Source organism: Peromyscus californicus, unplaced genomic scaffold (genome assembly GCF_007827085.1).
Source record: "Peromyscus californicus insignis strain IS unplaced genomic scaffold, ASM782708v3 Scaffold_8__1_contigs__length_139910024, whole genome shotgun sequence".
In the NCBI taxonomy this organism is placed as follows: Eukaryota; Metazoa; Chordata; class Mammalia; order Rodentia; family Cricetidae; genus Peromyscus; species Peromyscus californicus.
The window spans coordinates 125,316,006-125,460,184 of NW_026294606.1; the positions used below are offsets into that span (position 1 = coordinate 125,316,006).

At 44.1% G+C, this 144,179-nt stretch overlaps 1 protein-coding gene and 2 long non-coding RNA genes across 5 annotated transcripts in view; 1 reads left to right on the forward strand and 2 right to left on the reverse strand.

The window, feature by feature from the left end:
* Positions 1-6,329: 6,329 nt before the first annotated feature.
* On the forward strand, positions 6,330-71,160 carry LOC128104038 (uncharacterized). Its single transcript, XR_008215848.1, has 2 exons — positions 6,330-6,804; positions 68,400-71,160. It is a non-coding gene; the product is annotated as an uncharacterized LOC128104038 (long non-coding RNA).
* Positions 27,269-31,231, reverse strand: LOC128104037 (pterin-4-alpha-carbinolamine dehydratase 2). Its single transcript, XM_052728783.1, has one exon. It carries the CDS (start codon positions 31,111-31,113, stop codon positions 30,811-30,813), a length of 303 nt encoding a protein of 100 aa, XP_052584743.1. The 5' UTR covers positions 31,114-31,231; the 3' UTR covers positions 27,269-30,810.
* Positions 71,161-141,806: 70,646 nt separating the features above from the next.
* The window catches only part of LOC128104304 (uncharacterized), a 16,224-nt gene continuing 13,851 nt past the window's right edge, over positions 141,807-144,179 (reverse strand). For 2 of the 3 annotated variants that reach the window (XR_008215945.1, XR_008215944.1), the window contains exon 6: positions 141,807-143,668. This is a non-coding gene — a long non-coding RNA (uncharacterized LOC128104304). Of the gene's footprint in view, positions 143,669-143,913 lie in introns of those variants that run through there. The other variant, XR_008215946.1, reaches the window with a different exon arrangement.

The window sequence follows — 144,179 nt, forward strand, 5'->3', positions numbered from 1 at the left end:
CAGGCAACAGGAAATGATCCAAGACAATGGGTGTGACTTGAGCATATATGAGACCTCAAAGCCTGGCTCCACAGTGACACACTTCCTCCAACAAGGCCACACCTACTCCAACAAAGCTACACCTTCTAATAGTGCTACTCCCTTTGGGGGCCACTGTCTTTCAAACCATGACAAGGGCCTGGCACAGAGTAATAGTATTAACAATTAGTATTATTTTTAGTATCATAAAGCATAGAACATATTCAGCAAGTTGGAAGTTAGGTGTGACTTGTGTTTCAGATATATTATGCTTACAAGACACCTTGGATGAAGTGTCTAACAGGAAGCCAATGTGGTGCCTCATACTGGTAATCCTCACATAGGGACCCAAAGGCAGTAGGATTACTGTGAGTCTGAAGCTATCCTCAGTGAGTTCCAGGCCAGTTTGGACCATAGAGCAACACTTGTCTGAATAATCAATCAATCAAACAACCAATAAGTAATCAATCAAACAAACAAAAAACATGTAGAGCTAGACAGATGGGTCAGCGGGTCAAGGCACTTGCCATGGAAACCTCATGACATGATTATCAGAAAGTTGTCCTCTGACCTCCTTACTTATACACTGTGGCATGTCCACACCTGCACACACACACACACACACACACACACACACACACACACACACACACACATACATACACACACACACACACATTAATGAATAAAAATTGAAAAAAAATCTAGTAGCAATAGGAAACAGGGCCCGGCACAGACTAGGACCCTAAATAAATAAAGACATAAGAATGATCTGCCCTGGAGGAGACAGCAGAAACTTTGGGAGGTGTGTGAGATTTCCAGGATTAGGAGCAAACAAGTTCAAGAATGGGTTTGGGTTCATTTTGTTTTGTTTTGGGGGTGATGTATTAGACATAAGTCTGGTTACAAATGGCTGAACATCAATGTCAACTACTTAAAAAAGTGGAAAGAAGGCAGGGTATGGTGGTGCGCACACCTTCAGTCCCAGCACTCAGGAAGCAGGAGAGGCAGACTGCTGTGAGTTTAAGGCTAGCCTGGACTACATAGTAAACTCCAGACCAGCCAGCACTGCATAGTGAGACCCTATCTCAAAAAGAAAAAAAAAAAAGCAAAGGAAAGTTTATGAACTGAGATAACAAAAGACAAGCAGGAGAGGTGGCCTCACACATGGTCACAAAACTGAGTCCCACTGCTTAAAAGATGTCATGGATGACAGGAAGCTCCATCCTCCTCTGGTTACATGCTCAGGCATGCACTATGGCCATGGTGGCCCCAAGCTTCATTCTGTCCACTTAGAAATCACAGCAGAAAAAGTACATATCTTTCCAGCTGGCGAGATCTTTCCCTCCCACAATCTGCTTTCTCTATGTACACACACACACACACACACACACACACACACACACACACACACACACACACACACACAGCCATGTCCACTTGTTTATGTGCTGTTTTGGGCTTATTTGAGTTACAGCCACAGAGCTATAGTTATAGTGACCATATGGCTTGCACAGACTACAATATTTACTATCTGGGCCTTTACAGGGAAAGTCTGCCGACCTCAGTGCTAGGAGTTAAGTTCCAAAGAGCAGGGCTCTTGTCAATCAGCTTCATGCTATACCCAGGGCCATGGGCCCCTGGGGTGGGAGAAGGAGACATAGAAACCTCAGTTTGAGGAATTCCTAATGGCTTTTCCTCCAAGCAGTGATTTTCTATTTTTCCAAAGTGTAGACCATTTCTTCTCACATGGGGTGTGTCTCTTTACCTGTTACATCACAAAGAACAGAGGGGTTTGGGGTGCCATTAGGCCAACAGAAAAAGGGATGAAGGGGGAATCACCAGTTAGGAGACTCTAAACCCAGATAAAAACCCCAGGCACCTAAGAGCTGGTGATCTCTCTAGCCCTGAGGGCTCTTCTGTCCTGAGAAGTCTCAAGTACTTGCCAATAAGCCTGGCTTTCACATTGCTGTTTTCCTGTCTAATTTTTTTTTTTTTTTTGGTTTTTTGAGATAGGGTTTCTCTGTGTAGCTTTGCACCTCTCCTGGAACTCACTTGGTAGCCCAGGCTTTGAACTCACAGAGATCCGCCTGGCTCTGCCTCCCGAGTGCTGGAATTAAAGGCGTGCGCCACCACCGCCCGGCCTGTCTAATTTTTTAACTGACCAACTAAAGAGCCTATGTGCTAGCTGATACCATGCCCCCAGTGCCTGGTGAATGGAAGGCATTCACTGAGTGCTTCTGGGATGAATGGAGGTAGCGGATGTGGGTACTAGTTTGCTATAAAAACTAGATGCCAGAGCGAATCACTGACAGCATTAACTTGAGAGACTCACGAACAAAGGAAGGACTCCAGAAGGGCACATAACTCAGAAAGGGACAGGTACAGCCAGAGGCCTGAGAAGAGGGTTTTGGATCTGGATGTCAAGGCAACATTACTGAGCTTCCCCAAATCAGGGGGTTTTGTGCGCTGAAGGGCAAGGGGATGGGAACAACTGATGTGTGCCCACTTTGTCTTGGGAGAGCCAAATGCCCTGCAATCAGAAGTCCAGTTAGAAGGGATAGTCTTTTCTCACATCCAGATTAACAAGCAAGGCAAGGGGCAGGCTGTGACTAGTGGAGGCTCAGCTTTAAAAAAAAGCATCGACTCATTGGGTGCTTTGCCTAGAAGCTAGGTCCTGAGGGTTTATCTAGTTCATTCCAGCGTCCATCCTTCAAATGGCTGAGAAGCACCAAGGTCCCAAATCACACATCACTGGAAGGGTCCACTGCTCCTCTACTGACTCGAGGTAGGAACTTGAAGGGAGTAATGAACAGAGTGCGTGAAGGACCTCCGCTTACTGGCTTGCTCTAGGCTTCCATTCAGCTTCCTTTCATACACAGTCTGGGCTCACCTGCCTAGGGATGGTACCACCCACAGTGGGCTGGGCTCTCCTACATCACCAATTAAGACAGTGCTCCACAGACATGCCCATAGACAAGTCTTCCATTAAGAGTCTCTCTCTCACTCATCAGCTGGGTGGCGGTGGCGCACACCTTTAATCCCAGCACTCGGGAGGCAGAGCCAGGCGGATCTCTGTGAGTTTGAGGCCAGCCTGGTCTACAGAGGGAGATCCAGGACAGGCACCAAAATTACACAGAGAAACCCTGTCTCAAAAGACTGCAGAAAAAAAATTCCCTAGCTCTAGGTGACTCTAGGTTTGTGTCAGGTTGACAGTGGGAGCTAACTGACCAATTCCCTGTGAGGGAGTCAGGCTCAGCGTCCATTCAGTGCCGAGAACAGAATCTAGAAGCTCAGTTGGCCTGTTGTTTCCAATGAGCTTTTGCGTTTAGCATTTCTCTAGGAAAAGTTCCTTCAGCTGTTATCCAATCGATGATTCTGAGGTTTTAAATCATTCCCTGGGAAGAAAAAATTCCACTGCTTGGTCAAGGATGCTATCATGTTTGTTTTACTTTGGCAGCTGGCAGCAATTTGTGTGAGCATGCCGAGAATCAGAGGCAGAAAGAAGCCTGGTGTCCCACCCTCCTCTCTCTGGCAGCTGATTCTTCTGGGTATCACTCAACTCAGGGCCCAGCTGCAGTTTCCTGCATAGGGGATCAATGGCTTTGAGGCTGCTAGGGTTCTCTTTATTCCTTACCCCTACTCAACATCCCCACCCCAGGGAAAACCTGACATCCTCTCCCCCCCCCCCCCCCGCCCCCCATTCACACAATGCTAGCATGAACTTATCTGTATGTTTGCCTATGCAAACGCTGACCTCAAACCTTGTAAAGTTTCCTGGGGTCCTTTGCTGTCTTGTGTGTTCCAGATTGCTGCCACTAGGGGCTGCTGTGGTCAGGGTATAGAGCCCAAAGCAGAGCTGTTTACAAAGAGGGGAAGAGAGAAGGACAAAGCTAAGATCATTTCATAACTAATTCTGTGATCTAGGATCTGGGTAGTGTACTTGGCCCCCGCCCTCACGCCAGTGGCTCCCTTCTTGCACAGTGGCCCTGCCACAGCGGCTCCATCAGAAGGTCTCCTCTGTCTGACCTGCAGGCTTTGTGTTGACAGGTACAGGCAACTTGGTGTGGCTGATGCAAGCTGTTCTTAGAGCTTCCTCTCCAAGACTCCAGGAGAAAGAGCTCTTCCTTTGGGGCGACTCTACAAAGGATGCTGATGGAAAACTGGTTCTTAGTGATGGACTTTGGGTAACAAGCATGGGACAGTGAGAAGCCTAGGTGTGGTCTGTGTGTTTCTGAGTCCATAATTCTCCATTAGAAGAAGATTAAGATAGGGGACTTGTTTAACCTACCTGAGCATCTATTTAGCACCTATTGTGTGCAGGATGTAATTCAAGTTCAGCAGTACTCTGTAAGATCTCTTTGGAAAAGCAGGATTGGACATTTGGGTGGAGGACTGGGGAAGAGTTGAAGGGTTTGAAAGCAGGGCTGAGAAGAGCTAGCAAAGCAAGAGAAGCTTGTAAATGGCAGCTATTTAATGTACCAGGAAATAGGAACTGGATGGGGGCAACAGTGGATTAAAGGGTAAAGTGCAATGCTTGCTTTATTTCCTGTGGCTTAAAACATGAAAGTGGAAAATGGATCCCTGCCAAAGTCCTATTTCCCCCGTGTCGCTGAAAGGCCACAGTGGCACTGTTATTATTTTTGTCACTCTTATCTTGGGCAGTGTTTGCTTAGGGAGAGCAATTGACCACGAAGGACATGCATTAGTGCTTATCAAGTTATCCCTTTGCAATCTGAAAAAAAAAAACCCAGCAAAACAAAACAAAACAAAACAAAAATTACTTTTGCTAGTTGAAAATAGACCCCAAAAGAACAGCATTAACTACAGGGTTGCTGCGCCATAGACTTCAGTAGAGACTTGGGCACTCCTGCAATTTAGCCCTTCAGGGTTCTGCAGTGGGTCTGTAATTTTTGTGAGGCAAAATCCAGGCAGGATTTCTGCCCACACTGTCCATGGTCCTCCTCCCCTGGGAGTAGGAAATTCTACAGGGAAGAAAAATAGCTGGGAACCAGTCCCTCGGTCCTTGTGCAGCCAGAAAGCCTTTGGCATCTGTCTCAGACCCCCCAGGATGTCAAGACACAGAGTAACTCAGCATCTGTGTTGTGAGGGATGAGCAGTCTGGGAAAGGCTTTCTGTTCTCTGCTGCCCAAGTGTATGGAAGTGTCTCCTTCTCTACCCTCCAATCCTTTCTATTGGCATAGGGGACATCAAGGGCAAACACATGCAAGGGGCTGGACCACTATTTAGCATATAGGTGATGCTCAGCTAATACAGTGCTCCCTCCCCTCATGCCTGTGAACAGATATCCATCCTTGTGAACCGATATCCCCCTATCCAGAGCTCTTGTTCTAGTGGTCTCTGGGGAAGAAGAGCTGCATCCTATCTCAAGGCTGTGGCCCAAGGTTAGGAAAGGATACTGTGGTCAGCTTCTATTAGGCCTGGCAGAAAGGACGGTGTTCTAAAGAGACACTTGTGTCTTCGGCTTGACTGTCTGACTGTGGATGCTGGAATCTCGTACTGGGAGGAGGAAAAAGTGCCAGCCAGAGGGGGAACTTGTCTCCCAGAAAGAGATTCCACACAGTTCTAAAAACTTGCCAGAGTGAGACTGAAGCCTAGATGCGGGTCAGTGGTGGGTGGGACACTTAGGTGTGCACATTCTTGGCTTTCCATTTAAACTTTAATCTCACATCAGGATCCCAGAAGACAGACTTGAGGGGTTCTCTGGAGCTCTGTCCCCCTTCCCAATGTGGCCACGTTGAATGAATCTCCTTTTTTCTGCTTTCCATGATTAATTTGGTTCTTCTAATTGGCTCGTGGAGGATGAGTGACCAGACCTGGTTTGGGGCATGAGTTGTGACCCTCAGGATTGATATCTGGCTCTCTTGGGGCCAGAATGTTATTTCCTTGGGTTCTCTAGGAATGCAACCAGCATGAGTGTGGAAGTGGAAAACCTAGGAAATGGGCTGTGTGGAGAATGGGCAGATTTAAGACTGACTCCGCTGAGAATCATGACGGGGCTCTAAGTGTTAATGGATTCTGTGTGAGTTATGTATTTTCTGCTTGAAAGCATCTGACAGATTTTAAATGCATCAAATGGAGCAAGTTTGTGGTGGAGTGCACAAACACACACACACACACACACACACACACACACACACACACACACACTCACTCACTGAGGGCTTCCGTAGGATCCCAGTGGCCAGGGATGCTTCTCTTCTGGCATGAAATCAGATGCCTACTTCCTCTCTCAGCACAGAGTTCTCCGGATTTACATAAATATAAAGATGAATGTGTACGTCTGGAAATCACACCCTGCCAGATTTCTCAGTTTTGTCTTTTTTTGTGTGTGTGTGTGGAAGGCTCAGCACTCAAAACCCTTAGATAGAAGTGGTCCAAAGTGACTACTGGCTCCAGCCTCTCCAAAGATTTTCACATAAACCTTTGCCTTACCCGAGAAGTGCCCATGAACAGTAGGTACCACCAGGAGGCCACGGACAGCACCACTGTCAGATCTCATGCTGTGGCTTGAAAGTCTTGTCCCCCAGAGCGCAAGTGACAAACCTAGTCTCCAATGTAGCAGCATTGGAAGATAGGCCCAGTGTGGCGTGGTCAGCCTGCAGGGGCCTCACCCTCATGGACGGATTGATGCTGATCATGAAAGAGCTTAAGGCTGTCATTTGACTTTGTTCTCTTGCCCATGTGATGCCTTCCACCACTTTACGGCGTATCTAGAGGACCTCACCAGATGTAGCCTCTCAGCCTTGGATCTCCTCCAGAACTGTAAGAAATGCATTTACTTATATTTTTATCTTAATTTATAGATTACACAGTCTGTGATATTTTGTTACAGCAACCCAAAATGGATTAAAGCCTCAAATCAGTTGGAATCTGCCTGTTACTCAGATCTCCATGTAATCAAAACTGTCTGAGTGTAATAGCACAGGCCTATAACCCCAGTGCTCAAGAGTCTGAGGCAGGGGGATTGTGAAAGTTGCAGGGCAGTCTTGACCATACAGCAAACCTTGTCTCAATAAGATGAAATAAATTTCAAATAAATTGAGAGTCATTGCCTTTGTTCTTACAATCGCTCCCCCAAAAAGCCAGCCCAAGACTCGACGGCATCATAGCAGATCGTGAGCTTTTGAAGCAGTGTGCTGTGGGGCTCTACGTGAGCCCTGAACTCTATGTACAATGATTAATGTGGTGTGAATGAACAAATATTTATGGTGTGCCCACTCTGCATGTGAGCGAAGATGCAGTTCTGTGCCCCTTGCCACCTTCTCCAGGCTGCCACGGGTGCAGACGGCTCTCAACATGCCATGACTTCCCTGCATCTTGTCTTCAGCTAACCCAGGTCGTCAGAGCAATGCTCGGTGTTGACTCACGCAGCACATGTTTCTTGGACATTTCCTAAAAGCAGGTGCTTAGCAAGAGTGCCTATTTCTAAACCAATCTCACTAGCAGTGGAGGGGAAGTTTACATCCGTGGTTCGGATGTAACAGTCCAGCAGTCTCCAGTGCAAGCTCGACTCTGGACTGGCGAGCTGGTGTCGTGGCAGTGGGCAGTTTCTTCTATTTCCTGGGTATCTTCAGCATGAAACGAGGCCATTGGCATACATTAATAAGAGTCCTCAGATTCCACATTTTATCTGATGCCACGAAAAGAAGAAGAGACACCGCCACCTCCCCCTCTGGCCCTCCCACCTCAATGTCAGCCATGGTTGTTAGCTCCCTGGCAGAGTTCACCCCGGCAGCAACCAGAGGTGATGCTGCTCTGTTTTGCTCCCCCCCCCCCCCCCCCCCCGGCTGTAACCCTATCCACAGTGTCTGTCTTTCTCTGCTCTGTTTTTGCAAGGGAATTCTTAAGAGGAGAGAAAGAGTGTGGTAAATAAACCCTTTCCTTCCTGTCATCTGTACTCCTTTCACACCACCGTCCACACCAGGCGACTGTTTTCCTTTCCTCTTATAACAAGTGAGGAAACACAGAGAAAAAAAAAAAAACCCACAGCCCAGGAAGGTAGCCCTGCATCACCCCAGGGTGAGTCAGACTCTCAGCAGAATGTAAGCAGGAGGAAGTGAGCTGGAGGTGTGATTTACAGAGGCCGAACACCAGACCTGCTCCCAGGAGTGCTCTGCCAGAAGACAAGCGGTCCAGGGATGGATGCCTGTGCCCACACAGAGGTCAGCTGCAGTCTTAATGCCCAGACATTTCCCAGACAAGCTCTTTTAAGCATCACTTTGCCACAAACAACGAGCAGGATGCCAAACGCGTGGTTGGTGAGTGGATGATTTAAGGAGGAAGATGGCGCTGTGGATGAGCTTTGTGATGGAGAGGTTATCTGGAGCTTCCTTTTCAGTCTTGTGCCCTTTCTCCCCTGTAGGCAACCACAGTTGAATGCAGCCTTTAGACCAGGACCCCTTGGGATGGGAACTCTCCTGCTTCATCACTATCCCAGCCTGGTCTTCCTGCTTTAACAGAATACCACAAACTGGGTAATTTATACAGAATCGGCCTGTATTTCTCACAGTTCTGGCAGCTGGCAAACCAAGAGAATAGCACTAACGAGTTAGGTGACTGGTGAGGGTTCACTCTCTGTTTCCAAGATGGTATCTTTCTGTGTGTGCTCTTCAAAGGGGATAGAAGCCGTGCCCTCACACAGCAGAAGGGACGAAGGTCGGGCAGCTTTCCATTCATGAGGATGGCGCCCTCCCAGCCTGATTAGCTCCCAAAGGCCCATCTCTTAATGCCAGCACCTGGAATTTTAGAGGGAATGTGTGAGCTGTAGCAGGCACAAGGCCACCCGGAGGTCCAGGGCTCTTCCCTGTGATTTAGTTGTGAGTGTTGAGTGACTGGGAACCAGGATCTGCTCACCTGTAGCTGCACGGCCCTGGGTGAGTAAGAGACTAGCTGCTTTGCATGGGTTGTAACTCCTTCCGAGTCTGCATCTGTCAGGGCTCCCACTGCATGCCGCAGGAATCACCTTTGGCCTCTACACAAATGGAGGTGTCTGAGCAAGGTGGAAGAGCAGGGAGCCGTCCTGGCCCTCCTGTGTGCCACTGTCACCTCTGCCATTGCCACAATGAATGACTGCCCACCTTTTGCACCTTTGCCTGAAGTACTTTGTCAGCGTTCAAAGGATGGATGCCCACCCTCTACATGACCTCAGCTTCCACCTTGCAAAAAACAACCAAGAGAAAAGCAGACGTCTGAGCTTTCCTGGTTTGTCTGTATCCTTCGTCTTTTCTGGTATTGTCTTTTGAATACGCCAGAGGCGGCATCTCATAGAGGATGCTGCATGAGCACCCGCCAGCAACCTGCCATCTCCAAGCTAGGTGTCTTCTGTGAAGTGGGGCTGGTTCTGCCAACCCCGCAGGGTGGCTGTGAGGAGTGGGTGAGGGATGGTGGGAGGGGTCCTGGAGAGCAGAGCACAGTGTTCTGTGATTGACAGAGAGCAGGCTGCCCATCCTTTCCTCCTGGCTCACTATCCCTTCCCACAAACTCTGGCTTTGGTTTGTTTATTCAGTTGGTTTTACCTGCTTTGTGCCCCGAGGGTCTGGCTTCAGGTAGCAGGGTTTCATCCCTAGTGAGTATCCTGTCAGGCCAGTGTTTGCTCTCATCCTGGCCTCTGTTTTGCAGCTGATCCGAGAGCTGGAATAGATAGATGTGGGGCCAACCCTCTGTAGGGCAGCCTTTCTACAGCACTCAGTAAGAACCAAAGAAACTTTCCCTTCTATGGAGGGCCCTTCCTTCTTGTCCTTCCCCTTCTTGCCCCTTCCCCCTCCCCCTCTCCCTTTCCTTCTCATCCCTCTCCTTCCTCTTCCCATCCCTCTCCTTTTCCACCATTCTCCCCTGCAGTGTGGACCATTACTGTCCAACAGGTTAGGGATGATGCTAGATGCTGTCAGCATCTCTGCTCTCTGGTTTCAGAGTCTGTCTGTGACACACCTCCCCACACTGTGGTCCTCCAAAAAGATGTCACTCAGCTATAGCTGCAGTAACAAGATTCTAGATGAAGAAATATCACATCAAAACAATACTCCCAAGTTCCCTTGAAGAGAAAACCCAGCCCCAAAGCACTACAGATTAAGGGAGAATTCAAAATATGAGCAGGCAGAGCAGTTGTGAGGAAGGCTAAGTTATGTGCTCTCTTAGACTCACTCAGATAAAAACAAGGACTAGGCAGGTGTGGTGGCACACCTGGAGCTTGGTAGGCAAAGGCTGGTGGATCTCTGTGAGTTCAAGGCCAGGCTCATTTACATAGTGACTTCTAGACTAGTCAGTGCTACATAGTGAGACTCTGTCTCCAAAACAAAGCAAAAAACAAAACAAAACAAAACAAAAAAAACCAAGACTAAATAAATTGAAAATTATATTACAGAATAGACTGCAAATGTCATAAAACTTGAAATTTTAAAAAGAACTAACAAAAATAAGGAGAGATGTAGAGCCAATTTCCTTAAAGTCCTTAGGGTAAAGTATATAAGTATTATGTAAAATTGTTATAGAGGGCTGAATGGAACTTCAGAATTTTTTTTAAATGTATTTATTTTACATCCCAGCTGCAGTTTCCCCTCCCTCCTCTCTTCCCAGTCTCCCCCACTGCCTCTGTACCCCCCCCCACCCCGTTTCCAACCCACTACTGTTTCTGCTTAAGAAAGGGCAGGTCTCCCATGAGTATCAAAACATGGCATATCAAGTTGCAGTAAGACTAAGCACCTCCCCATGTATTGAGTAAAGCTGGGCACGGTGACCCAGTGTGAGGAGTAGGGTTGCAAAAGCCATCAGAAGAGTTGGAAACAGCCCCTGTTCCAGCTGTTAGGAGTCCCACAAGAGGACCAAACTACACAACTGTAACATATATGCAGAGTGCCTAGGCCAGTCCCACGCAGGCTTCCTAATTGTCGATTCAGTCTCTGTGAGCCCCTATGAGCACAGGTTAGTTGATTGTGTGAGCCTTCCTGTGGTGTCCTTGACCCCTCTGGCTCCTACAATCCTTTCTCCTCCTCTTGCTATTCCCCAAACTCTGCCTAATGTTTGGCTGTGGGTCTACATCTATTTCCATCAGTTAATTGCTGGATGAAGCCTCTCTGATGACAATTGGGTTAGGCACCAATCTGGTCACAGGAGATGGTAAGTTCAGGCTACGTATCCGCTCTTGCTAGGAATCTTAGCTAGGGTCTTCCTTGTAGATTCCTGGGAGATTCCCTTGCACCAGGTTTTTGCCTGACTCCGAAATGCTTCCCCTTTCCAGTAGTCTCTTTTAGTACTCTCCTCCTCCATTTCTGTTCGCTCATGTTCTCATCCCCACCCACCCCCAGTCCACTCACAAACTCTCTTCTATTCCCCCTTCCCAGGGTGTACTCCTGTGAACCCTCCTTATTACCTAGTCTCTCTGTGTCTGTGGATTGTAGCATAGTTATCCTTTATTTTACAAATAATATCCACTTATGAATGAGTACATACCGTATTTGTCTTTCTGGATCTGGGTTACTTCACTCAGGATGATTTTTTTTTCTAGTTTTAGCCATTTGCCTTCAAATTTTCCGGGGTCCTTGTTTTTAACAGCTAAATAATACTCCACTGTGTAAATGTACCACATTTTCTTTATCCATTCCTCAGTTGAGGGACATCTAGGTTGTTTCCAGATTCTGGCCAATATAAATAAAGCTTCTTTGAACATAGTTGAGCAAGTATCCTTGTGGTATGATTGAACATTTTTTGGGTATATGCCCAATAGCCATATAGCTGGGTCTTGGAGTAGGTTGACTTCTAGTTTTCTGAGAAACAGCCATGTTAATTTCCAAAGTGGCTGTACAAGTTTGCACTCCCACTAGCAATGGAGGAGTGTTCCTCTTGTTCCACATCCTCTCCAGCATGAGGTGTCACTGGTGTTTTTGATCTTAGCCATTCTGACAGGTGTAAGATGGAATCTCAAAGTTATTTTGATTTGCATTTCCCTGATGGCTAAGGATGTTGAACATTTCCTTAAGTGTTACTAGGCCATTTGACATTCTTCTGTTGAGAATCCTCTATTTAGATCTGTACCCCATTTTTTATTTGGGTTATTTGGTTTGTTGATATCTAGTTTCTTGAGTTCTTTATATGTTTTGGAAATCAACCCTATGTTGGATGTGGGTTGGTGAAGATCTTTTCCTATTCTGTAGGCTGCCATTTTGTCCTACTGATGGTATCCTTTGCCCTACAGAAACTTTTCAATTTCATGAGGCCCCATTTATTAATTGTTGATCTTAGTGCCTGTGTTATTGGTGTTCTGTTCAGGAAGTTGTCTCCTGTGCCAATGCATTCGAGATTATTTTCCACTTTTTCTTCTATCTGGTTCAGTGTGTCTGAATTTATATTGAGGTCTTTGATCCACTTGGACTTGAGTTTTGTGCAGGATGATAGATATGAATTGATTTGCATTCTTCTACATGCTGACATTCAGTTAGATCAGCACCATTTGTGCAAGATGCTTTCTATTTTCCATTGTATGATTTTAGCTTCTTTGTCGAAAGTCAGGTGTCCATAAGTATGTAGATTTACATCTGGGTCTTCAATTCAAATCCATGGATCCACCTGTCAGTTTTTATGCCAATGTCATATGGTTTTTTATTACTATAGCTCTGTAGTATAGCTTGAAATCAGGGATAATGATACCTTTTATTATACAGAACTGTTTTAGCTATCCTGGATTTTTTGTTTTTCCATATAAAATTGAGCATTCTTTCAAGGTCTGGAAAGAATTGTGTTGGAATTTTGATGGGGATTGCATTGAATCTATAGATTGCTTTTGGTAAGATGGCCATTTTCACTATGTTGATCCTACTGATCCATGAGCATGGGAGATCTTTCAATCTTCTGATGTCTTCTTCAATTTCTTTCTTCAAAGACTTAGAGTTCTTGTCATGCAGGTCTTTCACTTGCTTGGTTAGAATTACACCGAGATATATCATATTATTTGAGGTTATTGTAAAGGATGTTGATTACCTGATTTCTTTTTCAGCCTGTTGGTCATTTGTATGCAGGAGGGCTACTGATTTTTTTTTGAGTTAATTTTGTATCCAGCCACTTGACTAAAGGTGTTTATCAGCTGTGGGAGGTCCCTGGTAGAGTTTTTGGGTCGCTTATGTGTACTATCATATCATCTGCAAATAGTGGTACTTTGACTTTTTCCTTTCCAATTTGTATCCCCTTGATTTTCTTTAATTGTCTTATTGTTCTATCTAGAATTTCAAGTACTATGTTGAATAGATATGGAGAGAGTGGACAGCCTTGTCTTGTTCCTGATTTTAGTGGAATTGTTTTGAGTTTCTCTCCATTTAATTTGATGTTGGCAATCAGTTTGTTGTATATTGCCTTTATTGTGCTTAGGTTTGTTCCTTGTATCCCTGATCTCTCCAAGGCCTTTATCATGAAGGGATGATGGATTTTGTCAAAGCCTTTTCAGCATCTAATGAAATGATCATGTGGCTTTTTTTCTTTCAGTTTGTTTATATGGCATATTACATTGACAGATTTTCATATGTTGAACCATCCTGCATCTCTGAGATGAAGCTTACTTGGTCATGGTGGATGATCTTTTTGATGTATTCTTGGATTTAATTTGGCAGTATTTTATCGAGTATTTTTGCATCAATGTTCATGAGTTAAACTTGTCTGTAATTCTCTTTCTTTGTTGCATCTTTGTGTGGTTTGGGTATCAGGGTGACTGTGGCCTCATACAAAAAATTTGGCAATGTTCCTTCTGTTTCTATGTTGTGGAATAATTTGAGGAGTATTGGTATTAGCTCTTCTTTGAAAGTCTGATAGAATCCTGTGTTGTTTTGTTTTGTTTTTGTTTGTTTGTTTGTTTTTGGTCTTGGTTTTTTTTTGGTTGGGAGACTTAATGTCTACTTCTATTTCCTTAGGGGTTATAGGTCTATTTAAATTGTTTATCTGGTCTTCATTTAACTTAGGTAAGTGGTATCTATCAAGAATTGTGTCCGTTTCTTTTAGATTTTCCAATTTTGTAGAGTACAGGTTTTTGAAGTATGACCCAGTGATTCTCCGTATTTTGTTGGAGTCTGGTATTATGCCCCCTTTTCATTTCTGATTTTGTTTATTTGGACATTCTCTCTTTGCCTTTTACTTAGTTTGGATAAGAGTTTATCTATTTTGTTGATTTTCTCGAAGAACCAAACAGAGAAATAACAGAACTAATAGATGTTATGACTCAAATGGACCTAGCAGATATCTACAGAACATTTTAGCCAACACCAAAGTCCTCTTCTGAAGTTGTAGACCAGGATATGGAGCTCAGGGGAGGGGTGCAGACTGGGGTCCCTAGATCTAGTCTGGCCTCTGGGGTCCCTAGGACCAGCCTGGCCTCCAGTACAGCTGATGGTGCTGTAGTCCCTAGGTCCAGCCTGTGCTACAGTCAAGCTGAAGTCTTCTTCTGAAGTTGTAGACTTGGGGTCCCTAGATCTGGCCTGGCCTCTGGTAAAGTGGAAGTCTTCTTCCAAAGTTGTAGACCAGAATATTGAGCCCAGGTAGGGAGCTGGGAGTATGGAGGTGTATACAGTCTGGGGTTGTTGGGAAAGCTTTAAAGGAGTTTTGTGGGTGGTGCGCAGTGTCTTACCTGGAGTTCCTAGATCCTGCCTGGCTCCTGATAAAGCTGAAGATGTCTTCCAAAGTAGCAGGCTGGGGTATGGGCCCCAGGGGTTGTTGGACAGCCTTAAAAGGGTTTAGTGGGTGATAGGAGATATTTTCCCTGGTGTCCCTAGCACCACTCTGGTACAGCTGCCAGGACTGTGGGCACTAGTATGGAGCCCAGGGGAGGTGGTATAGTCAGAATTTTTTTGTTGAAAAAATGTTTCAGACAATATATTTTGATCATGTTTCCCCCTAATTCTCCCAGATCTTCCCTACCTCCATACCTACACTACATCATATTTCTCTCTCTTTCAAACAAAAAAAAAACCCAAAAGCTCATGCCAAAAAACCCATCAAACAAGAAACATACACACACACACACACACACACACACACACACACACACACACACACACACACACACGCAAATTGGAATCCTAATTAGTCTTATTAAATAAAAACCCAGAGTCAGATATTAAGGTGAAAGCTGAAAGATCAGAGAAGCAGAGCAGTCATCAGTGACTTCTTACCTCTCCAGATTCTCAGACCCCATCTGGCTTGAACCTCTGCAGGCCTTGTGTATGCTGCTGGGGTCTCTGTGAGTTCATGTGTGCATCAATCCTGATGCGTCTGGAAGACACTGTTTCTTTGGAGTTATCCACCATGTCTGGCCCCAGCAATCTTTCTGTCTCCTCTTCCACATAACTCCCTGAGCCCTGAGGGGGAGGGCTTGGATGAAGATATATGTTGTGGAATATTGTTTTAAGGTGTGTTACTTTTGTTTATGTTGCATTTGTTTAAGTCTGTGAAGCTGTTACTGTGCCTGTCTAAAACACCTGATATAATAATAATATAACGACCAATAGCAAGGCATGAGAAAGGACAGGCAGGGCTGACAGGCAGAGAGAATATATAGAAGGACAAGTCTGGGAGGAAGGAAGAAGAAGAGCCAGAGAAGGAGGAAGACTTCAGGGGCCAGTCACCCAGCTACACAGCAAGCCACGGAGTAAGAGTAAGATTTACATAAGTAAGAGAATGGGAAAAGCCCAGAGGTAAAATTAGACAGGATAATTTAAAGTTAAGGAAAGCTGGCAAGAAACAAGCCAAGCTAAGCCTGGGAATTCATAATCAAGAATAAGCCTCTGTGTGTGATTTATTTGGGAGCTGGGTGGTGGGCCTCCCAAAAGAGCACAAAACAACAACAGACATCCTATTTAGAAGTGAGTGCCCCCAGTCTCTCACTCTCTGCATATTTTCCATTTGTGGATATCTGTGTTAGTTCCTTTCTACTACAAGAAGAAGCTTCTCTGATGAGGGCTGAGTGAGACACTCACCTATATGTATAGCAGTATGTCATTAAGAGTCATCTTATTGCTATGTTCTTTCAGCAGAAAAATAGTAGTAGGTTTTCCCCTAGGTCCATGAGATAGCTAGTCTTAAGTTCTATGACACTTTAGCGATGTCAGGTATGAAGTGGGCTTTAAATCCGATCAGAAAATGGTGGATTAATCCTATAACATTTTTGTTGCTATTCCACCAGTATATCTTGCAGGTGGGTCACTATTGTAGGTCTCAGGGTTTGTAGCTGAGAGATGTTAGTGATTGCCTTTCTCCCCCAGTAGTATGCAGAGTAACTTCCAGTACCACGAATGCCAATCAATGGGGTGCTTTTAGTTAGGCACCAACTCAATTTCTCAGTGTTAGATAATATATGTAAGTGTTGTCTTCAGCAATAGGACCTTACAATTGTGTTGTGGAGAGTAATCAATAGCCTTGGTAATAGCCTATGGTATTTGGGGATTTCCATGGGGTCTCTTTGGCCAACAATTCAATGAGACATAACTTATTTCTGGAACTGGTAGTTTTAGTTGGTGGCATAAGATATCTAGTTGGCTTTATCTCCCCTATTATTGGATGACTCCATTTAGATTCCTTTTATATATATATATATATATATATATATATATATATATATATATATATATATATATATATATATATAAAGGTTTTAGGAAGCTTATTCAGTAGCAGGTTTCCATATGGGCTCTCAAGTGGCCTTTAGTTAGCTATCCCTCCCCATATTCCATCCTTTACCGGTCTCTGCCATCCCCCTTCACATTTAATTCTCCTACTCCAGTCTCCCCTCTGCCTCTCCAAAACAATATATTTTATTTCTCTTTCCTTGGAAGATCCTCTCCTCCCTTCTAGTCCCGTACTAGGTACCTAACCTCTGTGATTAAACAAATTGTAGCATGCATAATGAAGGCTTAAAAGCCAACAACCACATATAAGAGAAAACATACAATATTTACCTTTTTGGGTCTGAGTTATCTCACTCAGGGTGTTTTTTTTTCCCTAGCTCTATCCATTTATCTGCAAATTTTATAATTTCATTTTTTAATAGCTGAATACTATTCTATTATGTAAATTACAACATTTCCGTTATCTGTTCATCATTTGGGGGTATCTAGAATGTTTCCAATTTCTGGCTACTATGAATAGAGCAGCAATGAACATGTTTGAGCAAGTGTCTCTGTGTGAGGATATAGATAGAGTCCTTTGGGTATATGTCCCAGAGTGCCATAGCTGGATCTTGAGGTAGGTCTATTCCCAGCTTCCTAAGGAGCTGCCACACTGATTTCCATAGTAAAAAAGTTTGGGTGTAAAAGTTTGCACTCCCACCAGCAATGGATGAGTGTTTCCCTTTACCCATATCTTTGTCAGCAGGTGCTGTTACGTGTTTTATTGATGTTGACCATTTTGACTGGGGTAAGATGAAATTTCAAAACAGTTTTATTTGTATTTCTCTGGTGGCCAAGGATGTTGAACATTTCTTTCAGTATTTTTTAGCTATTTGTGCTTCATCTTTTGAGAACTCTCTGCTTAGTTCTGTATCCCCATTTTAAACTGGGTTATTTGTTTTCTTGATGTTCAGTTTTTTTAGTTCTTTATATATTTTAGATACTAACCCTCTACCAAATGTGTAGTTGCTAAACCCTTTTTCCTATTCTGTAGCCTGCCATTTTGCCTGAATGATGGTGTCCTTTGCTGTATAGAAGCTTTTCATGAGATCTCATTTATTAGCTGTTGGTCTTAGTGCCTTGCACTATTCATTTCCTGTTCAGAAAGTCCTTTCCTATGCCGATGAGCTCAAGCCTATTCCTTGTTTTCTCTTCTGTCAGATCCAGGGTACCTGCTGTATGTTGAGGCCCTTGATGCATTTGGAGCTGAGTTTTGTGCAGGGTGAAAAGTGTGGATCTGTTTGCATTCTTCTACATGCAACATCCAGTTTGATCATCACCATTTGTTGAAGATGCTGTCTTTTCTCCAATGTGTATTTCTGACTTCTTTGTCAAAAATCAGTTGTCTATAGGTGTATGGACTTATGTCTGGCTCTTCAATTCAATTCCCTTGATCAACATGTCTGTTTTTGTGCCAGTACCATGCTGTTTTTATTACTGTAGCTCTGTAATGCAACTTGAAATTGGGGATGGTGATGTTGCCAGTAGTTCTTTTATTATTCACACACACACACACACACACACACACACACACACACACACACACTCACACACACACATATCCTGGATTTTTTGTGTTTCTATATGAGGTTGAGAATTATTTTTTCAATTTCTGTGAAGAATTGTGCTGGAATCTGATGGGAGTTGCATTGAATCTGCAGACTGCTTTTGGTAAAATGATCATTTTCACAGTATTAATCCTACTGATCTATGGCCATGGAAGATTGTTCAATCTTCTGATATCTTCAGTTTCTTTCTTCAATGTCTTAAGGTTTTTATTAGACAAGTCTTTCATTTGCTTGGTTAGGGTTACCCTCAAGATATTTTTTTACGCTATTGTGAAAGGTACTGTTTCTCTGATTCCTTTCTCAGTCTGTCATTTGGATATAGGAAGGCTATTGATTTGTGTATTAATTTTGTATTATATCCTGCTACTTTACTGAAAGTGTTTATCAGCTATAGAAATTTCTTGGCAGAGTTCTTAAGGTTTTTTTTTTTGTATAAAATCATATCTGTAAATGAAGACACTTTGACTTCCTCCTTTCTATTTGTACCCTTTGATTTCCTTCAGTTGTCTTATTGTTCTAGCTAAGCTTGAAGTACTATATCAAACAGGTATGGAAAGAGTGGACAACTTTGTCTTATTCCTGATTTTAGTGGAAATGCTTTGAGTTTCTGTTTAGGCTGATGTTGGCTGCGGGTTTGCTATAAATTGCCTTTATTATGTTGCAGTATGTCCCTTGTATCTCCAGTCTCTCCAGTGCTGTGGGATGTTCTGGATGCTGGGAATGTGTGTTGCTCTGATTGGTTGATAAATAAAATGCTGATTGGCCAGTAGCCAGGCAGAAAGTACAGATAAGGAGAATTCTGGGAAGAGGAAGGCTGAGTGAGGAGACGCAAGCCTGCCATCCAGGAAGCAGCATGTAATGGCACACAGATAAAGCCATGGAAAATGTGGCGACATATAGATTGACAGAAATGGGCTGAGTTGAAGTATAAGAGCTAGTCATCAGTAAGCCTGAGCTAATGGCTGAGCAGTTTTAATTAATATAAGCCTCTGTGTGTTTATTTGGGTCTGAGTGGCTGTGGGACCAGTGGGTGAGAGAGATTTGTCCTGACTGTGGGCCAGGCGGGACACAAGAAAACATTCAGCTACACTCTGGGACTTTTATCATGAAGAGATGTTAAATCTTGTCAAAGGTCTTTTCAGTATCTAATGCAATAGCTATGTGGTTTTTGTCTTTCAGTTCGTTTATATGGTGGATTATGTTTATTGTTTTACATATATTGAACCATCCCTACATCTCTAGGATGAAGCCTGATTGATCATGGTAGATAAAATCTTTTTGATGTATTTTTGCATTTGATGCACAAATCCTAAATGGTCTTATAATAAAAACCCAGAGCCAGATATCAGAGTGAAAGCTCAACAATCAGAGAAGCAGAGCAAGCCACAGCCACCACCTCTTATCTCACCAACTCCTCAGCCTGAAAGAGAGAATTCCTATCTCCTCCTGCCTTATCTCTGCCCAGCAATATCACTTCCTGTCTCAACCTTCTTAGTGCTGGTATTAAAGGTGTGTGCTACCATTGCCTGGCTCAGTTTCTCTTTTAGACTGGATTAATCTCATGTAGCCCAGTGTGGCCTTGAACTCACAGAAACCCAGATGAATCTCTGCTTCCTGAGTGCTAGGATTAAAGGTTTGTACCACCACTGCCTGGCCTCTATGTTTTATCAAGCAGATTGTTCTGTCCTCTGATCTTCAGACAACCTGTATTTCATAAATTACAAATAATATATTACCACATGCATTCAGTTTTCAAGAACTTCATTGAGAATTTTTTGCATCTATGTACATAGGTCATAGTGGTGTTTTTGGTTGGGTTTTTGTGTGGTTTGGATATCAGGGTACTTGTAGCCTCATAAAGAATTGGAAATTTTTCTTTCAGTTTATATTATTCAGAGTAATTTGAAGAGTATTGGCATTAAAATTTACTTGAATATCTGGTAGAATTCTGTGCTGAATCCATCTGGCTTTGGACTTTTTTTGTTGAGAGAGTTTTAATTACTAATTCTATTTTACTAGGGGTTATGGGTCTGTTTAAATTGTTTGATTTTGATTTAACTTTGGTGAGTCATATATGTCAAGAAATAAATCCATTTCTTTTACCTTTTATAGTTTGGCAGAGTACTGATTTTTAAATTATGTCCTTATGATTTTCTGGATTTCCTCAGTATCTGTTGTGATGTCTCTCTTTTCATCTCTAATTCTATTAATTTGGATCTTCTCTCTCCATCTTTTAGTTAATTTGGCTAAAGGTTTGCCAATCTTGTTGAATATCTTAAAGAACCAACTCTTCATCTCATTGATTCTTCACATCTTTTTTGTGTTTCTATTTAATTGATTTGAGCCCCATATTTGATTATTTCTTTCCATTTACCCAGTTTGAGTGTTATTTCTTCTTGTTGTTCTAGAGCTTTCAGGAATGCTGCTATGTTACTAAGGTGAGAGCTCTCCCATTTTTTGGTGTGGACATTTAGTGACATGAACTTGTCTCCTACCTTCATTTTGTCCCAAAGGTTTGGATATGTTGTGTTTTCATTTTTATTCAACTCTAAAAATTTTTAAATTTCCTTATTGATGTCTGCTTGACCCATTTATTCATTCAGTGGTGAGCTGTTCAGTTTTCCTGAGTTTGTACACTTTCTGTTATTATTGATATCCAGCTTTAATGCATGGTGATCAGATTGGATACAGGATATTATTACAATTCTCTTCTAACTGTTGAGACTTGCTTTATATCCAAATATGTGGTCAATTTTAGAGCATTTCCTTATTTTTGCCTGAATGGCCTGTCTGGGTATGAGAGTTGGGTACAGAAGTCACTGTTTTATTGGAGTGTATTTTAGTGAGTTCATCTGTCCTCCTGTTTGTATGTGTAAAAAAGAGAAAGATATATTTAGAATGATATTCTTCAAGCTTCTAAAATAGTTCTACTACTTTAATGATGAGCATTAGGAATTAGATCTTTTTTTCTGTCTTTCTTTCATCTTTATAGATTTGGTACCATTTAATAATAGTAAACTCAGACTCTGGAAAAAAAAAACACAACCATAGCCAGGTGTGCTGACACATACCCATATGCTGGTACTCAGGAGGCTGAGGTGGTAGGAGTTTGAGTTCAAGACCAGCCTGGGCTATGATGAGGCACTATCTTCAGAAATAAAAAAAAAAAAAATTATACTGATCCCCTCCTTAAAAGAGCCTAAAAAATAGAATTTTGAATCGTTTAGAAAATCTGCCCTGGAAATGAATTATTTAACAAGGATTCTTAGGATAACATACATAATAATCATTTGTGTTTATAGACCTGTCTGTTAAGTCCTGCTGACTTAAGGCAGATACTGTATTAGTTACTTCTCTATTGTTATGACTAAAACACTGTGATTAAGAAAACTTTCAGAAGTGTTTGTATCAGCTGACAGTTCAGGAGGGTTGGCGGCCATGGTGGTGGAGCAAAGACAGCAGGTACAGCCGCAGGAAACTGGGGGCTCACATTTTGAACTGCAAGCATGGGGTAAAAATACTGAACTAGACAGAGTCCTTTAACTCTTAAGGCTGGCTTCCAGTGATATACATCCTCCTCCAAGGCCACACCTATTAAACCTTCCCAAACAGCTCTACCACCTTGGGTCAAGCATCTAATTGCTCAAGGCTCTGGGCGACATTCCTCATTCAAACCAATGGAGACACATACTTTCTTCCAGTTTAAAATCTTCCAGTTTGGGAATTCCTCCATGTTATTGAAAAGCCACATCATCACTGAGATATATCCATGCCATTGATCCATGCCATAGGGCAGATCTGCTGACAAGGCTGGACAGAGAATGAGGAATGGACGCTGTGCCACAGGCAAATGCATTTATTATGAACAGTACTTGCAGTGCAAAACAAAAAGAGAATTCCCAGAAAATGAATGATGTGAATGAAGAGCCAAAGGGAAGGCTCTGACCCCTGCTGTAGCATTAGCAAGCTTAACATTGTGACTTAAGAGCCAGTTTAATGCGTCCACCACTGCCAGTTTGGGCCTGATATAGGGACAGTCCTATACTTTAAGATGCTCTCTTGTTCAGTTATTTTTCCCTGGGTGGCAATTTTTCTGCTCTAAATTCAGGGACAGTGAACTAAGAGTGCATGTGTGTTTGAGAATGGCTAGGCTGTAGAAATCTTCACTCTCAACTAAGTAAAAAGCACTGGTGAAATGGATAATGAAGAACCTCTGCAAAGCAGGCAGTTTAAATTTTAATTGATCTAGCAAATTACAGTTCCCCACATTCATACAGAATTCATGCAACCCAAGCCCGTTCTGCCTGACACCAAAGGACTGATGTTAACCAAAGGACCTTGATGCCAGAAAGCAAGGAGCACACAACCTGCCAACTGAAATCTTTGAGAGTTTGCCATAAAAATCAGGGAATTTGTACATATGTACGCCCATAGAGAAACACACAATTTTAAACTTTATTTTAATGTAAATTATAGCATATTGTATATGTACATATAAATACATTTGAAAAATCTCCCTTTGTGACAATGGTGGCTTTGAGAAGAAGGGGTGGGGGACCAAGGTTAGGAATGGAGAACAAAGAGACCCTAGCAAAGGGACAGTAATGTTCTTCTTCTTTCTTTCAGTTGGCTCTTCTTTTATTTTGTTTTTGTTTTTCAAGACAGGTTTTCTCTGTGTAGCCCTGCCTGTCCCGGAACTTGCTCTGTGGACCAGGCTGGCCTCAAACTCCCAGAGATCTGCCTGCCTCGCCTTCTGAGTACTGGGATTAAAGGTGTGCATCACCACTGCCCAGCGTCAGTTTGTTCTTATTTAAAGAAACAGAGACATACTTTACCTTCACAACTAGAAATTACTTCTAACTGTTGAGAAATAATACTCTCTAAAAGAACTAAGACAAGTAATATACATAACAATTTGCTTTTTTGAAACTTTTAAAAACTGATTTTTTGCCTAGCCTGTTTAAGCCTATTTATGATGATGCAGCTGATTCCATGTGGTCACTGGGATGAGTGAAAATTTTAAATAAAAATTTTTCTTGCTCTGAATGTTTTTATCTGAATAAATACTACTTATAGCTAAGAAGATATTCATGAATGGCTCACAGTAGTCACTTAATAAACGCTGAATGAATGAAATGGATGGATGGATGGATGGATGGATGGATGGATGGATGGATATTTGGATTGGAAGATGGATGTATGAATGGATAGATGGATAGATAGATAGATAGATAGATAGATAGATAGATAGATAGATGGATGGATGGATGTTTGGATTGGAGGATGGATAGATGGATGTGGGTACAGATGGATGTACAGATGTTTGGACTGGAGGATAGATTGATGGATAGATAGATGTATGTATGTATGTTTGGATTGGAGGATGTATGGATGTATAGATGGATATTTGATTGGAGGATGGATGAGTGGGTGAATGGATGGATGGACATTTGGATTGAAGGATGTGTTGATGGATAGATTAGATGGATGGATGTTTGTATTGGAGGATGGATGGATGGATGGATGGAGGGAGGGAGGGAGGGAGGGAGGGAGGGAGGGAAGGATGGATGGATACTTTATTGGGTGATTAAATGGGTGGGATGGATGAATGCATATATATACATATAAGTAAGTAAATGATGGGTTGATGTATAGATGGATTAATCTAATGTGAGAGGTCATTGTTAATTTAAAGATGACTCTGAGTACGTGTTATATAAAATTTGGAAAAAAAATCAAGGAAAATTAAAGCACATTCTCACTCACTGTCAACTGATTTGATAAAAATAGTATTTTGTTCCTTAAAAAATAATCAAAATGGGAGCTGGAGAGATAAGTCTGTGGTCAAAACATTGGCTGCTCTTCCAGAGGACCTAGGTTCAATTCCCAGCACCCCCATGACAGCTTACAACTGTCTGTAATGCCAGTTCCAGGGGATCTGACACCCTCTTTGTCCTCTGTGGGCACCAGGCACACAGAAACACATGCAGACAAAATATATACAATTAAGACAATAAAAATGAAGGGCCTCATAAGATAGTCTTAGTTATATAACAAGTTGAAAATGAGATTTGGTGGGAACTGGGGGACAATGAGAAGTTTCTTCTTTCAAAGAAATGAGGGAACAACATACAAAAACCAGTGAAATCGTTTGGGAGTGCAGTGGGGCTTAAGTAATTACCCAAGGTACAGGGAGGACCATGGTGTCCAGAGGGGAGCAAGCTGACGGGAAACCAACTCGGCATAAATATGGCTATCACTTCAACAGGGACAGAAGAAGACAGACCACTGCCAGCCATGTCTGCTGCCACCCAGAACACAGTCCCAGAATGACAGCGGAGCCTCTAACTGTGTGAAGGGAAACGGGAGACCCATGCTCTCATGGGTGGGAAAGGCCAGAGTGATTTTTCCTGGGTCATCACCCTCTTCCTGTCCACCCCCCCCACCCCATCTCCACTCCCAAGCTCAGAGCCATTGTCCTTCCCTTTCTCCCTGGCTCTTCGTATTTCTGCACCTTCCGTAAAGGAAAATAATGGCTGAATGCGATGCATGATGCATTCATCTGATCTTTGCAACAGCAGCCCACCCTTCTGTAGACCTTGAACCAGGATCGGGGGAAAACACCCTCTATTTCCCCTGAATTCTAGAAGGTTTTCAGCAGGCATCTTGCTAGAAAACACTTCTTGGTTTATGCCACAGAGTTTTAGAGCCTCTGCCTTGAGCAACGCCCTGGGGTTCCTGGCTTTCCAGAGCTGCCAGGCATCATTAAATTAGTGGACTGCAAAAGCAGCGGGTTTGCCTACTTCCTACAGACACCAGACAGAGCAGGGCTCTGGGTGGAAAGAAGAGAGAATGAAGTTGTCCCCACTTCCTGCTCCTACCCCCCACGAAAGCTGCCAGTGATTGACTTTGGAAGTGCCACATTCCCATCTCTGCTAGGAACACACGCTGTCAAACCTGTTTTTCTGTGCCTTGAACAATTCTGTCAAATGCCATAAGTCATGCTGTCAAGAGAACTCTGTTTTTAACAGAAGCACCCGCCTGAGTCTTGGTTCCTCCAACACACTAACCTTGGCTGTTGGCCACATGCGACGGGGACCCGATGCTCCACCCCCCTTCCCAATGGATGACCTGATGGATGAACGTGGTAGCTGGTGACAAGCTGAAAAAAAGCTGGGACTTGTGTCTGCAGGGGCCAGGCACACAGGCAAAGTGGTCAGCACTTGTTCCGCCTGCAGGGACCAAGTCCTCAGTTTGATGTTGCCAGACACGTGGCTCTGTCCTTCTGCTACCAGAACAACAAGAAACCATCCAGAAGGAGTGGAGACAAAAGGAGAGCAGAGTGCTGAGGACAGTTTAGTTCCAAGAGCAGCTCCCTCCCAGGGGTAGCAAAGAAACTCCGTGCTGTCTAGCTCTTTGAGGGAAGCCTTCATGACGTCAGAATCCCTGCCAGGTATCTGGACTGTGACTTCCACTTACCCTGACCTACCAATTGTTAACTGTGGCATCTGGAGGACAGCTACAAACCCTTGCCTTATTGGTACAATGGGAACAGCAACAGCACCCACTCATGGGGATATTGCAAAGATTAAGAGTCCGTGTATGTAAAGTACTTAGAACTTGAGTGTTGTCTGAGTGAGAAGAAAACAGAGGAAATAGTAAAAAATGATTAAACATCCCAGAGAGAGAACCAATCCACTGTGACCAAAGAGCTACTCCTGTCTAAAGACACTCTGAAATCTAAAAGGCATTTCTTTTTCTCTCCATGCAAAGAAGGTTAACTGTAAGAAAGATGTTTCTTCTTTTCTTCCCCAGAGAGAAAGGGAACTTTTATGCAATCAAATTCATGTTACATCAAGAAATTAGAAGACAAGCTAGGCAAGAATTCTAGAGCAAGGTGGAATTCATTAATATTCTGAGAGAGATGGAAAGTTGAAGAGATAGTAGAGTCATTATGAGACATTTAAACACCCACCACAGAGAGAAACTCCTAATGGGTGAGTGTAGGTATAATTTAATGCTTGCATTTATGAGAAAAGCCAGGAAATGACAGGTCTGTAATTTTGACTTCACGAAGGGGAGGTAATGGAAGAGCTGTTCAGACTCCCAGCAGTGGAGTGCTGTGAAAGTTATTATTTAATTAGGGGCTGTAAGCACAGATTCAAATGAGGGAAGAGTTCTCGTTTTGCAGACAGAAGGTCCATTGTCATCCCAGGAAATGAAGAGGCAGCAGACAGTGACTGGTCAGCTGCTGTATGAGATCCTACCTGGAACCCATCTCTGAGGACCTAAGTCCAGAAAACCTCATGCTGCCTCCTGCCTTTGTCGCTGAGAACTCTTGGGGTCAGCCTCAACAGAACAGAATCACAGGACCAGTAATGCCTTTTGGAATAAATAGGGCAGCAGAAAAAGAAAGCTGGCCAGTTTCAGTGATTGAACTGGGAGAGAAAAAGATTAAATGAATGCCAAAGGGGTTGAGTTAGGACAGGACAGCCAGAACCTAGTGATAAAACAGCCAGACGCTTTGAAGTCAGGGCCCAACATTTTCCATCACATCTATAAGGGGATGTGATACCACCTAGGAGACAACGACAGAGGTATACAGTGATGTGAGCCAACGAGGCCCAGCTTTACAGTGATTTTGTACACTCCCACAGCCCCGCTGCCTCTGCAGGATCACTGTGAATTACAGTGATGTTGACAGACATGTATGAAGGGCTTCAGCACCAAATCCCCTTAAAGAGAAATGAGGTGCTGGCAAGATGGCGCAGTGGGTAAGGGCAATTGTCACCAAACTGATGATCTCAGGAACCCACATGGTGGAAGGAGAGAACCAACTCCAGCAAGTTGTCCTCTGGCCTCTACACATGCACGCACACACACACACATGCACGCACACACACACACATGCATGCACACACACACACACACACACACACACACACAGAGAGAGAGAGAGAGAGAGAGAGAGAGAGAGAGAGAGAGAGAGAGAGAGAGAGAGAGAGAGAGAGATGCTAAAAATTAAAATGAATTAATTAATGAAAAAGAAAACAACAGAGGAATTCATGTTGCTTGAGGAACTGTCTCCTTTACTGTGGTGGGAAAGGTAGGGAAGCTTAGGGTTATGCCTAGCATCAGTATTTTTCCAAAAATGGACTTTGAAAGCAAGCCAGACTCTGACTTGGAGAGTACTAGAACTCTATGGGTTAGTCACACGGTCCTCAGCAATTTAGCTGCAAACTCTGGGGCCTCATGCCCAAAGAATTATTACATTTTCCTTGAGACCGTCAGTCTTCCACTATAAGCAGCTCAGATCTGGGCGCCCTACCTGGTCAGAGCTGTCTGTTAGTCTGGAGGTTATAACCATGGGAGTTTCCCGGTGTGGAAGAGCAGAGTTATTTGAACATGCGTTCTTGTCCTGACTACAACTCTAATTCTGGTGACCTTGGGAAATGTGCTTCCTCCCTATACCAGTCTCTATGCTGTACACCAGGGTTATAAGCTGGAGTGTGAGGCATTTGGAAGTGTGCTTTGGGGAAGGCAAATTTAATAATGAATACAGTGTGCACTGAGAAGGCTGGGTGTTGAGACCAGGCCCAGGTTATGGGAGACTAGGGAGCTCGAATGCAGGCGAAGCATGTGAGGAACACTAAAGAGCCTGTGACCAGAGAAGTTGTGCAAATGGGGTAGAGTCAGCAGAGATGGTATGTGGGTTCTAAACAGGCCTTGTCTGGAACCTGCTCTCTGAAGGAAGTTTGGGGTTTGCTTCTGAAGCTGCATCAGCCCAGGTCCATCTACAGCATCCTGCAGAGGCCAAGCTTCCCTCAGGAACCATCTGGGGCTCCTCCATTTATTCTGGAGAATAAATTATAGAATTCCCATTTTATTTCCAAAGTTTGTATTTAGACTTCTCTCTGGCAAAGTCTGAACATCCTTTCTGGACTGTTCCTGAACCTTCTTCCACTGTCTGTTCCATCTGGAAAGTTCTTGGCCCCTTCTGCTTCTACTGGGGTGGATGAAATATCTTCATTTATCAAGGTCTATGGCATCATTTCTGACTCCAAATTTATTGTGTCCACTTGGTCCTGCAGGACTTTCAGGAGCCTGTGACAATGCTGGAGATTGGTGGTAAGGAGGTAGAAAGGGTCAGCTACAAAATGTGAAAACTATAAAATCAAAATAATATCTATTTTTAAAAGGCATTGTGTTAATTACTTTTTCCTGACTGTGACAATATTCCCGATAGAAAAAATTTTGGGGCGTGTTTTAGCTCACGGTTTCACAGAGTTCTGTGAAAACATCAAGGGGTTGAACCAGTTACTAAACCAGAGTCCCAGGGATTTAACTCTGGAAATGCCCTCCCAGACTCCTGAGAGGTGTGCTCTACTACTCTCCTAGGGTCTTCTGTTCAACCCAACCAAGTCAACAGCTGAAATTAGCCATCACAGTCATCAAAATAATTCTGACAGACATATTTTCCATTTAATGTGGAAACTAGCTGTATTCCCACATGGTTACTGTATCCAGGAGGGGGTCTCCAGAAGAAGATGTCGAGGGTTGCCAGGCAAATGTTGAAGCCAAGGCTCAGCACACTGTGCGTACTGCTCTTCCTGTAGCTGCAGGGCAGGCTCCTAGCCTACGACCCCAGGTTTCTCTCTTCTGCACAGCTCCTCCCTTCCTTCCTCTCCCCCAACCCCAACTGCCTTGAGAAGTAAGGATTTGACACGTGTCTGCTGAAGAAATACATAACTGCAGGGTTTGGAACTGGTTGTCCTTACAATTCATTGTCATAACCAGACCTTGAGCTGTGTAAAGGGAACTTTAGCCCTTACTAATGACACTATTTTCCATTTATCAGCAGCCGAGGGAATAATGCATTCTGTGGAGTGTAATTAGATCATTTTACTGAAAATGATCAGAGCAGCAGCAAATTGTGTCTGTATGATGGATCTTCAGCATCACCAAAAATTTTTTTGTCAAATTTACAGGCAGATTATTGTCTTAATTCCAAAATGATGTATCCAAAGATTTGTTAATGTGTCAGATGCAATGGAAAGTTGTAACGAAATAGAAACTGAAAGCAGGATAAATGTGTAGCATCTACTGCTTCCATTTTTTTTAATCAAATAAAATTAGTCTTCACTCATGAGTTGGAGAAAGGATATCCTTTATGAAGAAAAAAAAAAAGAAAACCCAGCTGAAACGGATGTCACAGAGAGCCAAAAATTGTTGAGGCAAAATTCAAAATCCACCATTGCACAAGCTGACATTTCAAGTTTGCCTCTGAGAGCCAAGCTCCAAAGGTCAGGTCTGAGACACATGTTCAAAAACATGCTTTCCCACAGCCTCAGGTGTGAGATGTAAAGTGATATTTTCAGCAGCATTACTAGTCTATGTCAACATGAGCACCCCAGCTGTCTATCAGACTGAAAGTAATTGGAGGGCAGAGGCTGCCTCTCCCTCCTGGGTCTGTCTTCACTTCTTGTCACAGTGTCCCATGCTTAACTGGTATCTAAATGTGTGAATATTTCACACATAAATGTGCTTGTTTGGACTTAAATGCATGTAACTTATTCTCATTAGATTCAAGACCACCCTGTGAGAATAAGTGATGTTGCTTTCTCATGACACATATAACCTGAGCGTTTTCAGAGCATGGGTGACTGGGACTCTAACAAGAACCCCAGGACCCCATGATCTGCTGGATCAGCCAAGCAGGAAGGTGTTGCATGCCCCACCTTGACAGAAAGTCCCAGTAGGAGCTCCCTGGTCATTTGCATCTATGTGAGCGAGCACACATCTGGGGTATTTTGTAATGGATCTACAGATGCTCTACCTGTGCGGAGTCCAACAGCCAAAAGGTGGAGTGTGCAAACACTAATCGCTACATTGTATATGACGCTAAAATTAATTTAAAATAAAATGGGGCAGTAGCATGCTGTGTCAGGTTGACCAGGAGACACACCTCTGGGTATGTCTGTGGGGGCTAACTGAGAAGAGGGGGCCCACCTAAGCACCATCCCATAGGTTCCTGACTACAGATGCAATGTGACCAGTTCACATACCTGCGGCCACCTTTTCGCGCCTTGATGGACTGTAGCTGCTAATGGAGAACCTCAGAGGATAAACCCTCCTCCTCCTTTAAGCCCCTTTCTTTAGGACATTTGTTCGCAGTGAGAAAGGAACTAAGGCACGGCTAACTGAACCGGCCAGGAATTGGTTTGGGGGAGCTTGGACCTTATCACGTGACCACACAGGTTCCTCATGTTGTAACAGCAGTGGCATGGTGGGGCAGTAAGAGTTTTTGCTCCGAATAGGATTGCTCTTCAGGCCTGTGGAGTGAGGTCCTTACAGAGATGATCTTCAGTAGAGACTAAGTCAGACACTCAGTTCACCGGTGACAACACACACTGTGAAAACGTATGGCTCTTAGTTCTTTCTCAATTCATTAAAGCCCAATAATGGAGAGAGGGCCATCGCAATGACAGGAAGTCCTTGAATTGCCACATCTTACTGGAGCCATGGACAAGACACTTGTTCTCTCCTTCAACCCATTTTGAAAGAGATCACAGAGAAGCAGCAGCGTTTTCAATGAACTGGGCCAGCTTCACATCCCATTTGGTCAAGCCTCCACAGTCATGTGAAGTGAGAGTTATCTGGACCTTGTTGTACACATTGAACCATTCTGGGTGATGATTCATCTTCTCTGCTTGTAGGGCAACCCTGGACATAAAGCCAAAGGCCTGATTAAAATTTTTTAAGATGAACTCTTTGTAGATGGCATCTCTCTCACTTAATCCTGCTGCTTTCAAGCCAGGAATAAGTTGGTTCCTCTCCTCTGCTGTCAGCCACTGTGCACCTGAAGACATGGCCGCCCGGCTCGCACCAAGAGAGCTTGGGGGAGCGGGAGATGCCAGCTGGATCAACAACAGAGAGGGAGAACAAGGAATAGGAGACCATGGTAAATGAAGACCACATGAGAATAGGAAGAAGCAAAGTTCTAGAGAGGCCCACAGAAATCCACAAAGATACCCCCACAACAGACTGCTGGCAATGGTCGAGAGACAGCCCGAACTGACCTACTCTGGTGATGGGATGGCCAAACACCCTAATTGTCGTGCTAGAAACCTCATCCAACTACTGAGGGATCTGGATGCAGAGATCCATGACTAGGCCCTGGGTGGATCTCTGGGAGTCCAGTTAGCAAGAATGAGGAGGGTTTATATGAGCGAGAATTGTTGAGACCAAGGCTGGATAAAGCACAGGGACAAATAGCCAAACGAACGGAAACACATGAACTATGAACCAATGACTGAGGGGTCACCAACTGGATCAGGCCCTCTGAGTGGGTGAGACAGTTGATTGGCTTGATCTGTTTGGGAGGCATCCAGGCAGTGGGACCGGGTCCTGTGCTCATTGCATGAGTTGGCTGTTTGAAACCTGGGGCCTATGCAGGATCGCTTGGCTCGGCCTGGGAGGAGGGGACTGGACCTACCTGGACTGAGTCTACCAGGTTGATCTCAGTCTACGGGGAAGGTTTTGCCCTGGAGGAGATGGGAATGGGGGGTGGGCTGGGGGGAAGGTGAGGGGGGCGGGAGGGGGGAGAACAAGGGAATCTGTGGCTGATATGTAGAACTGAATTGTATTGTAAAAAAAAAAAAGGTGGAGTGTGGTGGTTTGAATGAAAATGACCCCCATAGACTCATAAGGAGTGCCCTTATTCGAGGTGTGGCCTTGTTGGAGTAGGTGTGGCCTTGTTGGAGGAAGTGTGTCACAGGGGGTGGGCTTTGAGGTTTCAGAAGCTCAAGCCAGGCCCAGTGTCATTCTCTCTTCCTGCTGCCTTTGCATACGGATGTAGAGCTCTCAGCTACCTCTCCAGCACCATGTCTGCCCTCATGCTGCCATGCTTTCTGCCATGACATTAGTGGACTAAACCTCTGAACTGTAAGCCAGCCCCAATTAAATGCTTTCCTTTATAAGAGTTGCTATGGTCATGGTGTCTCTTCACAGCAATAAAACCCTAAGACATGTTCTAGTGTGTATACCAGGGAACTAGGAGATTCACAGGATCTCTGCTGTCACCCTACAGGGTTAGAGGTGAAATGGAAAAGGGAAATGTGTTCCTTGGGGACAAAGAAGGGAAATCTTAATAACCAACTAGATTGGATTAAGAGACACCTGGAGCATTAGTGAAGTGAACTTCTGGGTGTCTCTGCCATGGCAGTTCCAGGGATGATCATGAGGGCTCTGCCTAGTGAATGGATTAATCCCTTGATAGATTCATAGGATGGCATTAGTAGGAGAAGGTGAAAAGTAGTAGTTGGGGCTCTGTTGGAGGAAGTTCGTCACTACGGGTATGTCATTGTGGGCTACATCTTGTCCCACCCCTTCATGTACCCCATTTCTTCTGTCTTCTAGACATAGTGATGTGAACCAAACTGTCTGCCGAGACTTCCTGCACTTCCGGAACTGTGAGCCCCAATAATGTCCCCTGTAACTTGTTTGCTCCAAACATTTTGTTGCAATAATAGAAAAGCAACAAACAGAGTCACACGGAAAGCCAGCGGTTGGGCAGGCAGGCAGGTGTGGGTGCTGATGCTAGGACTCCTGTCACATAGATGCAAACCTGAACATGTGTTTCTGTGTGCCTCTGCCTCCCCTTTTCCCCCTCCTCCTCCTCCTGCCCTCCTTATTCTCCACCTCCACCCCCCTCCCCTGTTCCCTTCACCAGCATCCTGATATCCTCCCCTTAGCGTCCTGTGTCCTGGTGTACATTATTCTCATCAGTAGGTAGCACCACTTGTTCCTTTGCATTTCCTTCCTGCTTCCCACAAGAGCCACCAAGTGTGCTTTCAGAGCCTCAGTTGGGGGTTAACTTCCCAGGTCAGCAGACACCCTGCCTGGTGCTCTTGTCTTCCACACTTGGTCTGTAGGATGGACAAATGACTCTTTGTCCCTTGTCCTTGGAAAGCGCTGGTTCTTGCCGGGAGAAGAGTCAAGAGTTAGGACAACACTCACAGGTCCCCTTCTCAATGTTCCTTTACTGCAGGAATTTGTTGACCACCTAGTGTGTGCCAGCTCTGACTAGAGAGAGGTCCTGGAGAGTCTTCTGCAGAACAGTACACGGGGAAGAACAGGAAGAGAGACACATACATAATTGGGAGTTTGATAAGCAAAACACTGCAATGTTAATTTTAGTATCTTTTATTTAATGTAACTCATCCAAAATGTTGCAGTTTCAGAAAATAGTCCATTTGTTACCTTCTTTTTTTTTTTTTTCCAGACTAATCCTTTAAACTCTGATCTGTCCTTTGTACCCACAGTACATCCATTCAGATTGTCCACATTTCAGGTGCTTAGCCAATGGGGCCAGTGGCTACTGCACTGGACACGGTACAGGTCCTGAGAAACAAGAGACAGGGGCATATGCCTATGAGGAGGACATAAGGTTGAAGCCTGCCCGAGGCTGCCCAGGGAGGTGGCAGGAGAGGCCGGGTGACTGGTCGTCAGGGCTAGAGTGTGTAGAGCTGTCATGGATACAAGCAGAAGAAATATTCCTGTGGGGATTGAATCCAGAGTGGCCCATTGATGGGAACTATGAACAGAGAAGTGCCAGAGGAAGGAGCTGGGACAGCACATTGGAGAAACCATGGCACTTTCCAGGAGAGCAGCACATTGGAGAAACCATGGCACTTTCCAGGAGAGCAGCACATTGGAGAAACCATGGCACTTTCCAGGAGAACGGCACATAGTTTGGCCTCTAAATACTGACTTAGTTTTTATTGATACACAGTATTTATTGAACACCTACTATGTGTCAAAGACTGACTATTGGTGATTTAATGGTGAATAAGATGGTCCAGGTCCCTTCACCAGGGAAATCACATTGTACTTAGGAAGGGAGGCAATAAAGAAATGCATTGAAACAAGACCATTGCAGATGGTAAAGGCATGTGGGGAAGGTGGGTGAAGTACCAGAGGGCTAGGTGGCATAGTTGTACGGTGACCTAGGCACCATCAATTTGCACCTCCATCCACTTGTCTTTCTCCTGCAGCTGATGTTACTCACCGATGCAGGGTTGGAGTTTTGTGCTGTAGTTATGAAGGGTGTTAGGCTATGTAATGGGTTCCTGTTTAAAGGAGAGGAAGAAAAAAAGGAAGAAGAGAAGGAGGTTAGAAAGTGCACAGCCTATGTTGAAAATACATGTAACAACATGAAATTTGCATGTAACCACACTAAATGACTGGGCAATTTTAACAGCATTGTTCACACATAACAGGGTGTTCTGTAAAAAACTCAGCCTTCCCACACAGGCTGCCCTTGCTACAGACACCAAGTCAAGTATCTTCAAAGGGTCTGCTCTCCAAACAAACCTTGCAACACAGAGGCAGCAGCTTCCACTTACCTGTCCATGTCACCCACTGTCTTTGTCCCCAGTGAGCTACAGCAACTCAGCTTTGGCCTGTGTGGTCTCAGTGGTTCCACAGGTAAGGAGGAAGAAGGGGTTGTGGGATGTCTAAGGCCCCTTGGGTCTGAGATACCTCACTCCAAGTGCAGATTTGCTGGATACTGTACCCCAAGGCACCGAGGCCACATGGAGTCAGCCAGAAAGCATCTCTACTTCCTGCATTGTAGGCTCATCCTGGTGGGATGCAGAAGTAATGACTGTGAGAATAACACAGAACACTGGCCATGTCCTCATTGTGAGATTCTGCCCCTAGCTACCATTGTCATCTTTCCCATTTTGTAGGTGAGGCACAGAGAGATGAAGGATGTTGTCCAGGTTCCATCATTCCTGAGAAACACAGCTAGTAAGTTAGCCCTCAACCACTATTGTATCACTATTCCTCAAAGCAGAAGTATTCCTTCCATAGAGGAGAATGGAGGCTGATAACATTCAGGAATCTAAGGACACTTACAAGGCTCAGAAAATTACAAGATTCACAAGGACCCTTTCCAACGTGACAGGGCAAGACAATCCAGAGATTCTTCCATCTTGTATTTTTGCTGAGGCCATATTAGGTTTAACTAGAATTTGATCTCCTTGATGGAGAACCCTGTGGAAAATTACCCAACCCTATTCTAGGACCCTGAGGTCAAGATGCCTCAGCTAACTTATCTTGGCTTCTGTTAAACTGCTTGCTTGTGCAAACCTATCTCTGCAGCTGCCAAGCGAGTTACCAGGATGTGGATTTTGCCTTTAAAAGCCCAGTGATCTGCACACTCGGTGCTACGCTAGGGTCCTAAATACCCTAGTGTAGTCTCAGCCTGCTGGAATAAAGACTTGCAATTGGCTATAAACTATGTCTGAGCTGTCGACTCTGGTGGGCTCCCCATAACACCAAGATTGTGAAGGGTTGATTAGATTTCTAAAACATGGTGCCCCAAATGGCAGGGAGAGCCTATTTGGGTGGAGCTGCCTACATATTGTCCAGGATGCTTTAGGGATGCAGCTTTTGTGAATTGCCACCTGTGTAGGGGTGGGCTTTTTGATGATGTAACTGTCTTTAACTCACCTGTGCCCTATAGATAACCTCTCACCTCACTGGCTCACTGGACTAGACTTGGGTGGAATACTTTCTTGGCTCTGTTGGTGGTGGTGCCTTTTCTAGGGAGAATTGGTACTTACTAATGTGTCCTCCTCCCCCAAAGAAAATCCAGCCATACAACTACCATGATGCACAAGGAGTACAGGCTGTCCTGTGCGTGGAAAGCATGGGGACAGGAGACTGGACAAGATGACCAAGTCTTGATGGAGGTCTCTGTCTCAGCTCTGGGAGTCAGGGTCCTATCTCAGAGTGAATCCGACTTACCAACCAGTTTTTGTTTCTAGGACCCAGACTCGGAGAAAGGCACACTTCACTCAGAGAAAGATGCACTTAACCAACTCCAGAAAAAATTTCAGCTGCTTCTCTTGGCAAGTTGGGGGAGCATGCATCTGCCAAATGGATTCCCTCCTACACTCTCTCCTCCCCACTCTGCTCTTTATGGATGGTCCATGCTCTAGCACACACACACACACACACACACACACACACACACACACACACACACACACACACACACACAGTGCATTTATCTTATTTTCTCTATTCCTTTTACAGAAATTGCAAAGTGATAAATTTTCATTGTAAAAATAATTAAACTAGCATAGAAATTTATGATGGAAGAGGTGAATACCCCCTTTCCCCTGCACCCTGGCTGTAGTCTACTTTCTATTGTGATAAACACCAGGACCAAAAGCATTTGGGGAACTCCATGAAAACAAAGATGTGTCTGTCTTGAATTCCCAGGAGAGGGGTGAGCTTGTGTGTTTATTGAATGCTGACTGACTGACTGAATGGATGGATGATTTGCTCTGCCAACTTTACATATCATGGGTACTACTCCACAGTGGAAACACAGGCCTGCATCATGCCCTGATCCAGATGAGCCTTAATGTGAGGGTCTCCGTAGTAAGGGCATATTAGTATTATATGCTTGAGTGTCTTGCGGTGTTTCTGTAACAAACAGCCCAATGAATTCATGTGCCATTTTTCTCTTTTACTAATGTGTGTTCATTGTACAGTGAGAGGACTTCCATTGTGACATTTCCAGTTGTGCACACAATGTACTTTGCTCATGTTCCCCACCCTGTTCTTCTGCAGCCTCCTCCCATTTCTCCACATCTTTCCATTTTCCAGGAGTGTCTCTTCCACTGTCACATCCTTCTTTACATTTGATTCTACGCAGGAAGGAACACACTCAAGACTCGCCTCCATGGTCTGACTTACTTTACATAACATGATCTCGAGTTCCACCCCCACAAAAAAATGTGGCAAGGAGAAACACCTAACCTCAGCACTGGGGAGGCAAAAGCAGGTGGATCCTGGTTCACTGGACAGCTAGCCTTGCCTGTTTGGTGAGTCCTGGGTCCCAGTGAGAGACCATATCTCAAAAAATGAGGCAGATGGCCTCTGAGGAACAACATAAAAGGTTGCCCTCTACATGCACAGGCACAAGATCTATGCATACAGATGGACAAATAGGGTGGGGAGGTGTGTTTGGGTCTTGCCATTGTCAGTTTCCTGTCAGCTCAATGGGAAAGAGAAAAGTGATTATTGAGACTCATCTTTGGGTGTGTCTGTGAGAGGAGTTCTGGAGAGAACCTGACCCAAGCATGGGTAGCATCCTATGTGCCGGGGGCCTGGCCCTGGCATTTCCCTCCCTCTGTTTCCTGACAGTCAATGTATTATAACCAGCTTCCTCACACCCCTTCAGCCTCATCTCAGGCTACTCCTGCTGCAGGGCCTCGCTGCCATGAGAGTGTCCTCTTACATCCTGAGCCAAGACACATTTCTCTTCCTTTAGGTCGGTTCTTGTCAGGCATTTAATCAGGCCAAACAAAAGCATAACCAATGCAGGTCTTCTCAGCCTAGGGTTTGTGACAGTGACAATATTGCCTCAGGTAAGAAGGCACTGTTTGTTTAAAAGCAGTTCAGTTTGTCAGGGTTGTTTCCTTGTTCAATTAATCAGTTCACTTAATTACCTCGATCAGAGGGTTTGATGACAACAATCACCACCAACAAAGCATGATTCACAAAAGACCTGCAGAGTCCATGCAAGGATTTTACTAGTGAGCAGCAAAGGACTCCCTGCCCTGCTCAGGGTTGCTGAGATGGAAGTCCGTAAGTGTGGAGTAGCTGGGTGCTCCTTGACCCCACCAGGAGAATGAAGACCCGTGGTGGAAAGCAGGCTGAATGATGGAGACGGAGCCCTGGATCCATCAGTTCCTGAAGACAAACTATCGGTCTAGTCGGCCGTCAGGCTCCTGATTGGCCCAGTTTGACCTCCATCATCACTTAAGAATTCCTCATTAAGATGCTACTGTAGGATATAAACTGTCAATCTGTGTACAGTAATGTATTTTCTGGTAATTTAAAAATAGGAGTGTAATTTACATGAGTGCAATTTACGGATCACAAGGGCACACTTGACTGACTTTTGATAAACACTGGCACACTCCCACTGAGACTCCTGTCATTGGACGATCATGGGAACATCTCTTGCATGTCTTCTTCAGGCACAACCATGTTAGATTTTCTTTACCTGAGTAGCGTTCTTTGTTCTGGAGCTTTCTATCAGTGTAGCCAGACAGCATGACCTCTTTTGTGTCCTCCTTGTTCTACCAGGTAGATGTTTTTGCTTGGCTGGTTGTTTTTAGAGGACAGGTGAGGGAGTTAGGGAGTGGGATAGGTCATGCTGTGCAGTCCAGGCTTCTGAGTGCTAGAATTACAGGAATGTCAGGGACTTCACATTTTTCTTACCAATTCCTTCAACCTGGGCTGAAATTCCATTTTTTGTGTCCTCCTGAAGGGTCAGCATCACCCACTATCCATGAACCTGAGCTTGGGAAGAGTTGGAGTGGGAGGGGCAGGATTGGTGGCCTTCTGAGCAGTATTTGTGAGCAAAACCTGACCAGAAACATTCCCTGGCCTGCCTGCCAGAAGAAAGATTGCTTACAGCTATAAAAGGGCAAGGCAAAGTTTGAAACAACACATCGAAAGCCCTGCTTTTGAATTTAAAAAAGTCTTTGCATCTAAGTTGACACCTGACTCAAAACGGAATTTTCTAAAGAGCGCAGGAAGCTATTAGTTGTGACTCACCCATGAGTCCTAGCACTGCGTGGGCCGCCATCATTGCTCAGCGGGTATGAGGAATGGGGCTGAGCCTGCTGTTCAGGAACCTCTCATTCATGAAGATCAAGCCGTGTTTCTGGACCTGTAAGCTTCCTTCTTCACTCTTGCAGATCCTTCAGCCAAAGTCCTTGAGGTTAAAGCCAAGAAAGGATCATTAGGATTCTCTGGGAAGTTGGTGGGGGCAGCTCTTTGGAGAGAGAGAGAGAGAGAGAGAGAGAGAGAGAGAGAGAGAGAGAGAGGTGTTTATATGACCTTGAAGAACACAGTGTATTTCCAAGCTGTGTGATCATGTAAAAACTGTTTAACATCTCTGTGCTTTAGCACATGGAGGGACAACTGAGTCAGTGTAAGAACCAGTAGAGCTTCTGGGAGTGAGGCTCTCAGTGCACACATCATACTCACTGTTTTTAATATTGTTAGGACTATGCAGGGGACATTGACAGGCAGATCACTGCCTCGGCTCTGCTACTGACTTTCTGTACGGCCTCAAACGGCCCCTCTCCTCTGCTTTACTTTTTCTGTCTGTGAATCCACAGGGCCTTTGTAGCTCAGGGCATTTTCTCCCACTGAAGCCAAGCCTTCTGGCTCTCCTCTCACTCCTCCTCAACACCTGAGCCTATATGATATCAGCCTTGTACCTCAAGATGGAAGATTTGGGGTAGCCGGGTATGCTGGCTAGTTTTATGTCAACTTGACACAAGCTTATCTGAGTGATCTGAAGGGCAGGAACCTCCGTTGAGAACATGCCTTCATAAGACCCAGCAATAAGGCATTTTCTTAATTAGTGACTGATAGGGGAGGGCCCAGTCCATTGAGGATGGTGCCTGGGTTGGTGGTCCTGGGGTCTATAAGAAAGCAGACTGAGCAAGACATGATGAGCAGCCCATAAACAGCACCCCTCTGCTGGCTTCTGCATCAGCTCCTGTCTCCAGGTTCCTACCCTGTTTGAATTCCTGTCCTGGCTTCTTTCAGTGGTGGATGTGATGTGGAAGTGTGAGCAAAATAAACCCTTTCCTCCCAACTTGCTTTTGGTCATGCTGTTTCGTCACATTAATAGTAACCCCAACTAAGACACGAGGAATGGTTCAGAACCTCCCTTTGCCCAGACAGAAAGTGTATCTGTCCTCTGCCTTTCTGCAGACCCTGTTCCAACCCTCACTGTCCAAAGCCTTGATGGGGCCCCTGACTTTGAGTTACCCCCTTAGCCTCAGTGGGTCCCAGATCCCTCTACTGCAGAGTTGGGGTGAGGCCAGCAGCTATCTCACACAGTTAGAATAAATGTGATTTTGCCATTGAAGAGGCTTGCACCATGCTGTCTTGGAATAAATGGTCAACAAAGGTCAGACATTTTTATATCACTATGATAATCGGTCCTGGTCTCAGTATGCTAGCGTACAAAAATAGGAGCATAGCCCCACCACCCCTCATCCCCACTGACACTAGAGGCTGTCTGCCTTTGCTACTCACTGTGTGGACAGGGGCTCTCCAGTGTGTGTCCTCATAGACACACACACTCCACGTTAATGTCCCTGCCCCAATGGCTTGAACCTGGGGCACCTGGGCAGTGTGCCTGCAGCGTGAGGGCAGAGGCAAGGGCTGGCATGTGGCTTCTGGGCCTGAACACAGTGATTTGTGAGCCAAAGCAAGTTGTTTCTGCAGGTTCTCCCGTGGTTTCAGCTGCTCCATAAACGCAGCTTGGGCCTGGGTGGTGGGTAAACTGCGTGCTCAGACCTGTATTTAAGATCTTCCTTGGACAGAGACTGGCAGTCAGAGGACCAAGGGTGTAATTTAGATTAGTGTATCAGCAGCTTCCAGGTTTGCCTAGGCCACAGCAGCCTCTTCTGGAAGCTGATTTGTTACTAACGGCTTCGTGTAAAAGTACTCGGGTACTGGCGTTTGTTCAAGGAAGGAAAAATATTGTGTGTATGTGAGTTTCTGAGAACAAATAGCAACCACACACACACACACACACACACACACACACACACACACACACACACACACTCCTTGCTGTTCCTCTCCCCTGGGATTTCTCCTTCAACTCTCCTTGTCTAGGCTGCCTAGCCTCTTCCGGATCTTAACTAGTTCACTTCCTCCACTTTCTTTGCATCTGGCTTCACTTTTGCCCATGCTTTGTCCACCCTAGTACCTACAATTGATCACAATTTGGTGCCCATGCCACCATCTTCACCCTTGTGAGCAACAACTAAGTGTGGTGGTGAGAACAGCCAGCTGTGTGGTAGCCCTGGCACATTGGGCATGCGCTGACTCATTAAAACAGATCCTGGGGCAGAGGGACACATACCTTATTTCTGCTAGGCAAGTAAGGGAAACACAGATTGGAGAATTAAAAAAAAAAACTTGGCTGAATCTCTACAGCAGTCCCTGGTAATGCTGGAGTCTGGAGGTGTGGGCTGACCCTAGGATCTAGGTTCTTCACCCTGTGCTTCAATGCCTTAAAGAGTCGCACGTGGTCTTTGCAACATTTTCCAATCTTTCACAGGCTTCGAACCCATGAAATCATCTTAGCGGATCATGATCATCCTTCAAGAGTTTACACTAGGTAACAGAAGGGTTCCCAAGAGCACAGACCTCTGTAGAAGACAAACACAGCTTCAGACACATGTTTCGGGTTGACATGGCTGTGTGCATGGGCCTGTTTCCAGTATAAAGTGATCTCCAAGCCAAGCCATGAACCAAAAGCGTCATGAACAGCTTGTCTGTGGGGTCCCTTTGGGGAAATGCTAGTGTATTGGGGGCCTCCTCTCTTATTGAAATTGTAACATGAATGGCATGTTGGAGGCCAGCTCTGACCTGTTGAAGGGTTCTTGGGGGGCAGGGAGTGAGGAATGAAGAAGTATTAGATAGAAATACAGATGGAGATCATGAGAAAGACAGAGACACAGGATAGCTTCGGGAGGGCCCTGGGTCAATAAAGTTGCCTTGACTTTATTCCTAATGGACCTTTTATCCATCAGCAAGGGGAGGGGCAAAAATACCTCCCCCTTCCAAGTCAAGGTATAAAGTATCAATAAGTGTAGACTCTTCAAAACACCTGGTAACCATGCCCTTGGCCAAATCATCCCATTATGAAGTCCTGCTGGGTAAAGCAAGTTCAGACTTACTGACCTTGAGTAAGGTCTTACTAGGGTGTCTCTGTGGGCTCCCACAGAATGTGCTGTCGCATAACTATGGTAGATGTGAAATTGTTTACTCAATCATGAAATGTAGAGCATAAATGGACTCCAGGAAGGCATTCAAGTTTGCTGGGTAGGCGGTGGTTATTTCTATCTTTTCTTTCTTTTGTTTTATGCTTTTTTTAAAATTAGCCTGTAAAGCAGTAGGCTTCCACATGAATACCTCATTCACTCTTAGTTTTGGGTAACCTCCCCACTGTCCCTCACCTTCTTCCCCATTCCTCTCCCACCTTCTTCTTTCTTGTTTCCAGGTCTCTACAGAATTCCAATGTAAGCAAACAGATCTACAAATCGTAAGCTATGATCCACATATAAGAGAACATGTGGCATTTGCCATTGGGGCCTGGGTTAACCTGCTCAGTGGAGTTGTTTCCTGTTCCATTCATTTTCTTGCAAATTTCATTTTTCTTCACCACTGAATAAAATTCCATTGTGTGTGTACCACATTTATATTATTCATTCATCACCTGATGGCCATCCAGGCTGAATCCATTTTCTAGCTATTGTGACTAGAGCAGCAATGAGCAAGGGTGAGCAAGTAGAGTCCTTTATGTGGTATTTTCCCAGGGTGGTGTGTCTGGGTCATATGTGAGGTCAGTCCTCCAGACTGATTTCCAAAATGGCTGAACTATTTTACATCTCCAGCAACAGTGTCTAAGCGTACCCCCACCAACCTGCTGCCATGATGATTTCTTGATGATAGCCATTCCAGCTGGGGTGAGATGCAATCTTAAAGTACATTTCCCTGATTATTATGGATGACAAACACTTTTTAAAGTGTTTACTGGCCATTTTAATTTCTTCTTTCCAGAACTCTGTTCAGTTCTGGAGCCCACTTTTTTTTTTTTTTTTTTTTTTTTTTTTTTTTTTTTTTTTTTTTTTTTGGTTTTTCGAGACAGGGTTTCTCTGTGTAGCTTTGCGCCTTTCCTGGAACTCGCTTTGGAGACCAGGCTGGCCTCGAACTCACAGAGATCCGCCTGGTCTGGAGCCCACTTTTAAATCAAATGGTTTATTTTCTTGATATCCAGCTACTAGAGTTCTTTATTTCTTCTAGACATTGATCTTTTGTCAGACATATAGTTGATGAAGATGTTCTCCTATTATGTATGTTTTAGGGCTTCCCTTCTCCCCATTAAGAGCTCAACGCCATTGGATAAAGAGATGCTCAGATAACAGTACTTGCTGCTCTTTCAGAGGACCAGAGTTTGGTTCCCAGCACCCACATCAGGCAACTGACAACCTTCAAAGCTCCAGCTCCCTAGGGGATCCAACAGCCCCTTCTGGACTCCATGGGCGCTCTCTCTCTCTCTCTCTCTCTCTCTCTCTCTCTCTCTCTCTCTCTCTCACACACACACACACACACACACACACACACACACACACACACACTTTCAAGGTTGACATGCAAAGTACATTTTTCCTGCCAATTCTTAACATACATGATCTCTCTCTCTCTCTCTCTCTCTCTCTCTCTCTCTCTCTCTCTCTCTGTGTGTGTGTGTGTGTGTGTGTGTGTAAGTTCTGGTCTTGATTCCATGCTGGAGTTGCAGGCTGGGCTTGGCTGCAGGATGACTCCCCAAGCCTCTTATTTCTCCGCTAATGCCACCTCCTCCAACAGTCTTTTCAGAATTTTCCCCACTAGTTGCCTTCTACACATTTTCTGCCCACAAAATGTTAGCAGGAGGGACACACTGTGTGTAAACTTATTCTACACAGATTTTGGTGCTTTATATATGTTAGTTATGTTTCTGGTGCTGTAATGAACACCATGACCAAAAAAACAACTGAGGAGACAAGGGTTTCAGCTTTCACTTTTCACTGTCCAACTCTGAAGGGAAATGGCAGAAACTCAAGTGGGTCCCAAACCTGGAACTGAAGCAGAAGCCATGGAGTAATGCTACTTACCTACTTGCTCCTCGGGGCTTGATAGGCCTGCTTTCTTGCACAGTTCAGGCCTATCTGACCAGAGGTGGCACTGCCCACAGTGGACTGGGCTGGGCTCTTTCACATCAATTATCAGTCATGAAAATGTGCCACATTCTTGCCTATAGGCCAGTCTAATGGGGGCATGCTGTAAATTATTGATTGACAAATAAAACGTTGATTGGCCAGTAGCCAGGCAGGAAGTATAGGTAGGACCAAGAGGGAGGAGAATTCTGGGAAGTGGAAGGCTGAGGCAGGTAGATGCTGCCAGCCACCACTAGGAGAAGCATCCAGTAAGCCATGAGCCATGTGGCAAGGTATAGATTTATAGAAATGGGTTAATTTAAGATATAAGAACAGATAGAAAGAAGCCTGCCACAGCCATACAGTTTGAAAGTAATATAAGCATCTGAGTGATTATTTTATAGGTGGGCTGTAGGACTGTGGGGGTTTGGCGGGACCCGGAGAGAAACTCTCCAGCTACAGGGGCATTTTCTTAGCTGAGGTCCCCTTCTCTCATATGACTGTAACTTGTCTCAAATTGATAAAAATCAACCAGGACAATATACAAAAAGTATAATGCTTCTCTACTGCCACCCTCAGGAGTTGATATATGTCCCCCTTAGGGATGACTTGGCCCTATTGAGAATGTATAATCCAGAGAGCAGACAAAGGGGGCCCAGACTCTTAGTGTCTGACCAGCACAGGACAGTAACTAAACTCTTGAAGCTTGACACAAACTAGGCATCAGTGGGAACCATCTTATTATTGTAAGTGATGGTCACATTAGACAACATTTATCGGGGACCAGCATTATGGAGTTTTGAGATTTTTCAGTTTGGTGTTGTTTTTCTTTGTGAAATGGGAACCATTATTATCATTCTCACAGCAGAAAAGAAATCTGAGGCACAGGCAAGTGGACTTGCCACAACAACACAGCCATGAGGTAGCCAGGTCACAACTTGAACTCAGGGGGTTGGGTACCCAGGCTTACACATTTCACCACGATGTTCTTGTACTAGGCCATGCACACATGACATCAGTATGAACACCAGTGTTAACACTGAAGCAAAGGCAGGTTGCTGATACTATGGCATCAGATGGCTTCTGCCCTCTGTGAGCATTTTAGGGCTTTGGTGTGACCTTTCTGAGTCTTTCTTCACAGGCTCAGAGAGCTGACTGAACTACTGATGAGGGAGGGCCAAGTTATTGAGTTCCCACCTCCCAGTCTGGGAAATTACTCAGATCTCCCCAGTAACCGTTCCTTCTTTTTGGAAACAAGATGGCACAGACCGTGAGACGATGCTGTAGAGAGGCATGTTGCCATGGCAGCCGCTCATGCCTCCTTCCCACCCGCTCTGAGGTGCTCTGACACAGGCAGTGGTTTCTATGGTAACAGGAATAATTGAGGGTCTGTGAAGAAAGGACTTGTGTGTGATCTGACATGGGGAGAATTGAAAATGAATCCTGGGCGTTTGGAGGGCTACCCTACCATATGTCAAAGAGAAACAGCATCATCACTACGGGGATAATCCCTGAAAGTGGGTCTTAGTGATCTCAGAGACTCTTAGCTTATCCTCCACTAAAAGTTCACATTTCATCTTTCTATAAGGACAATTTAAGACTTCATAAAATAAGATGAAGAGGTGGAAAGTATAGCAGAGAGCGAAAGATCAGGAGTGTGTAGATCAATTGCCACACAGGTGACAGACCTAGAGAGAGCTTTTAAACATGGTTCCAGATCTCTTGGAGAAATTTCAAAGGATGAAGGGGCCGATGCTCTGCTCTATTCTATTCAAAGCTGCTCAATGCCCTTCCTGCTAACTGACAGCAATGCAGACTGCTCTGCCTCTTCAGAGCGCTTGCTTGGTGAGTACCAGGAAGCAGGGATGTTCCCCTCCCATGGCTGGCCGGATCTGTAGCGTGGGCCTCTGCATCAACACTCACATTGGCCTTTGCAGACTTTAGGGATAACAGGAGACAAAGGAAGAAAGTCAATCAGAGTCAGTCCATGGCTCTAAGAACAGGCCAAGTGGGAGAGACCTCTCAGCACAATCCCTGTTTTATGTCTCTTCCTGGGCCACACATGGGTATGAGGTGTGGTGAGCTTGCTAAAGCTAGAGAGCTTGGTTTACACACACAGTTCTAATTAATGGCTTATACTGACTTAGTGTATAAGTATACTCTGAAGAGGTACTGCTGCTTTATCCTCATTTTGAAGAAATAGACACAGAGAGTTTGAGTAACTTGTACAAAGTTTCACATTTAATACAAAGCTAGAAGTCAGACCACATGCTGTGACCCTGAACTGAGACTGTGGCCATGGGAAGGAACTGAACTCATATGTGCAAAGAGGGTTAGACAGACCAATCCTCAGCGACAGAAAGTCCAGTTCAGCCTTAAGGAACGAAAGGGATGTGGCATGTGGAGCTTCAAGCACAGCTGGATCCAGGCACTCCATCTGTTAGCTCCACTCAGCCCAGCACCCTCCCTTTGCTAAATTCTCTCACTCTCCCTTCTTGATGGAGGAGATATCTGCTGGCAGCCTCTAAGTGACATCCCACTTAGCTTAGCTCAGCTCCAAGAACTAAAGAGGATTCTGCCCATCTACCCATCATCCCAAGCAAGTCTTGCAGTTGATAATGTTGATGTGGTCAGTCCAATATGAGTCATATGCCAGCTATTGAGTTGATGCGGTATTCTTTTTGGCCAGACTTGGATCAAGTGCCTAACTTTATGGCTGTGGTAGGAGAAGCTAAGCTAAGGGGATTCCTCAGGAAAAATGGGGGCAGAAAAGGAAGAAATGGATGTTAGCTGACAAGAGTCACTGGTTGTCCCCAGCTCCTGCTCTCAGCTGTGAGCAGAGAAATCGTGGGGTTCAGCCAAACCCACATCTACTGCTTCTTGCTGCTCTGAGGTCTTCACTTTCGAAGGCACAGCCATGAGCCGGTCTCTCCTCTGTTTAGGCAGTGGGAGCTCTCCAAAGCAGTCCTCTCAGGCTACTTTGCCCTCTGGCACCTCGCAGGACACCCTCCTCTTTTGCTACCTGCTCTCTCCGGCACCTGCACAGCATTGCCTGGTTAACTTGGCCTTCAGTGGGTCTCCCTTGGCTCTCTTCAGTCTCCTCACTCAGCCTCATTCATTAGCAATGCTTCAAATCTTCCATCTTCCCCATCCTGCCCAGCCTCCTTGTATTTTCTTGCTGTCATTAAAAAACCAAAGCTCTGCTTCTCCTTGGCCTTCTGTGATTTCTTTGTGGTCCAGGCCCACGGGAGCTCATACACTTTCCTTGATGGGTCTCTGAGCATTTTGAAGCTTGTGTTTTAGAGACTTGAGATTCAGGGAGCTGAAGCATCATCTCTTTGGGGTGTTTACTGCAGAGGGGGAGCAGGAGTAGAGTCCTGTGCAATGCCGAGCTTATCGTTTCCCTCCACACACCAAATGCTGCCCCCAGGCAGACATCATGCCATCCCTGTGCACACTGATTCCATCTCCCATCGATTCCCAGTTCTTTAAACTCTCATTCAGTCTCATGGTTATTTTAATCTCAAGACCCATTTTCCCCTGAAAGCTAATGAGAATTAAGGTCCACTTGTTTGGCCAGCAGAATTTTTGGAGATCTTATTGTTCATAAATAGAATTCTTGACACAAAGAGTTAGAGTTTAGAAATAAAGCTAGCCTTGAAAATTCATAATTCATAGGAGAGAGGAGGGGACTGTTAGGGTCTGTTTGTGTCACCCCACTCATATTTATACGAGGAGGCACTAGTGCCTAGTGTGATGGTGTTTGGGAGGGTGGTCTTGGGTGGTGATTAGGATCAGATGAGGCCATGAGGGTGGTGCCCTTCATTGTGGAATTAGTTTCTCTTATTAGCAGAGGAAGACATAGGCATGTCCTGCTACCATGAGCTCATGCTGAGGAAAGGACATGTGAGCACAAGTAGAAGGAGTCATCAACGAACCACAAGAACAGCCTTCACCAAAGTAAATCTCTACTTCTGAAGACATCATGCACTTCAGACACAGGGCTTGGAACATCTGCACTGGATCAGACTTGAAAGCCTCCTCTGTAGGTTTTACAGTAATGGAAAGTGCTATGCAAGCTTCCAAGGGAGAGAAGCAACCAATAGTTCCACCCAGCTGCGACCCCTATGACAGCCAGCGTGGTATGATAACTTAAGGCTGCAGTAGTGGCACTCATGTCTTGTCAGTAACCAACAGCTGTCTAATTGGAGTTAAGGCCTGCTCGACAAGAGGGAAATCATTCCTGGTACCAGAAACCTACCCAGCTACCCCAGAGATAGTGAGATCATGAATCTTAGAGGAGAAACTATTACTGCCAATTTATCAAAGCAGCAAAAATTTCTATTTAAACTGACTTTTAAATATGTATCCTTATACCCACAGATAAGTATAGTGTTCACTGCTTGTACTGGCTAGTTTTTACATCAACTTGATACAAACTAGGGCCATTTGGGAAGAATGAATCTTACCTGAGAAAGTGCCTCCATAGAATTGACCTGTAGGTAAGTCTGTAGGGGATTTTCTTGATTGATTGTTGAAGTGGGAGGGCACAGCTCACCATGGGCAGTGCCACTCCTTGGCAGATGGTGCTGGATGCTGTAAGAAAACCCATGGAGCAAGCATGGGAAGCAAGCCAGTAAGCAGCACTCCTCCATCAGCTCTTGGCTCCAGGTTTTTGCCTTGAGTTCCTGCCCTGACTTCTCTCAGTGATGGAGTGTGATGTGGAACTTTAAGCTGAAATAATCCTTCCCTGTCTAAGTTGCTTCTGGTCATTGTGTTTTATTGCAGCAATAGAAGCACTAAGACATCACTCATCAAGGGAACTTTTCTTTGCAACAGATGGAGACCATAACAGAAAATCATAACTGGTAAAAATGTAGAGAACAACTGACTGTGGGGGCTTCAACCCCAATTAATACATCAACAACTCCTGCACGTAAGACCTAGGGAACATCGAAGAAGAAGAGGATCTTTGCTGTGAGAATGTGTCTCCTAGAAATGATAGGGAAGCCACACCTGTGATAGCGTGCTTGTTACATGGCTGCCTCGATAAGTCCTGATGACTTACACCACCAACAGGCATGTGAACATGGAAGGGGGAAACTCGCAGTGCTCCACCCATAGACAAAGAAGTACAGGCATCTAAGAATGCTGAGAACAGGAGAAAATTCTCCAGTGATGAGCCCTCTGGTTGGTTATCTAATACCAAGTGGTGGTCCCCGAAATCAAATACATACAAACAGCATAAAAACTAAGCAAGTTGTGTATATATATAAATATTTAGGCACATATATATTTCAAAGATTTCAAGAGGAATCAAGGAGTTGGAACACATAAGAGGATTGGAGGGAAGAAAAGAAAGAGAGAAAACGATATAATTAATTTTGTTTCTGAAGACATGGAATGGCTTGGCACCTTGACTTTGCTTGGACTCTTCAGCCTCTAGAATGGTGGTAAATGAGTATCTGTTGTCTAAGCCACTAAGTCAATGCTGGGTTGTTATAACAGCCCTTCAAGACTTGGTTATCAGCAGAATCTAACCTTCCTTCTTTGTTTAAAAAGCTCAGATAGGCTAAGACCAAGTCTCCAGAGGCTAAGACCAAGTCTCCTGGAGTTTAATGCTAAATGTCTAACTCTGAAATTCTTGATTTCATGAACCAGGCCTGGAAGGTGCAAATTCCTTCCCTTTCCTATATGATGTCATTGTTAGTGCCGTCAGTCACTTACCATGTCCCCCTTTTCAAGTACAATGTAGGATTGTATCTTGTTATTTTCCATGGAGTCGGACTGCATAGCTGATTCTTCATCCAATGAACATGTGCCATCTCTTACAGGGAAGGCTTGTTGAACTCGTGAGATAGATTGTGTTCTTTCTTCCTCTCTTGCCTTCTGCCTCAAGAACCAGCAGCTGGATTTAGAGGACAGACAAAACAGAAGCTATCTCTATACATACCCTACTCTGTCTGCCATGCATTTGCTGGCGTTACAACACATGCATACAATTTGGAGTTACTTACCATTTCAGTATAATTTGGGCTGTCTTGAATTCTTTTTCAAGAGGGATCTGTGAGCAGATCAAAGCCTGAAGACAAATTTGCTTGGTCGAGAGTCCTCCTTTTTTTCCATGTTTATTTCTTTGTCTGGGGGCAGGGTCTTACATGTGCTATAGTATATATGTGGAGGTGAGAGGATATGGTGGTTTGAATGAAATGTTATCCGTCATCTTGGGCATTTGAACACTTGGCCCCTACCTAGTTCGTGGCATCAGTTGGGGAAGCTTAGGAGGTACAGCTTTGTTGGAGGAGCAATGTTGCTGGGGGTGGGCTTTGAGGTTTCAAACACCACATGCCATTCCCAGCTTGCTCTGCTTCCTGCTTGCAGTGCAAGATACGAACTCTTACCTTGCCACTCCAGCTGCTGCTCCTCCCTGATGGTGATGGATTCATGCCTCTGGAACCGTAAGCGCCAATAAACCCTTCCATCTATAAACTGCCTTGGTCGTGTTTTAGCACAGCAATAGAAACCCTAACTAAGACAGAGGGCAACTGGTTGGAGCTGGTTGTTCCCTTCCATCATGTTTATGGGGATCTAACTCAAGTCATCAGTCTTGGCAGCAAGTACCCTTATTCCCTGAGTTGGCCCTCAGTAGAGATTTCTCCATTAGCCTGAAAGGCTTTCTTTTCTACCTTTCCCCAACTTCAGAAGGCTCAACCCTGATCTTTTAGGGGTCAGCTCAAATACCATCTTTTCTCTCCTGATATTTAATCTTGATCCTCAAGTCGTCAGCTTGATTAGATTGAGAGACACCTAGGAGATTATGGAGCACATCTCCTAGATATGTCTGTGAAGGCACTTCTAGAAGTAAGTAGATCCCAGAGCTCTGTTCCAATGAATGCTTTAATTTGTTGATGGATTTAAACTTTAATAGACTATTTGTAGGTGGTAGAACTGTGGAATACAGGCCTGCTGGGAGGAAATGGGTTGCTGGGGGTTTTCCTCTAGGGCTGTACCTTGTCCAGAGTTCTTCCTGTTTACCATGAAGCAAGCTTCCCTGAAGTGCACTGCTTGCCACAAAGGCTGGAAACACCAAAACCCTGGGGAAAATAGATTTTTCCTTCCCTGTTTCTGTCAGGTATTTGGTCATATGAACAAACTGATGCATGATGATTCTTTGTAGACAGACTTTTCTTTTTGTGCCTCCAGCTCACGAAAAATGACACTGAGACTTACTATTAATTATGAAAGCTCAGTCTTAGCTTAGGCTTGTTTCTAACTGGTTCTTATAACTTAAACTAACCCACATCTATTAACCTACATACTTTTATGTGGCTTTGTTACCTTTGCTCTGTACTCTCCATCCTGCTTCCTCGCTGACTGTCCGGTGACTTCACCTTTCTTCCTTCTAGCATTCTCTCTCTGTCCAGAAGTCCTGCCTATTCTCACCTGCCTAGCTATTGGCCATTCAGCTCTTTATTAAACCAGTCATAGTGACACATATTCCCAGAGTGCCAATGAATATTCTGCAACAATTCTGGCTCATTTTGGCTTAAGATTGGCAAATTTAAACTCCTCTTCCTCTTGTTAATCAAACTCCCTATTAATAGTTTTGATATCAGACTTCAATGTGATTAAAATGCTATATCTCAATAGCAGTTCCATGCGCCCAGGTCCTCCTTTGGCAAGTCTGCCTTGACTTCTAATAAGCCCATTATTTGCTTTATTAGACAACACCTGCTCTCTACTGCTATAGCTGACCACATTGTTTTGTGACCTTTAGACCACAGCCCCTTAAAGCTACTTTACTATCTATATTTTCAAGGGCTCCCAGCTTAGGGGGTCCTTAGGAGGGAATGGACCATCTTTGTTATCTGTAATTATTTAATCTGCATGAGGCTGGTCAGTAGGAATGAAGAAAGGTCATGAGGGGCAGCAGCTGGTTTTCTCTCGTCCTCTTCATGTCAAGCATCAGCAGTCAGTGGATACTGGTCCAGTTCCTTTCTTCACTCGCCATGGTTGCCTTCTCATTGAGGCACAGAGGCGGAAGTTTCTCTCTTGCTTGATGGAAACTCCATGAGTGGGACTTCAGGGCTTCTCCGAGGAGAACAAGTATATTAGATATGTGAATTATTACGTGTTGAATAATATAGTGTCCTTCCTTCTCTCTAAAATTTTAAAGTCTCCAATTATAATACTTTATCACTGAACTGTTCATGTAATGTTGGGGTACATGAGGGAGATTTCAGACTTGGAGTCCGGCTGCTCAAAAAACATTAGTTAAGTGTATTAATGAATGGATGTCAAAAACTAAGATGTGGGGCAAAAATTTCTACCGTGTTGGTATAAAAAAAAAATCAATTATATCCAGATTTGAATCTCTTCATTTTCTACAACTCCCCAGATATATAAAAAATATCTTTCAAATGGAATCTGAAGCAAACTAGTTTTTCTCCCATGGTCTGAGATTTTGCCATGACGCTCTTATTAGAATTCATTCAAGAGGACAGGGAGATCTTGGTCACATCTATCATGCTAGTCAAACACTCAATGCACATAAATGGCATTCCATGGGTGGATGCCTGGTTGGTCATCTTCTCACATTAGTGTTTCCCTCAGACTGTAACTATATTGTTCTCTTTTCAGGTGTAATTCCTGCTGTTTCTGAGATACAGGTGAAGGGAAACATGTCAATAAGCCCTGGTCCTAATGCTTGGTGTTATATCAGAGGACGGTACAAGGAGGGTACAGTAGATATCAAAGAGGAAATGGCCCATAATCTGGTAACACCAATGATGGTGTTGAAAGGGATGCTTAAACTGAGCTCTTTGAACAGGAAAGAACACTTCAGGGATCTGGGACAGCATGGTGCCTCTAGGGAGAAGAGCAGATAGGTCTTCTGGGAATGGAACATTCCTGTGCCGCCTTCCATCTAGTTTTTATCACTTTGTGTAGTTTTTCCAGCACAAAGCACCATATAGTAACATGCACACATATTCAAAACTAGTCATAAACTTGATGGACTTGACCTAAAATTGATTTTATGTCCTCAAAGTCCATTTCAAGTGGTTAGGATTAACTTATAAATGTGTACTTACAGCCCAGTGTGTGACCCTCTTGGCATCTTTGTTTGGCTCCTGCATTCTCTGTATGTAACCAAAGTAGACTTGGATATCCATCCAGAAAAATACTGGAAAAAGGCTCTTTACAAATAGAACATATCTCCCCAAATACAACTCCTGGTTAAATTCAACAACTTTCTCTTGTTTGTATCTCTGCTATACCAAATGGTATAACCACAGCAGCTACCAACCCCAGACCTTTCCAGCTACCTGTAAGCCAGACAGAATCCAATGCTGTTATCCCCCTCATGGAGCCAGTGACCATAAAAACCATCCAGTTCAGCTTTAACCTTTCCAGAGAATGAATGATTAAAGGTTAGTTTGGATGACAGATTTATGGTTTTGTTTTTTCATATAAAAGCAATCTTGTGAAGGGTTAGAATTGCAAGTGTCTCTGTGATGGTTCACACTGACTGTGAACTTGACGTGACTTAGAATCACCATGGAAACACATCTCAGGTCCTATTTGTAAGGGAGTTTCTATATTAAATTAATTTAATGGGAAGACTCCCCTTATGTGTGACTATCACCAGTCCCTAGGCTGAGGCCCAGGCTGAATAGAGAGGAAAAGGTATGTTGAGTACCAGAATGCATGTCTTTCTGCTTCCTGACTGCAGATGGAATGTGATGAGCTGCCTTACACTCCAGCCACTATGCCTTCCCTGCCATTATGAACTGAATCGCCTCAAACTTGAAGCTGAAATAAACTTGAATTGCTTCTTATAGAGTATTTTTTTCACAGTACCAAGGAAACTGACAGAGATTTGTTTTTTAACATCACAATAACAGATTCAGAATTCCTGTCCCTCAGCTATGGGTTTGTTTTCTTGCAAAGCAACAAAGTAGAGTTCAATATCTGTGACTAAACCATTATGGTTTATCATTCCTTTAAAAATGGGTTCCAAGGAATGGGATAGATTAGATCTATAACTCAAATGGTGCATGAGTGAGCTACCAGGTGCCATTCTGGGGTGGTCTGAGGGTGACACCCATGGGTCACAGTGGCTAATGTGATCAAGGTATGCTTTGCTTGTTTCATAGTTTTGTACAAATTCACTCATTCTTATTATAAAAATGGTTTTATTTATGTGTACATGAGTGTGTTTGTGTATGTGCCCGTGTATACAGGTGCCACAGAGGCCAGAAGAGGCCACCAAAGCCCTTGGAGCTGGAGTTATGGGCAGTTGTGATGTAGCCAATATGGGTGCTAAGATCCAAACTCTGGTCCTCGGCAAGAGCAGCACAGGTTCTTAAGCAATGACCCATCCCCCAGCCACCTATCACCCCAAATTAATTTCTAAAATCTTTGTAAAGGGCATCCTTGAACCTTATGCAACTTCTTCCAGAAATACTGATTGTCTTAAAAGAGTGAATTCATTTTTCCAGTTGTGGTTACAAGAGTGTTATGTGTGTATGTTTTCAAATAGAAGGCCAGGGAAGCAAAGGCAGGCTAGAGCTCACCTGTATCCCAGCTGGAGCAGTGTAGCATAACTGGATCCACAGGCCAGGTGGCTCCAGCAGAGGGTACCCAGAGAGAGAACCGACTTCAGTTCCTCCACGCTGCTAGTCCCATGAATTTCACCTTCCCTCAAAGTCCAGCAGCCAGCACACGCACGATGGTGATTTATTTCAAATCTGATTTTATTAATAGCTTCTCATTTTTCTTGCGATTGCCCAGAATGTTAATGTGAGGGAGAGCAGAGGAGCCGGCTTGAGAGGGCCCCCTCGCAGCTCCACACCTACGTGTGTTTTACAGGCAAAGGTCTTCTGAGAACTTTGCACTTTAAAATGCCTTCAGCATTTAGCTCAGATAAAGAAATGTGTTTCTGCAGGCTGGTCTACTACCCCCTCCCTGCTGCTTTTTCTATGTCTTTGAAAACTCAAATTTATCTTTCTTACAATGTTTCATCAAAATCCTCCTTTTCTTTCCTATTCATTTCTTTTGGGGGATTTTCCATTTCCATAAGTCAATTCCTTTAAAATGAGTTTTGTGCATTTTAAATAGCAAATTTGCAAATGAACAGGATCTGGCAGATTGTGGGTAAGAATATTATTTTCACAAACACGAAATATTTGGGCGGCTGGAGGATGAAGCTTCACATTGTATTTTGCAGGTCTTTTCAACAGAGCTTCAGTGCTTGAGTTTTCTGTATTGAAATCTTGTATTTGTTGACTGCTTTGATGCTCGCTCTGCTTGTGGTGAGAATTCACCAAAGCCAGAAGATTAACTGGGAGGTCCTTGCTCTCCCCACTTAGTCTACTTGTTTGGGAAGCCGCAGCTGGAGAGAACATGTCACACAGACCAGGTGCAGCTGGGAGGGAACAGGATGCTTCCTTTAGATACCCCCAGCCCAGATTTCAGTCACACAAAAGGAGTTTTGATTCCGGCTGTGACCACAGCCTCTTTCCCCTGATGTTAGTGGGACCCGTGTCCATGCTGAGGTCCTTCCTCCCACACGCGTGCCTCGGCTCAGGCAGCTGCTGGTTGTGAGTACTCAGTGGAGGGGACAACAGAGCTAGGATCTCATATCCTTCGTATGTGGCTTCAGAAGGAAGTAAATGGCTTGGTTTGGGTGGAGTTAATCTGTTTCTTAGATGATTGCTCATCAGAGCTGGGCCTAATAGAGTCTCTGCTATTAGAATGAGGCCACACGTGGCAGGGATGATTCATGATGGGCGGGGAAGAGTCAGGCTGAGGTTAGAAATGGTTCAGGCTCAGACAAAAAGCTTATAGCAAAAAATAATTGCCAGTGAATCCACAGCCGACCCTTGACTGAGATGTGGGGAGTTTTGTTTTTAGGACCATTTTTTAAAATTGTAATAAAATACAGCTATTATGAAAATTTCCGTCTGAACCACTTTAAAGTCTGCAGCTTTACAATTAAACCTGTTCTCATCAATGTGCCTCCCACTTCCTAGTTCTTACAAAACTCAGTTCCCGACAGCCATGTTTCTGTGTTCTCTCTTCTCGGGACCATTGTAAGTGTCTGTGCTGTTGAGGCTTTTCTAGAAGTTGCTGGAACCTGTTAAAGCAATGAAGGAAATCTCTAGGCTCAAGAGAATCCAAAAGAAGATTAATCATCAGCCACAAGAAGGGCCCAGATAGGTGTCCCTGAGGAGACTGGGCCTCAAATGCCATCAGACTCCTGTCTTGCTCCATGGACTAGCTTCTTCCTACATGCCAACTCCATCTCCCCTTCTGCAGAAAGGCTTCCTCTGCAAGGTAGAAAACATGGCTGTAGCAGGAGTCTTGAAAGTTCTTATTAATAAAGTCAAACCCGAGGCCAGTTATTGGGGTGAACACTGGAAGATCAGAGAGACAGAACAAGCCACAGCTTCCTCACCTGGCCAACTTCTCAACTGGCCCTGTTTCCTCAGACTGGAAGCCTCTGAGTCCTCATCCAGAATGGATCTCAGCTGAACTGCTGCTTGAAACCTGAAGCTCAACCAGCCAAATGCTTCTAGTTTCTGGTCCTCATGCCTTATATACCTTTGTGCTTTCAGCCATCACTCTCTGGGATTAAAGTCTCATTTTCTGGGATTAAAGGCATGAGTCACCATGCTTGGCTGTATCCTTGAACAGATGGATTTCTGCCTCTGGAATGCTAGGATTAAAGGCGTGTGCTACCACTGCCTATCCTAAGTATCTAGTGGCTTTTCTGTTCTCTGACCCCAGATACGTTTATTAGGGTACACAATATTTTGGGGAACACAATACCACCACACATGGCTACCAACATATTAGCTTCATCCACCTGCAAAAACTTATGTCCAAAATCTGTGGTATAAATTCCTAGGGAGGGTCTTCTGAGTCAAGTGTCAGAGGTTCATGTCTGATAGTAAGGTACTATCATTGGACTAGCTTGAGTCATTCTGACCAATCAGCTGGGGCTGGGGAAGAGGTCTGTACCGTCGTCCTGTCAGAGTCCGAGGAAACCATAGAGATGGTGGGAACAGCTGAAAGTGCTCCCAACAGAAAGGGCCAGTGGTGCTGAACAGACACAACACCAGACAGTGCACCATTATGCTCCCCTCCTCTACCATCTGTCCCCGAATTTCAAAGACACTTCTGTACAGCATGGTTCCCACCCTGTCCCTGTTACAGCCTACTACAGGACACCCACCTTCTGTAGATCTTCTTTTTTGTTCTTTTCCTTCCTTTTTTTTAAATTTTAATTTATGGTTTTTCAAGACAGTGTTTCTCTGTGTAGCCCTGGCTGTCCTGGAACTTGCTCTATAGGCCAGGCTGAACTTGAACTCAGAGGTCTGCTTGTTTCTGCCTCCTACATGCTGGAATTAAAGGAATGAGCAACCACACCCAGCTTATTTCCATCGTCATCATCATCATCACTTTCTGGCTGTAGAGATGGCTCAGAGGTTAAAAGTACTTGCTATTCTTCCTGAGGACCTGGAGTCAGTTCCCAGGACCATCATGGTAACTCACACCCATCTGTGACTTCAGTTCCAGAGGATCTGATGTCCTCTTCTGACCTCCACAAGCACCAGGCATGCATGTGGTATACATACATGTGCGCAAGCAAAGCACTCATATACATAAAAGATGTAGATCAAATTTAAATATATCTTTTTCCTAAGGTGCTAGAGATCAAGCCAGGGTTTGTGCATGCTGGAAAAGCACCCTGCTGTTGAGTCACATCCTTGTAGCTCCCTTTCCTACTAACAGCAGGATATAGTTAGGTAGTCATTTGCATAGCGAATGGCACATGCTCACCTGTTCCCAGTTAGGGTGTCAAAATGTGACTTTCCTTTGTAACATTCTTGCGTTTTACAGAAGAGTTTAAGACCAAAAATCTCCGAGGGCCCATTGTTCCAACCTGCATCATGGGTTGGACTTCGTGGCTTCTGGTCCCCTTGCCTCCCTTCTGGAATCAGCCTCGTGGCATTTCCAGGTTGGAGCAGTCTCAGCTGCTGGCAAGGAGGTGGAGAGAGGTCTGCCCCTTGGTCTCCTTATTAGCCTAATTCCCTTGTTTTGTGACATTTAGCCAGGCAGGCTCCATCTGCGTTTTTATATTGCCCAGATTATCCTTGCCTTTAAAGAACTGCCTTGGCATTTGGACTGAGCAGATTTACACAGGCAAACGCTTCATCTCCAAAGCATATTAGCAGAGGAGCAAAATCCAACTGGGTACCGGGCTTTCTTCGCTGAAGGCTGGGAAGGGTAGGAAGACCAATGCAGCATTCCCTCCTAGTCTCTAGAGAAACTCCATGCTCACCTGCTTCTCAAAGTCAGCCATGTGAGGCCACTTGTACTAACACCCCAGCTCAGTGGACAGCATTTTAAAGGCCTTTCCCCTCGCTGAGTTGCCAAAGACATTGCAGGGTGTGCTACACGCTCTGAAGCAGATGGGTGCCCGCCACAAGTCTGACAAAGGAAGAAGGCTTTCATCAATACTGTGGTATTTCTGATGGCAGATGTTGCCCCAGGCTTTCCTGCCTAAATAGTGAGCTGAAATAACAGAATTGATGTCAAGGGGCTTTTAATCTAGACATGGGTTGGAAAATAGAGTAAAGGGAAAACCACTTACAGAGCACCAGCTACCCATGCATGGTGCCAAACACTTGGCTCAGAAAAGAGTAAGGTGTGCACCACAGGAGGTCCACCATCCCAGGAGCCATTTGTGGACAGCTGCCATATCTGGCCCAACTCTGTTTTCCTTATGCTACCAACAGACACTTGACTTCCTTGTGGGAACACCTTCACTCTGTTCTCAGATTGTGTCTTTTATATACTTACCTTTCCCAAAAGTCACAACTAGTCACATGCCTGACAGCTAACCAATGAGACTTTTCCTTCCTTCTAATTGGTTCATAATGGACACATGATCCAAGGCTGACTAAGGCGGTTAACTTCCAGGACTTACTTAGATTTGACCTCTTAAGTAAGAGTCTTGTTTTCTGTTTGTTCTTTAGCTGGAGAACTAAGTCCCTCCAGGCAGCCAGCCCAGAAGCAGAGAGGGCTGCAGGCAGGACAAGAGGACACCTGGTCCCTGGACACATGCTTGTGGGAGGCAGCTTCATCACTATCATGTTGCATGGGTCATCCATCAGCCAAGTCCTACTCCTTTACCTAGAGAGTGGCCCCTGTCACATTGCCTACATCACACACACCCAGCTTCCCTACCTCAGTCATATGGCGTAGGTTGTACATTAAACACCCTCCTTCCTTATGGTACAAGGCTTTGACTCCCTGGAAAACCTTTAAAAGTAAACACCTTTGAGTGTGTGTGGGCTCTCCTGTAGACCCTTGTGGTTCTGTTCCTGCTGCTTATGCTAATAAACCTTTTACCTAAAGACTGGACTCATCATCCCTCATCTCAAACATCCTTTCCTTTCTTTCTCTAAAATCTAACATTGACAAGATAGTGATACAGCGTCTGGTAACTACACATTTCCCTATCTTACAGTGGAGGAAGCTAGAGTGCAGAGGATGAGCTAGGATTCAGATCCAAACAGCCTGCTTCCAGAATCGATGCTCTGCTAGCAAGACTCATACAAACCATGGTCCTCTCACTTGCTGCCAGCAGAGAACCCCTTATCCTCTTCCTAGCTCTTTCTTCCAGGAACAAGTCCTTTCCAGAACAGTGTGCTGAGACCTAGCAGAAGTGTCTGTCTATGTGCTGGGCAAATACCCTGGCTATCAGAGCTGATCTGTAGGTAAAGAACCCAGGAACCACAAAAGAAGCCAACGGTCCAGGACAGTGCCTGGAAGGGCTTGTAGTCTTCTTTGGGCTCCTGACCCCTCTGAGAATTTGATGAGACCTAGAGATCCACCACCACTGCCGTCTGTATAGTCTTTAAGAATGGCATATGGCAAGGCTCTTAGGCTTGCAAGCAATATAAACTCACTTTAAATTAGCTTGCCCTGAAGAGAAAACAGTTGATTCAATTAAGTGTTAAGGGAAAGGATGCAGCCAGGCCCTCCGGAAGATTGGAACAGGGACAAGGCCTTTCCCCCAAGTACTAAGAAAGATTTTAAAAACAATTTTGCTTTATTTCTGACCACAAATATTGCCAGGATCCTAAATATACCTAGGCAAGCATTCTAACACTGAGCTATAGTCCCAACACTTTAAAACTCTTTAGTTTGAGACAGAACTTCACTGAGCTGTACAGTCTGGCTTTGAACTCACGCTGTTACCCAGATTGACTGTAAACTTGTAATGTTCCTGCCTCAGCCTCTTTCGTGGTTGGGATTATAAACCAGTGCCACCAGACCCAAAGTACTGTGTTGACTTTTGCATTATTCTCTGCCTCGTCTAGATGTGGGTTTCATTTTCTCTGACCCTTGTGAGTAACATGGCTGAAACTGGGTCTCCTTTAACACCCAGAGGCCACATCTACACCTCCACCTCCAACTTGAAAGTGCCTCAGGGAAAACACTCTGTGGGTCACTCCTGTGGCTGAAGGGTCAGAGAACAGAGGTGACAAAACAAAAGGACTCAATGAAGATGCAAGGGAGGACCTGGCTCCACAGCCTAGAACTCTGCAAAAACAAACCGAGGCTTGATATGAATAATTCAGAAAAACACTGATGTCAGGATGGATTATCTCCAGTGTCCAAGGGAAATGTTTTGACTAAGGTGATCCAGAATGCTGCCTTCAAATTTTCCTTTCTCTGGTTAAGAATTAGCAATGCAGTCCATACTCCCACGACCTACCAAAGGGAAAATTGCTTTAGAAAATACAAAGATGTGGATTTCCTACTGGGAAATGGAGGGCTCTGTGAGACCATGTTCCTCCTGTTTCTAAACTTTAAAGGCGGGGGGGGGGGGGGGGGGGGGGGGAGGGACGGGACGGGACGACGACAGAAACAAAATGTTTTATCAGATAGGCCTTGTCCAGGCTCTCTCATGCCTTATATTTTTGTGTTTCTTTGCCTGTTGTCTGATGGACCCAGAAGGCCTCGACTTCTTTATTGTCCTACCTCAGTCTTTAGAAGGCTGGAATTACAGGTATGAGCCATCAACATCTAATATTGATTGTGAAAACCAGGAAATGCCCCAGTGGGTTTTCCAAAGGTGCCAACGGCTTCTGTGTAAGCCCTTTCAATTAGTCCTCAGCACAGATGCCAGGCTAATCTAAAAAAACCAAATCCAAAATGCAGAGCAAACCCCTAGTTGGCTATGATTCACCGCAACCTGCTCGTGATCAAGATTGTGCTCCATGAGGAACCCCTAAGCCATGCTCATCTCTAACTCCTCCATCTGGCTTCAAGCCTTCAAAGTTTCCCGTTAATTTTACTCCCGGCATCCTCATCTCTCTTCCTTTTAACCCATCCTAAATATTTTCTGTTGAAAGTTCGGTTCTTCATTGACTTTTGCAGAGGACTACCTAACATCATGGAACATTCTAGTCATTACCTTTTGCTCTCTGATTCATTGCCACCTTTCTCCTGTTGTATCTGCAGAAATCCGGGGCAAACTCTTTCTCTCAGCCTTGCTAAGCAGGTGCATGCAATGGAAGATAAAGGCCAGGGGACATGTCCAAGGAGTGGTCTGCTGGTTGTGGCCGCTTCCTCCACAGGTCGCTCTGTCTTCCTGTCCTCTGTCCTAACTTCGCTGCTGCTTCACCAACCCTGTGGGGCTTCCCAGCTCTTCTGATGCGTGGCCATATTAACTCCTTGCCATTAAGCTGCCTGATAGGAATTCATTTTCCCTCCCTGGAGCACACCTGGAAACAGGACCACACTCTAAAGGTATCTTCAGGGCTGGAGGGGTCTCCCAGTGGTCAGAGCACTTGCTGTTGTTCTTGCAGAAGACCTGAGTTTGGTTCTTAGCACCCATATCAGGCAGCTTACAATTGCCAGTAACTCCAGCTCTGGGAGACCTGAGGTCCTCCTATGAACTCCGTGGGCCTCTGCATGCACATACACATACAACCATGTAAGTAATGTAAGCAATAATCAAAGAAATCTTTTTAAAGGCTTAATGATTTTGTTCTCTGTTCTCCCATAAATGACATCATATATATGCAATTATTTCCAGAGCATCGCTTAGCTTTTAAAAGGCAGCACAACCTGCATTATTTCCAATTGTATGAAATAATAAACAACAGGAAGAGTTTCCTTCTCATTCCAGTACTTTATTTAGAGTAAATAAAGATACTGTATACCTTTCCAAAGCTATGTATATACATTCCTATTTATCTATGTTTGTGCTAATGGGAGAGTACCATATATATAGCTCTGAAACTTTGTACTCATTTAACACGTTTTGGACAGCTTTCCTTAACTGTACATATAAATGTAATTCAGTCCATTTTCATTGGCTACCTGGAGTCTCCTTGTATGGAGTGCTAATTTATTTAACTTGTCCAGATAGATAAATATTTATGGTGTTTTGTATAGTCTGCATTACAAGCCTATTCATTATACAAATTACTTTGTATATTGTAACAAGCTCAATAAACTTAGAAAAGAGCTGTTAAGCTGAGGGCTAAGGAGATGACTCACTTCGTAAAGTGTTTATACTGCAAGCATGAATGTCTGAGTTCAGATACCTAGCATACAGGGAACAGGCAGAGCCTAGGAGTTCATTGGCCAGTCAGTCCAGCAGAAACAGTGAACTTAGGTCCAGCAAGAGACACCATTTTACTAAATAATGTGGGAAGCAACAGAGGAAGATACCAAAAATTGACTCCACCTTCCATACATGTGTGTGCAAGGGCAAACACACACTGACACACAGGCAAGTTCACACACACACTCACACACACACACACACACACACATACATGGTGAGAGGTGAAAATTTTTACGAATTAGACGTGATCAAACTGGCTTTCAAAGAACCTGTCCTATTTTACATTGTCACCAAGACCATTTGTAGGTATTGTTTACCTGTAATCTCTACAAAAGTGTTATTGGAAGTTTTTGATTGCTGATCTGGAAGGTAAAAAATGCTGCCTAATCTCCAGCTGCTCAGCTGGGCTCTTCTCCTTGTCCCCAAGGCCTTATACTTATTCTAGTACAGGTATGCCCTGTCTTTATCATCATTACTAATAAGACCTATGTTATTGGTGAAATTATTAAGGCCACTCCACGTAGTTAAAAGGAGATTTATTTAATGGCGTAACTTACAAATTAAGGGATAGGTAGGTCGCGGGGTCTGGGGAAGGTGTATCACAGTCCAGCGGTGTTCTCTGGAGCTCTGCTTGGTTCACCTCCACTATCCAGGGTCCCGGCACGGAGCAAGCGCCCACCAATCCAGATCTCGGGTCCCCAGGTGCCTCCCTTGGCCCCGCCTTGTAGGCGTGACAGTTGCCAAAGTCTCAATGGGGGTTGGAACTTCCAGATCAAAGCTGGAATGGCTACCCACTACACTATGTTGTTGTTTGGTTTTGCTCTTTAGGGGGGCCCACCACCCAGCTCCCAAATAAATCACTCACAGAGGCTCATTCTTAATTATAAATGTCCGGCCTTAGCTTGGCTTGTTGCTAACCAGCTTTACTTAACTTTAGCTTTTACCTTTCTCTATTTCTGTATACCTTTCTATATCTTTCATCGTTTCTTACTCCATGGCTTGCTGTGTAGCTGGGTGGCTGGCCCCTTATGTCCTCCTCCTTCCTCTTGCGTTCCTTCTACCTACCCTCCCAAGTTTCTTCTTCTATTTCTTCTCTCTGCCTGCCAGCCCCACCTATCCTTTTTCCTGTCTTGCTATTGGCACTTCAGCTCTTTATTAGACCATCAGGTGTTTTAGACAGGCACAGTAACACAGCCTCACAGAGTTAAACAAATGCAACATAAACAAAAGTAACACACCTTAAAATAATATTCCCCAACAGACCTACTCTTTTTGAGGGCTTCTATATGCCAGCTCCTGCACTGAGCTTTATGTGAATTTTCTCCAAATTTAACAATCTTACAAGGCATATGGCTTCCTTACTTTGCAGAGGAAGAAACAAGCTTAGAGAATCCCAAATCCAGTGATTTGTTTAAAGCCCCCGAGCTGGAATTCTTTGAGCATGTACCTCCAGGTTCTGGTCTTTCATACTACTTAATTACAGTTGGCTAGGAAGGTGAATCTTCTATTCTTCAATATAGCTCTCTGATTCTTCAGTCTCTTAAAGGTAAAGATAATGTCTTACCATGTTAGCCAAGTTAATGAATCATCAGATATTAAATTAGACAAAATATTTTATTTTATGTTTTATGTATATTGAGTATTTGTTTATATGTATGTATATACACTTCATGCATGCCTGGTGCCTTGGGGTATCAGAAGAGGGTATTGGATATCCTGGAAGTGGAATTAGGGGTGGTTGTAAGGTACTATGTTGATTCTGGGAATCAAACGTGGGTCTTCTGTAAGTAACAAGTGCTTTTAACCACTGAGCCATCTCTCCAGCCCCCTAAATTAGAATTTCTTAATGGAATAGAATATTTTCCTAAGATACTACTTACTCATAACAGTTTGATAAGTTGTGAGATATTTTGTAAGCTGTTACTTTCTTTCCCATGACAACATGAACATAACACTTGGTATAGGCAGGGATCAAAAAGTATTTGCTGGGTGAGCAGATGAAAGGATGGATTCCAGGCTGTAACGCAACCTCCCTCCTCTGAAGAAGACCAATGAACTAGAAGACTGGAACGTACTCAGCCCCAGTGTGGCCCCAAATATCTAGGCCTGGATTCCTGAGACCTGTCATTTATGGAAGTTGTTTGATGTCTTTTAGTGATCAAGCAGAACCCACACAGAGCCCAAGTGCCTCTTGCTGGAGAGACTGTACATAGGTGAAGGGCATGTCACAGGGCGAGGGCAAACCACAGTCCTTTCAGAACTGTGTTTCTGATTAGGCACTCACGGAGATGCTGGAAAGCAATGACCTGTCTGCTATGCTGATAAGGTAAGCCCTTCTGGAATCCCAGACCCCATACAAACTGCCAAGAAACCACTGATTTACTTATGCTTAAAAATATGTCTTCAGCCGCCTCTTCTGCCCAAGGTGAAAAATGTCATAGAGTTACCACTTTTTTTGAGTCTCTTCTGAAACTATATTCTTGGGGTAGGGGAGGTAGCTTTCTTAGGCTGCATATGTGGTATCATCTCATGGTGAGTATAGAATCGGAATAGAAATGACCACACCCCCAAAGCCCTGGCCCAAGAGGATGCCAGAAGAACCCCAAAATCTCACTGGTGGCCATACATAACCTGCTGTATCCTTGTCTCTGACCTCTCCACTTTTGTTCTTATCCTGTTTAATACAAATAATCCTATGGGTTTGGGGAAGGCAGACTTGCAGCCTTTTTAATTTGGGCCAAATAAAGAACAAATTCATTTATCATTTCACCATCATTTCTCCCTTCCCTGAAGTAGATTCCAGTGCAGGTAAGTGGCTGTATCTAATGTGTTGGGATTTGGCCAGAGACCCAGGTAACATGAAGATGTGATAAGTTTCCCAATATTTGTATTTAGTTGTTTATTACATGAGAACTCATTCACATGTGCTGTTTTTTCTTTGTATATTATGTATACTTTTGCCAATAAAAAATTCCTCTGTCCTCAAAAGAAAGTGGTTCACTGTTCACAGTTCTGACATCAGGGCTCAACTGGACAAGACTGCCCCCACCCAGATTCCAATAATCAGTCTGGGCCTCCTGAAATTCCTACTAATCAGCTTCAAGCCAGGGGTTCCCAGCATCCTCCTTAGGTTTGATAATTTGCTGGAATGGCTTCAAGGATGCAGGAAGTCACTTAGGATAACACCAGGAATATCCTGGGACAAAGTACATGGAGACAGTCGGGGGTTTGGAGCTTCTATGCTCCCTCTGGGCTCATTAAGTCTAATTGTTCAAGTGTTTACAGACTTCACTCTCCAGCATCCCTCTCTCCTTCTGGGAGATGGAGGTACTCCTCCTGAGGCTATCTAAGGTCCTCAGTCAAATACATCTCATTAGCATAAACACAAGCATGAGCATTAGGGACTCTTTACAGAAAACAAAAGACATTGTTAATATTCAGGAATTCCAAGGACTTAGGAGCTCTGTGGCAGGACAGAGGATAAAGACCAAATGTATTTGTTATTCTTTCTTCTCTTTGGTGCTTCTGGTCAGCTGCTGTTTCTCTTGTGACTGCACATTCACAGACTGGGCCGCCATATTTGTTTAACCTTTCCTCTGAGGTAAATACTTGAATTGTTTCCAGATCTTGCTATTATCAACAGTATTCTTTATTCTAAACCTCTTTAGGCATCTTATTTTCAACTCCATTCTGATGAAGCTGCTTTGATGAAGAGGAGAAAAATGAGCCAATGTACTCTAGGACAGTGTGAGATGTTTTGATTAGTCAGGACCCTAAGGAATTCATGATGCTTTTTAAAATCTCGCCTTTTTCTTGTTGATTCATGGGGTTCACTCTGTAGTTCTTGACAGTTGAGAATCAATTTTACAACCATATCATAAAAACTGGAGGCAACAAAATAAATTATGCTGAACAGCTTCCTTTAAGTCAGAGATTTAATACTAGTAATAAACATCCAGAAAGATTCACTAGCTGAGTGCAAAGTAAGACTACTGAGAGGAGAAGAGATCTTCAGAAACTAAGAGGCAATGCTGACATTATTCCAACAGTGTAAGGCTGCGCAAGATCAAAGGAACTTTGAAATTACAGTTCCATATGGCTGGTGTTACAGAAAATCTCCAGGGACTCTCATCATGTTCATTAACAAATACTTGTAATAAAAAATATGATCGTGTAAAGAAAGAGAGAAACCTTTGATTGTGAAGGTAGACACGCCTTTGCTGGGTCCACATCAAACACTGACACGTGTGTCTCACTTCAGAGAATGTAATGTTTAGCCTTTTCTCATCAAATGATAAAAGGAGAATGGCGATTGCTTGATAAAATGCTGACAGGAAAATACTTTTAGCAAAACAAATGTCCCTAGCAGTCAGAGACTCAGGTTTTGATGAGCGAAGCATCGCTGTGGTGGAGTGCAGAAAGCGACATGCAGCATGCGTGGACAGTCTGAGTGACAGCTGAATTCTGGCTGAAGGAAAAAGAAACAATCACAGGCTTCAAACAGGAGAATTCCTACCAGGGGATCTAGAGTAAGATTTCATTTCTGAAATATGACATTTCTTTTATGGGGATTCTGTCTTTGAGGGGCAACCCGGGCTAACAAAAAGAAATGAACAGATATGGCTCTAGAGAAAGTATCCTCCACCCTTATGTTCTGGGGTCAAATTCAATTAGATTGTCCCTCTGCATCAGAAATTTCCATGGTCTCTCCACTGAGGGTGGCCACGCCTGTAGCACACCGACCATGTGAGAGGGAAGATTTCCCTGCCAGTTATGGTGTTTAGTGCTTTGTGCCTTGGTGCCTTTGCTGGAAGTCTTTCTCCGCTTTGTGAAATCATGTTATCTTCTTTTTAATGGATGTGAACTGCCTTTTTTTTGCACAGTGGAGCCAGCAGCTCTTGGTTAGTGTTTGTGTGGTACACCTTTGAATTGTGTACTATCAGAATGTGCTGTAGTTTGAATCTGGAATGTCCCCAGCAGGCAATGTTCTTGGGTAGAATTACAGGAGGATTGATCTGATAGTGAGACCTCATTCGTTGATGATTCTTAGCTGAATGACCTGTTGGGAGATGGTGGAAATGTAAGGAGTTACAATCTAGCTGGAGGAAGTAGGTCTTGGGGATGTGTGCCTTTAAATGACGTACTTTGTCCACGGACACTTCCTTTTTCTCTCTCTGCTTCCCGACATTGAACAGCTTTACCAAATGCTCCCTGCAGTGATGGTTTGCTTTGGCATGGTCCCCGTGGTCCTAAAGTGATGGAGCCAAGTGATCATGGATTGGGTCATCTGAAACTGCAAGCCAAAAGAAACTTTTCCTCTGTGATGGGTTTCTCCCGAGCAGTTGGTTAAGCACCTCAGCCAAAGGGCTGGGTAGACTCTGAAGGCTTCTGTAGACAGCTGTAGTCACCATATTGTAGCAATATTGATTTCCCCCCAAAACTCCAAATACACAGTAACAAACTCTTTGTCCTCTGCCTACTCTCAATCTTGGAAAAGTCTTGGCTTTTTAATCAAAAGGCTTTAGATTTAGTCTCAAATTCCAGTTACCAGTTCCTTCAACAAGGCAAACATTGCTATGTTTGAAAACAGAAATGGCATAGGACAAGCTATCACGTTCCTGTGGACATCATCTCATTTGATTCTTATAAAACGCCTTTTATGTCCCTTTTACAGGTGAGGAAAGCAAGATTCTAAAATGTAATTTGTCAAGATCACACAAACCACATCAAAGAAGCCTGAGTTTGAACGCATCTGGACTCAAGCTCAGCTCTTCTGTGACTCTCACTAATTACAAAGGGAGCTGGGTAGCTGCTGTACAGACACCAGTGAGCAACTTTCACTGAGTTTCTAAGTGCCAGAATCTGCAATAAGGGCTTAATGCTTCATTTTCTTACCAAAACTCATTAAGAAAATAGTACCACTGGTTCCATTTTACACCAGAAGAATATGCTTGAAAAGTTGGAAACTCAGTTGGGGAGCAAGTCAGACCAGATCAGGTGGAACCACTGGGCTGTGCTCTTTTTCCATACTGGGTGGGGTATGGTTTTAGTGCTCTCCCAAACTCCTGAGGACATGGCCTTCTGTATCAGATTAACTCCCCAATGAGTCTAACTCCCACTGACAGCTGCTTAAAGTGGCGCTACTTGGGCAGAGATGCAGAGAGCACAGGCTCTAGGCTGGGAACACAAGGCACGTGTGACGTAAGTCCTGAGAACACAGCCTGAGAGTCTTTGACTCTGAGGACACACTGTCCAAAAAACGCAAGCTGAGCTGCTGCTTTGGACCAAGCCCTGTGACTCATTCTTTTAAATGCAACTCACAGCTGAAATTTCTGTTCCTCAAGGGAAAACTCCAAAGTGGAGTTAGAAGATTACTCCTATGACCTGTAAAAATGGAAACCCTGATTAAAAGTTGGGACCAGTGAGGATTGTGGAGAAAAACTAACTCAAAGACCCAGAGGTGAGACCTCAAACACTGAACCTGCTAGAAGAAAGCATGGGCAGTGCCTGTATGATGTAGGTGAAGCTTTCCCGATAGACTACATTTGCATAGGAATTAAGGACAACAATTGACAAATGGAGTCTCATAAAACTAAAACCAAAAAGTGTCTGCCCAGCTAAAGAACTAATCAATAGAGTGAAGAGGAAGCCCACAGAATAGGAGAAAATATTTGCCAGGTATACATCTGACAGAAGATTAGTATCCAGAATGTACAAAGAACTAAAATACCAAGAAACAGAAGATCACATTAAACTCATTAAAACAAACAACAACAAGAAACAGGCTCCTGATCTGAATAGAGAGTTCTCAAAAGAAGAAATAAAAGTGACTAAGAAACACCACAAAAAAAAATTTATATCCCTAACAATTAGGGATATAAAAATCAAAACAACTTTGAGATTTCATCTTACCTCAGTCAGAATGGCAGAGACCAACAAACAACCAGCAACAAATGCTGGAGAGGATGTAGGAAACCTCATCCACTGTTGAATATCCACTATATACATATATATGTATATGTATGTGTATATATATATGTGTGTGTGTGTGTGTGTGTATGTATGTATGTAATGGAATACTATTCTGCTGTAAACAAAAATAATGTTGTAAAATGGAAGTATAAAGCTTAAACAGAGTGAGGTAACTTGGACCCAGAAAGACAAATACTTCATGTTCTCTCTTATCTGTGGCTCTTAACTCTAAATCTCTAGATGTAAGTACATAGCCTGGAGCAACTGTAGAACCAGAAAAATAAAAAGGGACTATGTGGAGGGCACGAGAGAGGAGAATGACATGGTACAGGTGATATGAAGTTAGAAAATAAGGGGAGGTTAATTAGGAAGCGGGGAGAGGTCAGTGCAGAAGGAGAGGGAGAGATGAGTGTAAACTAGCAATAAGGATGTCTGGAAAAGCCATAAGAAATTATATTAATATTTCCTTATGGAAGATTACATATGGCACAAGTCTGTGTATACTTAACACACATAGTTTAGATGAAATATTCCCACCTGGGCTGACACTGTTCCCACAAGAGCCCTAGGTTAGCTGACAAAACCCCGACACCAAGCATGGCAAGCTCGCTGTAGAGTTGTTGTGGGTGGGGGGAGTCAAAGAGACTCCCAAAATATTATTGACTATTGCTGTTGTCCTTGGTTGTCTCACAGAAGTGGGAGTAGGGCCCTGCTGTGAAGACACCATGGACTTTGGACACAGGATCCAAAGGACCTGAACTGGATCTGATCTGAGGACTAGCTTTCCTGGGACCAGAAAGTTGCCTTGGTGAGCGTGTTGGTGTTTTGTTTTGTGTGTCAGTTTGATAGAGGCTAGAGTCATCTGGGAAGAGGGAACCTGGACTGAGAAAATGTTCCCATCAGACTACCCTTTAGGCAATCCCGCTGTGGTCCGGTGGTTTTGAGTATATAAGAAAGCACGCTAAGCAAGCCATGGGGAGTGAGGCTACGAATGATGTTCCTCTATGTTTCTGTTTAAGTCACTGCCTCCAGGTTCCTGCCTGGAGCTCCAGCCCTGACTTCCCTTCATGGTGAACTATTAACTGAAGACGAAATAAGCCCCGCCCTCAAAGTTGCTTTTGATTGTGGTGTGTTTGTCAAGCAATAGAAACCAAACTAGGAAAGTGACTAAATCCTGCCAGGAGCCAAAAGCTTGGGTGGGAAGCCTTCTCCAGCTCTGCACCACTCAAGCCCTGTGTCTTTTGGTCGCCCCTGCCCAACCCCAGTTTCTTAAATATTTCAAACCTCTGTCACGGATAGACTTGGTATTTGGCTTAAATTTGCCATATTTTTTTTAGGGCCACCCTTTTGCATCAGTGGGCTCGAGAGCTCTGTCTGAAGCTGGAATTTTGTCTTCAAAGTGGATTTGCTTAACCACTGTGCACCAACACTCCCACCACAATAATTATCCTGCTTTATGGCGATCTCTGGTCTTTGACTCTTGTGCTTTCTCTTCCTCTCCATTTCTCTCCTCACTTCTCTCCCTATGTCACCCAGGACCCCAAAGTAGAATCCAGTGTCTCTACATTCCTCTCTGCCTGTCCTTCAAAAGCACCCACAGATCTGAGCCCATTTGAATCTGACCACCTGCTTCTTCCATGACTGCGTGTGGTCTGAAATCAGACAAGTAACCTTGTGGGTATAGAAAAGGCAACCCAAAATCATGGAACCACGGCAAGCTGAGTGCTGAACTAAAGACGTGACTCCACCATCTCTCTGACCATTTCCCACCTCCCACCTCAAGACCCTTCTCTCAAGAACATGGTTGGAGGAGGATTTCTGTAGGTTTTGCTTATCAGGAGAAGGGAAATTCCTCTAGAGGGGATGGATTGTTGGCTGTGAACTCTCTCTTTGGATCTGCCTTAACCAGAGAAGTTTGGCCAGCAGCAGACAGTGAAAATCAAACAGCATTGTCAGGATTTTTTATCTTCCCTGAAAGTCATTTACTCTTCCTCTAATGCTGCCTACAGCTCCCCTCCCCCTCCCCCATGAAAGGGGTGTGTGAGCAGCAGCCATCTGGCTGTTCTTTGAGTCTCACACTTCACGTGACTCCCTGGTATTTACATGTTAATAATTTGTATTTGTTTTCTCTTGTTAATTTGCCTATTGTCAACATGGTTCAGCAGACTCAGTTATTGAATTTTCAGAAATGAGCATCCTTGGTACTACTAGAACCTAACAGTCCATTCTCAACTTTCCAGAGAACTTCGTTTCACCATTGTGTTCACGTTCCTCTTGTTTTCAAACTTTTTCCATGTTCTTAAATGTCAGGTCTCTTGCTTCTTCATGTATTGTGTATCCTTGACTCCAAATAGGCGAATGTCCCTGTCTCAGCCAGTACTTTCTCCTACGCTCCAGGCCCCATGCTGCTCTGGCTTCCCAGGAACTTTGCATAATCAATAAGTGTTTCTCGGCCCTTTCTCATAAGGGCTGACATATGCTCAGGTTTCACCCATCGGAAAAATAAACTTTCAGCCTCTCCTTCCTCTTCTTGAACTTCACCGTTCAGTTGCTGGAGTTTTAAAATAGTTTCTTTGTGCTTACACTTCCCTTTATACACAGAACATAAAAGACTTTTATCATGAGGTTAGATTTGGAAAGGACTGAAATTCAGCTAGGTGGAAACCCTGTAAACATGTGCCTGCCATTGTTATTTTGAGTTTTCTGGCATATGAGCTGGTGAATGCTGCTCTGGTGGTGGTGTTTGCATGTTCCTCCTCGATTTTCCCACCTCCTACTCTTTTCTCAGCCCACTCCAATCTGGCTTTTTCCCCTGAGGCTCTGCCTCTGACCTCCCTGTTGTTGGATCTGACGGACATCTTTCAAATGGCAACCCACTTGGTTTCCTTGGCTTCTTCATCTTGGTATGTTCTTTGTCTAGCTGTTCCTTTTGGCTTCCTTTCCAGTTTTTTCATCCAGAAACACAGAGATGGTAAATCTCTGTAGTCTGCTGGTTTGGTATTGAGAAGCACTTGGGAGACTATTAAGGCACAGCACACTGATGGGCATGTTGTGGGGCCTTTTCCAGAGAGGATGAACTATGGAGAAAGGCCCTTGCTGAGTAGGTGGTACCATCACCTCAACCTGGCTGTCTGCTGGGAAACTGAAGAGCCTCTCTAGTACATGCATCCTCTACTTGCTTTCTGCCTCCCACACCTCCCCCACCATAATGGCTGGAACCCTAGAAAACTAGGAGCCGAACAGACCTTTAAACTTTTTAACTTCTTTTTCTCAAGTATACTGTCATAAAGACAAGAAAACTAGTTCAGCCCATCATTGTCTCAGACAGCTCCACAACGTCTATTTATTGGTGTCTTTCAGAGATTAGTATGGCCTCCCTCTGCCCCATTCTGCACATGCCCCAAACAACCTTCTGCATTTCCAAAACTTTAGTCACTGGAATTCCAAATACCCAGCCCAGGCCTTTCTTCGGAACATTAGGCTCACATATTCAACAGCCTTTGACATAGCTCCAGATATACATAGCTTAAGTATGTCTTGAATAGAGGGGTGAGAATTAAATGTGAGGTTTTCTACCCAAACCGCTCCTGCTTCGATCTTGATCATCTTAAGAAGTGGCACTGCCACCCACATCGTTCCTCAAGTCAATAATTTATGAGTCAGGTGTTATTCATTCCCAACCTTGGATTCAAACAATCTCTGAGACCTTCTGATTCATTTTCTTAAATTTCCCTTAAATATCTTTTCTTCTATTCATTCCCCCATGACAGCATGCTAATTTAGGCCAGTGAATTGTCTGAAATACTTCAATAATCTCTGTATCAATCAGCTGAGGAACAGCTTTAAGAAATGGACATCACTTTATTTTTTGTGTAAAGGGATTTAATGCAGGAAATAAACTTGTGCAGTTCTGAGAGACAGGGAGGCTGAGTAGGGGCTAAGGTTCTTAATGACATCCCAGACAAAGCCACAAAAGTGGTCCAGCGGCAGAACTGATAGCTTACCAGATGATGCTTTTAAAAGCACAAGATCGATGCTGAAATTCTCCTTAACCCTCATCATGTTTCAAATTACTTTAAAAATATGGTCAAAACTCCTCCGCACTGCCCTGAGCATTGTGTTTACCGTGTGCTCAGTGTGAGCCCAGCTTGGGCTAAGTGATCCTTGTGGGTTATTTCACTTAATCCTCAGAATAACCCTGGGAGTTAGGTACATTTTGGTAGTTTTACAGATGAGTCAACTATGATTTAGAGATGCTAATTTGTCCAGGGTCACCCACCTAGGAGACAAGGTAATCAGACTTCCTGACTCCACAGTCTGTTCACTCAGAATTGCCATATTACTGTCTCCGTCTTGGCAGAGGCTAACGTCTCCAGCATCTTTTCTTCCCACAGCCTTTCTTATTCCCTATATTCTGCCGTTCTGAACCTTCAGTTCTCCAAGCGCTTTCTCTTGTCTCCAGCGTTCACATTGATTGGTTCCTGTTTTTTCTCCCCTTAATTTTTTTTTAATTGTGCATGGGTGTTTTGCTTGCATATATGTGTGTGCACTATGGGCATGCCTAGTGCCCAAGGAGTCCAGAAGATGGTGTCAGATCCCATGAAACTAGAGTTACAAATGGTTGTGAGCTGCCATGTGGGTGCTGGCAATTGAAGCTGGGTCCTCAGAAGAGCAGCGAGGCTCTTAGTTGCTCAGCCTTCTCCCAACTCCTTTCTCTCCTCTTTTTGCCTAGCTCTGTATTATTATCCCTTGGGGAAACTACATGGTATTTCACACATGTGGGATACCTGCTACATTATCTAAATATGTAATGTTGGTCCCACAAAACTGCGTGGAGGCAGATGGACCTGCTGGGCTTATCTCCCTCACTGTATTGAGGAGTTACTCAGCTCTTATAACAGACTGCCTGACAGAAACAGCATGAAGTGTGAAGAATATTTAGGTCTATAGTTGTCTGCACTGTTGACTCTTGACCTGTGATTAGCAGAAGCAGCGTGCAGACAGCAGCAGGTGGGGGAACCATTCTCTTCACACAGGATTGGAAACAGAGGAAGGCCAGGGCCAGCCTTGATGACTGTCTTCCTCCTGCTTTGCCTGACCCCTCAGACTTTGCACCTCCTCCTCCTCACATAGTGCCCAGTTAGGAAGGCACTATTCATCACCCTCTGAGGAACAAGCCTATGGAGATGAGTTCACAACTGAACCATAACATTATACTCCTGTCCCCCCAAAGCTCATTGGTCAGCTCATAATGCAGAATGCATTTATTCCATTTCTAAAAGCTACAGAAAGCTTTTATTGTTTTTTTTTTTTTTTTTTTTTTTTTGAGATGAGGCCTCAATATGCAACCCTGGTTGGGCTGGAACTTGCTATATCGATCAGGCTGGCCTTCAACTTGTGGTCATCCTCCTGTCTGCACCCTCCAAATGCTGGGATTATAGGCTTTTGCTACCATACCTGGCTCCAAAGTCTTAACAACACCAACACTGTCTAAAAGTCAGAATTCAGTCTCCTCTGAGACTCAGGTAAACTCTGAGCTGGAAGCCCCTGGAATACAAGAAGAAGCGGGAGGAAGTGTCCCCACTTCCCATGGAGGAATGAGTGTAGAGGAAGGATGGATGGGACCAGGCAAGACTGCAACACCCATAGGATGCTGAGTCCTGTAACTTCAAGTCTGTCTTCCGAGTCAAGCTGAGAGCTCGACCAGGCTCTGGTAGCTCCACTCATAAGGCTTTGCCATCTGCAGCCCATGTAGCCTGTCCTTTTTGTAGGCTCTATGTGCTGCCTGAGGCTTTCTTCATCAGACATTTCTATATCCGGGGATCTTGATTGCATGCTTAGCCTTCTTTCACAGCTTCGTGGATTGACCGTGGCTGCCCACAGGGATTCTGATCCTGCCGCACACTGCTAGGCTTCCCAGGCCTTCCTGGTGAAAACATGACATCATAACTCTTGCATTATGCATTCCTGCAAACCCAACAAGTATGCTATCACCTTTAGTGGTAGCTGGACATCCTTGTACCACAGCTGCAGTAACCTCTGAGTACCTGGGCAGCAGAACCCAAAGAAAGCTCTTCCTTAGGGGAAACTGAGTGAGCAAGGAAGCCTGGAATTCTCTTCTCAGCAAAACCTTCCAAATGAGTTAAAACCTTTATGCCCTTGACCTTGCCTTGGGTGGCATCCATTCAATTTTTGAGATCCTCCCATATATCTTTGTCCTTGTCCTGATGCAAAGCAGTTGTCCGAATTCTAGTGACACCAATAGCTTCAGAAACCACGCCTTTCTGCTCTTTAAATGTCCCTTATATATGTCTGTTTGTGTTGTTATTTCCATTCTGCCCTCCATCCCTGAAATTCATTCTTCTACATGGTGTTTTGTTTTGTTTTGTTTTTCAAATCTTTAAGTATTTGTTTCATTCTTTTTCAGTATTTCAATTTTCTTGCTGAAGTTTTCCTCCATATTTTGGACTTCAGCTTCCAGTTTCCTGTTTTGCTCGCTCTGGAGACTGTCTATGCACATGAGTACAGATATCTTTGGAGGTCAGAAGAGGACACCAGAGCCTTGCAGCTGGAGCAACAGCAGCTGTGAGACACAAGGTCCTCTGGATGAACAGTACATGCTCTTACCTGCAGGGCCGTCTCCCGGCCCTCATCAATTCTTTGAAAAAGTAAGACTCTGAATTTCTGCTGTCTCTGTAGTTCAGATCCCCTTACAGGGGAGGCTGTTGGCTGGAGATGGGTCACGGGTGGTGGTTGTCACATCCTTTATCACACTGGCACATCTCTTGGAGTGGCTTTGTCTTTCAGTTTTGACTTGTCCTTCTTCCAAGCTTACTGGGATGCTTTTTTTTTTTATTCCCCCATGACTTTCCTTAGAGTGATGTCTGCATGAAGTTTAGGTATGGGGATTGATAAAACGTAGTGATGATTTTCAAATGGAGTCAGGAGCTCACCACCGCTAGCATCCCCAGGTGGCCATGCAGTACAGAGCACAGGGGAAGAGGAGTGATGGGACACAGTGCAGCTGGACCTGGCGGCAGAATCCTGTTTCCACTCCACACCCCCCTTAAAGCAGGGCTCAGCTTCAAAAAAACCCACCAGAAGTAAAACCTAATTCACAGCACTGTATTTCCAGGAGGGCAGAGGTTTGCATTTCACAATCTGAGGACAAATTGCATAAACATTCCTTTAAACATTGCTGTTTGTGTTAGGGTTTCTATTGCTGTGAAGAGACACCATGGCCAAGGCAACTCTTATAAAGGAAAACATTTAGTTGGGGCTGGCTTCCAGTTTCAGGGGTTTAGTCCATTATTGTCATGGCAACATGCAGACAGACATGGTGGTGAAGGACCTGAGAGTTCTACATCTTGATCTGCAGGCAACAGGAAGCACATTGGGTGTGGCTTGAGTATATATGAGACCTTAAAGCCCACCTTCACTGTGACATACTTCCTCCAACAAGGCCACACCTACTCCAACGAGGCCACACCTCCTAATAGTCCCGCTCCCTACGGACCAAGCATTCAAACACATGAGTCTATGGGGACCATTCCAATTCAAACCACCACACTGTTCAACTAACTCCCAAAGTTCCCTCCTGAAACCTCCATTTTCTCCAAATACCCTCTCTATAGCCTCCCGGCCACAGACCTGGCTATATTCTGTATCTTTGCTTTTCTCTCTTTAGGCAGGGAAGTATGGTATGCTTGCTCCATCCTGACTGAGTCCTTGCTGATAAGGCAGGCCCTTGGGATTTTCTTGTCCTAGAAGGCAGAGAAGATTAGTAATACAGCAAAGGTGCTGTGGGTTTAAACCAGTAAAACTTTTGCCTCGGATAGTCCTGTGTTCTTGGTGTTATAAATTTCCACACCAAGAACCATGCTTTGGATTTGGATCAGTTTCTTCTATGATGTGGAGAGGATGCCTTCTATTCTGTTCTTTGTGCTGTACCATGAGACTTGTGCCCTGGGAGATAGGTAAAGACCCCCAGAGAGGAGTGTGAAATGAAGTGCGGGCAGACCGTGTAGGGAAGTATAGGAAGAAGTCTGGTGAAGATGCATACCTATGCCCCCACGTACCCTCTCCTGTTAGCTTCTGTGCTGGTTGGTAGAACTATCCAGTGAGGTAAGCAGAGCCAGGATGGTCACAGAGCCAGTACTGCAAGGTGGCATGCTTCAGTGGGCTGAGCCCCAGCAAAAGCTATGCCTGCCTGGCCACGTCCAGAACAACACAGATGCCTAATTTCACTTCTGTAGCGGGCTTTTTCTTTTGGGCCACCAACCAGCTCCCAAATCATGACACGGAGACTTATGATTAGTTATGAATGCCCAGCCTAGCTTAAGTATGTTTCTGGCTATCTCTTTTAACTGAAATTAACCTGTTTCTCTCTATCTACCTTTTGCCTCCAGGCTTTTTTACCTTTCTTTTTGTATGTCCTACTCTGTGTCTGCAGGCTGGCAGCTGCCTAGCTGTGCCCCCGCCCTGCCCCGGTGTCTCCCTCTCTTTACCCCTCGTTCTCTCCTCTCTTCTCCTTCCTCTCATTCTTCTTGAGCCCAGATTTCTCCTCCTGTTTATTCTCTCTGCCCTCCAGACCCCCCCATCCTTTCTCTGCTTCACTATTGGCTGGTTAGCTCTTTATTAGCCAATCAGGTGCCTTAGGTAGGGAAGGTGAAACAGCAACACACCTTTTCATAAACAAATGCAGCAGAAACAAATGTAACACACCTTTACATAGTTAAAGTGATATTCAGCAGCATAAACAGATGTAACACATCTTTACATAGTTAAATGTTCCACAACACACTTCTTTTGCTGTGAAAATATCCAGACAAAAAGCAACAATTCCAGGTTACAGTCAGTCACGGCAAGGAATTCAGATGGCAGGAGCCGAAAACAGTGAGTCCCACCACGTCTGCAACCAAGAGCAGAGAGAAATGAGTTTGTGCATACGTGGTGCTCAGTTAGCTTTCTCTGCTCTTACACAGTCCTGGTCCCTCAAACCAGCCAATGGTGCTGCTCACTCTCAAGCTGTGTCTTCCTGCATCAATTAAGGCAATCAAAATACCCACACCCACACAGACACCCACCCACACACAGACACAGACATAGACACACACACACACACACACACACACACACACACACACACACACACACACACACACGCAGGCTAACCTGGTAGAGACGGCCCCTCATTAAGACTTTTTCCAGGTGATTTCAGGTTGTGTCAAGTGAACAGTTAAAACTAACCGTTATAACAGCCAGCAGTGTGGCATTTTGGAGGCAGGGTTTGCACACAAGACTGTGTAGTGGCACTGCTACCTTCCCCAGATTACAGGAAATGCAGAAGTTCCCATGGGATCCTGTGAGGCTGACAGACATAGAGAGTCTATTGTGATGGCAGAGACCTTGTTAGGAAGAAAGGTCATGAAGGATGGACCTTCATTACCAGGGTTATTGACAGGTTAGGTCCAGCTTAGCCACTCAACAATAACGACTGGAGAAGAACGGCGTGTGGGCCATCTGACATGACCCCCATACCAAGAGTTCTCAACAGTTTCCTGCATCCAGAAGCATGGGGAAAGAAGAGGTAGATTGAAACTAGCTCAGTGTTTGCCCAGTGTTTAGTGTTTAGGCCAAAGGAGAGTCTTTAAGTGTTTCCTGTTGGAATGCAAAGTCAAAGTGTTACCCTCCCCACTTTACAGCCTGTGCTCAAGAAAGGAGGCTGGAGATGGCTGTGGGTTTAGTAGTCCCAGAGCCACTGCGAGTATTAGGGACCCAGTAATTAAGGGATGTCTATGTCATTGTGGTCAATCCCAGTACTTAAGGGATGTCTAAGTTATTGCGGTCAATGCCAATAGCCTTATTGTCTCAGCAGTGACTCTGATGGAGGCTGTGATGGAGCACATCTTCTGATTTTACCCAAATAATGCAATTATTAATGCAATAGCACACCCTTTCAGATCCCCATGACAACTGCTGCCATAGCTAAAGGCTATGAGGAACTGCACACCCAGAGGACTGTTTCTAGCCGTGAACCCCCAACCTAGCACATGATGAGTGACACACAGTCAGCTGTATCCACATGCAGAACTCAGCAGGCTAAGGACACCAACAAGATGATCTGACCATTTCAGAAGGCTGTCAGTTCGTGTTTCACAAAAGAGAAGCTGACTTTGAGCCAAGATGCTCTCAGCAAAAGGGAAGAGCTCAGGTGGTGGCTGTTTTCACACCACAGCACAGGTCTCTGTGCCCTTTAAGAAGGGCAGGTGGTGGGAGATGAGGGGTGAGGGGTGTTGGGAGGGGCTGAGCTATGGAAGGGCCAAGCTGCTAGAGCCACAGCTTAGGCAAGTCGCTTCGGTGGTTTAAGTACCATGGTCTACCACACAAAGTGATTATCCCGAGACCTAAATTCTGCTGATTCAATTGCTCTTATTTAGATTTTCAAATTATTCCTGACAAGATAATAAGTCTCTTTCAAAACATTAAATTGAATAAATCTCCTGGCTGGAGGTCTCTAGCTCGATTTAATTTTCTGCAGAGTGTCTAAGGATCTAATGAGAAATCAAAATGAAAAGGCTTAATTGGAATATTCCTCCAATGTCTCAACACAGATCCCGTGCTAGGAAATGTGGATGTGAGCTTGGAGCAGCATGCCCCTCCCATTTTCTCAGAGTAAGTCCCATCCTTGACCTTTAGATCGCCTTGGTAAACGGCACAATCTATAAACAGCAAAGCATTAATTATAGAGCTTGATTTTTGCTTGTTTTTGTCACCAGTTTTAATACACTCCCCAGTGTTCCTTCTATTTAAGTTGGATGCTGTGTTTTCAGTTGAGCTATATGGATAGAGCCAATCAGATAGGGATCTGCAGGGCTGCTGTTCGGTGCACTTCAGAGGGCCGAGTGCTGAGCTCAGTCTCCTAGCAAACAGTTCACCCACACTCACTGCTTCTCATCCTCATTGCAGGAGCTTTCCCCAGGGAAGTGCCTTCCTATGCACTCTTTGCCAAGCACTTGGGAGGTAGCAGGCCCTTTGCTAGGTGTGTGTTACTTGTGTGTTCATTTAAGTCATCTCCCCATAGCATCCCAGGGAGGCAGGTGCACTGATTGTCTCATCATACGGGTGAGCTAGCAGGCTCAGAGAAGCCACACACTTAGTAAGTGAAGGCAGAGATTTGGCTCTTAATGCACCCCCCAATCCTCACTCTCGTGATCTAGGAAGAGTTCATTCAAGTACTTTCAATGAATGAGATCCCAGGACAATGTGATACCTCTTGAGACATTAGATCAGATCAGCCACCAAGACATGCATTTGCAGGCACTAACTCATCCATGGCTGTGAGGGCTTTTCAGTCTGCAGTCAGGAGGAAGTACAGGTATTATTGTTTCCTGGGTAATGGGACATAATTTCCTCTCCAAAGAAGGTACTGTCACCTAAATGGGGAGAGAGATCAACTGGACAGAAACTGGTTTCATGCTCCCAGCATTATGAGAGAAAAGATATAGAGTCACATTAGCCATTGTTGGCAAAGATCTCACCTCATTAGAGATAACAATGGCCATATTAGTGGTCCTGGGACAAATACAGAGAGTGCTTTCCTGGAGAAGCAAGCCAAAACCACTGTGCTTGTCCCCGACTTGTTAACTGGACTGAAGGCTTTGCCTCTTGATGACAGGTGCTCCTGTGTCTTGAGATTATTACGGTTACCTCAGATTAAAGGTAAAGGCCTGCTGGCCCTGCTTTGAAAGGTAAGGTTAAATGTGAGTTGCCTCTTGCTCCAGCACTTCCTGACTTTTATCACTGGCACTGGTGATGTCAAAGAGGAAGCTCTGGCCAGACTCTTCGAGATTCACTGTCAATATAAGGAGGCCTCTGTCCTCTACTTTGAGTGCACAGGGAAGGAGTGTAAAGAGGAAGGTGCAGGTTCTGTGTCAGCTTTGGCTACTGCTCCAAAGACAGCAAATGAAGTGATGGTGAAAAGGCAGAAAAAGAACTCAAAACCACATGCTGGGAAGATAAAAATGAAGCAAGTCGTTGGCCCACTTTCAGGGCCTGACATGGAGCTCTGGTCTAAATAGAGGAGGAGCTGAGGTGGGCAGAGGGGGTCACTTGTGTAACTAAGCAGCTTTGGTCAAGGTGTGGTCTGGTTGATCATTATCTCTGCTCTGGTTCTTCAAGGTGGCTTGAAGAAGTCCTTATTCCTACAGGGAACAAGCTGATTCCCATGAGATGATTGTTCCTGCTTGGGTGATCCTGGAGACTCTGCTGTCCTTGCAGTCCAAGGTGACTCAGGTTTAGGGCAATGACTGTGACATCCATCACCTTCTGTAGTGGTCCAGAACCACACATTGTGGAAGCTGGAAGTAAGATGCTCCCTCACTCTTTGTCTTTCAGCTTGAAGGTGATGACATGGCTTAGGCATTGCAGTTTGAGATGGATATGCCCTGGATGATTATCATGTCTACATGCAGAGTTAAGCTGGAGTCTGACCCAAAGAAAAGAAGCTGCTCCATGTAGGCAAAGTGCAAGGCCTTCATCCTGCCTTTTTTACTTTGCAGGCCCATATGAGGAGCCAGTTTTTTTTTTTTTTGTTTTTTTTTTGTTTTTTTTTTTTTCAGTAAAAGCACTTTCTCAGGAAAGTAATGGAGGGGGCTAATTTTGGCTTAATCAGAACAAAAACTTTCCAAACTGAGGAAAATTGTCCAAGAGTTTCAATTCAGGAAACAGAGACTTCCTTGCAAATGGGTTTAGAGTGCTTTGCACGAGGTGTCTGATACCATAGTGGGCACACCCCTCCATCTGAGCAGCACTTCCCTTCCTACCCCCAGATCTGCTCCCTGGCTTTCCTCATTCACCAGAGCAGAGTACTTTTGAGATGTAAGTGAAGGGAAGTCCCCTTTGAAAAGTTTTATCGGGCCAGCAAGGTGGGATCTACCTTTAATCCTAGCCCTCAGGAGGCAGAGGCACAAGGATCTCTGTGAGTTCATATAGTGAGTTTCAGGACAACTAGAGCTACAAAGTGAGACCTTGTCTCCAAAAACAAACAAACAAACAAACAAAAAAAAAGGGAAAGTTTTACCAGAGAGCCTAGAGTTTAAAGTATCCTGTGGAGGGCGTAATTCCTAGTTTGGAATAACTATTCAGGAGCAATAAGAGAAGTGAAAATTCACATTAACATCCCAGTGAACAGGTATGCTGTGTGGGCGGGGCTTGGTTGTCTTGGGATCCAGATCATGGCTAATTCAAATTCCAGTGAATTATTTATCACTTATTTGCAAAAGATGTGTTATCTTATTGTAGCACGAATCCTAACTGGTCTTATAATAAAAACCTGGAGCCTGATATTGGAATAAATGCTGAAAAATCAGAGGAAACAAGCCACAGCCACGTCTCACCTCGTTGACTCCTCAGTGGAAAGGGGAAGATCCTGTCTCCATGAATCCTCAGACTGAATACCCTGAGTCCTCAGCCTTCCTCTGCTCAGCCATATCATTTCCTGTCTCAACCTCCCTAGTGCTGGGATTAATGGCGTGTGTGCTTCCCAAATACTGGGAGCAAATACATGAGATCCCAAGTGCTGGGATTAAAGCTGTGTGCCACCACTGCCTGGCTCTGTTTCTCTTTTAAACTGGATTATGCCCTGTAGTCCAGGGTGGCTTTGAACTCACAGAGATCCAGATGGATCTCTGCCTCCCGAGTGCAAGGATTAAAGGTGTGTGCCACCACTGCCTGGCCTCTATGTCTAATCTGGAGGCTGGCTCTGTTCTCTGATAATCTGATAATACTGATAATCAAATCATGACTCAAATGATGAAAAGGGTATTAGTAAGAGACGAACTAGAAAACACTAATATAGAACCTTGACTACAGAAGAGTGAAGTTCCCTGAGCTTCCTCACTTGGTAAAGTATGTACTTTTTAGCACTGTGGCATTTGTTAAGTTTGGTTTGTTTTGTGAAGTTTTCACCATGGAGCCCAGGCTGACACTGAGTTTATGATCATCCTGCCTTAGCCTACTAAGTGCTAAGATTATAGGCATGTACCACATGCCTGTCAGCATCTGATTTTAAAAGCATACCAGATCTGGTAGTGTGTGTAGGAAGCACAGCTTAGAATAAGCACTGGAGAAACCAGGACTGTCAATCACACGGGCCTATTTTCTTCAACAGGAGGAAATGAATGACGCCTAGTCACCTGGAATGCCAGAGTGAAAAGTGATCAATCAACCTGGTGATTCCTTGCTATTCTATAAGAACTAGCCTCCACCTGAATTTCCCCCCAATATCCTGAGCATTGTTAAGATCCTAATCCTGCAGTGAATAGAACACATCCCTATGAAAAAGGTCCCATGTACTTTACATCCTCCACCAATAGAATCTATCCTTATGCTTATCACAGATCCTCCAGGCCCTAGCCATGAGCTCTGTTTATCAGCCAATAGAATTCATTCTTATTGTAAAGGTCACAGGTCATGAGTTCCACTATGTTTAAATGAGTAAGAAAAATAAACTACAAGGTCAGTCCCTGGAAGTGTATGATCCAGTTTGTAGCAGGAATCTTAGAGAGTCTTATTAATAAAATCAAACCCGAGGCCAGTTATTGGGGTAAATGCTGGTAGATCAGAGAGACAGAACAAGCCACAGCTATCTCACCTTGCCAATTCCTCAGCTGGTCCTGTTTCCTCAGACTGGAAGCTTCTATGTCCTCATCCCAATGGCTCTCAGCTGAACTGCTGCTAGAAGCCTGAATGCTTAACCAGACAAATGCTTAACCAGGCAAATGCTTCTAGTTTCTGGTCCTCACGCCTTATAAACCTTTCTGCTTTCTACCACCACTCCCTGGGATTAAAGGCTGCTTTCTGGGATTAAAGGCGTGAGTCACCATGCCTGGATGTTTCCAATGCGGCCTTGAACTCACAGAGATCCAGAGGGATTTCTGTCTCTGGAATGCTAGGATTAAAGGCGTGTGCTACCACTGCCTAACCTCTATGTTTAATATTGTGGCTTTTCTGTTCTCTGACCCCAGATAAGTTTATTAGGATACACAATATTTTGGGGAACACAATACCACCACACAGTGTCTGCAAAGATGGCACTGTCCTAAGTTTCATTCTTCACCTCCTCTCACAGATCATCCTTGGGGGAAGGAGGGTCCCTGACAAGTGTGTAGGGACTACTCATCTTATTGTGTTCAGATTTAAAGGGTTGTTGGGTGAATCCATCTGTCTTACATAGAACTTCAGGTACCCAAACAGAATCTGTCTGTGGTAGTTTGAATGTAATTGGCCCCCATAAGCTCATAAGGAGTGGCACTATTAGGAGGTGTGGCTTTGTTGGAGAAGGTATGACCTTGTTGGAGGAAGTGTGTCACTATGGAGGTGGGCTTTGAGGTCTCATATATGCTCAAGCCACACCTAGTGTCTCAGACCACTTCCTGTTACCTTCAGGATCAAGATATAGGAATCTCAGCTCCTTCTCCAGCATTGTGTCTGCCTGCACGCCACCATGTCCCACCATAATGATGATGGACTAAACCTCTGAACTATAAGCCACCCCAATTAAATGTTTTCCTTTATAAGAGTTGCTGTGGTCATGGTATCTCCTCATAGCAATAGAAGCCCTAACTAAGACAATGTCCAGCTGCCCATCTTCCAGTCATTTCTCCTATGGAGAGTAAATGTTTATTTCTCAATAATGCTCAGTTTAAACTTTGGGTAGAAATTAACTCCACCAAATCTCCTCTGCAGAAGCAGACAGTTAGTTATCTGGTAGCAACAGCTGAAGTTCATGTCTGTTTTCTTGGAAGGTGAGAGGTGAGGTCAGGCACCACAGGGCTGCTTGTAACGGGGCACAAGCTTTTGGTATTACATGGAAATGGGAGTCAGAATCCTTCAGTGCTTGTTGTGAGCAGACAGAGCCGACACAGCTGTGTGATGGGCAAATGCCCTCTCCTGCTTGGGCTGTACTACCCCAAGAGGGCTGGAATAGGTCATTGGTTCTGACCCTGCTCACCTTGGAGGACCTTGATGCTTGCACCTCATGCTCCTACCTCAGACAAACCAGGGACCTGAATTTCCTTAGATGGAGCTGGGATGGCGCTGTTAAACCTCTGTGGGAGATTCTGAAGTGCAGCCAGGACTGAACACTGGTTACAGTGGTCTCTACAGCGCAGCTCCTCCCCATGCCCAGCCAACCACAGCCATGCTTCTAAGGAGACACTCCTTTTTAGAGGGAGACCTCAGTTAGCAGCTTTCCAGGACACTGAGTTCTCTCTTACAGCCTTTGCAGATCATGCACTTTGTGCTCTGATTCTGCACCTGAGCCACAGAAACACCACAGGCTGTGTCTCCTTCCCCTTTCTGCTGAAGACAAAGAGTACTTTGCAGAGAAGAAGCCCCATTATCTGCCTCTACTGCCTCTCCCCCCCATGGCTCCTCTTCCTTCCTTCCCCACTACAAACTGAAAAGGAACAGATAATACTATACACAACGTCTCAAGGACTGGCTAGCTGAATATGGATAACAATACTACTGGTAGTTATTTCAGCTTTGAGTAAACTTTAATTCAACATCTATGTGGTAAAGGCTGAGGTGGGCTTGCTGCCTGTTTAAAAAAATTATTGGCATTTATAGGAAAAGGGATATCCTGTGTCCTTCCCACATCCCTGGCCATCACCATTAAATGAACAGAAAGTGTTGACCAAGGAACAGTTTAGGAGGAGCCCAGATCCAGCACCAAAGGGGCTGTTCAGTTGGGCCTCTTCCAAGGGACTTGAGGAGCAAGCAGGAAAATTGGATGCCAGGGGCATCTGCCAGGACCTGAAGCCACCTTGCCATGTCCCCAGGAGCCAAGAGGCATATGGTACGCCTCCTTTCCCTCACATTGTTTGGCCAGATTCCATTTCATCCTTTCATGTATTGACCTGATTTCTGGTTAGTGTTTTAGATTCCCTGGACCATTTGCAAACCATGCAATTGTTAGGTATAGTCCCACCGACTACCCTCTCCTCTCCTCTTCAAACTGACCTAGAAACCAGAGCCATTGCTGTAGAAAAGACCATGGACAAGGCTTTACTAACAGAATAAATGATTGAGAGTTTGGGTTGCAGTAGGGAATAAAAACGTAACATTCCAATGACTTGAAAATAGTTTAACCAGCAAATTGGGAGGTGAAAAGAGAAAAGAGATAAAAATGTTAGGCAAGGGCAGGCCCGTCACGTGGGGAGAGTCAACACGCTAGAAACCGAAATCAAGCTAACGGGGGATTAATCTTCAAAGTTTTTCCAGTGTGGTCTCTTGACAGTACAGGAACGCCTTGAAAACGGTATTTGTCACTGGAAAACGTACTTACTAGAAGTCGAGGAATTTAAGATTTTCTCAGTTCTTTTTCTTCTGTTGGGTTCATACATAATTAAAGACAATTTTTTAAAGTACGTTCGGTTCTGTTCTTACAGGAAGATTCCTCTTGCTCAGTAGGCGCTCACAGAGACGTCTGGAAGCATGTTTGCTGAGTTCTGATACTAGACTACATGAGACTTGTACTTGCTGTGTCAATATTTGTGTTTTTGTGTCTTGTTTGCATATTTTACCACAAACATGGACTGTATCTATAGATTAAAATTTTTGGTCAGAGACTAGGGTCCACAGATGACTTCAAGAAGAGCTCTGAATTGCACTTAATATTTTATGAGTCATGTGTGCACATACTTTTTTTTTTTCTGGAAAGCATGTTATGCTTTAATTGGGTTATCAGAAGTGTCTGTGGCTCCATCATGTGATCCTGTACTCTCTGCACTTACTTCTCTGCCTCTTGTTCCTAAGCCTCTGCCTGCCAAATCATGTATCTAGCCTGGAGGCATTACCCTTGGGTCCTCACACAACTGTGAGAAATAGGCCTGTGCACATCTATGCTGTGCATTGGTGGTGGGGTGTTGGGGGGAAGAGTCAGGAGTGCTCAGTCACTGCTTAGGGTCACACAGGAAGAGAGGCAGGATGTAATTCAGCTCAGCCTGAATCCAAAGAACTCACTTGATCAGCTGCGTTATGTTGCCTGATCAGATCTCTAAGTCTTGGCCCTAAGTTATGTATATGCATTAAAACATAATCTATATTAATAGAGTTTTTATGTATTGCAGATACAAACACGGAAGCACAGTTTCTAATCTTGTAGTGCTGTGGGTCATCTTGCAATCACACATGTTCAGGACCTTCCAGACTGCACTCATCACCAAAGCACGAAAATCTATCTTAGGATCCAAAGGCAAGGATGCCCAATATCATATGCATCAGCAAAAAAGGGAAGATATAAGAGAGAGATGTGGACAAATAAAGAACAAGGAAGAAGGGCAGAAGACAATGGGAGGCGGGAAAGAGGGATGAGCAGGAAGGAAAGGAAGTTAGCGTGGTGGTGGGGGCAAGAATGAGGGGGTCTAAAGTCCTGCAGAGACTTTTATTTGAAGCCACCTGTACGATATATAGCCCAGGCGGTTATTGATCATACTGTTACTGTAATTTGCAGTCATAGCCTGGATTCATCAATGAGACATCAAGAGCAGGCTTGCTCATTTTTATTTATAGTTTAGAAATTTTGGAGGGACAGAGGCAAGCTGTGGCACAGGATGTGCTTGCTCAGGGCATTTGCCTGGCTGTGTTCTGGAAGGCAGTCTTGAAGAACGGTCAGTTTTTTTTTCTCCCTCTCTCCATTTTCAGAAGCATGACTGTGCACTTGGCACAATGCAGTGATAATGGTGGTGCTTTTCATGTTTAAATGGGAATCTCCATTTGTGGAATGCCATTTGTCTTACTAGAATGAAATAAGGGCAATACTACTTTGAGCCCATATCTTATATGTGCTGAATGTTTCAAATAAGTTGCTCTAGAATCTGTAAATTGGGGGACGAGACTTAAAGGTGTCTTAGTCATTGTTCTAATGCTGTAAAGACACACCATGATTATGGCAACTCTTATTTTAAAAAGCACGTAATTGGGGCTTGCTTACAGTTTCAGAGGTGTAGTCCATTATCATGGCAGAGAACATGGTGGCACACAGGAAGACACGGTCTTGCTAGAGTTTTCCTGCCTGGCCCACAGTCAGGACAAATCTCTCTCACCTGCCAGTCCCACAGCCGCTCAGACCCAACCAAGTAAACACAGAGACTTATATTGCTTACAAACTGTATGGCCATGGCAGGCTTCTTGCTAACTGTTCTTATATCTTAAGTTAATCCATTTCTATAAATCTATACCTTGCCACGTGGCTCGTGGCTTACCGGCATCTTCACATGCTGTTTGTCATCATGGCGGCTGGCAGTGTCTCTGACTCAGCCTTCCACTTCCCAGCTTTATTCTCCTCCTTGTCCCGCCTATACTTCCTGCCTGGCCACTGGCCAATCAGTGATTTATTTATTGACCAATCAGCAACACACTTGACATACAGACCATCCCACAGTACTACGGTGCTGGAGAAGTAGCTGAAGTTCTACATCTGGTTCTGCAGGCAGCAGGAAGAGAAAGACTCTGGACTTGGAATGGGCTTTTTGAAATCTCAAAGCCAATGACCAGTGACATACTTCCTCCAATAAGGCCACACTTCCTAATCTTTTCTAATACTACCCCTTCCTGGTGAGCAAGTATTCAAATCTATGAGCCTGTGGGGGCTATTCTCATTAAAACCATCACATTCCACTCCCTGCCCCGCAAAGGCTTGTAGCCATATCATAATGCAAAATGCATTTAGACAAAATTCAAAAGTTCCCATAGTCTAACACAGTCTCAACAATGTTTAAAATTCCAAAGTTCAAAACATCTTCTGAGACTTGAGGCAATCTCTTAACTGTAACCCCTATAAAATCAAAACAAAAAGCAGATCACATACCTCCAACATCCAATGGCACAGAATATACATTACCATTCCAAAGAAGAGGAAATGGAGCATAGTGAGGAAATACTGAACCAAATCAAGACCAAAAACCAGCTGGGCAAACTCCAAACTCTGCATCTCCATGTCTGATGTCAAAGTGCTCTTCAGATCTCCACTGCTTTCAGCTTTGTTGACTACAACACACTTCTCTTTCTTGGGCTGGTTCCACTCCCTGTCAGCAGCTCTCCTTGGCAGGTACTCACTACATCTCCAACACCTGGCATCTCCAAAATCATGGAGTCTCCAGTGAAATCCAGGCTTCACTTTCATAGCTTCATGTAGTAGCCTCTCTGGGCCTCCATGCAGGGATCCCTGACACATGCTTGGCCATAGCTCCTTTCCTTAGCTATGGAGGAAGGTTCCACCATCTCTTCCATGTATCCTTGACTCTAACTCCAGAACCACATGGCTGAAGCTACCAAGCTCTTCTGCTTGCTGGGGCTGGAACTTGGCCCCCTAATTCAAGTACATTTTCCTCAGCTTTCTGTTGTTGGTTTTCTTCACTGCTTAAGCTTTTCTTTAATCCCTTTTCACAGTTTGGAAGCTTAGCTGGATCGAGTCTTGCCATGAGGCCACCACTCCCTTTATTCCATTTAGCATCAGGTTTTTCTTTAAACTTTTAATCTCCTTGAGAATTGTACTTAACTCCATCACACTTCCTGGTGCTCCTTTTCTCCTCAAACTGTACATTTTGTATTTTTCCTTGCTCAGCTTTCTTCTTTTCACCTATAATTATGTGGGACAGTCAATACAAGGCTGTTTTGAAATATTCCCTGCCAACACCATTAATCCTAAACTCTTCAATTTAGCCTCAGGTAGATTTGTTTTTGGACAAGGACAAAAAACAATTACATTCTTTGCCAAAATATCAACAGAATGGTCTCTGGGCCACATACTAATATTCTTCTACTCTGAAACTTCTTGAGCTAGGCCCCCACAATTCAAATTGCTCTCAGCACTGTCTCCCATGTTCCTACTAGTATGGCCCATTAAGCCCTGTTTAACACATTCAACTGCTTTTCTAATCCAAAGTCCACATTCTGCCAACAGCCAGCACAGTCAGGCCTGTCACAGCAATACCCTACTTCTGGTACCAACTTCTGACTTAGTCACTGTTCTATTGCTGTGAAGAGACACCATGACCACAGAAACTCTTATAAAAGAAAGCATTTAATTGGGACTTGCTTACTGTTTCAGAGGTTTAGTTCATTATCATGGCAGAGAGCATGGTGGTATATGGATAGACATAGTGCTGGAAAAGTAGCTGAGAGTTCTGCATCTGGATCTACAGGCAACAGGGAGAGAAAGACTATGGGCTTGTAATGGGCTTTTTGAAACTGCAAAGCCAACAGCCAGTGACATACTTCCTCCAAGAAGGCCACACTTCCTAATCCTTTCTAATAGTGCTACTTCCTGGTGATCAAGGATTCAAATCTATGAGCCTATGTGAGGCATTCTCATTCAAATCACCATAAAAGGTCATTTAGTTCAATCTTCAAGGTATGAATTACCTGCTTAAAAACAAAGTCAGTTCAGGTAGGTGTGAGGGCACATGTTTGTAATCTCAGTATTAGGGAGGTAATGTGAGAAGAGCGAGAGCTCCAGTCTAGCCTAGGCTACATAGAAGACCTTCTTCAAATGAACAATAACAGCAGCTCCTCCCTCAATTTATCTTTTGGGGAGCCTCACTTTCTTTCTCTGTGTAAGCGAGAAGATGGGACAAGTTGAAGTCTGGACTCACTGTGGTTCTAACATCCAGAGCAAGTGGGAGCAGCAGTAAGCAGAAAGCCTGCTGTGCGGTCAGGAATATCACATGAGGAAGAGAAGTGTGACACTCTTCCTTCCTCCAAGTACCAACATAGAAGTGCTAACCCTGATGTGAAGCATTGAGGAACTGTGGGCAAATCTGGAAGCTATGCCTAGATATGCCAGCAATACAAACACTTCTATTTCTTCCAGAATGGTGACAGGCTAATTATAGGCATTGATTTTATCACCTCTCTTCCCAAATGTGTAACCTTGATGGAAGTGTGAAGTTCCCAGAGCCAGAAAGAACAGAAGAAAGAAGCAGGCAGATTCCCTTAGCCTTTTCCAAATGCTAAATTACTCATGATGGCAAGTCCTTACCAAATCCACTTCTTGAAGGTCATGAGGACTATACGGGTCAAAACAATAACATCTCAGATCCACCTGAGGCTCCTCTCAAATTAACTCCATGCAGACTCAGATTCACAGTCTTTCCCCAGGAGTGAGCAATGCCAGTCAATGCAGAGGCAGGTTTAGTAACCTGGAGAAAGGACACCCATGCAAGGCCTGTGCCTGGAAGTGGATTATGCTGCAGTTTTCCAGAGCTAAGGGCTTGTCAAGAGTCCCCTGTAACATCATTTCATCTACATGAGCCTTTGGTGGAGAGGACTCACACATAGACAGAAATGCAGTGTCTAGAATTCAGAGATGGGGACTTGGGAATGTTGGGGTTCTTTGGGGCAAGACAGGAGGAGTTAAAGCACTTGGCAGCTGATAACAAAGATAATATAAACAGATATTCTGTAATCTGTTTCCGGCCAGACCCCTGTTAACAAACTTACTTCTAATTTCATTTATTCAGTCCACAAATATTTTCTGAGCATCTACTTTTTGCTAACTTCTGTTCCAGATTCTAGGACATGCCAGTGAATGAAATATGTAACATTTGCTGTCACTGAATTTCCCAAAGATAAATGAACAGTAACTAAACAGCTATGCAAATAAGAAAATGTAGCTTCATGACCCTGAACACCTATGTTCAGTGCATTGGAGAGAACAGAAAGGGAAGGAAAAATTCTAGTGGACCTTTTGTTCTAAGTCAGAAGAACTCATGTGGACACGAAGGCAGATGGAATGCAAGGTCAACTCAGGAACAGTGACATTTCAGGGCCTAGGCAGTGAGGTGGGCACAGAAGAGGAACTGAAGGACTGAGTATATAGCCTAGTGGTTAAGCCCTTGCCCAACACCCACAAAGTCCCAGCACCACACACACACACACACACACACACACACACACACACACACACACACACACACGAGGAGGAGGAGCTAAGAAGAAAGGACTGTGTGGCTGGAAAACAAGACAAGTGTGAGGACAAAGGAAAGAACTGGACAGGTGGTAGAAGTCTCTGATTACCAAAGCCAGTTAGGAACATGAGATGGGGAGCATGGGACAGAAGCTGGGAAGCAGTGTGCCCCCAAGGTCACGAGAAGCAATGGGCCAAGGCTGCCACAGAGAAGGCAGATCTCAGAACATGGGAGGTTGCCTGAAAACTAATATCTGAGAGAGGCCCAGAGAGCATTCTAAATGAAGGTGCAGAGTCAGAATTTCCTCCAGACTCAAGGGGGCAGGGACACTGAGGTATTTCCACTGGAGAAAGACTTGGTCTGGTGTTTTCTAGAGAGTGCACTGGGTGTAAGTGGTTGAAATTTGGTGGCAGAAGGAGACACTATCAGAGCATCTTAGCAAGTCAAGGAATTGAAAAAGCAGTGGAGAAGATTGACCCTGTAGAGATACCATGATGGATGAGGACATCATGGGAATAGGAAGAGGCAGGGTGCTGGGAAGGCTCTCAGGAATCCACAAGGATGACCCTACCTTGGACTGCTGGCAGTGGTCCAGAGGGTACCTGGACTGGTCTACTCTGGTGACTGGTCTAACGAATAACCTAACTGTCATCATAGAGCCTTTGTCCAGTGACTGATGCAGGCAGATGCAGAGATCCACGGCCAGGCACCAGGCTGAGCTCCGGGAATCCAATTGATGAGAGAGAGGAGGGATTCTGCTAGCAAGGGACATCGAGATCATGATGGGAGGATGTGCAGAGATGACCGGCCACACTAGTGGAAACCCATGAACTGTGGACTGGTGGCTGTGGAGCCCACATGGGACTGGACTGGGCCCTCTGGATATGAAAGACGGTTGTTTGGCTTGAACTGTTTGGGGGGCACCCAGGCAGGGGGATCGGGATCCATCCCTGGTGCATGGGCAGGCTTTTGGGAATCCAGTGCCTGTGATGTGACACCTTGCACAGCCTTGGTGCAGTGGGAAGGGGCTTGGACCTGCCTAGGCTAAGTGTGCTGGGCTCTGCTGACTCCTCATGGGAGACCTCGATTTGGGGGATGTGAGGATGTGGGGTGGCTTGGGACAGAGGGCTGGGGGGTGGGAGGAGGGAGGAGGGAGGATCTGGGGGTGGTGTGTGGAGTGAGTAGAAAATTTCTTAGTAAAGAAAAACAAAAGAAAAAAAAGATTGACCCCGTAAGATCCCATCTTCATCCAGCACAACAAGCAACACTAAGCAATGTAGCAGCTATTTCTTTCAGGGCCACCACCCAGTTCCCAAATCCTGACACTGAGGCTTCTTATTAGTTATGAGTGCTCGGCCTTAGCTTAGCTCTTTTCTGGCTAGCTCTTTTAACTTACCCTGTTTCTCCTCATCTATGTTTTGTCTTTTCACCTTTCTTCCTCCTGTACATCTTACTTTCACTGCTTCTCGTGTCTGTCTGTCTGGTGGCTGCCTGGCTGCTGGCCCCAGGCATGTCCCTCTCTTTCTCCCTCATTCTCACTCCTTCCTCCCTTCTCTCTCGAGCCTAGATTTCTTCCCCTACTTATTGTCTCTGCCTGCCAGCCCTGCCTATCCTTTCTCTGCCTAGCTATTGGCCGTTCCGCTCTTTATTAGACCAATCAGGTGCCTTCGGCAGGCAAGGTGGAACAGCAACACATCTTTACAGAATTAAACAGACATCCTTGCTTTGTTAAACAAATGCAGCATAAACAAATGTAGACATCTTTACACAGTTAAAGTAATATTCCACAGCATAAACAAATATATCACATTTTTGTCTAGTTAAAATAATATTCTACAACAGAGCAATATATTCCTTGAGGATATAGGCTACACAGCCCACTGCCCACCAGCCATATAGTTCTCAGGTGGGAGCCACCACCCTACACTGTGCATCCCCCAGGAGGTCTGAGATGGGGCCCACTTCCCACCAGCCACACCTCATAGGACCAGAGGACCAGCAAAATTTTGTTCACTAAAATGAATTTTCAAGGAGTTGTATTGTGGGGATTATCAAGGCAACTCCATGTAGTTAAAAAGGAGATTTATTTTGGGGTAACTTACAGCCAGTAAAGGGATTGGTTACAGGATCCAGAACAGGTAAGGTGTAGTCCAGCGGGGTTCTTTGGAGAACTCTGCTCTGTCTACCATCCAGCATACAGGATCATGAGGAACCAAGAGGGCCAGAACATCTGGATCTCAGGTCTTAAGGGCTCCTGTCTCAGCCCCACCCCAGGGGCTGGTCATAGGTAGGTGTGGCAGTTACCAGAAGCCTCACTAGGGGAAGTACTTCCAGGTCAAAGCTGGAACAGCTACCCACTACAGAGTTGAGTGACTAGACATAGTAAAACTTGAGCTTCAGGCTTCTAACACCTACTGAAGCTTCAACTCCCTTCAACTGCTTGTTTATACAGCATCTGCTTTCCCAGCTCTAGGAGATCTAGTCATCACAGGGAGGCAAAGCAACTGGTCCAAGTTCACACAAGGTGAGAGTTGACCAGAACCAGGACTTCTCTAGTTGGCATGTTCTTCCTACCCTCTCCATGCCTCTTAAACACCAGACATAAATCACCATCTTGTACCATCCCACTCCATACCCAAAACAGTGTGTCAGCTCTGTCGTATTTGACAATTACTTTTTACTCACTAAAGCCTTATTTATTACACATATACCTTTGAGTGTAGGGGTGTGTGTGAATGCTGAGTGGATAGATGCAAGGTCAGCCATTTGAGACCTCAGAGTCTTGATAACTGTCCAGGTAGAAGCCTAAGAGAGAAATGTCAGGGAGAGTTATGAAATTCCATATTCCAACTTCACATGCCGAAATGGGCTGAGACTGGCAGAAACACATCAGTATTTATAGTAAAGGATCTTCCTAGAGACCTGAGACACCTAGTGGGCTTTTTCTTCAAAGGTAAATCTTGCTAATATCTGCTAAGCATTACCAAACTACAAGCCCTTTATAGGGGTGGCTGTTTATTCTACACAGGAATAATTGCTTGTCCTTGGATTTCTATTTGTAAGTCAGAAAAATGAGAGTTGAAAACATGAAGTGACTTGTCCTAAGTCACATGATTATTGGGATGGAGGAGTGACAGAGACAGCGAGGTTTCTAATGATTCCACTGTCTCCCAGCCACTAGCAATCCCAGCCTCGGTGCACCTTTGTTTTGAGTTCTGTTAAAGGCATCCTGATGACACGCACATGTAATCAAACTAAAAATGAGTTTGTCTTCACTTGGCATTGATAACTGAACGTTTCTGAGGTGACTGGAGGAGAAACTGCTTTGGTTGCGGAGGGACATGTGCCAGAGGTGCCAGATGGCATCAGGGTGCTGGGTCCTCTGCTCACTAGAGGTCTCTGTCTTATCTCTGCAGACAATCCTCATGCGTGGGAGCTGGCGGGGGAGAGTGGGAGTCAAATCAGCAGACACGGAAGGCAAAGCAGAGCTTAGAAACCTGCTGAAAAAACTAAGACACTAGAAAAATACTACTTCTAGAGATTTATATTCCACTTAACTCCATTAGGACTTAAGTTAGCTAAAAAAAAAAAGTCTAATTTTAAAGTAAAGGAAATAGGATTATTGGATTTTGAAATTGAGAGCCGTAAATTTAAGAATAATTTTATATAAAACTTCAACTTCTTTTATTTCAAAGTAAAAGAGTCAGATGGTCTCAAGTAATTTCAAATTTCAAGAAAGATGGAAGTCTCTTAAGTCTCTCTTTGCTGAATGCCTGGAAGTCCAGCACTAATGGCAGGAGATTCAGCTTGGACACCTGCTCTGAAGCTGGCAGTGCTGGTCCTTCCTTCCTTCCTTCCTTCCTTCCTTCCTTCCTTCCTTCCTTCCTTCCTTCCTCCCTCCCTCCCTCCCTTCCCTCCTCCTCCTCCTCCTCCTTCCTCCTCCTCCTCCTCTTTCTCCTCCTCTTCCTCTGTGGTGGTATTGTGTTCCCCAAAATATTGTGTGGCCCTAATAAACTTTTCTGAGGTCAGAGAACAGAACAGCCACTAGATACAGAGGCTAGAAAATGGTGGCATTCACACCTTTAATCCTAGCCTTCTGGAGGCATGGATCTCTGTGAGTTCAAGGCCACACTGGAAATAGCCAGGCATGGTGACTCACGCCTTTAATCCCAGGAAGTAATGACAGAAAGCAGAAAGGTGTTTAAGGCGTGAGTACAAGAAACTAGAGCTGGTTAAGCTTTTAGACTTTTGAGCAGCAGTTCAGCTGAGATTCATTTGGATGAGGACTCAGAGGCTTCCAGTCTGAGGAAACAGGATCAGCTGAGGAACTGGCAAGGTGAGGAAGCTGTGGCTCGTTCTGCTTCTCTGATCTTCCAGCGTTCACCCCAATACCTGGCTCCAGGTTTGATTTTTATTAATAAGACCTGTTAAGATTCCTACTACACTCCTCCTCTTCCTTCTTCTTCTTGGTTTTTCGGGACAGGGTTTCTCTGTGTAGCCCCAGCTGTCCTGGAACTCACTCTGGCCTCGAGCTCACAGAGGTCCACCTGCCTCAGCCTTCCAAGTTCTGGGATTAAAGGTGTGTGCCACCACCACATCTGGCTGACAACACCCCCTTCTCTATCCCCGAACCCTGACTCCACCCCACTTCTTGTAAGGGTCAGCGACTAAACCAGGCATTTCCAGTTTCCTAGCTCTCTCTCCCGGTCCGCAGAAGCACCCTGTGTCTTTTCAGTGAAAAGACTGCTGTCATGACTGTACCTGCACATCAGCTCCACACTCCATCAGGCTCTGTAAGCCACTAATTGCATTCTCACCTCCTCCATTTGTACTAAATGTTTTTTTCCACTGGAAAAGTAAGGCCTTTTTGCTAGGACAACTCTGATGCTTTTTTTTTTTTTCCTTTCTGTGGTCTCAAGTATGCAGTGGCTTTGCGTAATGACTGCGATTTGTGTTTGAATTCTGAATCTAAATGACACTGAATAAGTTACTTGTTCTTTTCTTTGTCTGTAAAATAGGAATTAAATGCACATAAAGCACTTAACCCAGAGCCAAGAACATACAGGTATTCATTCTGCGGCAGCTTTATTTATTTGCCAGTATATAGAACTGACTGGGAGAAAAGGCTTGGGGCCTGCACACAGCTAAGGACCTTTGATGGATGACACTCCAATCCACGCCCCTCTGAGTTCATAGATACCATTCCTTCCTTTTCAAGATAAGAAACTGAACCCTCCTTTCATCCTTTCATCCACACCACGACTATAGCTCCTCTCCATCTGATTTGAGTGTCTATTACCATCTCATTGAAATGCCACTTAGACATGGCCTTGAGTGTAGAGCTACAGAGGGAGCTAGGAGTAGACTGGGATAGAGGACTTCCCCATTAGCATTCAAATCATAATAGAGACCATTATCTTGGCAGCAAAATACCCCAGCAGTAGTGATGGGAGGAAATGGGAGTGAGTTGCCAAAGCAACAGAGAAACTTAAGCAGTGCAGTTTCCATAGTAACAGAGAGCCTGTATGGGAGTGTGCTCTTAGTTCCAACACTAGTTAGACTCTCAACAGCATCAGTGACTCATCAGGTAGATTGCATTGCAAAGGGCAAATTAGCTAGAGGTTTCACTTAGAAGTTAGGCCATCATGAAGCCCACAGCCAAAATCTAAACTCTTCAAGATGGAGCCTGGGCCTGTGGGTTAGGAACCAGGGTTCTTTTGGCTGCTGACCAGTTCATTACCTCTCAATACCATCAGGTCTTATGATTTGTAAAGTCAAGGAGGCCCTGCTTGAGCAAAATCTCCATATGGAAATCCAACTCACGAGGTACATAACATAACTTCAGCAGCAGACAAATGCATGAGCTCTTTCTCCTTCTTTTCTCAATTTTAATTTTATCAAAGTAATATACTCACATAATTAAAATGTCAGTTAGAGCCTATAATCAAACACATCAGGCCCCTACACATCACTGTGCCCACTTCCTTTATTCTAGAGGCAATCTCTTTATTGTCTCTGGTTGTATGCCCTATCTCTACACCTATATTTTCAAATGATTCCACACTGAATACAATTTATTTGCATTTACAATTAAGTAGAGAATGCTCTCTCACAACTCCTCTCAAACTCAACCTCCAGACACGATATAGAAACTTTTGAATAAGTAATATTTAAGAACTACCGTGTTTTTTTAAATGTTATAGGACATATCAGTGTTGGCTGGCTGCCTGTGACAACATCTCTTGAGCAGAGGGCTGGAGACCTCCCTGTTAGACTTGCAGGCTCATTTTAGAATCCTTTATTTTTGTTAACATGTACTTATTAATTGCACACACTGATGGGCTCCAGCGTGATATTTTAGTACATGAATAAAGTGAGTGTAATCAAGCCTAGCCTTCCTTTAGTTATCCTTGCACTGTGCCTTCTTCATCTATATCCAATCCAACTCTCTTAGCTTTCCCATATGAAACAATGTATGCTACCTACCTGTAGCTAGAAGTTTTCCCGTGTCCCACCCGGTCTGCAGCCACTCAGACCCAAGTAAACACACATAGGCTTATATTAATTAAAACTTCTCAACCATTAGCTCAGGCTTACTACTGATTAGCTCTTGCACTCAAACTCATACCATTTCTTTTAATCTATATGTTGCCACATGTTCCATGGCTTTACCTGTGTGCCATTACATGCTGTTCTCTGGATGGCGGGCTGGCATCTCTTGACTCAGCCTTCTCCACCCAGAATTCTCCTTGTCTACTTATCCCGCCTATACTTCCTGCCTGGCTACCAGCCAATCAGTGTTTTATTAAACCAGTGTAGAAAAGCATTATTCCACAGCACCTGCCTTCCTCTGCTTGGGTTATTTCAGTTACCATAATATCTTCCAGTTCCATCCATCTTATTGCCAATGACAGGATTTCATTCTTCTTTATGGCTGAACACACACACATACACACACACTTTACTGGACATATATGTGTCTCTATTGCATTTTCTTTATTCATCTGTTATTGGGTTTCTAGGTTGTTTCAACCTTGGCTATTAGGAATACTGCAGCAATCAACATGGGCATGTAACTATGTCTTTTGTATGCTGATTTTGTTTGGATATACCCAGAAGTGGTATAGATACATGATTTGGTAGGTATAGTTTAGTTTGTAGGTTACTAATTTTATATTCCCACCAACTGCACACAAGAGGTCCTTTTATCTACATCATCACTAGCATGTTTTGTTTTTTTTAAGTAGCCATTCTGATCTCCATTTATTTCTCCAGTAAGGAAATAACTGTCTAGTTGTTGTTTTTGTTTTCAACTTTTTTGCATTTTATTTACATATTTATAGTGTGTGTGTGTGTGTGTGTGTGTGTGTGTGTGTGTGTGTGTGTGCACGCATGTCATGGAGCATGTGTGGAGGTCACAGTTAGAAGAGTTGGTTCTCTCCTTCCATCCTGTGGGCTCCAGATCATCAGGTTAGCTGGAATATTTTTATCAAATTTGTGAATTCCTTACATATTCTGGATATTAACTCTGCATCAGATGAATAGTTGGCAAAAGTTTTGACCTACCCTTGGCTCTTTCACTCTGTGGAGAGCTTCTTTGCTGTGCAGAAGGTTTCAGTTCACTATAATCCCATTTATCTATTTCTTCTTTTGTTTCCTGTGATCCTGGGGACATATTAAAAAGTCATCAATTCTATCAATATCTGAAAGTGTTCCCTGTGTTTTCTTTTTGTGATTTCATGTTTTACATTTAGGTATTTGATGCATTGTGAATTGGTCTTTTGTAGGGTGAGAGGGATAAAGTTTCAATCTTTGGCATTTGGTTTTCTGAGCACCACCGGCACAGTCTGTCCTCTCTGCAGTGAGCCTTTCGGCGCCCATGGTAAAGCCACTAGGCTATGAGATGCAGACTTCTGTGCCCTCCCGGGTTCTGGTCTGGCATGACCAGCATGCCAGGCTGTGTCCGTCTTTTCTAGACTGGAGTTTCGTCTGGTACTCTGTGGTCCTTCAGACTGACTTTCCTCAGCCCCTCTGCCCAGCCTGCTGCTGCTTGCTCCCCTCCAGCAGCAGCTGGTTCCTGGGGTCGAGGCTTCACTGCAAGCCCTTCCTTCTCTCTTCCCTCCTGCTAACCTCAGCTGTACAATAGGATCTGGGCTGCAGATGTCTTCTGGGATTGTGTGGAACCATGTGCCAGGTTCTTACTCCCTTGTCACTTGGGAGTGACTTAATGCAAAAGGGTAGATGGGATTTTTTACCTTCCTCAATCTAAGTGGGTTTTTTTTTTTTTTTTTTTTTTTTTTTACTATCTTAGCTATCACATTGGAGAGACTTTGCAAAGAAGTTGCATTTTACAAAAAGTACATGCATATTCTTATATTTAATTTTTAATGGTGACTATTTAGATAGACTACCCAGAGAATAATTCTATTTGAAAAATACTGAATGTTTAAAATTTTTGTATTCTGGTACATTAAAATCAAAGGTAGCTTTTTGACTGGGCAAACCCACTTATGAGACTATCCCCAAAATAATTCAATGATGATATTACTCTGTTGCATATGCTTATAAAAATGAAAAATTACATACATGTCTCACAAGACACATTCTATAGGAACAATAGAGTAGGCTGTGATGAAGGAGAGAGTGTAAGGGCAAAGTAGGCTTGGTGACGTTTTGTCACCAATCTTCATCTGCAAAGTGGGATAATAAAAGATATGGTTATACCTAGTGAGTCACAGAGAAGTTAATGGTAACCCTTAGAGGAGGCAAAAGGATTGGAGGAAAGGCTGCCCTGCTGCCTTAGCTCATGCCTTGTATGTGTGCAATAAATGTTAGCTTCTGCTGTCACTGTTGTTTTTATATAGTGAAGTGTGTGTGTGTGTGTGTGTGTGTGTGTGTGTGTATGTGTGTGTGTGTGTGTGTGTAAGATTATGAAATTGCATGTAGTATCTTCCCATTTCTTTTTTTAATTCCCATTTTTCTTTTTCCTGTATTGCTTTTCAATAAATAAAAATCAAGATGTAGAAAGTTACAAAACAGAAACATTTCAGTAGCCCATCTGACTATATCAGTGTCCAGGCACTGGTGATTTTGGAAGGTTACCAGGGATGCTAAAATGTAGCTTCTAATGAGAACTTCAGCTTTGGTGATTCTCTGCTGAGTGGCCAGGCTGAATGGCGGGAGCCAGTAGCCTTCCAGGCATCTCTCTGGCTTTGTTCCTCCATCCTTGATTTCACAGGGCCTTCTCATCCCTGAGCTTATGACTGGGTCAGGGGAGACAAACAAGAACTGAAGTTCCCTTCTGGGGAAGTAAGGCAGAAACAGAGATGGAGGATGGTAGAGTAGCACAGGCCAATAGGACAGGACTTCCTCCACACATGAGAAAATTGTCCCTTTGTACACAGAGGTCTCTTAGCAGTCAGACCAGGTGCAGCCCCAAAGTCTATTTTTCACTCTTGTCTCCTTTCCCCTCTAATAATCAATACTCACCAGAAGCCCAAAGAACACAGTATGCGAGCAAGGCTCAGTTCACATTTTCTAGATTTCATTTTGTTGATTTGCTGACAAATTTCTATGAAGAAATGACAAAGAAGTGAACAGTCCTGGTTTATTTCATTCTCTCTCATTTTCTCACTGGCCCGCTTCTATCTCAGCCAACATAACATATTTTTATAATCCTCTTCAAATCTGGCTTTAGAATTCAGTAGGATAAAATAAATAAGAGGCAATAAAAGCCAATCAGTTATATTCTACATTTGCTTTTTTATTGAATCCTTCATTTACTCAATCAGTTAGCATTTATTCCTTTCATTTTAAGAAATCTCTGTGGAAGATCCCTGGGTGCCCTTTAGAAGCCGCAGAAGACGATAAACCATGCTGTTGCTCCTTTAAGAAATATATTCACCACTGTTGGTAGATAAAGGAGAAACATCTGAGACAATGAAGAGCCGGGTGTGATAAATGGCTGAGCTAAACACAGTCAAGGGCTGGATGGCACAAACACTCCCAGCTGCCAGGCAGGGTATGTGGCTTCCATCCACAACTCTTCAGGGTCCAGCTGCATCCTCAAGGTGGTGAGTGGGGCAGTCCAACTTCAAGGACTCCGGCCCAGGCTCTGGACTCTGCTGGGCAATTTGCCTAACCTCCATGTGCCTTCAGGGTAAACGAGGATAATAAACGTACTCAATGGGCTGCAGAGAACAGTGAAAACACAAAGAAATCACAACCAGCACTCAGTTTGTCTTAATTACTGAACACACTTCATGGCCTGGCACATAGAAACTACTTCTCACTGTTAAATGGCATCTTACCTCCACTTTAAAAGTGAGAAAAATGAGTTTGAGAGAGTTTGTTATTGTTTTATCCTGGTACAAGCTACATCCTGGAGTCTATGTGCTTCCTGCTTCTTGCTTGCAAAATCAAACTCTGAAGCATTAGGAGGCATCTTGTAGCAAGCTTTCTTGTAGCAAGCTTTCTTGGATCACCACCAGCCCCCAAATCATGACATGGAAACTTATTGTTAATTATGAATACTCAGTCTTAGCTTGGGCTTGTTTCTTAGCTAGCTTTTTCTTTAACTTAATTAACCCATTTCTATTAACCTATGTGCTGCCCTGAGGCTGGGTTACCTCATCTACATACTGTTGTCCATCCTGCTTTCCTACTTCCTCCATATCTGGATAGCTGGCCCCTGGCTGGCTTGGTTGCAGCTGGCTGGTTGGTTCCCCTTTTCTTTCTGTTTACCAGCCCTGCCTATCCCTCCTCTGCCTAGATATTGGCCAGTCAGCTTTTTATTAGACCAATCAGGTGCCTTAGGCAGGCAAGGTAAATCAGTAACACATCTTCATATAGTTAAACAAATGGAGTATAGACAAATGCAACACACCTTTACATAATTAAACAAACACAGCATAAACAAATGCAAGACATCTTTGCATAATTAAACAAATATTCCACAACATTATCACAACGATTGGACATTTTGTCTGTAGTATACAAATTCTTGTCACATTCAAGGTTGAATTTGACCAGCTTGGTTGTATTTACTTCTTGATTTCTAATAAAAAGAAATGTTGTAAGGAATACTACATTCTCCTCTGATAGCCTACTACCAGATTCAGCATGGGCAGAAGCTAAAGCCTATTTTGGCTACAGGCTGTTGGATGGGAGCATAGACTCACTGCCTCCCATAGTCAGTGGTGAGCCTAGTTCCCAGAGCTGGCGGTAAACATAGTTCCGCCATGTTGGGAAGCTGAGGTGGGCGGAGCCAGCAGCCAAAGCTGCCATTTCAGTCCTAGTGATGCTGCAGTTTAAAGCAACAGATTCACAGCAAGATTCAGATGGAAAATTTTCAGCTACACCAGGATCCAACACCAGCCTTTCCCCAGTAACCCCACCTCCTCTCTTCCGTTCCTTAGAGCCCACACAGCCACAGGAGCACTTAGAACTGTACCCAGTGACTCCCCTTATCAGCTCATCTACTCCTCAAACCATCCTGATTGGGTGACCCTTGCTTTTCAGGGGAAGAAACTTGGGCTCAGAAAGCTGAATGTGGCCCTGGCTCTCCAGTCTGTGCTGCAATATGGTTCATACAGGCTGGGTCCCACCTTAGCAATAACAAAGCACTCATTCAGCAACACCATTAGTACAGAACCAGCTCCCACCCTAAACAGCTTATAGCTGAAAACCCACCCAGAGCAGTAAGCCCCTGTGAAACAAATGAAGTAATGAAAGAGCCCCTATCTCTGATGGTGTCTGCTGCGATCACGTGAGTGCTCCCTGTCACCATGGCAGTGCTGTTATCAAGTTAAAGCTCTGAGAACCCTCACTCGAAGGCTTGACATTCTGGGAGGTAAGGGGAAACCTTCCTGGAAGAAATGATCATCGAGCAGAAATCTGAAGAAGAGTAAACATTATATAAAGTAAGGGACGGGCAGAAAAAGAACAGAAAATATCACGAGCCAAAGCTTTGCTGAGGATTAGCTCAACAGCCAGAGGCAGTGCCGGGTGAGGTACAAATGTGACCAGAGAGACAAGCAGGGGCCAGGCCATGAATGGCTCTGTAGACATAGTAAGAGTTCAGAGTTTTGCCTTTGATAGTTTTACTATGTAGCTCAGACTGAGCTGATCAAGTGACGGAAGCATGGTGACCAGTGATGCAGTGGGCAGGAAGGTGGGGAGATGACATGTCAGAGAAGATGCCTGTTTTCTTATTTGGAGGCTGGTGGAGAAGGAAACCTAGGTGTGGACAACTTCTGGGATGGGGAGGACTGTGTAACAGGCTGAGTTTGACTTGCTTGTAGCTCAGGTTAGCCTCAAACCTATCCTCTTGTGTCAGCCTTACTAAGACTACAGGTGTGTGCCACCACGCCTGGTTCAAGGATTTGGATTCTCAAAACTAAATGTTTGTAAACGGAGGGAAACATAAGATCTATGTTTCAGAAAGCTTGTGACATTGGAAACAAAGTGCAGACATGAACAAAATAGATGATAGCCTTAGGTAGAAGGTGATACAGGATGCTGTGCTGATGATGCAGCTCAAACAAGTGGTCCTGTGAGCTGATCAAGTGACGGAAGCATGGTGACCAGTGATGCAGTGGGCAGGAAGGTGGGGAGATGACATGTCAGAGAAGATGCCTGTTTTCTTATTTGGAGGCTGGTGGAGAAGGAAACCTAGGTGTGGACAACTTCTGGGATGGGGAGGACTGTGTAACAGGCTGAGTTTGAGGACTTTGGCATGTTCCAGGGAGATGTCTGGAAGCCAGGTAGGCATGTGAGTTTGAGATTCAGGGACAGGTGTGGCTTTTCTACTTAAAGGTTGTGAGCCATCTGCCTACAGGAGAGAACTGAAGTCATGAGCACAGAGAAAATTCCCGAGTGGTGAATGAATAGACTAGGGAACAGGACCAAGCCCTGCGAGTCCTTAGTGTTTCATAGCCAGGAACATGTGAGAGGACAGAGATAATGATCAGAGCACTAGGTAAAAAACCAGGGCAAGCACAATTTACATCATGGTATTTACTGGAGTCTTAACCCAAGCTTTGACATAGAACGCGTCAAAGAGCAGTAGCAATGGAGTTGCTAACGGCAGTGAACGTCAGGAACATGATTGCTAGACATCCATTCTGCATCTTCCACTGAGCACAAACAACCTTGGTATTTGGGTTCAGACCAAGCCGCTTGAAAGAAAAAGTGGTCATTTGTCCAACTAACCCACCTCTAGCATTCCAATCTGGCAGAGGAGAGAAAGAATTTGAATGTGTTGACAATCTTTGGTCTAAAGGTCATGACAAGAAAGGAAGCAATTATCTGTCACTGCTATCAAACCCCTGTATCCACCAAAGGTGGTGAATTCCCAGGTGGATACAAGGTGCACCTAATGAAGGCCCATCTGTTACAAGATGAATCAGGGCTCTGAGAGCATCACAGCCGCCTATGACAAGACCACTTTGTCCTTTCAAGCACGCTTTAAAGACTTGGGAAAGGCTTCATTTTGCACCTGACATTAAAGCACCATTAAAGGATTCTGAATCCATTCTCAAAGCCAAGCAGTTCTAAGGCAGGCAGGAGTCACGAACTCATCCCATTACGTTCAGATGGAGGGAGACATAAAGAAAAGAACAAAGTCCTGTTTAAAGAACAGAGGAGCCTGGGAATGAAAGAAGAGGAAGGTAATTCCCGGGGAATGGCAGCATAAAAATAGCACACAGTGTGCCTGGTGTCTGGTCATGACATCTGTCCTCAGATACGTTGCCATGGGAGACTTGTAGCCCTCTTTCCCGAATTCCAGGTACAAGCAGTATTACCATCTTGGGGTAAGCAGGGGGTGATTTTCAGCCATGCTTTCTCTCTAGCGTGCTGGAGGCTCCATAGTTCATACCTGATTTACATGGTAACTGGGCCTAACTCTGCTTCTTGTCTTTGGGTAGCTAGTAAGCTCATGACCTGTCATGCTGGCTAATTTCATGTTAACTTGACACAGGGTTAAGTAATCTGTGAGGAAGAAACTCTAATTGAGAAAATGCCTCTATAAGATTAGGCTGTGGGCAAGTCTGTAGGGAATTTTCTTAATTAGTGATTGATGTGGGAGGGCCCAGCCCATGGTGGGTGGTGCCATTCCCTAGGCTGGTAGTCCTGGGTTCTATAAAAAAGCATGCAGAGCAAGTCATGAGGATCAGGCCATGAGGATCAGGCCTTGAGGAGCAGGCCTTGAAGAACAGGCCTTGAGGAGCAGGCCTTGAGGAGCAGGCCTTGAGGTGCAAGCCATGAGGAGCAAGCCAGTAAGCAGCTCCCTTCCATGGCCTCTGCATCAGCTCCTGCCTCCAGGTTCCTGTCCTGTTTGAGTTCCTGTCCTGACTCCCTTTGATGATGAACAGTGATGTGTAAGTCAAATAAACCCCTTCCTCCCCAAGTTGCCTTTGATTATGGTGTTTCATCACAGCAATAGGAATTGTAACTAAGACACCCATCATGAAGGAAGGTCGGCCATTCCATGGTGGTCATGGGAGAAGGGTGGAAAGGATGCCGGTAGGGCAGACCTGCTGCTCTTTCAGGGAGAACAGAACAATGGCCGCATCAATTGCATCTCACCATCTATGGTGGGCCATAGACTATACATCACACTATGTAGGTTGTCACTAAGGCTCCCAAGAACTATACAAACCAGACTCTACTCACTGTTTATAGGTAAGAAAACTGAGTTCATTGACGATCAACACTATTCAAGTCACCTGATGAGCAGGTGACCTAGTCATCTGTGTCTAGCCTCCAAGTCCCCTCTCCTTGCTTGGTATTCCAGATGCATATGTGGTCACAATGCAGTGTGCAACCTAGTAAGGAAGAATGGACCTACTCAGCTATATCCATGTCCTTTTTAGGGTATTGCCTCACCCCACCAGGCTACTTTGTATTGGAAAGGAGATATAGAGGTCTTCTCACTGTGAGAGGACCTTCTGCCGGATCCCTAGCCAGAGGTTTGACCCCTAGACTAAGCTTGGTGAGCCCTGGTTTTTCCCCTGGATTGTTGGTGCCCACTGAGGGGCCAGGGCAGGCCAGTTTCAGACCTCATCCAGTAGTTTACTGAGTACTTCCTGCCTCGTCTATGCCCGTTCTTAGTCACTCTCAGCTCTGCTATGTGCAGCCAGTTCATGTCAGTTCAGTTAGAGCGCTCTCATTAAGGAGCCTAATGTCTAAAAGTGTTCTTAATTTCCTTTATACAATTGGTAAGGTATGTTAATGACCAATTTGAGGGTACTGGGGTCTGTGAGACCTTGGCGGGAGGGTTAACCTAATAACTGTGGACACGTAAGTAGAACACAGCAGAAGTGATGCCGCAACAGTCCTCGAAACTGCCCTTAACTAGCTTTGAATCTTCCATTTCTGGCCTTCTGGAACACTCGCTCATGAGACTCTCCCTCTTGCGGTCCACTTAGAGTACCTTGGAGCCTAAGTCACTTTGAGAGGCCACAGAAAGGATAGCCACTCAGTAATCTATACCCCCGACTCAGAGGCCAACAGGTACTATGGCAACCACAAGGGCACACCATCTAGGATTTCTACCCTTTGACAACTGGACTCCAGCCTCACTGTGGCCACAGTTGAATGAGAGCCCCTGCGAGTGACTCTCTAGTATCCCACAGGAGTGTGGGCAATAGCAACAGTGAGCTTGTTTCTGGCTCCTGCGTTTCTAGGCCAGAAGTCATATAGTAATAGATAACTGGAACAGGCTGCTCAGAGCTGGAACTGTTAGGCAGAAGGAGGATATTCTTACCATTCCAGTGGATACTGTCAAATATCTTCCCTGGATGCTGCCCAATTCACACATCCAGCAAGGGTAGATGATAATAAAATATGGGCTTCTGGAGCCAAGTGCCTAGTGTTTTTCAAATCTGTAAGAATTCAAGGGCACTCGTATATCATGTAGAATTCACAATTTCAAAACTGTTGTCAAGGAAAAAGAATGATAGAAAAGGCAGTTGAAAAGCAGAACACGATGCTTGGAACACATTTTAGCACCTTTCATGATATTTTTGGCCCATTAATCATTTCACCTTAATGGTGGCAAATATTGCTAATATTTGTGGCAACAGTAACTACACAGTGGCGTCAGAATGAATTTCATTTGTGCAGCAAATTCTGATGGAGATGCTCCTCCATGCAAAATAGTGAGTCCTGAAGATACCTGTGGCAGGAAGGAGCAGGCTGTACCAGTGGTTTATAAGAGGTCAGTTTGCTTCCTCTTTTTTGGAAAATGGGAAAAGCCCAGCATAGACTCTGTACCATTATAGAGACCCACAGAGGTTTCCTAGTGAGAACTTACTCAGGCTCTGAGAATCTGGGCTTGCTTAACCCAGCAGGGCTGCATAAGGGGATGAATGACCACAGGTGTGGTTACCAGGTGTTTGGAAGGGTCTATACTTGTATGTGCAGTGTGCTTTGATCTAGCAAGGAGGAGGTCTTTTGCCCTACCCCTTGACATTATTATAAAAAGCCCATTTGAAGAGGCAGAAGGGACCATTGAGTTTTGAACCAGGTCCTCCTGAAGCTATCCGGTGTTTCTGTCTTTCTCCTCTTCACTATCTTTTTATCTAAAAGTTTCTTATCCCTCTCTCCTCCTCATAGGAACCCTTTTAAAAGGTGAGAGCTGGCCTCCTGCATATCTTGACTTCCAGAACAGTGAGAAAATAGCTTTCTGTTTAAGTCAGCCAGCCTACTCAGCCTATGGTATTTACTTAAGGCAGTTCTTGAGCTATGTCAGTTTAGCAGGAATCCCCTTATTGTGAATGCTTCCTAGTAGAGATGTTCAGTTCACTGCCTTCTCCTGCTCTTTGACTCTAAATCTGGACCTGTTCTTACTTTATTCTGAATTGAGCTCAACCTCCATCCCCTGTTACAATGCCTCTGTTGCTATAGCCTTGAACATCCATCCTTATTGCTTTAACCAGTGTTTACAATAGTTTTTCCTCTACAAGTGTACATTAAAGGCATGGATCCTTTGCCTCCTTGTGCTTTGAACATCAACATTATATTATGGTTGCAGTGTTCACATGATTGTCTCTTCTGATTACATCACTTGGGTAGGGAGGAAAAGCCGGTGTCTGTGTCTTTGTGTCTCCAGAACTGAGCATAGCCCTGGCATGCATAAGTTTGAACAAGACTGTTTAACTGCACTACTTAGACACAAAACACTGGCTGGTTATTCCTTGGCGGGGGGGGGGGGGTTCCTTGGAGGACGGCAAGGGGTCAGAAAAGGCAGGAACAGTGAGAGGTCACAGAACTGGGAAGAGCATAAATGGGGACAGAGCAGAGCAGCATGTGGGGAAAGAGCTCTCACCAAGTGTCAGTTGGTAACCACTCAAGATTTAAGCAATTTCCTGCATATAAGATGTAATTCAACTAAAAGGTACATTTTTTTTCTAAATAAATTTCCTGATATCCAAATTAAGGAAACCGAGGATTATGATCAAGACTGGATACCTGATTCACCTACATGCCCCTGAGTCTGAGAACTTCCCATTCACCCTCTGCAGCTTGCTAATGCATCAGTGAGAGGATACAGATCCGAATCAGGTCCTGTCAGCTGTGCTATGGAAAGGCTATGTGTAAGGCTAGGGGAATCCACTCCCAATGTGGCAGAGCAGCACTTTTCAGAGAAGGGGCCTGGGCTAGACAAGAACAGCACAGGTGTGTTATCTGCAACCCTCTTAAGAAGACCAGCCTCTTCAGCGTAAAGTGTTTGTGCCAGGAGGAAAGGGGGTGGACTTGGATCACTGAGATTAACTGCTCAGGCCCAGCAAGGTCAGAGGCACTGTCTTTTAGGTGAACTAGAGCCTATGCAGAGGAATGCATTGCGGTTGGGGTCTGGACTCCATGACAGCATATCCTATAGACCTAGAAATGAGTTCCCATGTGTGAGGACTGAAAGCAAGCCAAAAGCAACCCAGGGCTTAGCCACAGACCATTTTTCTGTTCAAAGAAAGGCTTCTGTGAGTGCTTTAATGACCTGCCTCCTCTCATTAGAGACTCCCTTCCTCCTGACAGGGGTGGGGGCGGGGACCGAGACCTTCCATGTCACCTGACTGCAATGGCAGGTGCATTTCCCAGTCTCCATCTGCACCGACTAGCCCTGATTGCCACTTTGGGAAGTAGAGCAGACTTGGCTCATCTCAAAGGGCCCACAGAGAGAGACGGAGCATCTGCCTGCATCCTGCCTGCTTGTCCCGGTGACCGAGCACTGAAGCAGCCCCAGGGGTGGATGTAGGTGTGAAGGAGCAGCTGGCAGGGCCTGCTCAGTCACCACCACCATCCTGGAGCACCTTCCTGTGGGTACACAAGATTCCACCCACTAGTGTCACCAGGAATTCTTATTCATCCTAGCTTCTGTCACTCAAACCATCCTGGAAATCCTTGCTGTGAGTGCCACATCCCTGGTTTTAATTACAGTGATCTCTGGAATTATAAAACAAAAACGTAACTCATTTCACAACTAAGTCAAAGTTTGCTTTGACAGAAGCACTAGTGATGACAAAGCTTGGGGCTTGAGTTTTTAAATGTTTTATTTTTCTAGCATGGGTTGTACACATGCACATCCATTAAATAAGAAGGGTGTGTCCGTGACTCCCTGAATGAATTTCACATCCTACAGTGATAAAAGCACTACCCTTTGGGGCTGTCATACCCCCAACACTTCAGTAAAGGAAACAGCAAAGGATGGGGCGTGTCTGGAGCCAGCACAGAGTTCAGATTCCCATTCTAAGCTATTCAATCTTCGGCAAGACAAAACCTCTGTAAGTCTTAGGTTTTGCATCTGTGAAGTGGGGATTTGTGCAGGTTGGGGCAGAATGCTCAAATTAGTCTCTTTCAAAGGTGTGTCATGTAGAAAGGGTCCCACTGTGGCATTGCTACAGTTTAGATCTAGAATGTTCCTCGATGGCCCATGTGTTAAACCCCAGGTGGCTCTGTTAGGAGATGGAGTAAAGGCTGAAGGTCGTCCTTAGTCATTGAGGATCCCCCTCGGAGAGGATTGTGGGCCCTGTCTGCCCTCTTTTCTGCTTTACTTCCTGAACACGGGACTTGTTTTTCTCTGTAGTCGCTCCCACCATGGTGTCTACCCCACCAAAGGTCACTGACAATGCCCCGAAACTCCCAAACTGTAGCCAGAGTAACCTCTTTGTGAGCTGAGTATCTAAGTTATTTTGTTAGAGTAACAGGAAGTCAGCATATGTATATATGTCTATCCACCTCAGAAATCATCCTTTCAGTTTTCAAAGTGAACTGGGCTCCTGGGTGGGAACTCCTCTAGGAGCACAGGGACAGGGTCTAGTATAACAGCGAATGTGCTGGGAGCTGGCAGAGCAGGTTAAATATCAGTGATGGTTATTTACTGGCTGGGTGACCTTGGGACAGCGTTGGGACCTCTCTGGGCTTCTATTTCTCTATCTGCAAAAACAATGACAATGATACTCCCAAAGGCCCTTGTGAAGTAAAGTACAAGAAGCTGGCCCTTCCCAGACTTTTCTTCGGCCTGTATTCTATGACAGCAGTCACCTGCCATTAGCCACTGTGGATGTGACAAGTCTCATACACGCCTTGACAGGAGCTTCCATTTTAGAGATGTGACAGCTGAGCTGGCGACTGCTGCAGAGGGACTCCGTGGGAAAACAGTCTCAGCCATCAACTCCATGAATTCTGACAGCAACGTGTCTAGCAATGAAAACACTCATTATTTCCCACAGGGGGAAAGCATCTCACAGACCTCTGTAAATGAGAAATAATTCATGCATGAAGAGAGTCATTCCAGAGAGATATTATTAAAATCCTGCCCTTTCTTGATATTAGAACAAAATAGGCAGAAAGAACCGATGAAGGGGTAAACGCCACAGCTGCAAAGTACCAAATGGGTTCTCTTTAAAGTCTGACCTTCTGTCTCTCTCATCCCAGGCCCTTGAGAGAGATGGCAAGCCTAAAATCTACTCACAGGGGCTCATTTCATTCTCATTGTGTAAAGCCACGGGGGTGGAGAAGGGATGGAGCCTCCTATACTGTTGGAATGCAAGGCTGGCCACCTTGGATGAGGCTGGAAGGCTTCTGGGAAGGCAAAAGTCTTCAATGGAGATGGCCAACTGGACAGGAGCCCCTTTGAGATCTTGAGATTGGAACCCCACATTTAAACCCAGACTGCCAACTTGAATGCCAGCAAGGCTACCCAGGCATCTTAGCCTCTCTCTGTTGCTATATCAAGATGCTGGAGCTGGGTACAGAAAAGTCTTTCACTTAGCACTGTTTTAAAAGTCAACGGTCAGGAGCTTCATGCCGAGAGGACATCACATGGCAAGACAGGAGGCCAGAGAGGGAGGAGGGGTTGACCTACCCTTTTATTATCACCTCCTGAGAACTCCTGGCCACTCAGCTGATTCCTTCCCAGGGCAGCTCTCCTAATGACACAACCACCTCCAACAATCTCTACAAGATCAGCTTCGTACTTTCTGGACCAGGCTGCCAACACAGGAACCCTTAGGGACACATCCAGACATCTCCAAAGCATAGTTAGCTAATTTAAATAAGTAAGGAGCACAACTAGAGAGTGCCATGTGCTTCAAAGAGGGCCACTGTTCCCAAACAGCCAACTCATGTGGAAAATGGGCCCTGAGTTGCCTGATCTTCCTCTATTTCCCAAAAAGGCAGAAAGTACCATGTTCAGTCACAATTAAAAACATTTTAAACATTAAACTAAACACACACACATGCATGCACACACATGAACACACATGTGCATGCACATACACACACAGGAACACACATGAGGCACACACACACAGGCACATACATCTATTGGTAACACCTGGCTCTAATAGAAATCAGTTTGACTCTGATTGACCTTTGTGCCCTTGCTCTGCTGTCTTGCTTCCTGGAATGGTTCCAGGCTGTTGTGTGGCTGTAGTCATACTATGCTCTTAAGTACCGACTTATAACTCACGTGCACAGTCCTGAGCAGCACCGGTCCCAGTTTCATTAACGGAGGAAAGATTTGTATCCACACCTGCCTGCCAACACTCTATATTTTCCTCAAACTACTCAGTTTCAGGGGAGAAACGTTTTTCAATCTCAGATGTGTTTTCAGTCTGAATGTTCCCGTCTCTGCCAACATAATCTACTGTGGCACTGCCTGCTTGCTTGACAAATGACAAGACAGCGACTTGACTGGGGAGATAGACTCTTAGCCATGGGCTGGCCAACTGACCGTGTCCTGAAGGAGCCTCTGGGTTTCTGGGGAACTCAGTCTCCACCCCCACCCCTTGCTGGCTGTGTGATGCACGGCTCTCCCCATGGTGAAATTTTCTTCTTTTTACTGTAAACTCAAGCCATGTTTTTCCATTTCAGTCATTTAAACATGCAGTCTTCAGATGGCTGCAGCCTCCCCAGAGGGTGATACATTTTGACATCCGTATTTGGGGTTGACATTAGGAGGCTCCTGGAGAAATCAGCCCTGACAGGATATCCCTTCTGCATGGATGGCACACAGTATGTACAAGCTGTTCATGGCCCCACTTCTTTTCTTTTAATTGACAAAAGTTGTGTACATTTATATACAGCACAATGTTGGTTATACATATATATTGTAAAATGGCTAAATCAAGGTCATTATGTACACATTACCTCAATAGTTTTGAGGTGTGTGGTGAGAATACTTAAAATCGACTCTCAACAGTATACATTATGGCATTATTGACAACAGTCAGTGTATAAAGCTCATCTCCTGACTGTGCATTACTGACGACAGTCACTGTGTACAGCTCATCTCCTGACTGTGCATTACTGATGACAGTCACTGTGTACAGCTCATCTCCTGACTGTGCATTACTGATGACAGTCACTGTGTACAGCTCATCTCCTGATTGTGCATTATTGACAACAGTCACTGTGTACAGCTCATCTCCTGACTGTGCATTACTGATGACAGTCACTGTGTACAGCTCATCTCCTGACTGTGCATTACTGATGACAGTCACTGTGTACAGCTCATCTCCTGACTGTGCATTACTGATGACAGTCACTGTGTACAGCTCATCTCCTGACTGTGCATTACTGATGACAGTCACTGTGTACAGCTCATCTCCTGATTGTGCATTACTGACGACAGTCACTGTGTACAGCTCATCTCCTGACCATGCATTACTAATGACAGTCACTGTGTACAGCTCATCTCCTGACTGTGCATTAGTGACGACAGTCACTGTGTACAGCTCATCTCCTGACTGTGCATTACTGATGACAGTCACTGTGTACAGCTCATCTCCTGACTGTGCATTACTGATGACAGTCACTGTGTACAGCTCATCTCCTGACTGCATTATTGACGACAGTCACTGTGTATAGCTCATCTCCTGAACTTGTTCCTCTCAAAGGACACTTTGTCTTAACTGTTTATAAGACAGTTCTACTCAGTGTGAAACCAGATTATCTTCGGGGATCTGAGCTATTTGAAGACCAGGCCTGTCCTTACTTTGCCAGAAAAATGGTGATAATATTCTATAGTCCTCGTGGGGATTAACGAGACAAGTACAGATAATTTGTAGTTTTGTGTGGGGAGAAAATATTAGCTAATTCTTTTATTTTTTCATGATTTCTATTTGTATTTGTACATGTGTGTAGTGCCCTCAAAGGCCAGAAGAGGTTATCAGATCTTCCTAGAACTGGAATTACACAGTTGTGAGCCACCATGTGGGTGCTGGGAATCAAACCCTGGTCTCTGCAAGAGCAGTGAGATCTGTTAATCACTGAGGCACATCTCCAGTCCCTCTGTTTCTTATTGAAAAAAAATTACCCCCAAGTCAATGGGAAAATAGAACTGGAAGAATTATACCTACTACATTTCAAAATGTAAACGTTTTAAACATCTTAAACTTTATTATTAGATTTGCAGTTTTTCTTTTCCTACACTCATCTTGAATTCATTTAACATTGCTCTTCATTAGGACACCAACATTTCCATGGTGTATGTCATTCATCTCCACATGGAAGCAAGTCACAGTATGCCCTTGAGTATATGTTCTACCTTCTCTTAGTTTCAGTTTACTGATCTGTGAAATGGGATAACTTAATGCCCCAAGGCCCAGGATCAGAGCGAAACAAAAGCTGCTACACTATTCAAGCACCCCAGAGAACAGAAAAACTGCACACACTAACACCTCATTCAGAGACGCTTACCTGAGAGTTCCCAGGAGCCTCCACTCTTGGCTTTTACATAGAAATGACTTGGGGCTCTGCTTGTCAGCAGCCACAGAAACTGTAAGAAGCTAAGTCCTTCTGAGTAACATGGCAGATAGTGGGCAGAGGGCTGAGTCCGGGGGCAGACAGATAGATTTCAGGGTCATGTGGGCACTTAACTCTCATAGCCATAACCTCTCACCCATCTTCAATTTCCCCACTTCCCTCAAACCCCCACCTTGACCATTCCTAATTATCTTATTAGTCTAAACCATCTTTTACAACAGCCTCCTCTCTGGTCCCTGTTTCCCTCTCTCCCCTGTATTCTATATTCACTGAAATTGCCAGAGTAATTTTCTATCTTATAAATCAGATCAAGGGCTCCTCAATTCAGGAGCCTCCAGTAGCCTTCCACTTACAGAGAATAAATGCTGGGTCCTGTGACGGGCCTCAGTGACCTGCCTGAAATGACCCCTGGCTCCATCTCTGCCTCAGTACCCACAGCTACAGCCTATCAAGCACTAACTGCAGTCCTGAATCAGGGAATCTGATGCCATTGCATGGACAGGAAATGTAGCTGAAAGCATCAAAGTAACTCCCTAAGGCCACACAGTTAGGAAGTGATGAAGCTGGGATTTGGGTTTGAGCATCTCTTTTGCATTGGTCTTTTTAAATGTTATCCCATTATTTGTTGGATAACTCTCTATGTCCATGGATTCCACTTCAACAGATTCAATCAACTTCAGGTCAAAAATATTTGAAAAAAAATTATTTGCACTGCACATGTAGAGACTTTTTTTTTCTTGTTTTATTTCCTAGACAATACAGTGTAAGCTGGGTGTGGTGGTGCATACCTTTAATCCCAGAACTGTTGGGGAATATTTTTTTTAAGGTGTGTTACTTTTGTTTATGTTGCATTTGTTTAAGTCTGTGAAGCTGTGTTACTGTCATTGCCCAAAACACCTGATGGGCTAATAAAGAACTGAACAGCCAATAGCAAGGCAGAAGAAAGGATAGGCAGGGTTGGCAGGCAAAAAGAATAAATAGAAGGAGAAACCTGGGAGGAAGGGAGAAGGAGCAAGAGAAGGAGGAGGACCCAGGGGTCAGCCACCCATCTACACAGCAAGCCATGGAGTACAAAACAAAGAAAGGTATACAGGAATAGAAAAGGAAAAGCCCAGAGGCAAAAGATAGATGGGTTAGTTTAAAGTTAAGAAAATCTGTCTAGCAACAAGCCAAGCTAAGGCTGCATTTATAATTAAGAATAAGCCTCCATGTGTGTTTTATTTGGGAACTAGGTGGTGGGTCCCCCAAAGACCAAAAACAACCAATAACACAGCACTTGGGAGGCAGAGACAGGCAGATATCTTTGAGTTTGAGGCCAGCCTGGTCTACAAAGCAAGTTCCAGGACAGGCTCCAAAGCTACACAGAGAAACCTTGTCTTGGAAAAACAAAACAAAACAACAACAAAAAAAACCAAGACAATATAGTGTAAACAACTACTAGAATGGCAACTACATTGTATTATGTATTAAGCATAACCATAGATAATTTAAAATCATGAGATGATACATAGACTATAGGCAAACCTACCATCTTATAGAAGCATAGAAATATGGATTTGATATCTGCAGTGCTCCTGATAAAAACAAACAAAACAAACAAAAAACAAACAAACAAAACAAAAAAACCCTCACTAGTTTTAATAAAAACTTAGTTTAGGAAATATCAATTTAAATGTTATAAGCCATGTCCAGTGCTTCAGGAATTTGCAGAAAAGAGAATGCAGAGGGAAACTCTGACTCATCAGGCAGCAGCATTCAAGTTAACGGCACAGAAAATGTAGTTGAGCCATCAGAAAATTGTTTTAATGTCCAAAGTTTCTGCTATTGTACTGCCATTAGCATGATGCTAATGAAACGTAATAAAATGTGGCTTGCAAAGGAAACCCATCTGCTCTGAAAGTTCAATTAACATGATGAAGATGGATCTCTCACATGGTAAACTTGCATTTGATGCACGTTCTGTGCTTTATGGATTATTACAGAAGTGCTAATGCAGTCAAATAAAGTCAAGTCATATCCACTTAACACGTGCAGCCAGCTCAACAGCCCGGAGCTCTGCTCAGGAGGAAAAGGAAGGACCGTGGACTTGACCCCTTCCTGGATGACATAACAGCTCTGCCCTCCATTCCTCAGGACAGAGCAGCTCCTCCTCCACCTCTACTTCCCTCCACTCCACAGCATCCACCACCAACAGAGAGGTGAGGGTAGCCATGACCATGGTGTGCCCAACAAAATGCAAGGCTCTTGGGCTGAAAGACCAGTGTCCGCCTTGGTTTGCTTGTAAGAAGCTGAGAGCTGATTGGCAGGGGCTCCTTTTGATTTCTTCTTCCAGGAGCTCACCATCAAACTGGAAGGTGATGGTCGGGCTTTTACCAAGTGCAAGTCACCATGAGAGGGAAGAACAGATGCAAGGAGGAGAGAAGGCACCATTCAAGCTCTGGGAAGGCCTTAGGAGCAAAAGTGACCTGCTCAGCAAAGGTCTGATGTGGGACTTCTGTTCTTAGAACACAGTTCCTTTTCCTTTCATCACATCCCACCCAAGTCCAGGTGGTGTGGGCAAGGTGGTGGGCAGAGGACAGAGAGAGGAAAGGCCAGGCTTTCTTTTCCTTCAGTGGTGCAGACATGCACCATGATGATTAGTCTGCAGATCCAGCCCAGGAGAACCACATCAAAACATGGGAAAAGACAGAGCCTGAAGCCCCCATGTGAGCATCTGGGTCCAGCTGTGTCTGAAAGCGATGTATTGTCTGTCCCCTTGCCAGGTTTACGATTCACCTTTAAAAACCTAGTTATGAGCTGATGCTCTTGCTGAGGAGTTCCAGATGTTGTCAAAGCAGATGTCACAGAAGATTCTAGAATTTCCAGAGCACTGGTACTGCTGTGGGTAGAAGGCTCACAGACCCCAGGAATGTTGCAGAACTGCTCCAGGGCCTCTGAGGCTCCCATCCTTCAGGGACTAGACTCCTGCTGGCTCGTATTTGGTGTTCCCATTTTGGTCTACTCTATTGTGCCTGAGTTACGTCTTCAGGAGGCCACTAACTTGTGAGCAACCTGCTTTTCTCCGCTGAGTTCTGCCCCAGTGCCTGGTGTTCTGGACATGTTCCTGGAAGAGAGAGTGAGGCAGACACAGTTCCACTTGGCATCTCCAACAGTGGAGTTCACAGAAATGGGGCTCACGAAATCCTACCCGGAGTCAGTGTCCTACAATCACAGTCCCTGGGACTGCCTCCCACATTGGTAGCTTTCAAAGAGTAGCTGAGTAGGAAGATGCAGAAATGGAGAAGGGAGAGTCTATAAAGATTTCTAATACTGGCCTGACCTGGAAACAAAGCCCAGTTCCGTGGCCCCGATGGGTTTCCTGACTTCCCTGTGCCCTACTGTCCACCTTGACAGTGTCGTCAATCCATCTTCACGGAATCACTATGAGAACCCCCGAGCTAAAGTTCAAGGCTGCTTATCTCAGGGCCTGCCACACGAAGTTTTCTATAAATTTAATTTTCATATCTAGGCACTGAGCTAGGAGTATTGGCGTGCTTTCTAATCACAGTAATCTCTGTTACGGATGCATTATTTTTCTTGACTCAAAGGCAAGGGCTGCATCAGTCAGCTTTGTGGTTTCAACAAATGGGAAGAGATTTGCTGTCTTAAGCAGAAAGGGAAAAGTGGGAAGGGCTGCTATGCAATGCTGTCCCCCAGGCATGGCAAGACCGTTGTTGTCTTGATATCAAAGCAGCTGTGGTTAACCAATAGAGACCTTCACAAGACTGGGCCCACCTCCATTCCCTCAGGCAGTACATGAAGTTCTCAAGGTCATTGGAAGAGGGCCCTCTTTGAGGGTTTAGCCAGCTTTAAGTTTCCCATTGACTCAGAGTTTCTATTGCTGGGATGAAACACCATAACCAAAAGGCAAGTTGGGGGAAGAAAGGGTTTATTTAGCTTACATTTCCACATTGCTGTTCATCACTGAAGGAAGTCAGGACAGAAACTCAAACAGGGCAGGATCCTGGAAGCAAGAACTGATACAGAGGCCATGGAGGGGAGCTGCTTACTGGCTTGCTTCCCATGGCTTGCTTAGCCAACCTTCTTATAGAACCCAGGACCAGTAGCCCAGGGATGGCACCACCCACCACGGGCTGGGCCCTCCCCCGTCAGTCACTAATTAGACAATGCCTTATAGCTGGATCTCATCGAGACGTTTCCTCAACTGAGGCTCCTTTCTGATGACTCTAGCTTGTATCAAGTTGACACACAAAAACAGCCAGTACGCCCACATTCATGTAAATAACTCCAGCTCACATCTTTGTCACCAAGCTGGACTCATAATCATTTCTTCAGCCTGTTCTATTGTTGGTGCCTTATCTGGGACAAATAGATATGTGTTCATGTCTCCCCCCAAAAAATCTGGGCAACAAGAGCTTTCAGAAGTTCAGAGACCACTAGGCTATCAGAGGGCCAGGCCTGGTGTGGAGTGTTCAGCAAGACTTGTTTGACTGACTCCATTCGCTACTCCAGTGGCAAGGATCCAACTCCAGATGGTCCCTCCAGCTTTTACTAACCGTCAAGGTCATAGAAGACAGCAGATGAACTCATATCTCATTCCTGTATGCTGACTGAGCTGGAGCTAACAGGATGGAGGCAGGATTTAAGCCCCTTGACATCCAAGGTGAGAGTCGACCGTAGGGATGAAGCCTTCAAACTGTAGGAGGTGGCACATCCCAGTTAGAGACGGGGTGCTAACAGGTAGTGTTTCATTCAAGACAGCCCATGCATCCAGAGGATGGTGCAGAGAAAACTGCACATTTGTGGCACACAATTTAACACTAAGTTCAACCTCCGTTCTTCCATACTTCCGAGACAAACTCCTGCAAAGTGAAGGAAGTGTGGTGGACAGAGATATCTGCAGGGAAGTAGATACTGAATAGGGACCCAGAAAGTCTCACAACTGTACTGAGGGGACACAAAGCCGCCCTTCTGAGAGAAGGCTTTCTAGACCAAGCTGGCCCGCAAGAGGAAGGCGCCCTGTCTAAGCAACACAGGAGGACGGGAGGGAGACACTGGAGGCAGAGTGGGTGTGCAAGAGGAAGCAGGGCCCCCGAGGTCTGCAGAGTGGCCACACAGGTACATGCTGCTCAAGAGAGGAAGTGTCCAGCAAGTTCCTTCGGGAGTTGAGTCAGTGCAACCTGGAGCAGCTGTGTTCTCAAACGCAGGAGCTCATAAATCACCACTGACAGCCCTGTGCCTTGCACACCCTTTGTTTTAGGGACAGATGGCCCCTGGAATACACATGTGCACTTTGTGTGATTAAAGATCTACATATGCATTTGGAAGTGGTTAAGACAGAGGTTGTTTCTATCCCAATCCCCTCGGGCCACGGAAGTATTTCCTAAATTCAATCTTCAAATACTAATTGTAGCCATAACATTGTCCTGCAGACTCAGGTTTTAATCCAAATAGACATATTTAGAAAATAAATTTTAGACTTTCTGTTACCAGTCTGACATATAAGGAGATTAAATGTGATGACTTTGTTGAAATAACAAACAGTAAACTGAACAAGCCAAAAAATCATAGCCTTCCTTAGATTTACAAGGAAGCCCATGGAGCAAGTCTTGGCTTCCCAACCTGGAGAGATAAGACACAGGTGAGTAGAGAGACTCAAAGCCATTGCAGCAGAAACCCAGGAGCTGAACCTCCGTGGATTCCAGTGCATGAATAGGAAAAACCTGAACTGTAACTGCAACTGGTCTCAGAGTTAAACTCTGTGGGAACCCAGGTACAGAGGACCCTGAATTTGGGGGAATTACCTCTGGTGACTCAAGTTCTCACAGTAAATACTGGAGAAAAATCTCCATATCTAGCAGGTGCAGCAGACACTAACTGTTTTGGTATAGACAAAGCATTCCACTCTTGCTGAGATGAGCTGTCCATCTTGCCCCACTGAGGATGGGGATGGCACTCAGAAGCACTGTGGTTCACAGTCTAGGTCCCAGCCCCATCAGAGGACTGAGACCTCATCACTAGTCTGATGCTTTCTGCCTCTTCCACCTGGCCATCACACTGTAAAAGGTTTGTTTACCAAAGTTCTTTTTACATGACTTGTCATGCCAGGAAGCAAATTCCAAGTCATAGTGAGAGGCAAAGAGCACAGTCCAGGAGACAGAGCAAGCGTCAGAACTTGACAGACTCTGCAAGGATGTTGAAATAATACTGAGAATTTAAGACAATGATGAGCAAACCCAATGGGATGGAGGAGAGACGCCCCACAGGGTGGTGTCAGAGCCACAGAAGCGAAGAAGTGACCGGGGAAGCTATGAGGAGAGAGCCACGAAGGAATCGTATCGTTGCTCATGGAAGTCACATTTCTTACTGTTGGAAAGGGAGTTAAGAATATGGAATGGGCAGCTCCCATCTTGCTCCGGACGTCCCTTTTGGAACACTGTGTGCGGATAAGGCCAAGAACGAACCACAAGGAGATGGGCAGACGTCAAGGCAGAAACATATACAACAAAATGAATAGCAATACAGCATCACCAGGCCCTAGCCCTCCTCCAACACCTAGACCTGAACATCAGAAATTGGAAGAAGCAGAAGAAAACAGCCTTATGAATGACATCATGAAGAAGCTAGAGGCTTGTGTAGAGGAAAAGACAAAAAAATGTGAAGAACGCTGTAAACAACTAGAGGAAAGGGCAAACAAATTAGAAGAAATCAATAAAGTCCTGGAAGAAAACAATAAAATACTGAGAGAAAATCAAGAAAAATCAATGAAACAAATGAAGGAAACAGTCCAAGACCTGAAAAGGGAAATAGAAAAAATGAAGAAGACACAAACAGAGGGAATGCTGGAAATAGAAAATCTGAGAAAACGATTGGGAACTTCAGATGCAAGTATAATCAACAGAATGCAAGAGATGGAAGAGAGGATCTCTAGCGTTGAAGATACAGCAGAAGAAATACATTCATCAGTCAAAGAAAACACTAAAGCCAACAAAGTCATGAACCAAAATGTCCAAGAAATTTGGGACACAATGAAAAGACCAAACCTAAGAATAATAGGGGTCGAAGAAGGAGAAGAATACCAACTCAAGGGCACAGAAAATATATTCAACAAGATCATAGAAGAAAACTTTCCCAACTTAAAGAAGGAAATGCCTATGAAGATACAAGAAGCTTATAGAACACCAAACAGACTAGATCCCCAAAAAAAGTCCCCTCGCCACATAATAGTTAAACAACTAAACGTACAGAATAAAGAAAGAATATTAAGAGCAGCAAAGGAAAAAGGCCAAGTGACATATAAAGGCAAACCCATCAGAATAACACCCGATTTCTCAATGGAGACTTTGAAAGCCAGAAGAACCTGGACAGATGTAATGCAGACACTAAGAGACCATGGATGTCAGCCTAGACTAATATACCCAGCAAAACTTTCAATCACCATAGATGGAGTGAACAAGACATTCCATGACAAAGCCAGATTTAAACAATACTTATCCACAAACCCAGCCCTACAGAAAGCACTAGAAGGAAAATTCCAACCTAAGGAAGTCAGATACACCCTGGAAAACACAGGCAACAGATAAAGCCACAGCAGTAAACCCCAACGTATAGAAGTACCCACACATCACCACCAAAAAATAACAGGAATGAACAATCACTGGTCATTAATTTCCCTCAATATCAATGGACTTAATTCACCTATAAAAAGACATAGGCTTACAGAATGGATACGAAAGCAGGACCCATCTTTCTGCTGCATACAAGAAACACATCTCAAATTCAAAGATAGACACTACCTAAAAATAAAAGGCTGGGAAAAGACTTTCCAATCAAACGGTCTTAAGAAACAAGCGGGTGTAGCCATCCTGATATCCAGTAAAATAGACTTCAAACTAAAATCAATCAAAAGAGATCAAGAAGGGCATTACATACTCATCACAGGAAAGATCCACCAAGATGAAGTCTCAATTCTGAATATTTATGCCCCAAACACAAGGGCACCCACATATGTAAAAGAAACATTACTAAAGCTTAAATCACATATAAAACCCCACACATTAATAGTGGGAGACCTCAACACCCCACTTTCACCACTGGACAGATCTCCCAAATTGAAACTTAACAGAGAAATAAAGGACTTAACTGATGTCATGACTCAAATGGACTTAATCGATATCTACAGAACATTCCATCCTAACAAAAAAGAATGTACCTTCTTCTCAGCACCCCATGGAACCTTCTCTAAAATTGACCACATACTTGGCCACAAAACAAATCTAAACAGATACAAAACAATTGGAATAACCTCCTGTGTTCTATCAGACCACCATGGTCTAAAGTTGGATTTCAACAACAACAAAAACTACAGAAAACCTGCAATCTCATGGAAACTGAATAATACCCAACTGAATCACCAATGGGTTAAGGAAGAAATAAAGAAAGAAATTAAAGACTTCCTAGAGATCAATGAAAATGAAGACACCACATATCCAAATTTATGGGACACTATGAAAGCAGTACTAAGAGGGAAATTCATAGCACTAAATGCCCACATAAATAAGTTGGAGAAATCTCACACTAGAGACTTAACAGCATACCTGAAAGCTCTAGAACAAGAAGAAGCACAGTCTCCCAGGAAAAATAGATGCAAGGAAATTATCAAAGTGAGAGCTGAAATCAATAAAATAGAAACAAAGAGAACAATACAAAAAATTAATGAAACAAAGAGTTGGTTCTTTGAGAAAATCAACAAGATAGACAAGCCCTTATCCAAACTAACCAAAAGACAGAGAGAGAGCATCCAAATCAACAAAATCAGAAATGAAAAGGGGGACATAACAACAGACATTGAGGAAATCCAGAGAATCATCAGGTCATACTTCAAAAACCTCTATTCGACAAAACTGGAAAACCTAAAAGAAATGGATAACTTTCTGGATAGGTACCACATACCTAAGTTAAATCAAGACCAGATAAACTATTTAAATAGTCCAATAACCCCTAACGAAATAGAAACAGTCATTAAAAGTCTCCCAACCAAAAAAAGCCCAGGACCAGATGGTTTCAGCACAGAATTCTACCAGATCTTCAAAGAAGAGTTAATACCAATACTCTCTAAATTGTTCCACACAATAGAAACAGAAGGAACATTACCAAACTCCTTCTACGAGGCTACAATTACCCTAATTCCTAAACCAAACAAGGATACAACAAAGAAAGAGAACTACAGACCGATCTCCCTCATGAACATTGATGCAAAAATACTCAATAAAATACTGGCAAACAGACTCCAAGAACACATCAAAACAATTATCCACCATGATCAAGTAGGATTCATTCCAGGGATGCAAGGGTGGTTCAACATACAAAAGTCCGTCAATGTAATACACCATATAAACAAACTCAAAGAAAAAAACCATATGATCATCTCACTGGATGCAGAAAAGGCATTTGACAAAATCCAACACCCCTTCATGATAAAGGTATTGGAGCGATCAGGAATACAGGGAACATACCTAAACATAATAAAGGCAATTTACAGCAAGCCAACAGCCAACATCAAATTAAATGGAGAGAAACTCAAAGCAATTCCACTAAAATCAGGAATGAGGCAAGGCTGTCCACTCTCCCCATACTTATTCAATATAGTACTTGAAGTTCTAGCCAGAGCAATAAGACAACATAAGGAGATTAAGGGGATACAAATTGGAAAGGAAGAAGTCAAGTTTTCCTTTTTGCAGATGACATGATAGTATACTTGAGCGACCCCAAAGATTCCACCAAGGAACTGATACAGCTTATAAACACCTTCAGCAACATAGCAGGATACAAGATCAACTCAAAAAAATCAGTAGCCCTCCTATATACAATGGACAAAGAAGCGGAGAAGGAAATCAGAGATACATCACCCTTTACTATAGCCACAAATGACATAAAATACCTTGGGGTAACACTAACCAAGCAAGCGAAGGACCTATATGACAAGAACTTTAAGTCCCTGAAAAAAGAAATTGAAGAAGATGTCAGAAAATGGAAAGATCTCCCATGCTCATGGATAGGCAGAACTAACATAGTAAAAATGGCAATCTTACCAAAAGCAATCTACAGATTCAATGCAATCCCCATCAAAATACCAACACAATTCTTCACAGACCTGGAAAGAATAATACTCAACTTCATATGGAAAAACAAAAAACCCAGGATAGCCAAAGGAATCCTGTACAATAACACAACTTCTGGAGGCATCACGATCCCTGACTTCAAGCTCTACTATAGAGCTACAGTAATAAAAACAGCTTGGTACTGGCATAAAAACCGACATGTGGACCAATGGAATCGAATTGAAGACCCTGACATTAATCCGCACACCTATGAACATATAATTTTTGACAAAGAAGCCAAAAGCGCACAATGGAAAAAAGAAAGCATCTTCAACAAATGGTGCTGGCAAAACTGGATATCAACATGTAGAAGGCTGCAAATAGATCCATATCTATCACCGTGCACAAAACTTAAGTCCAAGTGGATCAAGGACCTCAACATAAATCCAGCTACTCTGAACCTGCTAGAAGAGAAAGTAGGAAGTAGTCTTGAACGCATTGGCATAGGAGATCACTTCCTAAATAGAACACCAGTAGCACAGACTCTGAGAGAAACAATCAATCAATGGGACCTCTTGAAACTGAGAAGCTTTTGTAGAGCAAAGGATACGGTCAACAAGGCAAAGCGACAGCCTACAGAATGGGAAAAGATCTTCACCAACCCCACATCTGACAGAGGACTGATATCCAGAATATATAAGGAATTCAAGAAATTAGACATCAAAATGCCCAACAGTCCAATTAAGAAATGGGCTATAGAACTAAACAGAGAATTCTCAACAGAGGAAACTCAAATGGCCGAAAGACATTTAAGGAACTGCTCAACATCCCTAATCATCAGGGAAATGCAAATCAAAACAACTCTGAGATACCACCTTACGCCTGTCAGAATGGCTAAGATCAAAAACACTGAAGACACCTTATGCTGGAGAGGATGTGGAGCTAGGGGAACTCTCCTCCACTGCTGGTGGGAATGCAAGCTTGTACAACCACTTTGGAAATCAATATGGCGCTTTCTTAGAAAACTGGGAATCAATCTCCCCCAAGATCCAGCTATACCACTCTTGGGCATATACCCAAGAAATGCTCAACCACACCATAAGAGCACTTGTTCAGTTATGTTCATATCAGCATTGTTTGTAATAGCCAGAACATGGAAACAACCCAGATGCCCTTCAACTGAAGAATGGATAAACAAAATGTGGTACATATACACAATGGAATACTACTCAGCAGAGAAAAACAATGGCATCATGAGGTTTACAGACAAATGAATAGATCTAGAAAAAATCATCCTGAGTGAGGTAACCCAGACTCAGAAAGACAAACATGGTATGTACTCACTCATAGCAAGATACTAGACATGAAACAAGGATGACTTGTCTGCTACTCACATCACCAGGGAGGCTACCTGGAAAACAGGACCCCAAGAAAGACACAGGGATCACCCAATGACAGAGAAATGGAATGAGATCTACATGAACAGCCTGGACATGAGTGGCGGTAATGAAAGGCGAGGGTTGAGGGAAAGAGAGCTTGGGGGAGCGGGAGATCCCAGCTGGATCAACAACAGAGAGGGAGAACAAGGAATAGGAGACCATGGTAAATAAAGACCACATGAGAATAGGAAGAAGCAAAGTGCTAGAGAGGCCCACAGAAATCCACAAAGATACCCACACAACAGACTGCTGGCAGTGGTCGAGAGACAGCCCGAACTGACCTACTCTGGTGATGGGATGGCCAAACACCCTAATTGTTGTGCTAGAAACCTCATCCAACTACTGAGGGATCTGGATGCAGAGATCCATGACTAGGCCCCGGGTGGATCTCTGGGAGTCCAATTAGCGAGAATGAGGAGGGTTTATATGAGCGAGAATTGTTGAGACCAAGGTTGGATAAAGCACAGGGACAAATAGCCAAATGAATGGAAACACATGAACTATGAACCAATGGCTGAGGGGTCCCCACTGGATCAGGCCCTCTGAATGGGTGAGACAGTTGATTGGCTTGATCTGTTTGGGAGGCATCCAGGCAGTGGGACCAGATCTTGTGCTCATTGCATGAGTTGGCTGTTTGAAACCTGGGGCCTATGCAGGATTGTTTGGCTCGGCCTGGGAGGAGGGGACTAGACCTACCTGGACTGAGTCTACCAGGTTGACCTCAGTCTGTGGGGAAGGCTTTGCCCTGGAGGAGATGGGAATGGGGGGGGGGGGTTGGGGGGAAGGTGAGGGGGACGGGAGGGGGGAGAACAAGGGAATCCGTGGCTGATATGTAGAACTGAATTGTATTGCAAAATAAATTAATAAAAAAAAAAAAAAAGGAGCAACAAGAAAAAAAAAATATAAAAAAAAAAAAAAAAAAAAAAAAAAAAGAAAATTGGGAATCAATCTCCCCCAAGATCCACCTATACCACTCTTGGGCATATACCCAAGAAATGCTCAACCACACCATAAGAGCACTTGTTCAGCTATGTTCATATCAGCATTGTTTGTAATAGCCAGAACATGGAAACAACCCAGATGCCCTTCAACTGAAGAATGGATAAACAAAATGTGGTACATATACACAATGGAATACTACTCAGCAGAGAAAAACAATGGCATCATGAGGTTTGCAGACAAATGGATGGATCTAGAAAAAATCATCCTGAGTGAGGTAACCCAGACTCAGAAAGACAAACATGGTATGTACTCACTCATAGCAGGATACTAGACATGAAACAAGGATGACTTGTCTGCTACTCACATCACCAGGGAGGCTACCTGGAAAACAGGACCCCAAGAAAGACACAGGGATTGCCCAATGACAGAGAAATGGAATGAGATCTACATGAACAGCCTGGACATGAGTGGGGGTAATGAAAGGCGAGGGTTGAGGGAAAGAGAGCTTGGGGGAGCGGGAGATCCCAGCTGGATCAACAACAGAGAGGAAGAACAAGGAATAGGAGACCATGGTAAATGAAGACCACATGAGAATAGGAAGAAGCAAAGTGCTAGAGAGGCCCACAGAAATCCACAAAGATACCCCCACAACAGACTGCCGGCAATGGTTGAGAGACAGCCCGAACTGACCTACTCTGGTGATGGGATGGCCAAACACCCTAATTGTTGTGCTAGAAACCTCATCCAACTACTGAGGGATCTGGATGCAGAGATCCATGACTAAGCCCCGGGTGGATCTCTGGGAGTCCAATTAGCGAGAATGAGGAGGGTTTATATGAGCGAGAATTGTTGAGACCAAGGTTGGATAAAGCACAGGGACAAATAGCCAAATGAATGGAAACACATGAACTATGAACCAGTGGCTGAGGGGTCCCCACTGGATCAGGCCCTCTGAATGGGTGAGACAGTTGATTGGCTTGATCTGTTTGGGAGGCATCCAGGCAGTGGGACCAGATCTTGTGCTCATTGCATGAGTTGGCTGTTTGAAACCTGGGGCCTATGCAGGATTGTTTGGCTCGGCCTGGGAGGAGGGGACTAGACCTACCTGGACTGAGTCTACCAGGTTGACCTCAGTCTGTGGGGAAGGCTTTGCCCTGGAGGAGATGGGAATGGGGGGGGGGGGGGTTGGAGGGAAGGTGAGGGGGACGGGAGGGGGGAGAACAAGGGAATCCGTGGCTGATATGTAGAACTGAATTGTATTGCAAAATAAATTAAAAAAAAAAAAAGAATATGGAATGGAAGGGGTTGGGGATTTAGCTCAGTGGTAGAGCGCTTACCTAGCAAGCACAAGGCCCTGGGTTCGGTTCTCAGCTCCATAAAATAAAAAAATTAAAAAAATAAAATAAAAAAAGAATATGGAAAGGAAAAAAAAACATGAGAATGAAACTGAAGTGTTGAGCTGGAGCTAACGGGAGCCTGTGAAAGGCAGAGAGAATATTTAATGTAGAAACTATGTATCTTTATAGATGTACACATGTGTATGTGTACCTGCAAAATTGAAGCTCTATGTGTGTATAAAAAGAGTTGTAAAGAGCTGAAGACAGTCACATTTGAGTAGCAATGAGCCAGCTAGCACTCTGATCTTTGTTTCTAAATACCAGTCATTACTAGCCAAGAAACCATGGAGAGGCGACCCCAGCAGAGCTTATACTAAAGGACCCAGAGAATCTTATTCCCAAAGCAAGAAAATCCTCAGAGAAAGATGGGGCAGGTTGAAGAGGAGACAGAGGGGCTTTCATTGGTCAGATCTGGGGCAATTTGAACATGAAAAATAGCTAATAAGAATATCAAATGATAAACAATTAAATAACATAGTAATGATGAGTCCACTCAGGTAAAAAGTAAATGGGGAAAAGCAAAGCATTTTCTCTCAGCGGAAGGAATTATTTAATTATAAATTCAACATTTGGCAGCCATCAAAATAGTAAACAATTCATCCAAGAAACGCCAATGGATGTTAAAACTAGCCCTTGAGGGTTTTGGAGGACATGGTATTATATAGTCTTATGATTCCTTTCTATAACAAAAGATTCCACAACCATCGTGGAGTAATCCATCAGACACTGCCTTCGACAAGCAGCCCGAATTAATGGTGGTAGCATCAGGTCACATCAACATCAAGTGATGTTTGCTAGGAGACAAGGCTGGGGGAACAGTATTCTTTCTGAGATACTTTGCCTAAGATGTGTAATATGATCTTTTTATATATATTTTGCCTATGTGTCTATGCACCGTGTGGTGTGTGTGCCTGATGCCTGTGGGGTCAAGAGAGGGTCAGATCCCCCAGAACTAGAGTTTCAGATGGTTGTGAGCCACCATGGGAGTGCTAGGGAATGAACCTGGGTCATTTACAAGAGCAACAAATGCTCTTACCCACTGAGCCATCTCTCTAGCTCCTGTAATATGAACTTAATCATGAAAAAATGCCAGACAAATGTAAAATTGAGGGACTTTCTACAAAATGACTAGTCTGTGACACTTGACGTGTCCAAGTTGTGAAAGTCAAGGGACATCTAAGAAGCCGCTCCCGGGAGCAGACTAAAGGCACAGGACGACAGCGTACATCATTGTTCTGTTCCGAAGGGAAAGCGATGCCGTTGGTGAGACTCAAGGGGTGTCTGTGGCTTAAATGGAAATTTCTTCATTTTAATAGCTGTATTGCGGTTATGAAGACAGTGCTCTTGCTGGTAAGAATTACACTGTTGAATAATTAAGGGTGATAAGTCTTGTCAACAATTTGTTCTCCATTGGTTAAGAAACAATGATTTGTAAATTTAAACCTCTGCAAGCTCCAGGTGGTTTTTAAAATGTTTAAATCACCTTAAAAAGAGAGATAAAGTAACTGAATGTAAAAATAAAATAATGTTATTTAACTCAATTCTGTTGCCTGCCAAGGGCTGGAAGACTAAGATCCATTCCCTGTTTGAAATGGAGATTAGCAGCAGCTGGTGTTCAGAGACCGTTTGCAACAACCCAAGACTTTCTTCTGTTGTTACAGAGGAGGATTTACAAAAGGGAATGGTATTCCCATGATAGATTCTCATTCTTTAATGCTCTATTTGTATTGCCCCAAACCATCCCCTGTACCACCTAAAGCGCCTTGTGTTTGTTTGGGGAAATGCTGGAAAACAGTATCTCAATGTAAACCTAAAGAATGTGCATGCCTGGGGAGACTGAGGTTGCCTGCTCTGTGCCACCGTGCTAACTGCTCCGAGTAGAGTACAGTAGAGAGAGTGCGGTAAATTGAAAGCCCAACTTCTCCCTACACTTGATTTGACATACAACCCAGTGACTCTTAGTCTCCCCTTGACAGTGATCTTTGAGGCTCAGAGTCCATGGGACATATTCTGGGACCCAGAATCCAGCAGTCAGTCCCCTCTTGCCAGTTCTACATGTACAGCCCAAGATCACAGAAGCAAACTTTCCTCTCTCTCAGAGCTGGCCCTCCCCACTCCACCCTGCTGTGGTGAATGGCAATCTCTTTCACCAGTTTCCAGGCCGGAATCTTAGACATCACTATTGAACCCCACCACCTCCCATTTTTCCCCTGTAGAGAGCCTCTCTGTAACCGCGTCCTGTAATGCCTTCCCAGAAGGCATGTTTCCAGACGGACTGTCTTCCATGCAGCCCAGCATGTCACTGACTAACACTCCCTGCTGCCAATTCTCCAGAATTTAGCCACAGTGAGTCCTTAAAAGATAAATGTGTTCCTGAAACTCTTCCATAAGACCTCTCAAAACCCTGCTGCCTAAGGCAGAGACCATTTCAAATGCTCTGGAGTCAAGGAGCTAGTGGTTACCATCTTGGACAGCAAAACTCCCAATCAGATCACATTGCTCCAAAGCCTGCACACTGCTTGTGGAGAAAGTCCAGATTTCCTTTTGGGGTCAGTGTGGCCTCTAAGGATCTGAGCATCCCTTCCAATCTCATCTTCCAGCTAGTGTCACATTGCAGCACCTCAATTTCCCCTTTCCTGAACAGACGGACAGGAAACCTTTCTTGCCTCAAGGCCTCATTTGTACCGTTCCATTTGCCCAGAACATATTCCTGTCCTCTATATCCCTAAGTCATTTCATCTTGAAGGTTTGACCTTAAATATCTGAGGACAGCCCTCAGAGATGCCTTTTGTAACCCCCAGACTGTGCATGGCATTCTTTGGGCACCATTTCTTCCTCCATGTCACTCAGCCACCACAATGGTTATATGTTCATGTGTTTATTCAACACCTATGCCACTAACTGTAAGGAGACGCTGATTTTTTCTTATGACTGTATCCCCATATCTAACAGTGTCTAACACATAAAATTCACCTGAGAAATATTTGATGAACATAAAAAAGTGGTTTCACAGTAGCACAATATGGTAATTTACAGGCATTGTTAGGAGTTAGGTTGGATATGCTGGGGAAACCCCAATCAGGAAAAACATATTTTTACATCCATCTTCTATTAGACCATTTCTCAACCATAGGTCCTTGTCTTCAAGACAAATGTTTTCTATTGAGGCGATCCAATAAAAGACATTTCTTCCCTTCACTTTACTTCATAATCCAGTTTCCCATCTGTGAAATGGATACAATTCTTCTCTGCTGATGTCTGTGGCCTCACCAGGGGATCTCTTGGCCCCATCCCTGCCCCAGTCTGAACTGGTGTCATTCTCTGTATCAAAGACTGCTTTCTCCCGCTGGCAAATTTGGGACTAAGTTGTCTTACTGCAGAGGTTAATTGCACAGAAAATGTAATTCTCGGGCCATCAACTCTCCCCCTCATGTTTCTAGCATTAGGCTCCATTAATGCTTAACTTTAAAGTGTCCTAAAAGCATTGGGAAGGGAAGGAAACCAACCAAACAAAAAAAAAGGCAAATGTCTGCTCTGATTCCTGTGTGTGAATGAAAGATTGATCAGCTTTCTTCCACAGCCAGCCGCTGTCATGCCACATCCCACCACCATGATGGACTCTAGCCCTCTGAACTGTAAGCCAAAGGAAACCCTTCGATTTTAAAGAAAGAAACAAGGCTGGGACTTGGAATCTCTGTAGTTGACATTGTCACCATAGACGGACAGTCAAGCAGACTACCTCTCTCCCTTTCTTTTACTCAGTCTTTCTGTCTGTATCTGTTTTCTCTTTCCCACACCCCATTATTTTGCAGTACACTAAAAGGCTAGGAAGCAGTTGTTCCATGGAAGAAATCTAACCATTTTTGTAAAAACAAACAAACAAAAAACTCCAACTCACCTGGAGATACATGGACCATTCAGAAGGAAGAGAAAGTAAATTAAGTACAATGTGGTCACCATGAATGACCTTAGTTTTACTGCCAAGGTGACTCCAGGCATACAGCTAGAATGCCTCATGCTGACACACGACAGTGTTTCTCATTGGATTTCCTGCTACTGGCTTCTGCAAACCAGTGTCTGAGCCCCCAAGCAGGGCTGCTAATTGAAGATCTGAGCAGGTGTTTCCCTAAAAATCAGGCTGCCATGGTGAGACTGGGCACGCCGCCTCTGCTCCCCAGCATTCCTCCTGGAAAGCTTGCTCTTCTTCACACAACTGAAAGTTGCAAGGTGCAGCCGCCAGAAGGCTGAAGGTCAAATGATGAATTCTAAGTGCTAAGGCATGCTTTGTTAACTCAAACTTCCTTGTACCTCTGTGCCTCTGCTTACATAACACAGCTTCTGGGGCAAAGAGCAGAGAAACAGGCTCAGAAGAGCTGGAAAATCTGGGTCAGAGTTGAGAGGAAAATATTCTTTGCTTGGGAACAAATTCCTATTTCTTAAACATCTACAATGTGCCAGGATAGATGGATAGGTAGGTAGGTAGATAGATAGATAGATAGATAGATAGATAGATAGATAGATAGATAGATAGTAGATAGATAGATAGATAGATAGATCTAGATAGATAGATAATAGATTGGTAGATATAGATGATAGATAGGTAGATTAGATAGATAAGATGGATTATAGATAGATGATATATATATACATAAATAATACATATATACACACATAATTTAGTTACACACAGTATTTGCACTATATGTGTGTGTGCATATATTTACTGTGATGACTAGTATTATTAATGTGACAGAATCTAGAAACAAATTTGGAAGCTGGACCTCTGAACATGCCTGCTGGGGATTGTCTTTATAGTGTTATTTTGGGGGGGAAGATCCATCTCACGTGTGAGTGGAACCATTCTCTGTATTAAATGGAGAGGGCAAACATCACAAGCACTCTCGAGTCTCTGCTTCCTGGCTGTGGATTCATTTCGACCAGCCATTTCAATCCCCGCCACCTTGATTTCCTTCACCACTATGAAGCTTGAATCCCCCAAACAGAACAAACACCCTCTTCTTCTTTAAGTTGCTTTTGTCAGAGTACTTTATCATGTCAATGGGAACAGGAATAAAGACGTGCCTATAAAGATGATATGCTTGCACGTGTTGCTCCTCCACTGAAGTGTTGCTTAATCTGGGATGTCAACTTGCTTGGATCTGGAATCAACTAAGAAATATGCCTCTGGGTAGGTCCATGAGGGTATTTTTTGGATGCAAAGAGGTCTTGGAGAAAAGATGCCACTTTGCCTGCCTGCCTTTGTTTCTTGCTGATGAATGCATCTACTCTGTTGATGTCTCTGCTTCCATCTTTCACTGATATCAGAACCCAGCTTCTTTGACTTTTCAACACAGGCTGAAGACCCCAGATTCTCCAGAACTCCTTCTGGCCTTTGTTACCCGACTGGACTCCTGAGGCCATAAGAGTTCAGCAATTACTTCCTGCAGATAGCAATGGTTGGACAACACAGCACAAATAGTGTAAGTCAATCTAATAAATCTCTTTTGTAACATATACATTCTATTCTAGAGATTCTGACCAATAAAACTGACAAGAAAATCAAAGCTCCAAACTATTGGGAAATGTATCTGTGTGTCTTGAGACAAAGGCTTGAGTACTGATGGCTTAATTTAGGTGATCTCATAAATAAGAGTGAGTACATGAAAGGAAGAAAGATATGATATATCATTGGTCTGATTGTTGCTATGGTCAACTGGGCTCAATCTTACTGGACAGTCTGAAGGACTGGAAGGCTGGGAATTAACTTCCTGCAGTTCTGGGCTGTACCCACACAATACTATGATTTATAACAAGAATATACATATTCATATTTATGTACACATACACCTTTACTTCTGGTTCCTGGCACAGAGCCCCACAATCTTTAATTTCTCCCACAAGCCTATCTTAACTTCCAGCATGGAAGAAAATGATAAGTTTTTTCACCCAAGTCTTCTTATTTCCCTGTGAGCAAGGCCCTTCAAGAATGGGCTGTAATACAGATACTTAGGAAATCCAGACATTCTCACACTGTGATGGCCAGTCCTTGAAAATGACATAAGAAGGAAAGAGCACAGGCCTGAGCTTGGGCAGGTCACTGTAACAGGTTTTATGTCTCTATATCCCTACTCAGCTCATTTGTGAGTTCTACTGGGGTAAAGGTGGGTAGCACCATACACGGGTGTCTCATTTCAAAGCAAGCTGATCTTTCCACTTTCAGCCATCCTTCAAAGGTGGGGGTCTTCTCTGAAAACTCCCATGCAGACTGTGCAGGAAAAACAAACTCCATATAGCAGAAAAAAACAAACTACTTTCTCCTATACTCAACACAGAACACATCTGTGGTCAGGAATCAATTTTTCAGTATCCACTGAATATCCTGTAATCAACTCAATTCTAATACTTTCCACCTGGAGTTAGAGCTAGATACCACTACATCACAAAAGAAGCCTACCTCAGAGGCCCATCACAAACCTTGTAGTTAGTGGTTCTGCTGACTCCCTCTCTGTATGCGCAGTCATTTGCTAGGATGACTCACCAAAGCCAGAGAAACCCATGTATCATAAGGAGTATCCGAAGGATCCAGTTGAACAGCCAGGGGAAGAGGTACTTGGAGCAAGGTGTATAGGTGTAAGGTTGCTGTGTGTTTAGAAACTGCAAGTGCAGCAGGGATTTTTACTGGGGCTTCATCACAAAGATATGATCAGCTAACTTAATTCCGGTTCCCCTCCCCTTTCCAAACCATGGAGTTGGGTAGGATTGGAGATTCTCAGTTTCATTAACAGATTGAGTGATGTCCACCACCCATAGAAGGCCTCTCTCAGAAACACTCACAATGCATGGAGAAACGAGGTTTTACCAGTCGAAATAAAAAATAAACCATCACAGCAACTGAATAACCACCATTTACTAAGTTTGCAGGGTGGGCTTTGATAAGCAGTCTTTTTGTTTTGGGTGAAGTCACTTGTACAGGTTACATTTGGTTGGCTTACTTCAGGTCCATGTGGCATGTCAGCATGTGTGTGTGTGTGTGTGTGTGTGTGTGTGTGTGTGTGTGTGTGTGTGTGAGCGCGCACACGCGCGCACGCGTGCACGTATGTGTGTACTAGTACATATTAGGCCAGAGGTCAGTCTTAAGGGTCATACTTTAGGAGCCATCTGCTTTATTTGGCTTTGGGTGGTTGTTTTGTTTGTATTTGAGACCGAGACTTTCACTAGGACCTGATGCTACCCAACTAGGCCAGTCCTGATGCTTCCCGAGCTTTGAGATTGCAAGCACGCCTCCAAACCTGGGCTTTTTATATGGGTTCAGGGGACTGAACTCAGGTCTTCATTGTTGCAGGGCAAGCACTTGACTGAAAAGCCATCTCCTCAGCCTATACAAACTCTTAATTTTAGAATTCAGACATGATTATCTTGTGTACTTTTTAAAATTGTAAATGAGGTTCAGAGTGGGTGAGTAACTCACCCAGGTTCACACTGCTTGTTAAACAGTGTGCTTTGTTCCTTGTGATTGGCTTATTCAACCAGACAATAAAGTAAAAAAATAAAAACCAGTGACACTTTCCATCAAGGAGCCCAGGCTGAATCTTTGGTGATGAGAACAACCAAGATGTCTGTCATCTGCTTGTCTGGGGTGAATCATGAGACGCTGCCCAGCCCACACCAAGAGCCATGGTATGCAATATTCTCTCTGTGAATCCATTCTTTATGGAGAACTAAATGACTCACAGTACAAAGCTGTCATTATAGCGTCTTTTAAAGATATCTTTAAGACAAATAGTCCAGGTATTGAAACACTCAGCTGTGAGACAATTTGGGCTTTTTTTGAACCAGGAAAAGGACACCTGAGACAGAAAATTTCAGTTAATGTACTGAGAAGAATGTGGTCATTCATCACACACAACTTGTTATGTTCTTTTGTTTTCATATCGATGAGTTTTCTCAAATTCATTTGGTAAAAAGAAGACAGTGTGAGCTATTTATTAAAGATTGGGAGCAACTAAGCATAAACTGGAATTGGACTGGTTTCCAAGCCCAGAAGTACCACCAAGAGGCGTGTCCCCCCTCAGTGGTACTTGCAGACATTGCTGACTTAGTCTTCACAGTTCTGACGGGGGGAGGGAAGACAAGCCACCCACTAGGCAGATATATAATCCCTAACAAGAAACAAGAAATGCCGTGCCTCGCTCTGCAGCCCACAGCCACTGTAGGCACCTAAACTTGGGGTTAAAAAGGTGTGTGAGCAACTTTTGACTCAGTTTGCCTTCCAAAAACAAAACAAACAAACGCAACATAAAAGGTGATTATCATGCGGATTCTCGTGGTTAAAAGTTAATAGCATACAGAAATAACAGTGGTTATTATGTAACTTTTATCCCTACGTTTCCACCCATCCTTCTCCAATGTTGTTCACCTCCCAAGAATTAGTCTCTGCATTTGGTGCATACCAAACTTGCTAGATTGCTTGTTTGCCTTTATAGTCAGATATACAAAGCCTTTTATTGTACATAAATGGCAATCTTCTCTACAGTTTTGTATCTATGTTCATTTTTTACATTCAATTTATATATCTTAGTAATTTTTCCATGTGGTCACACTATATAATTAAACACACATGTATTTTAGTGCTATAGAGTATTTTCTAGAATGGAAGCATAGTATCTTGGCCTCCCTGGTTGACAGATGCACCAATTATTTCTGTTTTTTTTTTATTATTAAAAGTCATGGCATAGTTTGTATGCATATGTGTATATGTATTTTTTGTCTGTGTATGTGTATGGTGTATGTCTGTGTGTGTTTGGTGGTTGTCTATAAATTTATATGCATATGTTTCTGTGCATGTGTGTGTATGTGTGCATGTGTATGGGTTCTTGTCTGTGCATATGTGTTTGTGTGTGTGTGTTTGTGTATTTTTGTCTGTACATGTGTATGGTGTGTGTGTATGCATGTGTTATCTGTGTGTCTATGCATGTGTATAGGTATTTGTCTATATATGTATGTGTGTGCATATGTGTCTATGCATGTGTGTGTGCAAGTGTATAGGTGTTTGTACAAAAGTGTACATATGTGTTTATGTCTATGTGTGTGTGTGTGTGTGTGTGTGTGTGTGTGTGTGTGTGATGGTGCTAATGTTAATGACTCCTTGAAATGGGATTGTTGGGTAATGGGAATATGCATGCCAAATTTCAATAGTTTTTGTCCAACTATAGTCCAAATAAGGTCTACACACTACATTTTATCTTCAATACGGACCTGATGGGCTTTGGAGAGCCCTGGAGTCAGACTGCTAGGATCGGTACCCAGACACAACCACATCTTAGGCAGTGGCCCGGGAAGTTCCAAAGCTCTTAGGGCCTTGGTTTCCCTTTGTAAATATAGAACCCATGCATGCTTCTAAAAGATGGTTGAGAGTTTGGGGTCAAATGAAGTAAATATAAATGTACAGGTTGTGGCAGCTACTCTGCTTCCCAACGAGAAATAACTCAGTTTTAAACGTCAATGTGACTAAGAACCTTCTGTTCACAACATAAAGTCTAAGGTGCCATCAGCAGAGGTGGGGTTGGGGTAGCCTGCCGTACAACATGGACAGTCAGGCCTCGGGAGATCCTGCTGGGGTCTCTGGGTCACACTTCACCAGGCGAGTCCTAGTTCCACTGATAACTCTCTCCAACCCGACAAATCCTTTGTACTGCAGACAACTAGACAGTTTCTTGTGCTTATTCCCAGCTGCCTGGGCCAGTCCTTTCTAACATGGGAATTACAATGAGTCAAGATAGATATATTTGTGGCCACAGTTTCTTAACCACTCCTTGGAGCTTGGTAGACTCTGACATGCTTTTTGTATTGACAAAGAGGAGGTTGTACCTAAGTGTATAATGATAATAACTCCTTCAGCCATGTATTCAACTAGAAGTGTCATATTTAATCAAAACTTAGAATGGTAAAGTGCCTTCTTTGTAAGTCACATTCTAATTTCAGAGATGTTAGGGCCTGAGAAACCCTTAGAATTGATCAGACACTGAGATTTGTCTGAGAGAAGTCTTACATGTAAGAGAAGGATACTGAATCAGGTCTAACTGCAAAGGATGATTACAAGACATTTCTAAAGGAGATAGTCTTGTTGCCAGACATCACTTGGTTTGCTGAGCAACTAGATTAGTGTAATTGTACAAGCTGAGGGTGGAGGAGGAGGCAGAACCACTGTGTGTCCTTAATGGACAATAGAGGTGTGTGAAATTCTGGGAGAAGTACCCAGAGGAAGAACAGAAGTGTACATTCTGAGCTTTAAGCAAAGGAAGAGCCAGGACCTTTAAACACACACACACACACACACACACACACACACACACACACACACACGAGCACATGAGCACACATACACATGTATTCACACACTTATGTATGCACACACACACTCACACATATACTCACACATATGCGCGAACACGTATGTTTTCATGTCTAGTCACTCAGGCATAGCCCCTTTGGGATATTCCTTAGAAGCAGGAGGGCAGGATGTACAATGAGCCTTCCTCCTTTTTTCATACCAGATTCCTGGTAAATGGCATTGCTCTTCTGTATTCTGGATGTGAAGGGATGCCTTTGGATCTCCTCAACCTGGAGACCCAAACGATGAGGAAATAGTAGGAACTAGGATGGAAATGGCATCCCAGGGCTACATGTCCTGTCTGAAGCTCAGTTGCAACATACAACCCCGAGTCCCTCTGCTTCTAGGTCTTGGACTCTGTTATGTTTGAACACAAATGACTCCCCAATAGGCTCATGGGTTAAAACTTAGCTGGAGAACTGTGGTTTTTTTTTTTTTTTTTTTTTTGGTTTTTCGAGACAGGGTTTCTCTGTGTAGCTTTGCGCCTTTCCTGGGACTCACTTGGTAGCCCAGGCTGGCCTCGAATTCACAGAGAACCGCCTGGCTCTGCCTCCCGAGTGCTGGGATTAAAGGCGTGCGCCACCACCGCCCGGCTGGAGAACTGTTTTTAATGGTAGCATAATCTTTAGGAATTGAGACCTCACAGGAGGAGATAGGTCACTGAGGACAGGTCCTTGCCTTGTCCCCGACTCTGTTCCGGTCTCTGTGCTTCCTGCCCTCCAGAAGGTGAGCTGCAGCATTCTACCACACCTTCCCTGCTACAATGGACTGACAACTCTGTAACCATGTGTCATAATAAGTCTTTTCTTCTCTAAATTGTTTATGTCTGATATCACAGCTATGCAGGAAGCTAACTGATGTAAGCTCCTTAAAAAATCAGAGGGTTCATCCTTCTGTGTACAGCATCTAATGCTCTGCTCTTCAACATTGGCTATGAGGTGGAGGTTTCTAGATCCCAGTAGGCTCTCTGCTGTCCATTTCTCTATGTAAAACAATACAAAACAAAACAAAAACCTCTACACCCCTCAGTCACTGATGGTGGGTACCACCCTTCATGATGTTTCTCTTTGCCCTCCTGTGGATTCAGCTGTGCTACCCCCGACTGTGGTCATGGAAACCATTCTACTCATGGTAAAGTGTCTGCTAGATGGGAGGCATGTGAACTGTCTTCTGACCCCTCAGAATAAATCTGATTGGACATTTCTATGAGTATAAACATCACTGTAATTCAGATGTGTTGCGATTCCTGGTACCCTGGGTGCCCCCAATTTAAGACTCAAATTGTCTTAATAGATAGACTCAGATCCGTGGGTTCTAATATTGAGTGTGGCTCTCGGCAATCATCCCAAAGGAGCCAAGCCATCAAGAAGGCCTGCTCTGCTATTGCAAATTAAACAGAATGCTTAATAGTTCACAGGAGAAAAACACAAAACCCATAAACAGCTCTTTCAGGTTTAACAAGCTGAGGACTTAGTTGGATGTTTTCCGCAAGCTGACAATGAGAAGTGACATCCACACAATGGGGTGTCACTACTCTTAGCAGATCCATTCTTTCTCAGCTAATAAACACAAATATTGTATAGAATCTACATCCTGTTTAATTCTCTGCAGCACAATGCAGAACTAGACCACAGCTCCCAACCACTTCTAAACAGGCTCTCTCAGGGGGGAGAGATTCCCCCAGAGGGCAGACGCCTGGGTTGAGCTCATTGTCATACCAGAAAGATACAAGCTATTCACAGTCGCCTTGACTAGACCCATGTCTGTTCAAAGGTTCTTCACTTCTGGTTCTTCAGTTCTATTCCAGTGTAATACAGTCCATAAATTGCATACAGCACTGGGCACGGTGGCTCACCCCAGTAATTCTAGCACTCAGGAGGCTGCGGTGGCAAGATCCCAAGTTCGAGGCCAGCCTGGGCTCTACAACAAGACCCTGTTTCAAAAGCAAGAGCAGGCATATATTAAATGTTCATGTCCCATAACTTTGGAAAACACAACACTACCAACCACACAACCAAAACTGAGAATGTGGGGCTGCTGTTTCCGTTTCTGTTTCTATAACTAACCCCTCCCAACCCACAGCTCCAGAAAACCATGCCCCCTTTCTTGACTTCATAGGAACAGACATTTTGGTGAGTGAAAACATCACTGTAATTTATATGTTTTGCAATTTCTGGTACCCTGGATGCCCCCAATTTAAGACAATGTCACATACAGTCCTGTGCGTCTTTTCTCATTTGCCACAGTGATTGCGGCATTCGCTCATGTTGTCAAGGGTCTCTCCCTTTGTTGCTAAGCACACCCCAGAGCCCACCTGTGATTTCTTTATTCACTCCCTGAGTGCAGACAGGGTCCAGTTGGAGCATATAGTAAAGTGAGCAGTCCCAAATGTTTATCGACTGTGCTTTGAAGGGCAGTGTGTTTTCAGTTCTCTCGGGTGATTTTCTGAGAGTAGATCACTGGGTCATGTTGTGAGTAAGTGTTTAGCTTTACAAGAAACAGGCTGGCTCCCAATATGGTCAGACCACATTTCAAATCCTCTCCAACTCTGGGGTTCCGTGACTCTCACTTTTAGAATGTCCTGGAGAAAGAGAGGAGGCATTGCTCTGCAGATTTATTTGCATTTCCCAAAGTGTTTATTGAAATATTTTGACCAGTTTTTACACCTTCTCATTGTGTCTTCTTATTGAGTGTATGTGTGTGTGTGTATGCGTGTGCGCGCGCACGCGTATAAAATCTTATATTTAGATAAAACTCCTTTGCTACATATGCTGCAGGGTTTTGGGGTGGTGGTAGAGGTGTAAGTGGTTTTTTTGTTTGCATATTCTTGTTTTTCTCTTCGTCCTGTGAGGTGGTGACTCACTAGTACCTAGCTGGCATGAAGTCCACAATCTCTCTGTCTCCTGAATGGAACAGATTACAGGAATCAAACCAATTGCCAACTGTTTTTTAAATAGTATAGATACGTTTATTGCAATCTGTGGCTTTCCTCTAGTAATTATTGATGATGTTTCTTGGTTTTTGAAGGGCAGATCTGTTTAATTGTGATAAAATCCAGTTCTCAAGTTCTTGCACAACTCTTTTGTGTAAAACCAAAAAAAAAAATATGAGAAAACCCTATCTTTCTGCTCCTAAAGCCACAAGCCTTTTGTCTATTTTTGTGTAGAGATTTTGTAGCTCTAGTCTTATATGTAAGTCCATCAATCACTAGAATCACCTTAGAGTCCGGAGGCAAAACGAGGACAATGAGCCACCTCCCCAGCACTTTCAGCACGAGTTTTCATTCCCTTTGAGTTCCCTTGGCATCCTTGTCTAAAATCAACCGAGTCTATGTCTAGTCTTTCCTGCAGTCAATTTTGTCCCACTGACATGTGTCCATCTTCAGGCCAGACACACACTGGCTGCAGCATCTTTATAGCAAAGTCCTCAAATCACTTGCCTGAGGCTTCCAACTTCGCTCTAAGTGAAGAACAGAATTGAAAAATGAGATTGATAAAGCAATTCATAGTGCCATCAAAATATGAAAAACTTACGAATAAATTTGACAAAATATGTACAAGACCTGTACAATGAAAACACATTTCTTTTTAAAAAAAAATGGAAAAGCAAAATTGCAGAGGTGTGCAATGAGTCACAAGCAACGATATTTTTGAGACATCAATTTCTGTCTGAGTTTGATGGGAGGGTTTTTAGAAACACAAATGTTGATTTCCATCAGGTACTTTTATTTCATTTATTAAAATAATCTAATCATTTTCTCTCTTCATTTTGTTGACACAGAGAATAAGGATTGATTGTGGAATTGGTCAAAAAGTGTAAATCCATTTCACACTTCTGGGATAACGCCATTGATCATGATGAATTATCTTTCAAAACCATTACTGAACGGATGGTAGAGAGGAGTTAATAGCTCCATGGGAAAAAGCACTCAGCACCATGGGTCTTCGGGAAGAACAAACTCAAACCCCAA

What these genes read in the sequence shown, in the direction of transcription:
- LOC128104037 (XM_052728783.1), bottom strand. Translation starts at nt 31,113, where the DNA reads ATGTCTTCAGGTGCACAGTGGCTGACAGCAGAGGAGAGGAACCAACTT.